Source organism: Solanum dulcamara, chromosome 2, assembly GCF_947179165.1.
Source record: "Solanum dulcamara chromosome 2, daSolDulc1.2, whole genome shotgun sequence".
Lineage (NCBI taxonomy): Eukaryota > Viridiplantae > Streptophyta > Magnoliopsida > Solanales > Solanaceae > Solanum > Solanum dulcamara.
The window spans coordinates 75289356-75433534 of NC_077238.1; the positions used below are offsets into that span (position 1 = coordinate 75289356).

At 34.1% G+C, this 144179-nt stretch overlaps 10 protein-coding genes, 1 long non-coding RNA gene and 1 other non-coding gene across 22 annotated transcripts; 8 read left to right on the plus strand and 4 right to left on the minus strand.

Moving 5' to 3' along the window:
• Window positions 1-10039: 10039 nt before the first annotated feature.
• LOC129880757 (probable tRNA N6-adenosine threonylcarbamoyltransferase, mitochondrial) lies at window positions 10040-18611 on the plus strand. 2 transcript variants are annotated; one of them, XM_055954939.1, is made up of 13 exons: window positions 10040-10311; window positions 10729-10773; window positions 12649-12723; window positions 14154-14250; window positions 14582-14672; window positions 15532-15581; window positions 16214-16404; window positions 16523-16608; window positions 17021-17096; window positions 17239-17322; window positions 17456-17570; window positions 17790-17878; window positions 18092-18611. In XM_055954939.1, the coding sequence occupies exons 1-13, from the start codon at window positions 10108-10110 to the stop codon at window positions 18236-18238; spliced, it is 1350 nt and encodes a 449-aa protein (XP_055810914.1). In that variant the 5' UTR covers window positions 10040-10107; the 3' UTR covers window positions 18239-18611. The 2 variants fall into 2 exon arrangements, with proteins under 2 accessions (XP_055810914.1, XP_055810915.1); XM_055954940.1 differs by lacking the exons at window positions 10040-10311; window positions 10729-10773 and adding an exon at window positions 11634-11916 and having other exon boundaries at window positions 12653-12723.
• Window positions 18612-19592: 981 nt separating this feature from the next.
• LOC129880760 (DNA repair protein RAD51 homolog 3) lies at window positions 19593-22857 on the plus strand. Its single transcript, XM_055954942.1, has 9 exons — window positions 19593-19762; window positions 20744-20842; window positions 21046-21168; window positions 21307-21340; window positions 21423-21493; window positions 21595-21821; window positions 21902-22033; window positions 22136-22202; window positions 22400-22857. The coding sequence occupies exons 1-9, from the start codon at window positions 19651-19653 to the stop codon at window positions 22573-22575; spliced, it is 1041 nt and encodes a 346-aa protein (XP_055810917.1). The 5' UTR covers window positions 19593-19650; the 3' UTR covers window positions 22576-22857.
• Window positions 22858-23490: 633 nt separating this feature from the next.
• On the minus strand, window positions 23491-23574 carry TRNAL-CAA (transfer RNA leucine (anticodon CAA)). The gene has a single exon. It is a non-coding gene; the product is annotated as a tRNA-Leu (tRNA).
• A 10598-nt stretch (window positions 23575-34172) lies between these two features.
• LOC129880754 (transketolase, chloroplastic) lies at window positions 34173-38445 on the plus strand. The gene is made up of 7 exons (XM_055954936.1): window positions 34173-34747; window positions 35317-35407; window positions 35543-35648; window positions 35759-36041; window positions 36295-36443; window positions 36528-36681; window positions 37025-38445. Exons 1-7 carry the CDS (start codon window positions 34247-34249, stop codon window positions 37982-37984), a joined length of 2244 nt encoding a protein of 747 aa, XP_055810911.1. The 5' UTR covers window positions 34173-34246; the 3' UTR covers window positions 37985-38445.
• Window positions 38446-39919: 1474 nt separating this feature from the next.
• On the plus strand, window positions 39920-42767 carry LOC129880764 (uncharacterized). 2 transcript variants are annotated; one of them, XR_008765488.1, is made up of 3 exons: window positions 39923-40450; window positions 41287-41431; window positions 42467-42767. It is a non-coding gene; the product is annotated as an uncharacterized LOC129880764 (long non-coding RNA). The 2 variants fall into 2 exon arrangements; XR_008765487.1 differs by having other exon boundaries at window positions 39920-41431.
• A 3452-nt stretch (window positions 42768-46219) lies between these two features.
• LOC129880755 (3-phosphoshikimate 1-carboxyvinyltransferase 2) lies at window positions 46220-55670 on the plus strand. Its single transcript, XM_055954937.1, has 8 exons — window positions 46220-46791; window positions 48215-48459; window positions 48904-49057; window positions 52887-53101; window positions 53183-53300; window positions 53570-53780; window positions 55022-55083; window positions 55172-55670. Exons 1-8 carry the CDS (start codon window positions 46459-46461, stop codon window positions 55388-55390), a joined length of 1557 nt encoding a protein of 518 aa, XP_055810912.1. The 5' UTR covers window positions 46220-46458; the 3' UTR covers window positions 55391-55670.
• Window positions 55671-66311: 10641 nt separating this feature from the next.
• Window positions 66312-68615, plus strand: LOC129880759 (UDP-glucuronate 4-epimerase 3-like). Its single transcript, XM_055954941.1, has one exon. It carries the CDS (start codon window positions 66941-66943, stop codon window positions 68246-68248), a length of 1308 nt encoding a protein of 435 aa, XP_055810916.1. The 5' UTR covers window positions 66312-66940; the 3' UTR covers window positions 68249-68615.
• A 5031-nt stretch (window positions 68616-73646) lies between these two features.
• On the minus strand, window positions 73647-77399 carry LOC129880762 (40S ribosomal protein S13-like). Its single transcript, XM_055954953.1, has 5 exons — window positions 77297-77399; window positions 77118-77190; window positions 75447-75585; window positions 75171-75357; window positions 73647-74007 (listed from the first exon to the last, which is right to left on the minus strand). Exons 1-5 carry the CDS (start codon window positions 77317-77319, stop codon window positions 73974-73976), a joined length of 456 nt encoding a protein of 151 aa, XP_055810928.1. The 5' UTR covers window positions 77320-77399; the 3' UTR covers window positions 73647-73973.
• LOC129880761 (vestitone reductase-like) lies at window positions 77300-85625 on the plus strand. Of its 9 annotated transcripts, none has more exons than XM_055954948.1 (6): window positions 77300-77387; window positions 78572-78646; window positions 79675-79941; window positions 83691-84218; window positions 85002-85200; window positions 85294-85625. In XM_055954948.1, the coding sequence occupies exons 3-6, from the start codon at window positions 79815-79817 to the stop codon at window positions 85433-85435; spliced, it is 996 nt and encodes a 331-aa protein (XP_055810923.1). In that variant the 5' UTR covers window positions 77300-77387; window positions 78572-78646; window positions 79675-79814; the 3' UTR covers window positions 85436-85625. The 9 variants fall into 9 exon arrangements, with proteins under 9 accessions (XP_055810923.1, XP_055810925.1, XP_055810921.1 ...); XM_055954950.1 differs by having other exon boundaries at window positions 79709-79941; XM_055954946.1 differs by lacking the exon at window positions 77300-77387 and adding an exon at window positions 78260-78350.
• Window positions 85626-87588: 1963 nt separating this feature from the next.
• Window positions 87589-92701, plus strand: LOC129880765 (protein cornichon homolog 4-like). Its single transcript, XM_055954954.1, has 5 exons — window positions 87589-87773; window positions 89161-89342; window positions 89778-89900; window positions 90011-90066; window positions 92391-92701. Exons 1-4 carry the CDS (start codon window positions 87702-87704, stop codon window positions 90036-90038), a joined length of 405 nt encoding a protein of 134 aa, XP_055810929.1. The 5' UTR covers window positions 87589-87701; the 3' UTR covers window positions 90039-90066; window positions 92391-92701.
• A 3946-nt stretch (window positions 92702-96647) lies between these two features.
• On the minus strand, window positions 96648-102894 carry LOC129880766 (E3 ubiquitin-protein ligase At1g63170-like). The gene is made up of 5 exons (XM_055954955.1): window positions 102091-102894; window positions 99374-99493; window positions 99159-99291; window positions 97314-97478; window positions 96648-97211 (listed from the first exon to the last, which is right to left on the minus strand). Exons 1-5 carry the CDS (start codon window positions 102684-102686, stop codon window positions 97035-97037), a joined length of 1191 nt encoding a protein of 396 aa, XP_055810930.1. The 5' UTR covers window positions 102687-102894; the 3' UTR covers window positions 96648-97034.
• Window positions 102895-104403: 1509 nt separating this feature from the next.
• On the minus strand, window positions 104404-108523 carry LOC129880767 (shaggy-related protein kinase epsilon-like). Its single transcript, XM_055954959.1, has 13 exons — window positions 108203-108523; window positions 107461-107715; window positions 107279-107371; window positions 107116-107175; window positions 106720-106992; window positions 106484-106558; window positions 106279-106335; window positions 106064-106204; window positions 105716-105766; window positions 105517-105612; window positions 105289-105372; window positions 104960-105062; window positions 104404-104876 (listed from the first exon to the last, which is right to left on the minus strand). Exons 1-13 carry the CDS (start codon window positions 108260-108262, stop codon window positions 104815-104817), a joined length of 1410 nt encoding a protein of 469 aa, XP_055810934.1. The 5' UTR covers window positions 108263-108523; the 3' UTR covers window positions 104404-104814.
• Window positions 108524-144179: the final 35656 nt, after the last annotated feature.

Below are 144179 nucleotides of genomic sequence, written 5' to 3' on the forward strand. Positions count from 1 at the left end.
TGTTAGTCTAATTTGTGTATTTTGCTCACTTGGAAGTTGGAACTTCTGTTTCCAGGCCTTCTGGTAAGTCCTATGAAATGGTATGTAAAACAATTCATATGGGGGTTTCTCTATTGTTTCACTTTAGTTTGTTGGGTGAGGGGGTGATATGAGGTGAGGTGGGGTGGTGGCTGGTGGGAGTACAGCATATTATGCAGTCGAATTGTATGTAGCTCTTTTAAAGTTAAAATCATAATAACTCTTTCATTTGCAAGTTCTACAAATTATACTTTTAGCTGAGAGACTAGTATTTAGTTCAATGAATCCTTTTCATTATTTAGTTACAAGATCTTGAGGTATTGATGTACTTTGCACCAGTGTTTGTTGTTCTTCAATGTGTCGATGAATTTGCCATTGTGGTCTCTAGTAGTAAGTACGTCATGTTTAAGTGTTCTTTGACAGCACTGTTTCTTCAAGTGGACCAGAGAGATGCTTATTATTGCTCCTCCTTATGCTCTTATTTCATACGATTAAGTGTTGGAGTTTTCGCCTCTCCTGTTATCTGAAGTTCTCCCCGTTCTTGATTTTGAATTCTGATCATACAATTTAAGTATTAGATTTTTTATTTTTTTTTGTGAATTTAACTTTCATATTAAGTTCATGTGCAATTCTGTTATGCAAACTTATTGAACTGTGATCGATATATTTAACTTTATCTAACTGCCTGTTGATGTAATAGTACTGTTTGTACTTTTTGGTGTCTTCCCAGGGAAGAGTTAGAACTGAAGCTATTAGAGCTTGCTGAGTTTTGGGTGTTGTTTCAGTATGCAATTTGCACTGGTCTTGAAGTTTAACTAGTTTTTTGCTGAATATCATCTTCTTTTATATTGAAACTTGAAGGTATTTCTACTCAAGTCAATTTTGCTGCAGTTACTGTTCGGAATGTTCTGGTTTGGACTTTTTTTCTTGACCCGAGGGTTTATTGAAAACAATCTCTCTGCTTCTGAGGTAGGGTAAGGTTTGCAAACACTAAACCCTCGCCACCTTCCGCAGACCCTACTTTGTGGAGCTATAGTGGATATGTTGTTATTGTACAGAGGAATAAGAAGAGGCATATGTATTCTTCATATTTTGTATTATATGAAATCGAGCAATTTTGCCTTTCGCTTGATTTTGATTTGTCTATACTATTGTTGTTGGCAAATCGTCTCATAATTTCCCTTGCCATTAACGGAGCTTCAGCATGAAATGAGTATGATTTTTCCAATGACAGGGTAATATTAGACTATGGAGGGCAAGGTTGCTCAATTTCGAATAGTACAGAGGCAAATTTAACCTTTAACCTTTTTTGATGTATATGTACAATTGGTATTGCCAGCAGAAACACTTAACTTACTATAGATTAATTTAGGTTTTCGTTACGTAGGACTTATTAAATCAGAAACTCTCTCTAGCATGATTTCTCCATTCTTAAAGCCCAAACCCGAGATAAAACAATCGTCTATCGATCATACCAACATCATGACAATCAATTTTCTTTCCAATTTCATAGAGATAATCAAATGAAAATAATTGTGCACGTTTAGTCTCTCCAGTGAATGATTTCAGTCTGTTTTGAAGAACTAAGACAAAAATGGAAAAATCAATTGGTTCCTATGTTTTACTTGTCTAAATTTAAAAGAAAAACATGATTTCATTGGAAATATTAATAGTAAAAGAAATTATTTAATTGCATTATTTGCTCTGTAAATGGCTGATTAAAAATAACATAAGCTGCAAAATTTGAACTAACAAATGTGAAATACCATTTATTATTCTTTAGTTTAAGTTAAATTTAAAATTAGAGTTTGATAAATATTTGATTATGACAAAAATGCTTACTTTGAACAAACTTAAAAGATAAAAAATTATTCAAATAATCCTTAAAAGAAATATTTTAAACCTATCATTAAAGATAAAGGGGGCATTTGTATCATTGTCTTCTTTTAATAATAATAAATTTGAACATTTTCTCAATTAAAATTTATTTACTTATTTTATGTCTCGTATAATTAAAATTAAATTAGGTGAGAATTTCTTTTTATTTCACATATTTTTATTTTTATTTTAGTTCTCATTTAGTGTTTGATATCCGTATTAATGTCCAAATAAATTTGAATTTCCAGAGAAAAGTTCAATATTAGATCCCGTGTCTCAACCAACTTTTTTCTTGTCTCCAAATCTGCTATATTGTTGAATAGAGCATCCACGCTGCACAAATTAGGTGGGCGGACCTACATGATATCAATAGGGTTCATATGAACCCACTATATATATACATATATGTATATATGTATGTATGTATGTATATATATGTATGTATATATGTATAAATATATGTATATATGTATGTATGTATATATACGTGGTTTGTCTTTGGAAAATATAAATATTGACCCCACTTGAGCAAAAGAAAGCCTTTGGTCTAGTGGTAAAATAGGTTCATTTTTGTAAGAGGGTCTTGAATTCGAAACTAGACAACAACATAGTACATTATTTTACTCTTTTTCAACCCTTTTTCTTGTGCTTAGTCTTATTATTTTGATTAAATCATATATTTTAATTTTTTAATTAATAAATAAAATATTAATTATATATTAATTAATTTTTAATTAATAAAATTTAGTTTATTGGCTTTTTTTTAATCTCCTTTCATATGTTAAATCCGCTTAGTAAAATTTTTAGCTCCGCCACTTATTAGGCATACAAGTATTCCTGTCCGCTTTAGTGGAGGGGCGCGCTATTTGTTTACATCCATTAGTTTGCAAAGGATTCAATGCCGATTTTGAGGGAGATCAAATGTTTGTTCATGTACCTTTATTCTTGGTCGCAATGGTGTGGGGCATCAGAGGCTGTTACCCCATGGCCAACTCGAAAGGGCTGAAGTTCGACGCAGAGCTTTTTGGTTGTTAAGTTATAGCAGCACTGAGCAACATCTAACAACTCCAATCCTTCTGGTTTGCACTAAAGTGGATTAAGTAGCCCTCGAGGAGTCCGTTTATTCTCTTCGTCTGATCTTTCAAAGATATACCAACCTACGGCATTTGACCATTAGATGCCGCAGATCGTCTTCTAACATTACCGACATTTTGGATTTTCATAAATTTTACATAGCTTGGAGGATTAAAAGCACGACTCTTGCTTTTCAATTGATTGTTTTTGCATTAATTGCTACTTTATCTATATCCTTTTTTTCGAATCTCGAATCGAGGGGAGTCGATTTCGAGTCCTTCTCTCAATTAAAAGGGAAGGTACCTATCACAACCTAACTTATCGGGTCGTGCGGGCACCTACTATAACACCTATATAGGAGAACCCTTACAGAAATATCATGCAGAAGTTAAACAAATACCAATATAACAGCCTGAAAAATCAAGAATACACTATAATTGAATTTTAAAAACTCTAAGGTTTATTACAAGGATACTTTAACACCCCCAAGGATATTAATCTAAATAAGTATAAGAGTTTCTACAAATACAAAGTATAAATAAAGTATGACACAGCTCCCACAATAAAAAAAGAACAATTATTTCTTGGGAAACCACATGAAGGATTTGGTTGATATAGTTATTTTGCTCGAAGATGTTGTTAACATCTGCGGCAGTAATCAGAGAATTATCCTTTCTAAGGGGTTTCTTGATGGGGGAGGCTTTAAGGATTTCTTTTTTGTAAGAAATCCCAAGTCCTTCGAGAGGGGGTGTAACACTTTCAACCACTTGTTCTCTGGTGTACCATTTATTAACAAGGACTAGAAGGGATGATTTGGTATCATCTATTTGTCCGAAATACTTAAACCATTTATTTTTAAAAGAGGTTCACTGTTCTAAAGAATAAGTGGCTCTGATATCATTTAACGAATCGTAAGTGCAGTAAGTAATAAATGTAGTAAATAACAAAACTTACTCGTAAATGAGTGTTGAATTATTTTTGGTTTTAACATTAAGAGTCAAGGTGTCTCTAATGTTTGGATCATGTATATCTACCAAAAAATTGGGGTAACAGTTAAAGTATACCGGACCATTGACAAGGTTACTTTCAAAAATTGCTAACAGAGAGTCATCAAAATTAAACAGTCTATCATCTCTAAGAAACAGATAAATAGGGATATTAAGACCTTTACAGAGAAGAGGTTTAACAGCTACTTGAACAAGACCAATATGAAGGAACTTAGACTCCTTCTTATATCTATCAATATCAACATCAATTAATAACTTGATAGTTTCAAGAGTATTATTAATAGCAATAGTTGATTCACAAGTTTTGATATTATATCTTTTAAACATAGAAAAATTACCTAACTGGTAAATCCTTTCAACAGGTTCTTTAGGAATAGACCAATTTTGTAAATCATTTTCTACCTTAGAGATAGACAAATTAATACTATTAACAGTATATTAATTGTTATTCATGAGAGAGAATATGTCTTTGACTATGCTATAGTTGATGATATGTTTATAGTAACTATGTGTTCTTAGTAAAGCTATCTAAAGATTTCTGTGTACAAGTTTCTAGATCTTTAAAAGTAATTATGGAATTGTATCGAGGATATTACACTAAGGGATCTTGAATTTTATACGAGCTTGTCAAATAAACTACCTTGCAATCTAAACGCCTGTCCTTTTGGCTAAACTACCGTCTGTCGACATCGAAACTATTTGACAAGATCTTGACACCTTACCTTAATTACCAGATACAAATTCCATTTTTACTGTTATAGAACAAGAAACTAATATGCAGAAAGTTGAAGATGACCTTATTAAGAAACTAACTATACACATATCAAGAACATAAGCATAATCTAGGCAGAGATGTTTAGCTACACATGGCTAGCAAAAATAACAACATGGCTCTGATATCATTTAACGAATCGTAAGTGCAGTAAGTAATAAATGTAGTAAATAACAGAACTTACTTGTAAATGAGTGCTGAATTATTTTTGAAGTGGAAGCTTACACATGATTACAATGAGTGAAAGACTAAAAGAAATTTTGAATTCATACAGAAATATCATGCAGAAGTTTAACAAATACCAAAATAACAGCCTGAAAAATCAAGAATACGCTATAATTGAATTTTAAAAACTCTAAGATTTATTACAAGGATACTTTAACACCCTCAAGGATACTAATATAAACAAGTACAAGAGTTTCTACAGATATAGAGTATAAATAAAGTAATGATGCAGCTCCCACCATACGAAAAAAGAGTAGAAGTTGTTGGAGAATCATATTCGTCTTCACCTAAGAAACATCACTGATGCTACAACCAGACTATGCCAAATGGCATAGCAAGAGTAGTATCAGTACAAATAACAAGTACTGGTAGGCATCATCGATCAATCTGATACTCACCGCATAATATAAAAAAATTAACAAAAAGAAAACATGCTCTTAAGGAAATACACTGTCAAACCTTTATGCATAACTCTTACCATTTCCAATAACCTTATTAAATTTGTTCAAGCCTAACTCTTATCCCTTTTGGTTGGTCCGCTGCCAACTTTTATAGGAATCAAGACCTAGCCCTTCTATCACATATAGGAGTTACCAAACTACGGGCCACTATTAACTCTGTCTAATAAGTTTATTATCTTTAACTTTTACACCAACACCTGATCCTAGAATAATTAACATGTCACTTGGAAGAGGTAAATATTTAAGAGACCTAAGCTCTTCTTTGATCAACACTGGCCCGTTGTGGCGGGACCTAACCCACTGTGGCGGCCTTGATACAACAAGATTTCTCCTGCAGAGCGGCCTAGCCGGAGACAGTAACTCTGACTTCTCCTCCAATCCCCCTTTTTCACATGTACCAACAGGACACCATCAATATCTGACTCTAAGTCACTAATCTTACTAAACCACACATCAACTGCTCTCTACTTGTTTACCACGGCCTCATACCTATAGATGCATCTAGCAACCATAACATAATCTGAACATGCATATATATAGGAATGCATTACCAATTTACCATTTTAAGAGCAATATACAGTTTCACAGTGTAAATCTCAAATACAATAGTGAACATGATAACACTTGGACCTTCAGTCCTTTCATATCAATTATTACACAAAATGGACATGCTCAATTATCATTCGGTCAGTTTCTCTATCATCACACATATAGTCAAGATCAATTCACATATGATAGTCACATAATGGTTCCCTCATGGAATCTAAACCCAAACTGTTAGTGTGTCGATGTGACACCTGATCCAATAGTTAGTACGTGTCGGAACGTGACACCCGATCTAATAAATATGTCAAAGCATGACACTCGATCCAATATATGTGTCGAAATATCATACCCGATCCAATGTTATAATCACAAACACAATCACAGTCCACAACAAATAGTTCACATACTTGCACAATCAAGTAATAGGTTCATTGCATGCAATTGTTCATAATTAGTCATTTCATTAGTTTCATTCTATCATCACACATATAGTCAATATCAATTCACAGATGATAGTCACATAATGGTTCTCTCATGGAACCTATACCCAAACTGCTAGTGTGTCAGGGTGACACCCGATCCAATATTAATACATGTTGGAACGTGACATCCGATTCAATATATGTGTCGAAACGTGACATCCAATCTAATGTCACAATCACAAATACAAATACAGTCCACAACGAATAGTTCACATACTTGCATAATCAAATAATAGGTTCATTGTATGCAATTGTTCATAGTTAGTCATTTCATTAGTTTCATTCCACCTTTCCCTTCATTAACAATATTTCATCAAACCTTCCTTATTCAAGGCATCATTTTAGGTAGAGAAATTTCAAGATTATGAATTTCATCGTCTTGGAATTGCAGACCCATCACAATAATATATCAATCATCCAACCACAATAGTTAAATGTATGATAAATATCACAACATTACTCAGTCATTATTAAGGGTCTCTCTATGATATAGACTAAACTATAACCTACAACCATAGGTAATCAAATAGGTTCATGGCATGGGATTTAGCAACACTAAGTCATTCATTCACCCTTTTATTTCATTATTCACATTACTCAAGTAATTCACAAGGAATAATCAGCATAAACCCATACAATTATCGATATAATCACATCCCTTTATATACACCAATAACTCATAACCCACAGATCTCAAGATCTCCTAACAACCCAGCAGTTGTCTACATTTAATCCCGCAAGGATCATTGGCCTTCTAAACAGTTTTCACCAAGATTAACATTCAAAGATTGGTCCTTTATCACTAGTCACATAATAATCATGACTCACAACATACATTCTCACTCTAAATAATAATTGACCATCATTTAATCATTCAGACTCCGTGCCCGAAGGCTTAAGCATGAAATTTCCCATCAACTACAATATAGAATGCGTGGGAATATATTTACAACTACTTAATTAGAAAAATCTAGCCTACCTGGTTTCCAAACAGTTGTAGAAGGATTGAAGAACGATCCTTGACTTCTGAAAGGAAAAACTATGGAGACGGGCCTGAAATCTGTGGGTTGTAGCCTTTCTTGCGCTAGGAATCTCTTCATCCCTTCTCTCCAAGCCTAAAACAGCTTCTTGGGGGTTTCTAGGATAACGTCATCTATTTTGGAACTTAGAAGAAGAATGAGATAATAAAAAGATGCCTTTTTTAGCTTCTGACCCATCGGATCCCGCTCTGGCGGCCTAAATCCAGCTATGGCGGTCCAACACGGACAGTGCTCAGTAAAATAGACACAATTTTTTACATCGAACTCTAAATGAGGCAAATTCGATGGCGTTGGGAAGAAGACTTATAGACCTTTAATTTCATATGTAATGGGTCACCTAATTCATTATAGGCTGATATATATAGTTATTTGAAGTTGACTCTAGTTTAAACTCAAGTCCAAAACTAGATCGGAAAAACACTTTCAACTTAAATTTGTGCTAGGGGCATTGTACGATCTTAATTCACAACTAATGCATTCATATACCAAGAAATTGATCCTAGTCATATGACGAATGAGATTTGTATACATTTACCGCAGATATTTTTAGTAATGATGGAATAGGTCACTACAATAGATATCAATTTACTCCTCGTTCGCCCCCGAACAACAACATAGAGGAGAGGGCATGAGTCGATCTAAGAGCTTTTCAAAACTAATGATAAGACACTATTAGAACTTAGGGATCATCACATCTTGGACTAATCCCTCTTTTTTTTTGTCAAACTCTATATCTAGAGTTTTATTAATCCAAATTTCATTTGAAAGTTTCTATGGGTTACTATGCCCCTCACATATCATGATACCACCTTAATCTTTTCAAACGCTACACTTCGAGATACTAAATATTTCTAAAACGCTCAATTCATAAAGTTTATTGGAATCTATTCTAACTGAAATCTTATCAACTCTCATACTAAGGGGAACTTACCTGGGCACTTATCCCCACTCAAAGAGAAATAACCACAAAGTATCTCACGAATCAAACACATGAATCAATCCACCACAAAAAAGTATGCAAGGATGCTCATTCACAATCAATAATCGAGCATCAGTCACATTTGTCAGGAATGACCTCGGCATCATACTCTCCATCTCATCACAGTGTCCAAGAATAAAATACAATTCGACATGTTCACACAATAATGAGGAAACGACAAGTTCAAGAAATTCACAATCACAACCATAGCAACACATTGTCTTTTTATTAACCCCGTTCATTTATTAAGATCAACTCATATGAATACATAACTCATCACCTCAATCCGACAACATTAGTCATGTCAAATTAATAACCTTTATACCCATTATCAACTAGGTTCTAAAAATACTAGACAATCATGACCAGTCACACACTTAAGAATTTTCCCCATTATCTTAACATTAACAAACATTCACACTACAAGGATTTGTTCATCACCCACCTTAAACAAATAACATCATGATAAATAGAAACATCGTTTAAAAAAAAATAACTAAAGCATTGAGTTCCTATAAACTCAATCCAACTGTTAAAACAATTATGAAAGATAGACACAATTTAACAACAACTAAAACATTGAGTCCCCATAAACTCAATTCAATAGTTAAAACAATCACGATCATAAGTACAAAAGGCTATTCATTGACGAATTTTCATGACGTAAGTTTGTGAAAGCAAATGGACAATCGGCTGCCGAAAGGAACTCATTTGTGGTTGATATCCACCGTAGGGTAAACTACCGCCTCTCTAAGCTATGACCCTCTTTAGATCATTCTGTAATATTCTAGTTGTTGTCGCAAGGAATGACGTAATAGCTCCTGCAAAAGTAATAACAATCAAAGCCGTAGGTGGGTATTCAAATAAAGGGGAGCACCTTACTATCATGAAAACGCCAGGTGTTATCATAGTAGCTGCATGAATCAAAACGGATACTGGAGTGGAACCCTCCATAGCATCAGGTGACCAAGTATGCGTTAGGATTAGGGAATTGCTGCGATTCTTCCTAAATAGCCTGGATTCTCCCATCGAGAGTCACTTTGAAAGTGTGTCCCGCTAGAAGTGGAATTAAAGCTTGTAAAAAAAGGGATCCAAAAAAGTGTGGCTAATTTGTTCTTTTACCATGTCAGCCACACTCTCATTTAGCCGATCTTGATAGTCCGAATACGAGAAGTGTCTTAATCTAGACACTCTTCAAGTTGATAGGATCCAAATGAAAAAAGGAAATACAATAATAAAATTTTCATCTTTCTTATTAAATAATGAAAAATCAATTAATCGGGAAAGATCTTGTTCATGGTGGTAAGCGAGGGAGAATTTAGTAAAGGGTAGGAATAATAAGTCCTATTTTATTTTTTACTCTCATTTCAATTCATTGGATGCTTGAGATATAGGTAACTCTATACTCAACAATAACAATAATAATATATCAAGTAAATTCCATAAAGATATGAAGAGATTATAATATATGCAAATCTTACCATTAGCTGGTGCACAAATGCACTGTTTAGTAAATACCTCTGAAAGTGTATCAAAGCTGACTCGAATTTATTTAAACATATAACATTACCTTTTTTTTAGTAAAGCCCTTAGCCCTCATCCATCCTCCCTTTGCTACTCTGGAAATGGTTTCCTTATTACCCAATTTGTCTTCACCAATTTCCCGTCTATGGAGACCCTCAATTGCAATTGCGACAAGGAAATTGCAATTGCATGATAAAGCAGTGAAACCCAAATGGTTTTCAGCTCGTTGTTCTACTTCAGCTTCTAATGAGAATTTAGTTGTTTTAGGCATTGAAACCAGCTGTGATGATACCGCTGCCGCTGTGGTAACTTCTTTTTAAAATGTTTTGGTAGTTTCTTTCGAATTCATTTTGTCGGACTGAGGCGGAGCCAAAATTTAAATACTAAATTCAAGTACAGGGACATTAGGTGTTAGTATTTTTTCTTTTTACATATTTAATGAATTTTTCCTAGGAGAACAAGTGAGCCTGCGCTAAGTGGTTGAACATCTCCACCTAAGTGGAAACACTATTGATCCTGCTGTTGGGTGGGAAAAGAAAAAAGAAAATAAAAGAATACAGGATTTAAACTAAAGCTATTTGGATTTGACCCAACTCATGTTCTAGCTCCGCCCCTGTTTGTGGGGCTGTTTTTCTCCTTCTTTTTTGGGGGGAGCGTGGGGTGGGGTGTTGAAGCTGCTGTAAAGTTTTGTTTTTTTTCCAGCTTTGTATCTCCTTTTGTAGGTAAATAGCAATGGTGAAATTCTCAGCCAAGTTATCTCTTCTCAGGTACTCTATATATATTTATATTGTTACAGAAAGTTTGGAGAATTGCCTTGTTCAGTTAAGTTAATGACTACTCCATGTTAATTTGTTGGACACTTAGTCTTGTCTATATTACATTGGTTTTGTTGGAGTTTTGTTTACTCAATTATTTTTGCAACATTATGTAAGTAGTTGGACATTGGGGTCTGTCTAGAATGACAAATGACATGTTCCATATTGTTTGCTCGTCTGCACGGTTTCTATTCACTTTCCTATTTATACATATAAAGATACAAGTAGTGTTTACCCCTAAATCAGTGACTTAGGATAACAATTGAATTGGTTTTAGTGGTTCAATGGCGCAGCACACACATTATAGTGACCAAATACTATGTTTTTGGTGCTAAATTACTTGCTAATGAGTATAATTAAAGTAACAAGGTGAAATAGTAAACAGTGAAACAACGAGTAAAAGAGAGAGAATGAATCTTGTTAAGCTGTCTTCCGGTGTAATCATCTGGCAATGTCACTGTCACTGGGAAAACAAGAGCTTGAGAGCTTGAGTTACGATTCACTGTGCAATAAGAGCTATTGTGATACATATCAGATGGGTTACAAGTGAAGGGAAGGAATATATTTATAACCTAGACCTAGGTTACATCTTGCACATGTTCCGTCCCTCATAAATGAACATTATTTGTACATTGAAACCGTTACGTTGTCTGTTGGAGAGAATCCCGAATACTCAGGGAACAGTTACTGGCAAGCTTTATTCTGTTCCAGAGACTGATGAATTCCACCTCCGAACTTATTGCTCCGGAGCTAGGCAAGCATACTTCATTGCCCCAGACCTTTGATGGATAAGAATCATCTTACTGAGCCGCAGCCGTGCCTGGCATGAACGCTGCTGAGCTAGACTTGACTGGACCTTGACTTTCACGTGTCACCTTCTGATACACTAGGATGCCAAAACTGTTATTTGACCCATACAAGTATTTGGTGCTTTTGTCGAAGTCTGGGAAAATCTTGCAAGTTATACTTAAGAGGCAAATCCAACAGCAAAGCAGTATCTCAAAGATTAACATATTTAAGCATCATTCTGTAAGGAAATGTGGAGCAGACTTTTCATCTCATGGAACAGGAGGGATGTGGGGAGGAACAAAAAAGGTAAATAAAAGATATCCCACTATGTCTTGGTTGATATTATAGCTGAAAAGCTAATAATTCGGCCAATGTGCCAAATGCCAGTATTTTCAAGGATCATGTCTTTATTGGAACTGCCGTGGCATCAAATAAGACTAAACAGATACATTGTAGTATCAACTAACTCTTCTAAGACAAAAAAAATTTGAGTTCGAAAGGGTGATAAATGTTTTAAGCAAGAATGATCTGCAGGTACCTGTGATTTATTGGTGATGCAGCCAGGCTAACCTTGGGCTTCACAGATCACTACTGTAATACAAGCTTAGTGTGATGATCTGCACACTCTTTTTGGCTATAGTATGATCTACAAATGAATACATAAAATATTAGCTCTGGAACTTTATGTAGGAAATCAGGCAGATAGTGTGATAGATGCTTATATCGCAAATAGCAGAAGGAGGATATTAATGGGGATGTTTTGTTTGTGAAAGGCACTTGGAGGTTGATGTATTCCTATGCATTGCAGAGTAGTCAACATAATATCTGAAGTGATACCAAGTAGCTTTCTTTTATATTCTTATACTGCATACTTTGATGTCTGTTCACGCCACAGCTCTTTCTTCATTCCAATTGCTCAGGGAATTTCTCAATGCTCTAAAGAATAGTAACTTCGAGAAGTTATCCAGATTATACTATTTTTGTGTGCCCACATTATGTGGTCTTTTTCCTAATCTTGAGGTTCCGTATTTCATCAAGGCAGAACTGCTTGCTCGATATGGAGGAGTTGCTCCTAAGATGGCAGAGGAAGCACATGCACTGGTGATTGATCAGGTATATGCTGTCAACCCTGAAGTACTTTGTTTCAAGAACTTGGAAACTGTTGATCACTGGTGGAAAGTGTTACGATAGTATCAAGTGCACATCTCTTTTAGGTGTTATACCATAATCCTGCATGTTAATTTTTTTTTTTAATAAGATGATTGAGAATACATCAATTTGCAAAGTAATCAACTTCTTGCTAAACATCAGCATTATCAGGTTTTAAAATGTCAATGAACTTTGACCAAGTAATTTGTTTGATTTCACATGCTAGATGTTTCACTAAACCAATTTGAACAATTCCTTTGGGAATCATGATTTTGTGTCCTCTTTAGTAATGTTCTATATTTCTGTTTGTGCAGATAAGGTTCCCTTTCGACCCTTCTGTACTACCTCACTTTTCACTAGACAACAGAAATTTGAATTGGCTTCTTTTGATTATTTTTGCAGTTTTCCTAGATATATCATGAAAGGGATTTTTAAAGTATTATTAAATTCCCTGGAATTAGTCCCTCTTAAGGATCTCCTCCAGGATCCAGACCATGCTTCATAGTAGTGACATGAACTTAACAGATAAGTGTTTATTAAACACCATACTATCAATTATTTTTTTAAGGAAATGTGTCTACTGCTAATTTTTACCTAATAATCAACTAAATATCCCAAGGAAAATCTGCTCTTAGATGCTGCCACCACTATCCAAGAGAAGTCCGCACAAGTTGGATAAACAGTCTCCACCCAATTGGCCTATCCCTTACTGAGAAACTATCATTTCTCAGAGCCTCAAACAAAGACAGCACACAATCAAAAAGCTCAACTTGTATAGGTACTGAAAAATATGATAAAATCTCGCGAAAAAGCTTACCTCGGGGTCTCTCCTGTACTTGAAAGTCTCTCTCTCTCTCTCTGAACTTTTTTCCTTTTTCCGCCATATTTGATTATGATACACTGGCAAGAAGAGAGAAGTTCTGGTCTGGGCTTATTTTTGCTTTAGATTTAAAGATGTCCTCTCGTGGCTTTACTTGTTCGATCATCTTTTGCTAAGTTTATCAACTTCTTGGCAAAATGATTAAAGAAGGATACCCTATTATCCCTACTCCAAAAAACACTCCCTAATGAACTGGAAAATCACTGGGGTGTCTACCAGCAAGGAAAAAAGTGATAATGTAAAATTCTCTTCTTTTTCTGATATTGTATGTCACGGATTAATTCAATGAATTGATGATCTATATCCTTTAGAGTATAGTTAATAGATACTCTTAATCATAATTCTAATTAATAGACTATGATTCCATAATAGAAAATTTTCAAGTATCTTTTTGGTTTTGTTTTTCTGAGGCTTCCGTTGTTGTCTCAAGGAGCAAGGTGGATGTCATTCCAAAGGACCCTGCCTCAAATTCCGTCCTTGTTACAATTTGACTTATAATACCAATTTCCTTCAGGTGGTACAAGAAGCGCTAGATAAAGCTAATCTGACTGGGAAGGATCTAACTGCAGTTGCTGTCACGATTGGTCCTGGTTTAAGCCTTTGTCTGCGAAGTAAGTTTTATTCTGTCTTTCCTTTAGTAGTCTTTCTTTCTTTTCTTCTTTTGGTTTGTTTGAATTTTTCCTTTGGGAGGGTTGATCATTGTTTTTGTTTCTTTTTTTTTTCTTTTTCTTTTTCCTCTCCTCCCTGCACCAATTAATGTGCCTATTTTTTTAGAATGAATATTGTTCTTAATTCGTTAATGATTGTCAAATTTTAACATCGACTACTTATGAATCTGAAAATTTAACACTGGGGATATTCACGTGGGACACAGATGCATTTTGTGACAACTAATGAACCTTGTGTAGGTCCTTGTATCTTATTTGTTCAATTTATGTGTAGTTGGTGTGCAGAAAGCAAGAAATGTTGCCAGCTCTCATAATTTACCTCTTGTCGGTGTCCATCACATGGAAGCTCACACTTTGGTTGCCAGGTAGCAATATGGAGTAAAGGTTAAGTAATTCATGCTAGTAGCAATCAGTAGATTAAGATCAGTGCATACAGCTAAAAATTTGCTGGGAATTTGTCCAATTCCGTGGTTAGTTAGACTCTGAATTTCATAGCTTTCAATTACTTTGTCCGAAATACTGCAAATAAAAATAAAGAAAAAACTTCAGCTGGAATAATCTTGTAAGATGAATTATCTCCTCTTTGATAACGCTTTTACGTTTTACTATTTATTTGGTTGCCAAATTTTGTCAGGGAATCATATGAATGCAGATAGCTTCTTTTATTTTTGTCTTCTTTGTTCTATTTCTAGGGGCATCATCAGTTTTAGTGAGATGATAACATATGGTTTGCTTTGTAGCAATAGAGGTCTTGTCACCTTAGATATATCATGGGATACATTGTTTTAGATCTCTTATCTGTTTCCTTGAAAAACAAAGATTGTCAATTACAAATCATTGGCTGCATGGTATGAGGTGGTAATCAAGATTTCTGTCTGTATTCTACTGCACTTTTCCCTTTTCTTTTCTTTTGCTCGAACTCTTTTATTTAGTAATTGCAGATGATTCATTGAACTTGGAATCTCAAATATGAATAAGCTGATAAGAGAAAATGTAGTCGCCCATGGAATGCTCCTCAACCCCACCATTGCTTTTTTATATAAACTTACAGAAAGTTGCCAAAGTGTCTAAAATTCCCGCCTATCTTATGCTTACAGACAAGTCAAAGTGTCTATGAAGACTGTATGCTTCAAGATGTCAAAGTGTCTATGAAGACTGTATGCTTCAAGATATTTGTAAACTCAGTGTACTATACCACCTGGAACTAATATTTTCTCTTTTTAGGCTATTGGAAAGAGAGCTGCAGTTTCCTTTTATGGCCCTACTTGTCTCAGGTTAGATAACCTTCTAAAATTTTATAGGTCTGTTTTATTTCTATTACTGAAGATATATTGGGTTATCTTTTGCTGTGTTTTAGAGATATATGGTCAAGCTATACAGTATTGCGCTAATTCTTATTGCACATCCATCTTATGGTGCTATCTATATCAGTTCACCTTGGAATATCACTTGAATAAAAGATCCAGGATTTGTTACTGAACGTCCCACTACCCAGAGAGTCTTATCTTTTGGCAGTTTAATTTGTGTCTAAGGTGTTTCATATGCTTGTCCGGATGCTCATCCTATTCATGGTTATGCTTATGAGTCCTTCGATAGTATCCTGTAAGAGAAAATCTCTCATATATACAATCCAACATCTTGTGGTTGATATAATTCAAGTATATTATTTATAATCTTCGTGTGTACTTTTTCTTTTAGTTTCTTTTCCTAAGGGACCTGACATCTAAAAAGCTAAGAAACCGAATTGTTTAACCTTTAAGACAATGTATGCTTATTATTGGATATGTTTCTCATTCAACAACATAAAATGTAGTTTTCATAATGAAAAACATTTTGATCAGTTGTATTTTCCTGTGAATTAGATATCATAACTTACTGAATTTTCTTTCATTCATATGCCCTTTAGGAGGCCATAATCTTTTAATCCTTGCACGTGATCTTGGAGATTACATACAGCTTGGGACAACAATTGATGATGCAATTGGTGAGGCATATGACAAAACAGCAAAATGGCTTGGTCTTGATATGAGGAGGAGTGGGGGCCCTGCTGTAGAGGAGCTAGCTCAAGAAGGAGATGCCAAGTCTGTCAAATTTAAAGTAAGTTACTTCAGAGACATTTGCACTTATATGCAATACCTCTCCGGGTTTTCTCTATAAAGGAGTTTTAGTAGTGATATTGTTTGGTCAACTGACTACAAGTTTGAATGAATTTTAGGTCCCTATGAAACAACACAAGGATTGCAACTTCTCATATGCTGGTCTGAAGACGCAAGTGAGGTTGGCAATTGAAGCAAAAAGAATGTATGTGATTAATCAGGGAAAAAAGTTATTGATCAGCTTTTTTCCACTTCATTTCATCTTAAAACTTTACCACCATTGCCGTTGCGTTTTTTTTTGGTTCTTTTCGAATTATAGAAATTATTGTGGTCGGGCCCTTCCCCGGACCCTGCGCATAGCAGGAGCTTAAGTGCACCGGGCTGCCCTTTTTTTTCGAATTATAGAAATTGATTTTCCATTCCCAGTGAGGTAACCTGTCTGGGTCAAAGCTCTTGTTTTTTCCTCTTTCTACAATTTTACCTCAGTATGGTGTTCTGTAAAGCATGAGTACAGTAGCTTTTAGCTTTGTCTTATGATCGTAAGGTTTAATGGTACATCAGTTGGTTGTCATTGTCCTCGTCCTTCTAGCTATTCACATTTTGTAGGTTCTATGCAGCAATGCTGAAATCTCTCTTGCTTCAGCTTCTGACGAAGAGAGACAGGCTCGGGCAGATATTGCTGCCTCCTTTCAGGTATATAGCTTTTGTAGAAGATTGATCTTGTCGTAATTTGCTTATAATTAAGAAGTATTGGTTAACAAATCAATGGATCTGTTTCCTATTCCTCTTCCATATTCTTAAATCTCATTTTCATTGTAATGAACGCTTCACACAGCGAGTTGCTGTATTACATTTGGAGGAAAAGTGTGAAAGGGCAATTGAGTGGGCTTTGAACATTGAGCCTTCTATAAATCATTTGGTCAGTGTTCTCTGTTTACTGCAATTTTATATGACTAACATCTTCCTCCTTGGCGTTACTCTAATGTATTAGTTTCACATGATCCTGTAAGATCAATGTCAATTATGCTAATTGTCCAATTTACCTTTCACAGGTAGTGTCTGGAGGTGTTGCATCTAACAAGTATGTCAGAGCTCGGCTTGATGAGGTTGTGAAAAGGAAAGGGCTGAAACTTGTATGCCCCCCTCCAAGCCTTTGTACTGACAATGGTTAGACAATTCTCCTTCTTATGTTGCCTCATTTTCATACAAGAACTTCGGTTTCTTCTTATTGAAGTTTTCAAGACTTTAGAGGAAAGGTCTTGTCTCTTACCAGGTCAAGTAAATTGACATGCACTGCCTCTAGGTTGATTCTCTTGTGGGAACGTTTTAGCTCAAAAGTGCACATGGCTTGACATTGCACTCTAATACGTTGACCTGTTCTAATAGGTGTAATGGTTGCGTGGACTGGCATTGAGCATTTCCGTCTGGGCAGATTTGATCCTCCGCCTCCTGCAAATGAACCAGAAGATGCTGTGGTTAGTCTTTTTCTTCCCTTTTCTCAAACTGGTCATAATGTCATATAGCTTTTGTTGATTGAGTATTACAAGCCATACCTTGAAAATTAAGCTTGTCAAAATAAACGCTTACATGTTAAAATGATCTGCTTTATGCAATTTCTGTTGTTCTACTTCCTGTTCCCTGAAGTCTCCTTCCCACGTACAATTTTGATCCATGGCTCCTTTGATCAGCTTGATTTGCGTCCAAGGTGGCCACTCGGTGAGGAGTATGCTGAAGGAAAAAGTGAAGCTCGTTCAATGAGAACAGCACGGATGCATCCATCACTTACCTCTCTCATTAAAGCATCTATCAAGCAAGAGTCACAGTCTGCAATTTAAACAACTCAAAGACTTTCTACAACGGGCATCCACAAACGTGTAGATATTCTATAAAGGTGGTTTGCATAGAATCATGATTTGAATACTTCAATCATATTCGAAAGTTGGTGAGGATAAATGCTTGAAAGAACCATAACTCAAGAGCAATGAGCCTATGGAGAAAAACTGTGTATTTTGATGTAGCATCATATTAGTGCTCCTGCATTTGGTAGTTTTCTAGCGTGTACTTTAAAAATTCTGCTACGCTAAGAGCATTTATGTTTAATTTTGCACAGTTTGACATTTTTTATACCCTTTTTCGTTTTTTCTAATTAAACATGTTCAAATGATATAATCTTTTATAGAATTCAGAAGGTGTTTTTTCTTTGCATTACTAGACATATATATTAAGTTATTCTTTGGAATTATTTCATGTGTAGCACATTAATTATTGATATCTTCTAAGTGGTCCTGTTGTTTAGATTTGGTTGAAAATGTAAGGGGATGAGAAAAAGGAAATATTTTTCCATGTAGTAGAAACGTCTCTGTAATATATCTAAAAAATAATAAAAATGGACTCTTGGATTTGAGGCAATGGTTCAAATTAGTCTTTTAAATATATTTCTAATTAATTCTTTTTTCATATTAGTATTTTGATAAACGGAATTTATTAAAATATTTAATTAAACAACTACATTTACTTATCTTTTGATAAATTTATAAGATTAAAAAAATGGAAAAATTACACCTAATAGACCAATTGTGAAACTATTTATCCAAATTGGATCCAATCCAAACTATTTACTCTTAATAGACTCATGACCCAAAATATTTAGCCTCTTATCCTACTTTTTTTCTTTTAATTTCGCGCATGATGTCATGCTAATGTTAGCACCACTACTCCTTTTTGATACCATCAGAGTATATTATAACAATTTCTTCTTGATACCATCAGAGTATATATATACTCTCATGGTATCAAACGTGTATTTATGTCAGTGCCCCTTCCCTTGTTCCTCAATGATATCATCAGAGTATATTATATTTTGATGATATCAAGCAATTTATCAAACAGTTTCTTCTTGATACCATTAGAGTATATTATACTCTGATGGTATCAAGAAGGAAAAGACAGTGCTTCAGTAAAACTCTTTGATATCATCAGAGTATGTTATATGCTCTAATGATATCAAATGCACAAAATAGTTAAACATGAGAGGTATGAAAGTAATGTCGTATTCAATAGTAAATAGTTTCTTTTTTTGTGTATAACAATAATTATCCCTAAAAAAAAATTACTAAAGTAAAATATATTTAAGAAATTAGTTTGAATTAACCATAAGTGACCATTTTTTTTTGTCATTTTCTCCTTATTATATACGCTGCAATTTTGAGCGGGAAAACCCTGAAAAGCAGAGAGTGGAGTTCGTGTGATGGAAGTTTCAAGTCTTCCGATATCGGCGTCGCTGAGAGCGAAGCTGATTTCCGGCGGCTACACTTCTCTTTCTTCTCTCTTTTCCATTTCTCATTCCGATATTGCCCGCGGTATCCTTCTTCTCTCTATCAATTTTTTTTTCGAATTTATTTCTATTAATGCTTTGAATGTGTCGTTGAATTGATTTGCTATCAGTTTTAAAAGTGGCTAGTTTATTTGTTTTCGCGTAGTGAAATTTGTGTCGAGAAAGAGAGGCGCTTTGAATTGGGCTCTTACAAATGGAATTCGGGAGAATCTAGTTTTCATTTGTTGAATTAATGTTTAATTTGATCACCAGTTAAGGTGCCAGACTTCAGATTTTGAGCTCCAAGTTGTATGATTGATGCTTGAAAGGTTTTATAACCTTCTGTTGGAAATGTGCTATTCTTTTCGCTATGAAATGTTAACTGAACTAAGGAGAGGCGGAACCAGTTTTTTTCGTTTATGGCTTCCGGACCTCAAAACTTTTTAGGCACAATACATAAATAGACACTTTAACTTGTTTGAGTATGCACATCTGGACACCTCAACTCGTCTCCATTGTGTCAGATGAACATCTCAACTTACAAAATGATCATCTAGACCCTACCAAAATTTATGTGCCACCTCAGCAGTGTCAGGTGTCCATGAAACACAGTGGGATGGGTTGGAGTGTTTAATTGTCAATTGAGACCAAATGATGGTGTGTAGATGTGCACTTTCAAAGTTGGAGTGCTTACTTATTAGCTGATGCCAAGTTTGAGTATAATAGCAGATACAAAGTTTGAGTCAAGGTTACTGGATTCTGCCGAACCCATAGCCACCATCGTAGTTCTGCCCCTGGATGTAAGGGGAACTCATTTTTGAGGTGAATTAGGAAAAAGAATAAACTTGGAGCTGCAAATGTTTAATTTCATGTCTTCCATTTTCTTTCGGTTCTAGTTTTTGATCAAGTGTGATGGTAGACTATAACAGATTATGTGTTGTTTAATGAGTGACACCAATGTTATTCCTAATTAGTGTTTTTATGCATATGTATAATATTTCATTTCTTTTTACTTTATCTGTTATAGATCTAAAGATTTCGGAAAATGAGGCGCTCGAGATTTTGAGAGTTGCATCACAAAGGAGGGGATCTGAAAGATCTAATGGAACTAGCTCTATTGTCAATGGTATGTTATTACTAGTATTCTCTCTCCTTTTGAATACTTGATGGTTTGTCTGTCAGAAGTCATGTAGATATTTCTTACACTAATTTACAATTATGAAGTCATTTGTTCAAATGATTTAGTTTAGGTCAGTAGCATGCTATGTCATTTTTCTGCTTTGAATATTTTGCAAAGAGGAAAGAATTTATTTATGCATTTGTTGGTAGGAGCACAGAGTGCCTGGGAAATGCTAAACGAGGAGGAATCGCTTGGACGTATCACAACATCCTGTTCAAAGTTGGATGACATCTTGGGTGGGGGTATAAGTTGTAAAGAGGTTACTGAAATTGGTTAGTGTTTTAACCTTTTCATATACTTGCTCATGACTAACAACATCATATGGTGTTCGCTCTTGCTTATTGACATTTCTAAAACGAACATGTTTGCAGTTTTCTTCAAGTTAATAAATTATCTTCTGCTTGTTTCAGGCGGGGTGCCAGGAATTGGAAAAACTCAACTTGGGTAGTCGTTGTGACATGTACTTCCCGTGTATTAGAAGTTGCTTCATTTTGGTTTCTAATGGTTAAGACACTGCAAAATGCAGGATACAACTTGCAGTGAACGCTCAAATTCCCATGGATTATGGTGGTCTTCAAGGCAAGGCAATATATATAGGTACATGCTGACAGAGTTGTTTTTTCTTCACGTCTTACATCAATTGTAGCTTTTCTCTTTTAAAAATCATCCAAGCACTTGGCGTTATATGCATTTTGTAGACACAGAAGGCAGCTTCATGGTGGAGCGTGCTTTACAGATTGCTGAAGCTTGTTTGGAAGATATGCAGGAATATCATGGATTTTTAAAGAGGGATTTACAAGCTTGTCAAGTTAACATGCAGCCAAAGGATTTCCTTGAGAACATATTCTATTTTCGCGTTTGTAGTTACACAGAGCAAATTGCTGTTGTAAATTACTTGGAAAAGTTCATTTCAGAGCATAAAGATGTGGGTAGAGTAACTCTTTCTTTTTGAATATTCATCTCCATTACTAAAACATGTAATATCTTAAATTTCATTCTTAATAGGTTAAGGTTGTTATTATTGATAGCATTACATTCCATTTCCGTCAAGATTTTGATGACATGGCCCTTAGAACCCGACTACTGGGTGGAATGGCCTTAAAGTTGATGAAGCTTGCAAAGAAATATACTTTGGCAGTAAGGATAACTTCGTTTCCTTAGTGATTTTCTTTCTGTACATGATTTGATAGTTTTACTTGTGATTATATGAATCCATTAACGTTTGATTTATTTGTGTAGGTTATCCTCTTGAATCAAGTAACCACCAAGTATACAGACGGCCAATATCAATTGACTCTTGCATTAGGTAATTACAAAGCCTCCTTTTGTAATGATATAACTTGGTACAACATATACCTTCTATGTTGCTGATTTTAACCCCGGACTCACCGCATTCCTGAAGAAAATTGTTCTCTTTTTGATAAGATTGGGGGAAACGAAGATGGTGAGATTATTCTATTGAGCATTGTACCTATTAGCTTCTTAATAACTCTTGTTAAACAGGAGATAGCTGGTCACACGCTTGCACTAACCGGGTGATTTTATACTGGAATGGTAATGAAAGGTATGCATACATTGACAAGTCGCCTTCTGTTCGATCAGCAGCTGCTCCATATTCCGTAACAGGCAGAGGGATTCGGAGCTCTGTTTCAAACTGTAAACGAGTCAAGATGATGTAAGTTCTTGGTTAAAACTTTAAAGATAAATGAACGGCACTCCTTTATATCTTTCTCCAGGGTGAGAAACTGAGTTTTGCATGACATGATCTTGTAAATACTAAATACTATGCTTAGCCGTGTATCTCTGTTGTGAGTAAAGATGTAAAAAGCACACTAAAATATTCGTCATTGGCTTCTCAATAAGCCTTCATATCACTACCAATATGTTGCTAAGAATTTTCAGATTACCTTATGGATATTGAAGGATTCTTTCGTTTATTATGTTAGGTATCAAAGAAAATTTATATTGGCTTCAAGTTGGGCGTTTCTTTGAATGATTAAGCGAAAAAATTTACATTTGGGAGGCATGGCCTCAGGTGCTACACACAAGAATGGATTATTGTGCAGTTTGATAAACTCTTTTCTATTTGTGGACAATCTATCAAATTGAATAATGTATTTTTTAAATATATCCGTAAATTTTCACATAGATCATGAAACTATAACAAAGGTCTCATGGGATAAAAATAACATTATGATTTTGGGATAAATTATTCCGTAATTTTATTCCAACCAAACATGAGATAAACACATTCTAAAATTAATTATGTGATTAGTTATTCCTTATCCTTCCGACCAAATGAGTTCTCTACTGATATTGTAATGAGAGCAATTCATATAGAAAAATTAACCAACAGACATGCTAAAATGATTAACAACCAACTTAGAAGACATAATAACTTTTTAACTCCCTCTCCCTCTTTTATCAATTAAAAACTTTTCTCTACAGTACACATCAATCTAATAAATGCAAGATATATCTTTTACGTTTACACAACTCAATCATAGTTAAGTGATATATGCATTTTTACTTTGATCTTTAATGACTAAGGTTAACTTTCTTAGTTTGGTGTAAAAAAACAAATTATAAAAAAATGTCAGAAGTGGGATTTGAACCCACGCCCTCTTTCGAAGACCAGAACTTGAGTCTGGCGCCTTAGACCACTCGGCCATCCTGACTTAACATGCTTTTAAATTCATTTTCTAATTATATATATACATAAAAATAAGATAAAGGAATCGCCAGAGTAATCGCATCAAAAAGTTTGTTTAATCCATCTAAGGAATTGTATTTATTACTTGTTATGGTTTCTTTATTTTTGTATTTTTTTCCAAACTGTATTAAAATTGTTTTTTCCTGAGTCAAGGATTCGTTGAAAATAATCTCTTTATTTCTCAATTTTGAGGTAACATCTGTATACATACTATCATTTTTAAATATTATTTGTGGAATTACCTCAAATATGATATTATTATGGTTGTTCTCACACTTTTTGCTTGTAAAAAATCTTTAACTGTTGTAAAATGAGACTAAATTAACAATTTAATAATGAAAGAGAGAGTAAATATGAGAACAGAAGAAGAAGCAAAGCAGAGAAATTGCAGTGTATCAATACTAAATTAACAATTTAATAATGAAAGAGAGAGTAAATAGGAGAACAGAAGAAGAAGCAAAGCAGAGAAATTGCAGTGTATCAATATTTTTGTTCTTCACGACCATCTATTGCCAATTCATGGCAATGTATATATAGAAGATTAGTGTTAGTAAATGATTAGTGGGCTGCCCACTTTTAGTGGGCCCCACTTTAATATAATATGTGGTAGACATTCCACTTATATGTGGACACTCCACTTAACACTCCCCCTTGGATGTCCACGTGTAATGTGTTTACAAAAAACACTTTACAAGAAATAATATACTAAGTTATTCTGATGTTGTGTCTACATATCTGATAATACGCCTTGATTGCTGCCTCATTAAAAACCTTACCAGGAAAACTCAATGGGACAAAACCTTGGTGAAGGAAAAAAGAGTGCAGCGCGTATTTACTCCCCCTGATGAAAGCTTCATTTGATATTTTGGAGACGGCGCATTCCAACCTTATGCCTTAGCTTCTCAAAAGTTGATGTTGGTAATGCCTTTGTGAATAAATCTGCAAGATTATCACTTGAACGAACTTGTTGTACATCAATTTTACCATTCTTCTGAAGATCATGTGTGAAGAATAATTTTGGCGAAATGTGTTTCGTTCTGTCTCCTTTTATGAAGCCACCTTTCAATTGAGCTATACACGCGGCATTGTCTTCGAATATAATTGTGGGTATTTTAACATTATTTTCTAGACCACATCTTTCTTTGATGAACTGTATCATCGATCTCAACCACACACATTCTCTACTTGCTTCATGAATTGCTATTATTTCAGCATGATTTGAAGAAGTAGCAACAATGGACTGTTTTGTAGATCGCCATGATATAGCAGTTCCTCCGTGTGTAAATAGATAGCCTGTTTGAGATCGGGCTTTATGTGGGTCCGATAAATAACCTGCATCTGCATAACCAATAAGGTCTGCGCAACCTTTGTTAGTATAAAACAAACCCATATCAATCGTACCCTTCAGGTATCGCAAAATGTGTTTGATACCGTTCCAATGCCTTCGCGTTGGGGAAGAACTATACCTTGCTAGCAAATTAACAGAAAATGTTATATCAGGCCTAGTTGCGTTAGCAAGGTACATAAGTGCGCCAATAGCACTGAGATATGGTACTTCAGGACCAAGAATTTCTTCATCCTCTTCTGGAGGTCGAAACTGATCCTTTTTCACTTCAAGTGATCGAACAACCATTGGAGTACTTAATGGATGTGCTTTGTCCATGTAAAATCTTTTTAAGATTTTCTCAGTGTAGGCAGATTGATGGACAAAAACTCCGTCTGCTAAATGTTCAATTTGTAGACCTAGACAAAGTTTTGTCTTTCCAAGGTCTTTCATTTCAAATTCTTTCTTTAGATATTCAATTGCCTTTTGGACCTCTTCAGGGGTTCCAATGAGATTTATGTCATCAACATAAACACCGAGTATAACAAACTCTGATTCCGTTTTCTTAATAAAAACACATGGACAAATAACATCATTAATATAACCTTCATTTATTAAGTACTCATTTAGGCGATTATACCACATACGCCCTGATTGTTTCAGATCATATAATGATCTTTCGAGTTTTATTGAGTATACTTCCCAAGACTTTTTACATGCTTCAGGCAATTTTAATCCTTCTGGGATTTTCATGTAAATTTCATTATCAAGTGAACCATAAAGGTAAGCTGTAACCACATCCATTAGGTGTATTTCAAGATTTTTATGTACAGCTAAACTGATGAGATATCGAAATGTTATTACATCCATAACTGGTGAATATGTTTCTTCATAGTTGACTCCCGGTCTTTGAGAAAATCCTTGTGCAACAAGGCGTGCCTTGTATCTTACAATTTCATTTTTCTCATTTCGTTTTCGCACAAAAACCCATTTATAGCCAAATGGTTTTACACCTTTAGGGGTTTGGACTACAGGTCCAAAAACCTCACGTTTAGCAAGTGAGTCTAATTCTGATTGAATTGCCTTTTGCCATTCTGGCCAATCACATCTACGTCGACAATCTTCGACGGATTTAGGTTCAAGACTTTCACTATCTTGCATGAGGTTGATTGCAACATTATACGCAAAAACATTATCCACAGTAATTTTTGATCGATCTAAATTTATCTCATCACCGGTAGAACTTATTGAAAGTTCTTCATTCACTTGAGTATCGGGTTCACTGATTTCTTCAGGAATATCAAGATTACTCAAACCTTGACCTTCTTCAGGAAGTTCCTGTGTAGTATCATCTTTATTATTTCTTACGCTTCTTTTTCTAGGATTTTTATCCTTTGAACCCAACGGTCTACCACGCTTCTGGCGTGTTTGAGATTCAGAAGCTATGATACTTGTAGATGGTCCTTTTGGGACATCAATTCGGATAGGTACATTCAGTGCAGGGATATGTGACTTAGTTATCCGTTTCAAATCAGTAAATGCATCTGGCATTTGATTTGCTATTTTCTGTAAGTGGATGATCTTCTGGACCTCCTGCTCACATGTGTGGGTGCGTGGATCAAAATGTGATAGTGATGAAACTTTCCACGCAATTTCTTTTTCTTTTTCGGGTTCCTTTTTCTCTCCCCCTAATGGCGGGAAAATTATTTCATCAAACCGACAATCTGCAAATCGAGCAGTGAATAAATCTCCAGTCAACGGTTCAAGGTATCGAATTATGGAGGGTGAGTCAAACCCAACATATATGCCCAACCTTCGTTGAGGGCCCATTTTTGTACGTTGTGGTGGTGCTACAGGCACGTATACTGCACAACCAAAAATTCTTAAATGGGCTATATTTGGTTCATGACCAAATACTAATTGTGACGGAGAATATTTATTATAATGTGTCGGTCTGAGACGTACAAGTGCTGCTGCATGTAAGATAGCATGACCCCAAACAGTAATAGGCAATTTTGTTTTCATTAGTAGAGGTCTTGCTATTAATTGTAGGCGCTTTATAAATGACTCTGCAAGGCCATTTTGAGTATGAACATGAGCAACATGATGTTCAATTTTTATCCCAATTGATAAACAATAATCATTAAATGCTTGGGATGTAAATTCTCCAGCATTATCAAGGTGAATGGCCTTAATTGGATAATCTGGGAATTGCGCCCTTAATCTTATTATTTGTGCTAACAACTTTGCAAACGCTAGGTTGCGAGATGATAATAAGCACACATGAGACCATCTAGATGATGCATCTATTAGGACCATAAAATATCTAAACAATCCACTAGGTGGATGAATAGGTCCACATATATCTCCATGTATACGCTCTAAAAAGCCAGAAGATTCGATGCCAACCTTCAGGGTCGATGGTCTGGTAATTAATTTGCCTTGATAACAAGCAGCACATGAAAATTCATCATTTGTAAGAATCTTCTGGTTCTTTAACGGATGTCCAGTTGAATTTTCAAGAATTCATCTCATCATTATTGATCCAGGATGACCTATTCGATCATGTCATAGTACAAATATATTTGGATCAGTAAACTTCTGGTTTACGATCATATTTGCTTCAATTGCACTAATTTTTGCATAATATAGGCCAGATGACAGAGTTGGTAATTTTTCCAAAATATATTTCTGGCCTGAGACACTCTTGGTTATACCAAGATATTCAATATTCATTTCATTTAATGTCTCAACATGATATCCATTTCTGCGGATATCTTTAAAACTTAATAAGTTTCTTGGAGATTTAGAAGAAAATAATGCATCTTCTATAACAATTTTTGTCCCTTTAGGCAGAATTATAGTAGCTCTTCCGGAGCCTTCAATCATTTTGGAATTGCCAGATATCGTAGTAACATTAGCTTTTCTTCTAAGCAAGTTGAAAAAATATTTCTCGTCTTTAAAAATAGCATGAGTTGTTCCACTATCAATTACACAAATATCTTCTTGATTGATCATTGATCCAAACAAGATTTGAGACATTTCCATATTTTCTTCACAAAGAAAGAAAGTAAATATTATAATTAATACATAATTTATTATACAAAATTTTATTTTATTACATGGATCTAGAAAAATACAAACATAATATTTAATACATACAACAACAAAGAGAATTGTTTAAATATTATCGGGCTTATCAACATTCATATTTACTTCTGGAAAATTAAAGAAATCAGCTACATCCAGATGCATGGGCTCAATATTGTCCTCAGAGATAAAATTTGTCTCTGGATTATTTTCCGCCCTCTTTAACGATGCCTGATATAGCTGAACCAAGCGTTTTGATGACCGGCAAATCCGCGACCAGTGCCCCACACCTCCACATCTATGACATATTGTTTCTGAATTATTTTTCGGTAAAGCTTCTGGCTTTTTACCCTGCCTTTTATATTTCTGGTTATTTCTCGGTGCCAGCCGAGCATCATAATTAAAATTTCTTCTTTGACTACGACCACGACTGGGGCCATGACCTCTTTCTCGTTGGTTAGAATTTGCCTGATTCACTTCAGGGAGTGGCAAAGAACCAACTGGCCGACTATCATGATTTTTCATTAATAGTTCATTATGTCTTTCAGCAATAAGAAGGTGAGAAAGTAATTCAGAATATTTTTTAAAGCCTTTTTCGCGATATTGCTGCTGCAGGAGCATATTCGCGGGTGGAAATGTGGAGTATGTTTGTTCAAGTTTATCTTGTTCCGTGATTTCATCTCCGCATAAAGTTAACTGAGCTATAATTCTAAATAAAGCAGAATTATATTCAGTTATATTTTTAAAGTCCATCAGTCTCAGATTTAACCAGTCATAACGTGCTTGTGGAAGTATGACCAACTTCAGGTGGTCATACCTTTCTTTTAAATTTTTCCATAATTTCAAGGGATCTTTTAATGTAAGATATTGTAATTTAAGACCCTCGTCAAGATGGTGGCGGAGGAAAATCATAGCTTTTGCACGGTCTTGACTAGATGCCGTGTTATCATCTTTGATGGTGTCTGCCAGACCCATCGATTCAAGATGAATTTCGGCATCTAGTGCCCATGAGGAGTAATCTTTTCCAGAGATATCCAAAGCAACAAATTCAATTTTTGAAATATTTGCCATTATATGAAAAGAAAATTAAATAAAATTCTTACCACTTTTTGTTACCTTCAAAAACAAATAGCCGGAGCCTCGTGCTGATAACGTGTTATAAAATATTCTATATCTGAACAAATTTTAACGAAGAGAATAAGGAAACGGAAGGGAAACAGAGAAAGGGAAAACAAGGAAGAAATATAACGTGTTGTAAAATGAGACTAAATTAACAATTTAATAATGAAAGAGAGAGTAAATAGGAGAACAGAAGAAGAAGCAAAGCAGAGAAATTGCAGTGTATCAATATTTTTGTTCTTCACGACCATCTATTGCCAATTCATGGCAATGTATATATAGAAGATTAGTGTTAGTAAATAATTAGTGGGCTGCCCACTTTTAGTGGGCCCCACTTTAATATAATATGTGGTGGAATTACCTCCCCTACCACTTTAATTTTGAGGTAACATCTGTATACATACTATCATTTTTAAATATTATTTGTGGAATTACCTCAAATATGATATTATTATGGTTGTTCTCACACTTTTTGCTTGTAAAAAATCTTTAACCGTAATTTGAATAAGCTTTTTGTAAATATTCTTTACTATCATATTTGGAAAGCACTAGTGGTCTAGTAATATTATCCTGCCACCATGTAGATTTTAATTTGATTCTTGGGTGATGCATGCTTTTAATATTTAACACACTATCCACCCCTTTATAGAATTTTTAACCAAATGCCTCATTTGCCTTTTGTTTCTATCTTTTTACTTTCTTTTGTTCTCTTATAATGGCCCTTTTTTCAAGTTTGTTTTTGTTCATTTTTTGACTTGGCATTTCTCTAAAGGAATTATTTATTTGATTTGTTTTAATTTATGTGATATTTTTTATTTTTTAAAAATTAATATGATTAATCTTCATAGTTAAATTTGATTTGATCAATTTAATATTTTAAAATTAAAATTTAATATCTACAAACTATAAGAAAAGTATTATAAGTTATTTTTTCTCATGTCAATATGATGAATAAATACATTACAAAATATTGGTCAAAATTTACATAGCTTAAATTGCAAAAAATGAAAATGTGTCACATGAAATACAATAAAGGGTATGCTCGGTATGAACGAAGATGTTTTTTATGAAAAATATTTTCTGATTTTTTTTTGTGTGTTTGGTACGTAAATAAGAAAATATTATTCTAAAATCATTGATATGTATATAAACAAATACCTTGAGAGATAAGGGGGTTGGTGTTGGGGATTGGGGCTATGGAGTGTGGGGGTAGGAGGTGGTAGGTGGAGAAAGCAATCAATATCAAATATCATTGGTAGATATTTTCCTCATTTCTTAAGCAACTCGTTTTTTTATCAATCAAACATGAGAAAATTAAAACATATTTACTGGAAAATGTTTTTATTCGTACCAAACACACCCAAAGAGAGAGTATAAATGCTTAATACTCCTTTCTTGTGTATTAGTTGTTATATTTCTCTTTTACATGTCTTTTAAAAATTTATAAATAAAGAGTATTTATTTTTTTACTAATTTATCCTTAACTCGTTTCAATGTAATCAATATTATTTACTTTTAAATTAATTATTTTAAAAAAATAATATAAAAGTGGAAACCAAATAGGACACACAAGGCAACAAAAAGGGGAAAAAACAGAAGTGGTTATAATAACTAGGTTTGAGCTATAGTGGGAGTACTAATTAAGTTGTATTGGGCGCTGCTATTTTAAGTGGCAAATGGTCTTTTCGCCTAGCAATTGCCGCCTGATAAAAATGACCAATCTATGACGACAGCCCCAAAGTTCCGACAACGGAGTCGTATTGGAGCATTGATTAAATTTAAATTACACATTGTAAGACATATTTTAGGGTGACACTTTCAATAGAATTTTCTCTATATCAAAACTCGAACAAAAAATCTTTAATTAATGGTGAAACAGTCTCACCGCTATACCACACAACTTTACCCCAATGATCTTTAGAAAGAAAAAAAGAAAAAAAAATCAAAAACGCTGAGCATTAATTTTAGTGGGAGTTTGGACATAAAAATATAAAATTTGAAAAAAAAAAGTATTTAAGTTCAAGTTGACAATCATATTTAGAAATTATAGTTGTGTTTAAATATGATTATAACTTGAAATCATTTTTGAATTTTTGTGAGTGATTTTGAGTGAAAATTATGAAACTGTTTTTTGGAGCATTTTGAATTTCAAAAAATTATGACATTTTTATGTTTAAACAATTTTTCGAAATAAAATTTCAAAAAGTAAAAATTATTCATGATCAAATTAAAACTAGTAGATTCTTTGAACATAAATATCAATAACCGGATATGTTGTTGTTGAACATTCCTTTTTTTTTCACACTTTATATGTGAAATTTTATCTGGCATATTATTATTGTTACAAATGTCAATAACAATCACTAACTTCAATTCTAAATAAGTTTTGATATTGCTATGGTGAATATTCCTTCTTTGTTCGAATTAGGATTGATAATATGACCAAGTATATATAGACTGAGATAAAATTTTATGATCATAGATTAATATTATGCTTGATAGCTGGTTAAAAATAAATTGTTCATATATATAATTAATATGGTATTTAATTTATAATTTAAAAATTCACATAATTGATACATATATAATCCCCCCCCTCTAGATACGTCCTTATGGTGTGTATTTCGAAGAGTGGTCAGTTGAATATATTTTGTATATAAATTGAATATTATTTTTCATACATATATATTATAACTTTAAATATTTTTAAACAAGATTCATGAAATTTTTAATTTCTGCAGAAAAAGATTTGTTTTCTCTTTAAACTAAATTTGACAACTCTAGAGCAATATACATGTTTTTTTTTACTTAAGCCTGATGTAGAATTCCACATCAAAACTAGTAGGTACCATATTTTTTCGGTAATTCTTTTTTCACAAAAAAATATATTTAAAAATTTTCAGTTGCATTTTGAAAGAAACGCTATATGGTTAGGTGAGATGATTTTTTTGACCCCAAACATAACTTCTACCAACATTTTTTTGGGTACTTTTTATGTTGTTGAAGGGCGTCAAACGTCAAAGTTAACAAACCTAATTTGGTTGTTGGATTCTTGAATTCCACCCCATTACCTAATTCATTAATATTATTTAGTATTTACATAATATTTTATTCTTTATTCTTTATTTATTATTATTCTTGCTTTCGTAATCTTGTTATTTTACTAACATTAGGTGCTTAGCTAAAGGTGGAAGTCTAAAGCTTAATAAGACAAATTTATTGGCGAAGCCGCTTCTTCAAATATCTTATAAATCTAAATAAAGTAGGAACTTCAAAGCTTGACTAAGAAGGGAGAAAGTTGACTTTGAGAAAGAAAAGGGCCGCCCTTGTTAGAGAACTTTGAGAAAGACGATGTAGTCGATGTCTTGATCTCCTTGTGAATCTTTCAAGATGTTATGGAATTTTCAAGATGAAGTAATGGTGCGAAACTTGCTTAAGAACTGACCTTGGATTAAATATTTTGATTTTTTTTTTCCAGAAGCTGTTAGGTCTTGGAAATGTCGCATTTCTCACGGTAATGTTTCCACTTCCACAAACATCTAACAAAATATCTTTACATTCTATTTTTTCAAACTCAATATGTGAAATTTCACTAAATAATATATTATTATTTTGTTATTGTACCTAATATTTCTCCAAGTTTCTCTACTTGAGTCATTTTTTTTCTAATTCTTTTTGTTTCTATTTTGATAGCCATAATTCAATTAGAGATTATACTAGTATTCTACATCTTTAGCTGAACAATGGTTTAGAAGTAATTACTAAAGATCATTGTCCACAAATTAAGCTTAATAGTGATGGATTTTGTATCAATAGAAATTGTGGTGGAGGAGAAATGATCAGGACCAGCACAAGTCATCTCATCATGGTATATTCCATCCCAATGGATAGAGGTACTAGTAATATTACAAAGGCAGGTGCATTGATATTTGGCCTTAAGTGGTGCATTGAAAATGGCTTCAACATGATCATTTGTGAAACTGATTTTCTGGTAGTATATAACTCAGTAAATGACATCTGGATAGTTCTTTAGAGGATTGAAGATACAATTAAAGGAATTAGAAGATTAGTTACTAACTATGATATCATTATCCGATATTGCTTTAGAGAAGTTAATAAAGTTACTGATAAATTGATTACTATAGTCTATAAGTCATAATCAGAAAAACAATTATATGTACATTACTTTTGCTGAACTTTCTAGAAAAGTTCGAAGCTTGTAAAATATTGATATATGACAGTTACCTTCATTGAGAGTCAAGAAGAAGAGACCAAGTATACTCACTCATGAGCCTTAGTAGATCTTCAGTTTTATTGTCACTTTTAGTTATTATTTTGCTCAGTTGCTGATAAGGTTTTTTAGCCAAGTTATACATATTGTTGCAAAGAGTCAGATATAAACAAGATATTGTTGCAAAGGGTCAGATATAAACAAGATATTCCTTTCAAATGTCTCTTTCATTGTTGGACATAGAAACTTTTCATAAAATTGCTTTCATCTCATCACCCTCACTTAAATGGCTTTAATCAAGCTTCTCAAGTTTCAAAGGAAAAAAATCATCAACTTTGTTAAAATAAAGTGTTTTTTTTTTGTTTTTTTGCTAAACAATTTTGAACGATTAACATTATGTCTAAGTGACTTGAAACAACAAATAACCTAAATAAAACAACTGAAGAATTGCCCCTTCCCCTACATTAAACAATCACAAGCAAGTTGACCATACAACATTGATAAAAAAGTAATTAAATGAGTTATTTTTATATTGTTGTCAAAAAATTATTTTATGTAGGACACATATTATTATATTATATAGGATGTGTGCATATTATATCATATAAAATACATATATTTACTTGTCAATTTTAATAAATTTAAATATTTATTTTTATATATATAATATTCAAAAATATAGATGACAATTAAATTAAAATTAAAGGACACGATTAAGTACACCTTGACACCTATCTATTAGAGCCACAAGGAGCCAATCCCTAAATAAAATCCTCAAAAGTCATATTAAAGCCACTCTTCATTTTTTTTACCCCTAATATATATATCAACTAATCTTCACATATTTCTCTCCCTCTTTCTCTCTGTAAAGCCATGGCTTCTTCTTCTTCTTCTCTCACTCTCTCTCAAGCTATCCTTTCTCGTTCAATTCCTCGCCATGGTTCTTCTTCTTCCACTAACTCCCAGCTTTCCCCTTCTTCCCTCTCTCTTCCATCCTTTTCCGGCCTTAAATCCACTACTGCTATCTCCTTCCGCCGCCGTATTCCTTCCCCCACCGCCGCCGCCGGAAGAAACACGGCGATTCGTGCCTCAGCTTCTGTAGAGACTTTAGAGAAAACTGATAATGCCCTTGTTGAGAAATCTGTAAATACAATCAGATTTTTGGCTATTGATGCTGTTGAAAAGGCGAATTCGGGTCATCCGGGTTTACCTATGGGATGTGCTCCTATGGGTCATATATTGTACGATGAGATCATGAGGTATAACCCTAAGAACCCTTATTGGTTTAATCGTGATCGCTTTGTTCTCTCCGCCGGCCATGGATGTATGCTTCAGTATGCTTTGCTTCACCTCGCTGGCTTTGATGCTGTCAGGGTAAAACCCCTTTACTCTTTTAACTCTTTTTTCCCCCCTTAAATTTGTGTATGCATGAGTGGATCTATATATTTTTTGCTTTATGTTTTTATTGTTGGGAATTGGATCTATAGAATGCTTTCCTATAAGTAAAAGCTTCTCACCTTTTTGAGTTTTGCAGAGGAAATTACGTTTCACCAAAAGGGGGAATGGGTTGTGCACTTATGGGTGCAGGTCATTTTCCCTTTACAACTATTTTAGCTCTTCATATCACTTTCTACAACCAATACTTAAACACTAATCAAACATTCTCTTGAAATTAAGTGTGTAAACCATGGATTATCCAGGAAAGCATTTTCATGGAAAACAGTTTCCTTGACATCTTTCTGGAAAACAGTAAATTCTGCAACAGGATTTTTGGTACACTTTGGAAAGTTATGATGATTTTATCTATCTTTTAGATTAATGAGCTTATGTTTTTTGTAGTGTGTTTTTGTAGTTAGAATTTACTTAGATTACATTTGGAGTTAATTTTCACCGTTATGCTTTTTAAGCGCTGCTGATTATGTTTTCTATTATATTTTGACTAGGAAGAGGACTTGAAGAGCTTCCGCCAGTGGGGAAGCAAAACCCCTGGACACCCTGAGAACTTTGAGACGCCTGGTGTTGAAGTCACTACTGGTTAGTGCACTTTTTTATATGTTCGTGTACATTAATTAGATTTCTATCTGGTGGTGGATTATGTATATATGTGTGTAGGTGGCTTTTCGTTGAGAGCTGTGTAACTGATTATGATCTTTATTTTCTTGCGGTTAGGGCCTCTGGGACAAGGGGTTGCCAATGCGGTTGGCTTGGCTCTCTCAGAGAAGCACTTGGCTGCTCGTTTCAATAAGCCTGATGCTGAGATTGTAGACCACTACACGTGAGAGTCTCTTCACTCTCCTCTTTTCTTTTTTCCTTTTGAATGCCATAAACAATTGTAGGACTTAATGCAGCCTGTTTGTTTGACTAATGGCATCGGTGGTCATGCAGATATTGTATTCTTGGTGATGGTTGCCAGATGGAGGGTATTTCACAAGAAGCTGCTTCTCTTGCTGGACACTGGGGGCTCGGAAAGCTGATTGCTTTCTATGATGACAACCACATATCAATCGATGGTGACACAGAAATCGCTTTCACCGAGGATGTTGGTGCTCGTTACGAGGGTCTTGGTTGGCATGTAATCTGGGTGAAGAACGGTAACACTGGTTATGATGAGATTCGTGCTGCCATTAAGGAAGCAAAAGCAGTCACAGACAAACCCACTCTGATCAAGGTACTTTACCTACAGTATCTTTATGTTGGGTAGTATCATGGTTGAGTTATTGTATAGACTTTGCTGCATCTTTTTGCCCTTGTTTCTTATTGATAACTTTACATTTCATTTTTGCAACCCATTTCCTTTATTTATTGTTTTTCTCAGATAGGATGCATGATTAATTCATTATTTGTAATGTTACTATAGGGTTTCTTTATAGATTCAGTTCATATCATTTATCATTAGGTTTACTGAACCTTCCTCCTTTCAGGTGACTACAACCATCGGTTTTGGCTCACCCAATAAGGCAAACAGTTACAGTGTACATGGAAGCGCACTTGGAGCTAAGGAAGTAGAGGCCACTAGGCAGAACTTGGGGTGGCCTTATGAGCCTTTCCATGTACCTGAAGATGTCAAGAGGTACTATTTCATTCCCGTTTTCGGATTTATTTGAACGTTATTGGTAACTTACTAGCTATTGGTGCTGCTCGCTACTTCTTGCAGCCACTGGAGCCGTCATGTTCCAGAGGGTGCTGCTCTTGAAGCTGGATGGAATACCAAGTTTGCTGAATATGAAAAGAAGTACCCAGAGGAAGCTGCAGACCTCAAATCCATCATGACTGGTGAACTACCTGCTGACTGGGAGAAAGCCCTTCCTGTAAGTAGTCATTTTCATAGCTCTCTGTCCAATTGAAAAGCTGAATTCAACTGCTTTTGGTTTGCACTATCTTTATATTGAGTTTTTTAGATTTGGGTGTTTTTTTTTTTGTATTTTTGCCTCCTAATATATACTAGAGTTTGTTTCATTTGTACTCCTGTTCTTTTATCTTCCGTGATCTGAGGGACCAACATTTTACAAGTCATATCAACTATTTTGCATCATAGTTCCTCGGTTATGCCTTTCTATTTAATCATTCTTCCTAGAATGACACTGGTCTAGTTCTGGAACATGTAAATAAATCTATACTGATTCAGTTATTTGCTTGCTTTCTCAATTTCAGACCTACACACCTGAAAGTCCAGCGGATGCCACCAGAAACCTGTCCCAACAAAACTTGAATGCTCTTGCCAAGGTTCTTCCTGGTTTCCTTGGTGGTAGTGCTGATCTTGCCTCATCAAACATGACCCTCATGAAAATGTTTGGCGACTTCCAAAAGAGCACCCCAGAGGAGCGTAATATAAGGTTTGGTGTTCGTGAACATGGTATGGGAGCTATCTGTAATGGAATTGCTCTCCACAGCCCGGGCTTAATTCCCTATTGTGCTACTTTCTTTGTTTTTACTGACTACATGAGAGCAGCCATTAGAATTTCAGCTTTGTCTGAATCACGCGTTATCTATGTTATGACCCACGATTCAATTGGGCTTGGAGAAGATGGACCTACACATCAGCCCATTGAGCACTTGGCAAGTTTCCGTGCAATGCCCAATGTTCTGATGCTCCGTCCGGCGGATGGTAACGAAACAGCCGGTGCTTACAGGGTGGCCATCCTCAAGAGTAAGACACCATCAATCCTGGCTCTTTCTCGGCAAAAGTTGCCCCAGCTTGCTGGAACTTCTATTGAAGGAACAGCAAAGGGTGGCTACACTATATCAGACAACTCTTCAGGCAACAAGCCTGATGTCATTTTGATTGGTACTGGCTCAGAGCTGGAAATTGCTGTCAAGGCTGCTGATGAACTCAGAAAGGAAGGAAAGGCGGTGAGAGTTGTCTCCTTCGTTTCTTGGGAGCTTTTCGATGAGCAATCAGCTGAGTACAAGGAAAGTGTCCTTCCAGCAGCTGTTACCGCTAGAGTTAGCATTGAAGCTGGAAGCACATTTGGGTGGGAGAAGATCGTCGGATCCAAGGGGAAGGCCATTGGAATTGACAGATTCGGTGCCAGTGCCCCTGCTGGAAAAATATACAAGGAGTATGGAATTACAGCAGAGGCTGTTATAGCTGCAGCTAAACAAGTTTCTTAGACTCTTATTACTTACCCTTGGTTGCTGGTGTCTACCAAAGTTGTTTTCGTTTTGGTTCTGAGGTTGGAGATAATGGTGGAAACCGATACCAAGTGGACTCGGCAGTTAATTGTTGCCTGATATTTTCAATAAAGACAATTTCTTCATCATTTTCTTCAGTTTGAGCAGCAGGGCGACCAGAATGAACCCAAGATGAGGATAGAAATAGGCTTTTATGGATGCTCCTGGCCCATGTACACTTAAAACGTATCTTTGAGTTTTGTAATTTTTGTTTGGTCGAGTGATAATGAGGTCCAATTTTCAATTGGAATTTCATGTCTTCTGATAAACAAAGGGGCTTTCTTTGTCTTTACTAAAGTTATAATCTTGTGGACTGTGGCTATCTGTTCCAAAGCAATTGGACTAAATAATCTTTTGGCAACATTTATGACAAAGTATGCATGGTTGATGCCTTGATGGTACTGATGAAAGTACATATGTTCCACCACTAAACTAGATTGTTTCAACACTTTTTTCTGCTGAATTTTAAATGGTTGAGGAGAGGTTATCCTCTAGTGATATTTTAACTTTGCCATATAAAAATCTCTGATATGCTTATGAGGAATTGGATAACTGTATTTCTCTTTTATTAGCATTTGGATCTAAGCCATGGAAGAAAAATATGGGAACCTAATTTTGTGAAGTCAACATGAGTCTTTCTACAAGAAGCTCATGTTCAATCGTAAGATGTTTGGTGTATTATAATTTGTTTATGAACTTATGCTCATTTGGCAAGCTTGTATAATAATTGGGTAAATTTTGATAATTTTCATAATTTGTGGGATTTTCATGTTTATGAGAAAAAATAGAAGTTTAGAAATTCAAATTATATATCAAAATAAAACTTCAATTTTATACCAATCTGATTTCATATTGCATGTTCAAACCGACTCTAGTGTATTAGTATTAGTCGAGTCAGTGAAATAAATGGAATGTGGGCCCTACCAAAGGGTTGGAGGATGAGTGATTTGTCTCCATCCAAAGTTATGTGGTGGTTGAAACTTTTGGTTGTTCTTGATTGTTGAAATTATGGCTTTAAACCTTTCTATCCACAGTGAATTATGTGAAAGTTATGGGCTCTTTCTTGTCTATTTTTCTCCAACTAGGTTGTTGAATATGGTCCCACTGGATTGGAATAATGTTTTGGAGCTTTAGCATATTCACTTTTCTAATTTAATTAAAATAATGTTTGGATGACTGAAGCTGGTACATTAAATTATCTTAGTGATTTTCTCTATTTACTTTAATCATTCACATCTCACCTACCCACTAAACATCTTTACTAGTTTTCTTCATTTTTATCTTATCAGAAAATGAAATTTAAGAATTGTAATTTGAAAGTCTTAATTTATCATAATATTTATGTGATTATAATTTTTCTTAATCATAATTTTCTGTTAAGTTAGTTACTATAGGAAGAAGGATTAGGACTTCATTTGCTTGCACTTAATAAAAATTTGAAATTTGAATGGTTTAATCCTTAGGCCATTAGTTAAACACTTATTTGATTTGAATAGGTCTTAATCATTAAGATCTTGAACAAAATCTTGATATCATCAAACTGTATTTTTGTGTAGATAATTTTTACCATCACTCTATCCATAATTACTAGCCACCAACACTAGTACTAACCACCTCATCCATTACAACCACTACCGCCATTGTCAATTATCATCATCGTCGCAATCACCAACCACCACGACCCACCACCTCTGCCATCACAATCACCATATTGGCAACAACCATTACTCCCAACCATTACAGTTAATTGCTCCAACACCTATTACCTTTATCATTATAATTATATTCACTACCACCTCCACTTCCACCTGCACCTCCATTACCATCAATGCGATCAATCCCTATTATCGATGTTATGACCCGTATTTTTCACATTAGGACAATTTGGGGATAATGGTAATAAGTCAAGGGCAAGGCTATGGTTGACCTTGTTGGATACAAAATTCTTATGACTAAATTGAAATGTGGAAATATTGGAAATTTATTAAGGGTAAAAATTGAAATTCTCATGTGGAAATACCATAAAAGATTAAGGACAAAATTGGAATTACTCATGTGGAAATACTATAAAAGGTTAAGGGCAAAGGTGGAATTTCAACTTGGAAATATTAGGAAAGGTGAGGGGCAAAATGGAAATTTCACATGGGAGCCTTAGTCATAAAATCCTAGAATTCTCTACACAATTTGAGAAAGAAGAAGAGCAAAGGAAAGAAGAGAAATCAAGAGAGAAAATCGGACAAGAAGACCAAAAAATTACCCCTTCAAATTTCATCCCAAAAATTATAATTTTCTAGTATTCCTACTAAGTCAAGGGTGCTCTACAACATGGTGTAGTTTTTTTGGAAGATAGGAGGCTTGTTTGGTTGATTTGAAGCTTTGGTAAAGTGAAGAAGTTGGAAGGAAAAGGTAAGAATTAATCCAATTTCTTTGTGTTATGAAGTTTGTTTATGTTGTAGTAAGTAGAGATGTGTAGAATCCATGGAAATATGGAAGTTATATGGTTGGATTTGGACATATGAATAAGTTATGTGTATGTAAGATTGTTGGCAAGAAGACTTGAATTTTTGTGTAGTATTTTTGGTGTAGTATTTGAATAGTAGTATGATAAATATTTGATGTTGAAAATGGAAGTTGGATGAAATTAATTGAAGTTGGAAATATGGGTTAGGTGATGAAATGGAAAAAAAATAAGTTTGTATAATTTGTTAGTTGTTGTTATGATTTTTGGGATATAAATAAAGTTTATATGGTGTAAGTTGGTATTAAAATGGTTTGTAGGAATTATGTAATTTTAGTATGATATTATAAGAATATGGAGGTAAGTTATTAAAAGTATGGATTCTTGTTGTTGATTATGAAGTTGAAAGAAGGAAATGAATTTGATTATGAAGTTGAAAGAAGGAAATGAATTTGATTATGAAGTTGAAAGAAGAAAATGAATTGTAATAGTTTTGTTGCATTTATGGAATTTTTGGGTGAAATATGGAATTGATGAATATTGAATAGTTTACTTGGAATATTTTTCACCTATGTTGGAATGAGTTGAAATTAATTATGAACATGAAATATTCATATTTATTTGGAAATGCAAAGTTTGGTTGAAAGTTGTTATACTAATTGGAAAATTACATCAATTTATGTTATGGTGTGTTTAAGTTGATTATTGATGGAATTGGTGTTGATGTTGGCTTGGTTGTTGATATTGTGGCCGAGTTGTAATCTCGGGGTTGTCATATATATAGGGGAGATGCTGCCGAAATTTTTGTAGACAAGTATTGGAAAAATTGAGTTCTTAAAGTCTTATGAATAGTAATTGGTAAATGTGACCAATTGTAGATTTTGGAGGAAACGGGAATTGAATTTGGACAACCGTAAAACGTCAAAAAGGTATGTAAAGTTTTACATTTTCTTCTCTTGGCATGTCCTAGATGTAATAGGAGTGAATACGAACCTCGGGGATCAATCTACTCTTCGAAATCGACGCTCGAAAATTTCCCTTTTCTATTCAATAGAATTGAATTAGGTAATTATGAATAATTTTAAAAAAATTGTCTAAACTTCTAGATTTTGCACAAATGAATTTTGAATACCTTGAAACTCTTCTAAATAATATTATGAAGTCTAACGCACGTGATTTGTATGTGCCACCTCATTTGACCGAGGTGGGCCCCACTATTCCGAATTTTTCGTTGTTATTCCGTTTGGATTATGTTAGGGAAAATTTGAAAGAAACTTTTTGCTATGCTTCCTAATATTATATAAATAATTACTCCGTTAAATTTCCATAATATATTTGGAAGTATTTGTACTATTATTATTATTCAAGTTTCCTTTTATGATTTGTTATCGAAATTATGCCATCGAGTCTGTATAAATATTTTGTAATTTAAATTGCATTTAGTTTCTCACTACTCTATTCGTGCATACTGTAACCATTCTTTCACTGAGCCTGGGCCAGGATATGTTTTCGTGCGTATTTCTCTGCATTATTCGCCGTGTCCCGACGTGAGGGGGCAGGTATGACATGTACATGGGGTGGTAAATGTTATGCCACGGAGTTATGCTGTGCCATGTACATATATGTTTGTGATATGATATGATTTGATATGGCCATCTGATATGATATGATTTGTTACGGAGATATTCCCTACTCTGATGTTATGATGTGTTGTGGCGCCAATGACAGGAGGGCGACCACGTTTTGTTCACCGAGTCCCATAAAATGGGGCCGGATACGGCATATGTATTTGCATATATGATTTGGGATTATGAAAAGTATTTTGAAATTCTGAACATTTATTTTATTTTCTGCACATACTATTCAGATTATGATTTTATTTATTACAATTCATACTTTACATATTCGGTATATTTTTCGTATTGACCCCCTTTCTTCGGGGGGGCTGCGTTACATGCCCGCAGGTACCGAAGTTCGATTTGCTGATCCACCTGTTTAGGATATTTGCTGCTTCGTTGGCAGTGCTCCCTTGTTCGGAGCTTGTATTTTGGTACTGACTTTATCTCTGTATATTTGGATATGTTGGTCAGGGGTACGACGGGGCCTTGTCCCGTCATATGACTATGCTATCATCTGTAGAGGTCTGTAGACAGAGTTATGTTGTGGGTTTTGTATATATGGTTTGGATTTTTGTGTGTTTTGTGACAACCTTTCAACTCTCGTGCGTATATCTACTTTTATGATATATTTAGCAATTTCTACTAATCACTACATTTGTTTATTCGAAAAGAAAAAAAAAAATAGACTAATTTGGGATAAGGGTACGTTTGGGTGCTCAATTCGGGCACCAGTCACGGCCTACGGGGTTGGGTCGTGACAATCGATTACCTCCACTATCACGACTAGCATTGGTGTCAACTACCACCAACACATCGGCAACCGCCACACACTATTCACATCATCAACTAACATCAACCAACTTCACCATCACAACCACCATCACACTAGTCACAACAAACTCCAATTACCTCCATCATCACAACAATCACTATCACCATCATCACAACTATCACCATCACTACAAACTATCTCCACTATCACTAGCAAACATAAATATTTCATTATTTTTATCTAATAATAATAAATATTTATTATATTAATATTCATATATTTTCTAATATTAAATTTTTTTTATTTGAATTATGTATTTATTATATTTACAAACAAATAAATCATACATATTCAAATATTAAAAAATAAATAATTTTAATCATTTAATATTCTAATATAAAAATAACATCTTAATCATTCAAATATACATTCACCTTCCGTCATCATAACATTAAATAAGATCTAGTATGTGATCTGGTCGTGTCCAACAACTTTCAACTTTAGATTGCCATAAAATCACAACCAATTTAATATCATTTGTGATTATTAATTTATAAAATGGAAAATATTTTGTGGGTTAGTAAAAAATTCAATACATGCCATGAGCTGCAGCAGGCAGGGTGACTTCAATCTTTAATAGTAGTAGAAACTTATATATTTTAAAGAGTAAATTATTAGGTGAATTTAGGCTGTTAATTGTGATCTGTCATACAAATTTAAAAGAAAAAATTACCTATTTATACATATTATAATACCATATTTACTAATATTTCCTACCATATGAAAAAATATCAAAAATCCCTCTTTTTTTAATTCTCTCCCCATTTCACAAATACATCATATTTTACTTCACTCAACTATCCTAAAATTCACGCCTAATTTCAAGCTCCGCTTCGTCAGTTTTTGAATTTTGAATTTCTGTACATATATTTTACTCAATTTCAAGATTCTAACTAAGGTATATTCAAGTTTTTCCTTATCTGGAATTTCACTTCATTCTAACCTCCTTTGATTTCCTCTGCTTTCTTCTTTAAATTTTTATGTGTTTTTACTCATATTCTTCACTGATACATATGGAATCCATTCTATCTTTTAGTGTTGGTCTCACACAGTTGAATAAAAATCAAAAAATTTATGTTTCATCGGGTTCTAATTCATCTTGGGAAGGTTACGACAAGGTTAGATCCAAACATCGTAACGATCCAGCAGTGATGGATAAGCTACGTGAGAAATTGAAGTCAAAATCTCCAGTTCAACATGCACCCAAAGAAGCAGACAAGAAGATTGAAGGGGTTACAACATGCCCTAATCTCCCAAAGGTATGAGGTCATATAAGATGTATTTTTTTTAAATGTCATTTTTTCTGAAGATTTACTGCTTCTGATACATCTAGTTTATGTATCAGATTCTTATGTATCAAGCTTTAATGCTTTTGATACATCGTGTTTTTTGTATCGAATTTTCATGTATCAAGCTTTACTTCTTCTGATACATCTTATTTATGTATCAGATTCTCATGTATCAAGCTTTAATACTTCTGATACATCGTGTTTATGTATCAAGTTCAAGTTGTATTTAATTATTTTCCATGTCAATGCTTTTGATCCATCGTGTTTATATTTTTGCAGGGATTGTGGTATTTTCCTGGCTATTTTTGCTGAATATCTTAGTGATGGAATTTTTATTCCAACTACTGGACTGCATGTCGAATTCTTTCGTTCAAGATATGCCGCACTATTGTGGATTTATGGTTGTCGGAAGGCCAAGGATGGTTATGTTAGCGAAAACGACGATCCAAAAAAACCTAAGAGAGATTTCATCTCTTCTAGTCAAGGAGAACCGATGGACGTCGAGTAATTTTTTTTTTTAATTTTGTAGTAGTAGAATGTACAATTATGTTTTTGCACCAATTAGTAAACATTTTTTTTTGCTATTCAACAATTTAGCAGACTTTTAAGTTTTTCTCATATATCAAACTCGAATATAAGATGAAAGTTTATGTATCATATTCTCATGGATCAAACTTGGCTGCTTCTGATACATCTTGTTTATGTATCATATTCTCATTTATCAAGCCTTACTACTTCTGATACATCTTGTTTTTGTATCATATTCTCATGTATCAAACTTGTTTGCTTCTGATACATCTTGTTTATGTATCAGATTCTCATATATCAAGCTTTAGTGCTTCTGATACATCTTGTTTTTCTATCAGATTCTCATGTATCAAGCTTTAATGATTCTGATACATCTTGTTTATGTATCAGATTCTCATGTATCAAGATATAATAATTCTGATACATCCTGTTTATATATCAGATTCTCATGTATCAAGCTTTACCGCTTCTGATACATCTTGCTTTTCTATCAGATTCTCATGTATCAAGCTTTAATGATTCTGATACATCTTGTTTATGTATTAAATTCTCATGTATCAAGCTATACTGCTTTTGATACATCTTGTTTTTGTATCATATTCTCATGTATCAAGCTTTAATGATTCTGATACATCTTGTTTTTGTAACAGATTTTCATGTATCAAGCTTTAATATTTTTGATACATCTTGTTTATGTATCAGATTCTCAAGTATCAAGCTTTAGTGTTTCACCTCGGATTGCCAAACTCCAGAATGTCTCAGTAGTATCACGATATTCATCTCGATTCGCTTGATGAAAATTGAATTTTGGATTGAATTTTTTGTTCACAGTTATGCTCTATTTTTTGAGTTTTTCTTCTTCTTCATAACTGTTATGTTTTTTAAGAATTATTTTCCTTAATTAGCACAGTAATTTATTGAAACAACCAATCCTAACTTAAATTACGTTATTATCCATATATAACTCAACAACATTAATTATTCTACATCCAAAATCTGATGTATCAGCAAAATAAGTAATGTATCAGAAATATGGAAAAAAGAAAAATTGGATAATTTAAGAAAAATAAAAAAATATATTGTAATTGAACTTTTTCACTATGAGATTTAGGTAAAGTCTACAATTTAAAAATCTAAATTATCCAAATTAACTAATCCAAAATCAAACTTAAAAAACCAATCCAGCCCAACCCACGATCATTAGAATTTGATTTGAATTATAATTTCTTTGATCAAATAACAACTTACTAGTAAAATCCTATTAGTAAGGTATGAGCAGCCTAGAGTATATGCCAAGCTCAGCACTACCTCATAAGGATAGAAAGATTGTTTTCGAAAATTTTTCCATATAATTTCTTCAATTCAAAAATTAAAATTTTCATATCCAATGAGAAGACCTGAAAAGTCCACCCCTAGTACAAACAAGACAAATATAGAATAGAACCAAGGATTGTTGATCTTCAACCACTTTTCCCCCTTTAGAACAGACTACAGAGCAAAAGAAAATTACAGATAAAGGTTGTTGGGAGGGACCTCATACAAAACTCCATTACCTTTCAGTCTACTTGCCACCTTCTACCTTACCAAATTTCTGTAATTAAAAAAATAGAAAAAAAAGGAGCTATCTTTTGTAAAGACTCAAACTTTAACTCTCAACACCAAAGACAGAGAGATAGGGACCCTGAAAAATGTCACAGATTAGCAACATGACACAAGGGATACAAACCCTTTATCCCAATTCCAAGATTCATCAACCCCAAGTTCACACATTTTCGCCTTTTCTTTCTTTTGGATCTAAAAAACTGAAAAATTCAGCAAAATCTTTGTGGGTTTTGAATAAAGATTCAGTTTTGACAACAAGGTCTTCTTCTTCTTCTTTTAGGATTTCAGCATCAGTGTCTACAACCCAGAAACCCTCTGAGATTGTCCTGCAACCCATCAAAGAAATATCAGGCACTGTCAAATTGCCAGGCTCTAAATCCCTATCCAATCGTATTCTCCTTCTTGCTGCCCTATCTGAAGTAAGTAGCCAATATTTAGTGCATTTAGTGATTGTTTGGTTTTGAAGGTGCGCCTTGATGTTTACATCACGTGACTTGGAGGTAATGGGTTTGAGTTGTGGGTAAGACCGTTTATAATAGACCGTTGTGGTTCAGCCTTTCCTAGAACCCATGCACAGTGAGAGCTTAGTGCATTGGCTGCCCCTTTAAGTGATTGTTTGGATCACATGTTAGTTATGGTGGGATTATTTATGCATTGATTAATAGTGACGGCATTGTTTTGTGGTGATGAATGATCAAGAGATTGTAATACATGGATTAATTACTCTAAAAGGGAATTTCTGTCTTTACATAGTTGAATCTTTGCACTGCTAATACAAGTGTTTTTCTTCCACATTTTATCCGGCATTACTCTAAAGGGGAATTTTTGTCTTTACATAGTTGAATCTTTGCATTGCTAATATAAGTATTTTTGTTCCACATTTTATCCGTTGTAATGTAATACATAAATTCATTGCATAATTTAATACTACCAACCAAATGTTGCATAAGTTAAGCTACCTACCAAACACTATATTATCTTATGTGGAATTTTCTAATGGGATTAATAATTCCTATAACATGTTAGATGTAGCTGGTGTATTTGGTGGCTCCCTATTCAGTGCTATGCGTGACTCCTTTATAACAAAACGACCTCATTGTGTTGTATAATGCATGTATGTTTCTTATGGTTGCAGTATTTTTCCTTGGGTTCTAAGAATCTGTTATCAGGCATTTATGATTTGTCTTTCTCCAGCATCCCTTTGTGGTTCTTTTCAAAATAATGAAATATCCTTGTCACCAGATTGAAATAGTATTAGGGTGGGTTTGGGCATTCAGTGGTTTATTAGATAGCACAACACAAGAATGGCTGTGTATGCAAACAATCTATACAGCCAATATGTGGTCAAAATAGTATGCTTTGCCTGCTTATTATGAAAAGGGGGGAAAATAAAAGAAAAAGGAATATTTTTTCATACTCATGATTGAAGTTTGTCATTATCTATTATTTAACACTTGGCTTCATGTGATTTCTTCATTGAAGTTTTCTCTTCTCTTCATTGAAGTTTTCTCTTCTTTCTCCCGTAGGAGAGTTAGTGTGAGGAGGGAAGTGTGTTCTTAGAAACACCTAGTTGAATTATAAGGTGCTCTTACCAACTAGGATTATATCTTCCGAAGCTGAAGGCGGCTGGAACGACTTATATAACATAATAGCTCTGAACCATGATCAACTTTGCGAACACCTTTAAGCTGCGAAAGTTCATATATCTCATTCTTTTTATAGTTTTGCAAAAGATGATCGTCACATTGAAATGTATATCAAGAATCTTTTACTTTATTATCTTCGCTATATATCTCAACAATCTTTTGTGGCCATTAAATGTGACTTGCATTTGAATTTCAGGGAACAACTGTTGTTGACAATTTGCTAAGTAGTGATGATATTCATTACATGCTTGGTGCCTTGAAAACACTTGGACTACAAGTTGAAGATGACAGTGGAAATCAACAAGCTGTTGTTGAAGGTTGTGGTGGGCTGTTCCCTGTTGGTAAAGAGTCCAAGGAAGAAATTCAACTTTTCCTGGGAAATGCAGGAACTGCAATGCGGCCACTAACAGCAGCAGTTGCTGTAGCTGGTGGAAATTCAAGGTCTAATAGCATCCCTTCTTAGTTCCATTTTACTCGTTTAGCTGGAAATTAAAGCTATTGGAATGTGATGGGCCTAGATAGAGGGGAATGATTAGAGATTATTCATTAAGCGGACCTGATTAACTTGGTATTGAAGCATAATTGATTGATCACAGTTAAAGCTATTCTAATATTCTTCATGAATTGCCTTTGTGGTATTTCTGACTATTTTCTCTACATAGATAACTAAATCTGATTTCCTGCGAGGTATTTGTCAGCAATGTGAGGTTTTTAGAGCATGAATGATTAGATGTCTACTAGATCTTCAAAACTTTGTATGGTACATACAATGGTACAGACATTGTCTTATCATCTTTCTCAATGCTTCTTTATTGGCTGTATTTTTGTTGCTTAAATATAATGGCACCATGTTAACAATTTTAATTGGTCATTCTCTTGTTACAGGTATGTACTTGATGGAGTTCCTCGGATGAGAGAGAGACCAATTGGTGATTTGGTTGATGGTCTTAAGCAGCTTGGTGGAGAGGTTGATTGTTTCCTTGGTACGAAATGTCCTCCTGTTCGAATTGTCAGCAAAGGAGGTCTTCCAGGAGGAAAGGTGAAGATTACTAATTCTATTCTTCCATATTTATAATTTTGATAACTAATGTCTTAAAACTGTAGTATGAACAAGTAACTAGGTTGCAGATGCAGAGAAGACTTCGCTTATAAAGTTAAAGTAATCTAAGGCTGGAACAAATTGGCATAGTCTAATCTATTTCGAGAATACATTTGAGTACATATCCTGTCTTAGTAAGCCAAAATATGCTTCTCATAATTTTGAATACTGTAAATTTCCGGTGCATTAGACATACCTTTTTTTCTATATGGTTTGAAAGCACTATTCTGTTCCTATAGGTTAATATTCCAAATTCAAAATGTTTGTAGACAACGAGATCATTTCCAACTTAGGATCCAATTGAAAATAATCTTGGAGGTGAGTCTACATATGAGAATGGAGAGAAGGGGCCAAAGCTTGTTTTCCTTGTTTTATGTTTTGGTGTAACTACTGGAGACTTAAAGTCTTGCAGCAAATGTATCGTCTCGTCGTCTGAGGAAAACTACAGTTTACCTGGTTTTTATCATGGTTGCATCCTTACAAACGCGGCATCTTAATGCAGGAAGAATCAGTAGTTAAACCAAGGAATACCAGTAGAGGTCTGCTATTAAAGCAAAGAAATCTTATGTTCTATGATTGAACTCAAAAGTCAAACTCTAAATTCCTTAACAGTAGTAAGTTGAATGATTACTGTATGAAGCTCAGAGAAATGTGTTCTTGTGAATCAAGAGCTGTTTTGAGGACAAAATGTAATTCTCTCACATTTCTCAATAGATGTTGTCCTAATCTTTATTTATAATTGTCGGAATATTTTGTCCACTTTCTTTGTAGAGGAACTTATTTCCGTCACTCTTCTTAATTATTTCCTATAGAGACACATTTTTATATTGAAAAGGGTTCAATACTTTGAAAGTCACCTCTATCTCCACTATATACAACTTTAATATAAAAGTAGTGAAACTTCAATCTTTACAATAAATGTCATGGTGTAATAAAAGAAAAACACCTAAATTGGACAGTGTCAAACACATTCTAAATCAACGAGGATTCTAATAATAAAACTTGCCTAAAACAAGTAAGAAGCTAAGCAATAACCCTAATCCTCAAGGACAACACCTAAATTGGACAGTGTCAAACACATTCTAAATCAACGAGGATTCTAATAATAAAACTTGCCTAAAACAAGTAAGAAGCTAAGCAATAACCCTAATCCTCAAGGACTACTATGGGTAGGACCAGCATATTACTTAATGAACAGTATATTGCAATTACAGTGTTCTGGAGCAGTCTCTTTTGCCTGCTTTTCCCTTCATCACATCTTTAGGTTTCAGTTCTCTTAAGAAGTCCTAAAACAATGGGAAAATCTTACCAATTGTTGAGTTACTTGTTCTGCCAAAGTTTTTGGGTTCTCCTATTCAGCTTTTCCTTAGGGACTTGCTGCAGCTACAAAAGAGAAGCAATATTAATTTTGCTTCGAACATGCCGATGAATCCTGATTCTTATGTTGCCCTTGGTTCACTAGTTAGCTTCTTTTAAGACGACAACTTTTGAACACTTATATGTTGAGTTAGGGGAAAAAGGTGGGGATAAAAGATTGTATAGGCTTGCCAAAGCGAGAGAGAGAAAAGCCCGCGACCTGGATCTAGTAAAGTGCATCAAGGACGAGGAAGGTGAAATGTTAGTGGATAAGACCTCTATCAAGCAAAGGTGGCAAGCTTACTTCCACAGACTCTTAAATGAAAAAGAAGACAGAGACATTGTACTAGGTGATTTGGCGTACTCTCATAGTCTTCGAGACTTTGGGTACTGCAGGTGTTTTAGGGTTGAGGAGGTTAGACGTGCTATTAGCAGGATGAGGAGGGGGAGAGCGACTGGGCCTGATGAGATTTCGGTGGACTTTTGGAAGAGCACTGAAAGGCAAGTTTGGAGTGGTTGACTAAGTTGTTTAATGTTATTTTGAAGACTGCTAAGATGCTCGATGAATGAAGGTGGAGTATTATGGTTCCATTGTACAAGAACAAGGGTGACATTCAAAATTGTAATAATTACAGGGGTATCAAATTGCTAAGCCATAGTATGAAGATTCGGGAGAGAGTGGTGGAGATGAGGGTGAGGAAAGGAGTGACAATCTCAAAGAACTAGTTCGGATTCATGCCGGGGCGATTGACTACTGAAGCAATCCATCTTATGCGGAGACTAGTGAAAAATTTTAGAGAAAGAAAAAGGGATCTCCATATGATGTTCATTGACCTTGAAAAGGCTTATGACAAAGTTCCGAGGGATGTTCTCTGAAGGTGTCTGGAGGCTAAAGGTGTCCTGATGGTGTATATTCGGGCGATAAAGGACATGTATGCTGGAACCAAGACTCGGATTAAAAAAGTGGGAGGTGACTTAGAGCATTTTTCTGTTGAGATGGAACTACATCAGGGATCTGTGCTGAGTCCTTTTCTTTTTGCCTTGGTGATGGATGAGCTGACACGGTCTATTCAGGAGGAGATTCCATGTTGTATGCTATTTGCGGATGACATAGTTTTGATTAATGAGACTCGGGGCAGAGTTAATGATAGGTCGGAGGTTTGGAGACAAACACTGGAGTCCAAAGGGTTCAGATTGAGCAGGACCAAAACAGAATATTTGGAGTGCAAATTTGGTGTTGCGATAGATGAAGAGGGCATGGAAGTGAGGCTTGCCACTCAACCTATCCCCAAGATAGAAAGCTTTAAATATCTTGGATCCATCATCCAGAGTAGTGGGGACATCGACGATGATGTCACGCACCGCATTAGGACAGCGTGGATGAAATAGAGGTTTGCCTCTGGTGTGATAAGAAAGTACCACCTAAACTTAAAGGCAAGTTCTACAAAATGATGGTTAGATCAACGTTGTTTATGGAGTAGAGTGCTGGCCAGTAAAGAACTCTCATATTCAGAAGATGCATATTGCGGAGATGAGAATGCTAAGATGGATATGTGGATACACTAGGAGTGATAAGATTAGGAAAGAGGTTATTCGGGAGAAGGTGGAAGTGACATCTGTGGCAGACAAGATAAGAGAAGTGAGACAGATGGTTTGGGCATGTGCAGAGGAGGGGTGTCGGCGCCCCAGTTAGGAGGTGCGAGCGGTTGAATTTGGGGGTTATGCGGAGGGGTAGGGGTAGACCGAAAAAGTATTGGAGAGAGGTGATTAGACAAGATATGACGTTACTCCATATCACCGAGGACATGACCTTAGATAGAAAGGAGTGGAGGTCGCGGATTAGAGTAGAAGGCTAGTAGGGATAGAATGGTGTCTTGCCGTATGTCGGTTTAGGATGGTCGTAGGTCTAGGCGTGCCTTTATAGTTGTGTTGTTATTGCCTTTGATTATCACATTACTTTGCTATCGTTATTGTTCTTGTCTTGTAAAATTTGCATCGCTTTTCGTTTTCTCTCTTATTTGGGACTGTGACTTTTGAGCTGAGGGTCTTTGTGGAAACAACCTCTCTATCTCCATGAGGTAGTGGTAAGGTCTGCGTACATCCTATCCTCCCCAGAACCACCACTTGTGGGATTTCACTGGGTATGTTGTTGTTGTTTTCTTTTGTGAATGTACTGATGAATCCTCTATTGGAAACCACCTCTCTACCCCACAAAAGTAGGGGTAAGGTTTGCGTACACCCTACTTGTGGGGTCTTATTGGGTATGTTGTTGTATCCGATGAATCCTGATTCTTATGTTATCTGTGGTTCACTACTCACTAGTCAGTTTCTTTCGTTTTTGTTTCCGTAGCATAGAATACCATTATCATGCAGAAATTCTTGCTTTAGCTTTTCTTTCTTGACTATTTTTTAGGTGAAGCTGTCTGGATCCATTAGCAGCCAATACTTGACTGCTCTGCTTATGGCTGCTCCACTGGCTTTAGGAGATGTGGAGATTGAAATCATTGACAAACTAATATCTGTACCTTATGTCGAAATGACATTGAAGTTGATGGAGCGATTTGGTATCTCTGTGGAGCACAATAGTAGCTGGGACAGGTTCTTTGTCCGAGGAGGTCAGAAATACAAGTAAGTCTGTTTTTGGTCATTCTAATGGCTTGTAAAGTTTATCACCAAAAACAGCAGACGTAAAGATTGATGAAATATTAGGTCTCCTGGAAAAGCTTATGTGGAAGGTGATGCTTCAAGTGCTAGTTACTTCTTGGCTGGTGCAGCTGTCACAGGTGGAAACATCACTGTTGAAGGTTGTGGGACAAACAGTTTACAGGTATTTCTCAGGCCATTTTGAGCCAGGGGAGGGGGGTTTGCATGCTGAACTTCTCTGTTATCTTTCCGTGTTGTCTTTGTGGTAGCATCCTAATGTATATTCACATCTTGTCCATCATGAAGTTAAGTTTGTGTTTGTTAGGCCTTAATGAGTATTATGTGGATGATACATCCTTCACCGTAGCACCCAAGTCTAGGACTGCATTGAGATGACTTTCAATGTTATAGTTAAAATATCTTATTTGTGTCTTTATGTCTGCCTTCATGAAGGGGGATGTCAAATTTGCTAAGGTTCTTGAGAAAATGGGAGCAGAGGTTATGTGGACAGAGAATAGTGTCACAGTCAAAGGACCCCCGAGGAATTCTTCTGGAAGGAAGCATTTGCGCGCCATTGATGTGAACATGAATAAAATGCCTGATGTTGCCATGACACTTGCTGTAGTTGCACTTTTTGCTGATGGTCCCACTGCTATAAGAGACGGTATGGCTAGCTTTGCTTTCTGACAATCAGATTGAATTTAATCATATTTAACTAGCTGAGTGGGACCAGATGCATTATGCTGCTATATTCAAAGTCTTACGATAATTTCCCTGCATAATTACATACAAAATATAGGCTGGAAATATCCACTGAGTTTTGGACCATGCGCCTCTGGGCCTCGGGAGTTTCTCGGTTGTAGAAAAGAATACGCTGGAAATAAAAAATAAGTAACTAGTTTATAGCAAAGAGGTTTTAGAATATGTATATCTTATGAGGCTGGGTTAGGTATTGCAAGGAGAAAGAAGTGAATTCATCTATCTTTGATATGTCTTTTCGTAAATAGTCTATCTAATTAGGATGGGCTCACCCTCTTTCTGGGTTTAATATGGAAACCTCTGACATAAGTTAAATATAAATTAGTTGATGACCTGTTACGTATGCATGAGGTTTTATTTCACGTGTATCATGGTATAGCTTTGGCCACTAGAAATTGTGCGCTTTTTTGTGAGTAATTAAATTTAAGAAACCTCCACAAAATTCAGAAATTTCTGATGTCGTCTCTCCAAGTGTGTAGTTTGCGAGTGAATCTTTGTACCAAAACCTTGGGGTTATGGGTACAATTCTCCTTAGAAATAGAGTACACTTGTTTATATTCTTCTTTCAATGTGGATAAATCAGTATTTTACTTTAATTACATTTTCTGTTAATCTTTGCTCGTTCTTGGTTGTACTCAAATTGCTTTGCTTAAAAAAGAAAGAGACTTTGAAATGAGTATCAGATACAGGCATGTTTCCATGACTGGTGCCTTCACTTGACATTTTTTCTAAAATTAGTTACCCATCTGGCATAGGCATATGAAGGTGAACAAAGATTATATGTATTTGGTTAGAAATGACCATAGAAACTGAAAATTGATTAACGTGTTCAGCAAGCTTTAAAATAGGCTCGACATTTATATGTGCTGAGTCTGATGATCTTCATAGTGCAAATAGGTATGTACATTATTCTTTTGTTAACATGTACATGATCCTAAAACAAGTTCAAATGTTCACATCTATGAAAAGGTTATGCGATAAAGATCTGTATTGTCGTATTGCTGGCTAAGTTCATAAAACAATGGCTTTAATATTAACCTTAAGCAACGTTTTTATTTGAACAGACCCTAATGATCACAGGGCGTTTCCTTTCTCTTTTTCCTGTTCCTCCATCTTTCTTTATTGTGCTCTCTTCTCTCTTATCAGTTGCTAGTTGGAGAGTCAAGGAAACTGAGCGCATGATCGCCATATGCACAGAACTTAGGAAGGTAAACTTTTAGAAATGATCCTCGTAGTTCCTTCCATTTTCGTTCTTTAATTCCCGCTTACTCTTACCTTTTTGCATGAAAATTGCAGTTGGGAGCAACTGTTGAAGAAGGACCTGACTATTGCATAATCACCCCACCGGAGAAATTAAATGTGACTGAAATTGATACATACGACGACCACAGGATGGCCATGGCCTTTTCTCTAGCTGCTTGTGCAGATGTTCCGGTCACCATCAATGACCCTGGCTGCACGCGGAAAACCTTCCCAAACTACTTTGATGTCCTTCAGCAGTACTCCAAGCATTGAAACTGCTTCTATATGTTGTAGAGTGTAAGTAAAAACATGTGAAAGAATTTGGTTCTTGTACCAGACAGGCTATAGCTGGTATCTGAACTACAATGACTTTTCACTTGTTTAATTATTTGCCATGGGAAGATGTTCAGTGTATTTGTTGAAGTTGAGCTGCTTTTTGTCTTTAAAGGAATGTATACTGTAACAGAGTTAAGAATTTTCCTTGTATGAGCCAATGTAAGGAGTACTAGTTCTATTATCTTAATTCAATGATTGAATTTTGTGAATGATCTAAGTGAAGTTACTTGTTTGTTTTGTTATTCTGACAGTAATTATGGCCTCAATTGATGTGTCTAAATGAAATTGACAATCTTTGGTGGGTGCGGAGGATACAAAGTATAGAAGGTTAGTAGGTAGCAGTGTGTTGTCGTGTTGTCCGTTCGTATTAATAGTCATAGTATTGCTCTGTAGTATTTTGTTAATCGATTTTGTTACTAAATATTGTTTTTTATATCTCGATTATTATATAGTTTTGTTGTAGTTTCCATTTTGTTTTTATTTACAAACTTGAAATCTCTTCATTAGATACTAAGCTATTAGGGCTCTTTCTTGTTTTGAAGAGGGTGCGTACCTTCGGTTGCACTAGTGAATTAAACAACGTTTTCTTTAGTGTCATCAACAAAGTGCACGTTTTCTTGGCTAATAATTACTAGTGGGAAATTTGGTTGGTAGTTTATTTACAAATATGTTTAATTTTTTTTTGTTTTTTATCAATATTTCTTCATTTTTACGTATATTTTTTTTAAAAAAAGTTAATTTTTTCTATTCATTTTTCAAGAGATCATTTATGAAAATTAAAGAATAGAAGAAAAAAAAAATGTAAAGAACCCTGACTTAAGTAACTAATGCTTAAAATGGCCCGTGATTATTACAGATAAATCCAAAATGAAGAGTAGTACTGTACTTGAGAAAATAATATTAAGCGAATTATAAGAATAATACTAAATATGATATTTTATAATATTAAGATTAATTATATGAGATTAGTTACGTTGAGACTATTTCTTATGCGATATTTCGTTTAATGTATTAAGGAAAGTCTTGTCTTTAACTATGATTATTTATGGATTAATACATTGTATTACTAATATGATGGTTTGCTAGTATTAATTATTCATAATATTCAATATTATGAGGTGTATAAATAATACATATATTAATTATACATGTGCTGAAAATTCTATCAAACAAAGAATTAAATAATACCATATCTAATCATATATTAAATTTTCTAACACATCCTACTAAAAGACCCCGTCATGTAAAGAATCTAAGTTATTTCTCTTGTAAGTGGACATCATATCTCATGCTTTCCTGCTCTTTTTGTTCACTTTTATTTGTCCACTTTGTACTCTTTTAAAAAATAAGAAATAAAGTGTGTATGTTTTCTCATAATACTTATATTAATTATTATATAATTTCAATGGACTTTGAAAGTAAACAATTAAATGTTAAGGATTTTTTCCCCCCTCTTGATATGTTGAATCTATAGTTTAGCTTACATTGTGGAAGTTCCAAATTTAGGGTGGAATTTCGATTTTTTAAAATTTTTGGATTTTTTTTTTTTAGAAAAATAAGTTTCTTAAATATGAAGACAACTACTTTTTTAGTGAAAGTAGAGAAAATAAGTTAGTGTTTCATATTTTAATAGTGTTATCCCATACAACTCATCTTCACTCCACTCTACTAACCTTCATCTCTCATAAAATTTATTTAGATTATACATAAATAATTTTTACTTACATATCAAATACAGAAAAATAAATAAAAATAAAATATTTTTTCTCGATCCTTTAAGGTCATATATATATATATATATTATTGAATTTGATCCTATAAGTTTTTGAGGCCAACATTTAGCACACAAATTAACTTATACTTCTTCCGATTTATTTTACTTGTTATGTTTTATTTTGTAAATTCCTTAAGTTATCCTTATTTATTACTTCTTCAATTTAATATTTCTCTCTTTTGCATTTTATTAATATCTCTCCATATTTATGATTAAGGAAAAAGGTGAAAACAAACAATTAATTATAACTTGATTTTTGTAAAAAATAAATAAAATAGCAACTACTCTCATCGTTCACTTTTACTTATTTAGTATTTCAAAAATAAATTTACACTTTTACTTGCCACTTTTAAATATCAAGAAAAAATAATATTTTTTTTTCATCTTTTACACTCAACATAAATTACTTATTCCCTAAATTATTTCTCAACTTAAGACTATACATCAATTAATATGGATATTGTGATTGAATATTTATATTAATCGTTATTTTTTAAAAGACATACAAAATCTATAACAAAAAAATATATATTTTAAATCATTTACTTTTGATAAGAACTAAGGCTGTACATGGCAAACCGATAAACCGCACCGAATCGACAAACCGAACCAAATCGGGAAAAAAACCCGACTAGTGGTTTGGTTTGACTTGATTTGGTGTTTGAAAAAAAAACCCGACCATTATAGGGTTGGTTTGGTTTTAACTAAAAAAAGTCAACCTGAACCCAAACCGACCCGATTATAGATATACTACTTTAAAATTATGTTATACATAAAAATATTTATTAAAATGTAATTTATAAATATTTTTTTAAAAAATTTCATAATTTTTCTTTTCTTTCTTGCATGTAGCTTTGGACTTGAGAAGTCCATCTAAATAATATACAAAAAGCTCATCTTATAAAGTTATATTATAAAGTTAAAACTTCAAACAGTGTTCTGCCTCCATCTTATATGCTGATATGTTGTACTAGAACTATTTTTAAGAAGCACTGCTCTGTGCTTTTTATTAGATACTATGAAAAATCCGAGAAACCCAAAAAAATTTGAAAAACCCGAGAAAAATTGATATTGAAAAACCCGACTTTTATTGGTTTGGTTTGGTTTATAGATTTAATAACCCGACACAAATAGTTTGATTTGATTTGTAAAAAATCTGAACCAACCCGGTCCATATACACCCCTAATAAAAACGACAATTAAAATGGATCGAAACATTGTAACGCAAGCAGAATGAAAGCATGATATTTTGCCTTGCTTACAAGTTTGTTTCTCCTTTTACCTAAAAACTAAAATGTGACTCTGTCCTCCTTTTACGGGCTTTAGTATTAACTCACACCTCACTTCAATTTTCTTGCCCTAATCAAGAACAAAGGCATGGTTGAGATATATTTCCTCTCTTCAATAATAATTATTGATTATTGACTTAGTATATGGATTAAAAAACAATAAATGATAGGGATAATTTAATAAAATCATCTTTTATTATTTCAAGTCATCTAAATATTAAAAAATGATTAGTATTTAATAGCAAGGATAAAATAGACACATCATGATAAATTATTCATTAGTTTTATAAACTGGATAAGTATTATTGAACATCCCAAAATAGTATAGTGGATAATTAAAGATGGACGGAGGGAGTATGTGAATAAGTGAACTGTTTATTTTTATTTGTCCACTTTATTAAAAAATAAATATTTATTTTTATTTATTTAGTATGAAAATTTAAGAGATAATTTATTATTTTATATCTATTTTATTCTTAGTTTTATGTACTAGATATTTTTAATTTATTTCTCAGTGAGCGAGATGACTTGTAATAATTAAGGATAATAAAATAAAATTATTACTTTTTTTTTAAATGTGTCAAATTAAATATAAATAAGTAAAAATGGACGGAGGGAATATTCCATCTCCTTTTTCATGATTTTCCAATTTAAAGTTGTATAGGGAACTTCTACTCATGGTTATCAATTAAAAAAGGTAGATGATCCCTATGAAGAAGAAGAAAACTAATAATAAATTTTTTTCCTTTTAACTTTAATAGCATTGATGCTAGGGGTGGCTGCCTTAACTCTTCCTAAAAGTAGACCACGTTCATAAGGTCATACAAATGTATAACACAAAACATTATAGAAGTTCATCTATTAATTCTCTATGATGCTATAAATAAATGAGTAGAGTTACCAAAATAGCTCAATCATACAAAAAAGAATAGAAGTACATCATCCTGCTTCTACAATTCTAAAGTGGGCTTATCATCAAAAGTGTAGAAGAAACATGTTTGATGTTATTCTATATGCTATAACAATAAATTGATCCACAGCCAAACAAGTAAGATAAGATAACAATGATATAATAAAGAAATAGAAATGAAGGAGAATAGACTTTAGAAGAAATGAAGGGATAATCTAACAATTAAAATGCATTAATTAATCATTAATTAGTTCAATCCAAGGTGTTTATCTTTAAAAAAAAATACAGTTAAATTTGTAATATAATTTAAAGGACACGTGAATTGAATTAATTGATAAGACAATGTAATGAAATAATAAGTGAGAATTCTAATTATGAATCAAAATGCAATTAAGTATAAGAATATAAATAAATATAGTCTGATTAGTCTAGATTTGGAGGTGTCGTTGATGAAGACAATTCTGAAGTAGCTCCGTGCTTGAAGAACAATGCAAGATCTTAATAGAAAATAAGTAAAATATATGAATGCTTTTCTAGTAGAGTATGAATCGATTGTTAAACTCAGAACTTGATGCCCTTCAACATGAAGGACAAGCTCCTTTTATAGGGGTGAATCGTCAAGATTTAATGACCGATAATTATTTCCTCTTAATTTACATTGAATGAGAAATAAATGACATTTAGTCATACAGAAATAGCAATTGGCGTTGTCTCCAGAATGAATCTGTAACGACTGATCTCGTCTGTTTGATTTTTCTCCGAGTGTTATATCTCTGTCCGATTTTATATTAAGATGAAACATAGGCCAAAAGAGGTTCATTGAAAAGATACAAAAGAATCCTCTCATAATTAATTCACACAAATAGTATTTTTCTATCTTCAAAATTAGATAACCCTAATATAAATAGTCAAATGTCCCTCCAAGCTATTACCGAATTTTTAACTACACACTTATTCTTCACAGGAGTCCTATCACCCCCCCTGAACCTTTTAAAAGTGAAATATATACCCCCCTACGAACTCACATCAAGATTTGTATTAGGCAATGGTCTTCACACGCCTGCCACGTAATATTACCCTTTTTTATATAAAAAATATTAACTTTTTTTATATTCTACTTTTTTTCCTTTATATTTTCCTTTTTTCTGTTTCTCTTTCTTTCCCATTCCTCCTTTTCTTTTTGTTGATGGCTTTCGCTGATTGACGATGAGGATGCCATGACTACCACATCTTCGATCTTTATCGGAGTTCTAAACACTAGGAAATCTTGATGTTATCCGTTAAAGCTAGAGGCAAACGAAAAACTCCGCTACCGAAAGTTGCTTTTTTCTTCCGCTACTATAATATTTCTAAGAGATTGATTTTTCAAAGAATCACTAATAAACGACACCGACTCGGCGGGATGAAGGTACCGAACTAGCGGAGAGATTGGTATTGATTTAAATTTAACAATGTTGATATGAGAAACTCGATTAATGCTTGCAAAAATTACAATAAATGGGTCTTTTCCATTAATGGGTCTGTTACCAAATGATTTCGTTAATGAGTTCTTCTCTATTATTTGTGTTTTTACTCAATGAATTCTTCCATTAATGACTCTAAAATTCGATTCATCTAATTTTCAATTTGATTTTGAGCTACCAACAAATTTTCAAAGAGGTGAAAAGTGAGCTATGGTGAGAAGTATGTGATTTGCATATGAGAATTGACTTGGTGAAAAGTTGATGAGGACAGAGACCTGGTGATGGAGGTGAACCACCGCCGATGTCTCTCGATCTATTAAACATAAAAGGAAAAAGATAAAGAAGGTAAAAAAAATAAAACGAAACATAATTTCTTGTTTTTAAAAAAAATATTAGAAAATTAATATGAAATAAAAGAAATATTTATAAAGTTAAAATTTTAATTATCTTTTTATCTCTCACTTTATCAAAGAGAGTGAACTACACCTTCTTTGCCACCTCAGCATACCTCAGTATTTAGGGGGCAAATAATTCTATTTTAAAATAGTCTAAGGGGTAATAGGACCCCCGTGAAGTTGAAATATGTAGTTAAATTTCAAATATAGATTGAGAGGTTTAAGACTATTTTCTCCTTAAAAAGATTATATACTAATAATGCAAACAAAGGAGAGAACAACTACATTAGTTTTATCTTTCCATGAAATTAAGTCACCCTTAAAGGTTAGCTCTTGGATGGATTTTGGTAAAGACAATACCATAGAGACTAACAAAGTCAACTAAATTTTAGTCTATCATTAAGAGTCACTATAAGCATCCCAAAAAATATCCATAAAAAATCATCATCCAAATATAAAATAAAATAAAATTATAAATTCTTTAACTAGATTATATATCAATCTTTAAATGATCTATCATCACATTTTAGGAAAAAAGTATTGGCATAATCCAACAAGCACGTGTGTTCAAAATGTGGAGTAGAATAATTAAAGAAATTAATACTAATGCTAACATAAATTACTTCACTTTTATCTGTACGATCATTGTTATTTTTCACATTGTATACCATAATGGATTATCATATACCTCGTAGCCTTCAAAAAAATTCTACATCATCAACCTTACAATGAATACTATGGACTTAAACAAGTACCAAGACAATATAATGTTGCATTGTCTAAAATTTTGATAAGCTTTCAGTTCAAGCAAAGTGAATAGGATCAATATGCAAAAATCGAACCGATCAATAAATTGAATCGAAAAAATATTATTGAGTTTTGGGTTGATGAGTTTGTAAGGGTTTTACAAAAAAAATAAATTATCGAGTTATTGGTTCGATATTAGTTTTTATTATTGGGTTATTGGGTAAACCGATAACTCATTAAGATGATAATAATTTACTACTTTACCCCTAAATAAATATTAAATATTAATATCAATACCTTATTGGTTACTAGTTTTGCCCTTTATCCTTCAATTCACATTATTGTCCTATTTTTTTTTTATTTGTTGCACTTGTAGAGTTCTTTTAGTTACTATTGTTTCTATTTTATGAGCATCTCGTAAAATTATAATATTGTCTTGTCACGCCAAACTGTTGGAGAATTTATATAATTATTTTATGAGTATTTTCTTATTGGTTAAACAGAAAATCAAACTGTTAAGGACTGCAAACAACAAATTTTCGAGCCGAGAAAATAAATAAATAATCAAGACTGGAAAATTGGAGTAACAAAGTGTAATGTTTGATTTCAAAATGTAGTGCGTGTTACAATCTCTATGTAATCCTTTGATTCTTCAAATAATATGGAATATATTGAACTTGAATTTGATTTAGATTCAAGGGTTTGAATAGCTTGATCTTGAATCTTCGCCTTTAAACTTAGATTTGAATTATTCGTCACAAACACTTGTATGGTTATGACGAATAATAAATATGAACAAGTACTTGATCTTGAACGTTTTGATATTTGCCTTCGTTCTTGATTTTGAACATGAACTTGAATTTGATTACTTGAACTTTGTAGCTTTATAGAGAATTTGCGGCCTTTGATCTACGAGCTCTCTTCTTGCTTCTTATTTTTCCAAACTCCTCCTTCTGAGAATAATGAAGACCCCTATTTATAGTTGTAGGGAGTGATATGCTGGTGTGATTTGATTGGTCGGTTTGAACTGACCAATCAGATTTCTTTGGTGAAGAGCTTTAATTTGATTGATCAGAACATGTCACATATACACGTGACATTATTCTAGTGGCTCATTTAATTTGACTTAGATTGCCACATAACTTTGACACGTGGCATGATTTTAGTGGCTTATTTAATTTGACTTGGATTGCCACATAATTTTGGCAAATGACATGATTCTAATGGCTCATTTAATTATACTTGGATTGCCATATAACTTTGACACGTGATGTAATTTTAGTGGCTCATTTAATTATACTTGGATTACCACATAACTTTGACACGTGGTATGTTTTTAGTGGCTCATTTAATTTGACTTGAATTGCCACATTTTCTTGAATTTAATATAGTCCAAATTAATTTACGAATTTAAATTCAATAAAATTTTAATGCTTACAAGGACCAAAACCGATAAATCGGAAATTGATAAAAAAAAATATCTTATTAATTTATTGTTGATTTAACATATTTTAAAATCGAAAACCAATAAATCAAATTAAAAAATACATAAAACTGAATCGAACCGACCAATGCACTCGATCACTATTTACCAAGAAAATAAGAACATGAGTATCTTTTATACTGTTTTATGTAGACGATATTCTCATCACATGTAACAATCTTGAAATGATTAAAAAAACAAAATGAAAATTACAACAAGCATTCAAAATATAAAGATCAAGGTGTGAACTAAATACTTCCTTGGAATTGAGTTTTCCATGTCCAAGCAAAGAATATTGATGCGCCAAACAAAGCATGTTTGGAGCTTATTATCCTGAAAGAATAAAACACATTGAAATAAATTATCATTTTATAAAGAAAAAAATACTTCAAGAAATATTAATCGCAACCAAGTATATTCCCTCAATAGATCGACCTAAAGATCTTCTAACTAACACTTGCACATTGGTAGCAAAAAATTGGAACGTTACAACAATAAGGGTAAGTCTAGCCCATTTTTATCACGACAATAATACACTTTAACACAAATTATTAGCGAGGATAAATTTGAACTATTTAGTACAACTCAAGAGGTAAAGATATATGTCCCTTTTCCCTTAAAAGCTTATAGCTATAATTTGAGATATAAAGTAAGAACTAAATCATTTCTTATATAATCTCATAAATGAAAAGAGGAATAAAACCATAGTGTAACGTATTTGAAGCACAAATGTTGGAACATTTTACCACCAAGGCACTTGTAAAGAAGAAGTGAAGATCATGATTTGTATTTGTTTATTTATTTGAATTTTACGAGATATAATCTTGTATAGAAATGGAATTATGAGAAAAAGAAAGCATTTTCGAGCTAAATTTGCAAGAAGTTCGTACTATATATAATGTTCTAGTATTTGAGATTTGCCATAGATATTAAATTAGTATGAGGATTTATCTATGATTTCCCTTTTTCATAATAATTAATTTCCTTTTTAATTCAATAAAGATACGTGCTAAAAAAAATGGAAGTGGGATTTTCCATAAATACTATTAAGTTTTGTTTTCATACTACTCTATGTGAGAAAGCATGACATGTTATTTTAGATAAAATGCTATCATTTCTCTAATTATAGTTATCATATTCACATTCTTACTTCATTTTCATAACTAATTACAATAATAAATAGGGAAAATTACGCGAATAAGCAAATATCTATTAGTTAATTAGCTAACATAGTTATAGTTTAACTAATTTACAATTCGCCACTAACATTTAACATTAATTATGGTTCGAGTTTGTATAATTCAAAATTTATATAATATAATTTGTAGAACATTTGTATAATGTAATTTTGTATAATATAATTTGTATAACTGTTTAAAGTTCAGATATTTATATTTGTATAAATTCGTTATTTCGAATATATATAAAAATAGCTCAATCATACAAATGTACCCGCGAATTGTACAAACAAGACAACTTAAACTATGCCACAACCCATAAATATGCAAACTATAGCTAAGGAGCCTAATTAAGTTTATTATAGTGGTTATTTGTGAAATTTCTCCTAATAAATATCATATCATAAGCAAATTCATAATTTAAATTTGATGAATTTAAATTTAAGATTTTAACTATTAAATTCACTGTACTATAATTGTTACTTCTTCTGTTCATAATTGACTTAACATATTTTTTTAAAATAAAATGCTAATCTTATTATGCCATTCTTAATTTTTGTACAAGTTATTCAAATATTAAAAATGAATAGTACTTATTACTCCCTCCATCTCAATTGATGTGACATTTTTTGAATTTCGAAATTTAAACAAGTCTATCTTTGATCGTAAATTTTTTTATATATCTTTTAAATATTTTGAATTGTCAATTATTGTCACTTATAATACTTCTTACACAGTTTACAAATATATAAATTTCGATTCAAATAATTTGAAGATTCCATGCACAAATTTTTGATAAACTTAAATTGATTGACTTTCAAAAATTAAAAAAAAAATGTCACATAAATTAAAACAAAATGAATAATAAAAATAAAATAATAAATTATCTTTTAATTTTTTTAAATTGAACAAATAAAATAAATATTTACTTTTACTACAATACATAAGTAAAAGTTCATAGAGGGAATATGAAAGAATTGAAATTAGTGAAGAATGTGGATATTCAAACTTTACAAATCCCTATACATCTCTCACTAACCAATGAGGTGTAAATTAAGATCCCCTCATAATTAGCCCAAAATCTCGTCCACTCCATCTCCAACAAATAGTCCTCATTTCAATCAACCTTCAAGAACACGAGGTTATTTGGTATAAGTAATAAATATAAATAATTTTAGGATAAAAAGATAATTTAGAGATAATATTTTAGTGTCTTATTTGATTGTTAAGTTTGAAATAATTTATCCTATTATTTATATCATAGTGTGAATAATTTATTTCAAAATAATTAATCTCAAAATAATTAATTTCGAAATAACTAACTAAATAACCCTTAAAACCTTTATACCTTTTCCCAAATCAATAAACTCCCCTCATATTTAAAGTAAAAACAATTTATCCATTTCCCCAAAATTCAAGAAACTCTATCCATATTTAAAGTAAACCAATTTTTATGTAAATAAAGACCTCAAAATTAATCCTTTTTTTTTCAAAATAAGAAACTCCCCACATATTTAAAGTAAATAATTTAGGTAAATAAAGACCTCAAAATTAATCCTTTTTTTTCCCTTCAAAATCAAGAAACTCCCTACATGTTTAAATGCCTCACATTTAAGTTTTTTTTTTAATCCTCCACCAAACAAATGCAATTATCTCCCTCCTCCCATCTCCCCCAACTCTTTCTCCTCCAAGAACCTCAGTAATGGTAAAAAAATAATTAATCTTTCATTTACAAACATCTCCAATCAAAGTTTAGAATAATCCATTTAATTAATTTTACAATTTTGTTGACTTTGTTCTTGAATCTTGATCCCCATTAGTCCACTCCAAATCTTTCATTATTCCATTTTTAAATTCTTCAAACCTCATTCTTCTCCCTCCCCAATTAGTCCACCCCCTCCTAATCTCCCTCTCTAATCACCCATTTCTTAATAAAAAATCCAATTTTTTCTTCTTTTCAAGAAACCCCACAAAGTAATCTTGAACAATAACCAGTCCCTTCAAGAAATCAAGAAGATTCTTATTCTTTTAAATAAAGTGCTAAAATTCCCATACCCCCTTTTCTTTTTTTCCTATCCCCATTTACATTATCAAGAATCAATCTTTCATTGGGGGCCAAAAAAAAAAGGAAAATTTCTCAAACCCTAATCGTGAGTGTGTTTTTTTAATCAAGAAAAAACAGAGGAAAAAGATTTGTTGATTTTCTTGATCTGGGTATTTTTCAAATTTTCAAGATTTGGTTAGAATAATGTCCCAAATGAAGCACATTGATAATACTCCATCAACCCCAGGAAAATTCAAGATTGAAAAATCCCCTTATAATAGGCTTAGGCTACAATTTTCTTTAGCCAAGCTCATTTTTTGGTCACTTGTTTTTGCGGGGTTCATCTTTGTATTCTTTTTCAGATCACCATCTTCATCCTCTCATGTTTCTTCAGATCTCTTCAGGAGATCTCTTAGAACAAGCTCTTATGGTGGTCCAGGTTGGGAGAAAAAGATTAAGGCCTCAGCAAAAGTCAGTTCACGTAATGGTATTTGTGTTTTGGTAACTGGGGCAGCTGGTTTTGTAGGAACACATGTATCAGCTGCCTTAAAACGCCGCGGAGATGGCGTATTGGGGTTGGATAATTTCAATGATTATTATGATCCCTCGCTCAAAAGAGCGAGGCAAGAGCTATTAGAGCGCTCTGGGGTGTACATTGTTGAGGCTGACATCAATGATGCCACCCTCTTGAAGAAACTTTTTGAAATTGTTGCATTTACTCATGTTATGCATTTGGCTGCACAAGCCGGTGTGCGATACGCTATGGAAAATCCAAGCTCATATGTTCATAGTAACATTGCTGGACTTGTTAATATGCTTGAGGTTTGCAAAAGTGTAAATCCTCAACCTTCTATTGTGTGGGCGTCGTCTAGTTCTGTATATGGATTGAATACTAAGGTACCTTTTTCAGAAAGGGATAGGACAGACCAGCCTGCTAGTTTATATGCTGCTACTAAGAAGGCTGGTGAGGAGATTGCTCATACCTATAATCATATATATGGGCTTTCGATAACTGGATTGAGGTTTTTCACGGTTTATGGACCGTGGGGGCGACCAGATATGGCTTACTTCTTTTTCTCAAAGGACATTTTGAAAGGAAAGTCAATTCCAATCTTTGAGGCTGCTAATCATGGCACAGTCGCCAGGGATTTTACCTACATTGATGACATAGTGAAGGGTTGTTTGGCGGCATTGGACACGGCTAAGAAGAGCACCGGAAGTGGTGGGAAGAAGAAAGGTCCTGCTCAATTGAGGGTGTTCAATTTGGGCAACACTTCCCCTGTCCCGGTATCTGATCTTGTCAGCATTTTGGAGAAGTTATTAAAGGTAAAGGCTAAGAGATTGATTATGAAGTTGCCAAGGAATGGAGATGTGCAGTTTACTCATGCAAATATAAGCTCGGCGCAGCAGGAGCTTGGATATAAGCCTACCACGGATCTACAGACAGGATTGAAGAAATTTGTTCGATGGTACCTAAGCTACTATGGTAATGGAAAGAAAAGCGCACAGTGATGCATTTCGATTCAATTGAGTGGTAGGACAATTAATCTTTTCACTTTGATTCTTATGATTATTTTAACGTATCTCCAGCTTGTTGCCCCCTTGTTTTTTTCCCTCCATATCTTAATGATACCATATAAGGGGCACATCCAATCCCACGACGAAGATTTTGTAGTGGATGGACGGTGTTTGCTGGACAAGTTTATATGTATCAGATGCAAACTGAAGCCATCTTTTTTTTCTTTTTTCCACTTTTGAAGTGTAATTGTTGTAGTTTTATAATTTTAGAATTCATGACAGATAGAGCTGCTGCTGATTGATGGACAGTGATCATGTATCATCTTTATCAGATTCTAATAAACGTAGCAAGATAGTTCCACATTTGGTTCACTCTGTATATCTTTTTAAATTGAATATGTCCTTGTTTATCAAGATGATATTGTGCTCTAGGTTGAGTTTTGGTTAATCCTGTTATGTGTATTTATGTTGCTACAACTTTCTGATATTTCTTCTGTGTGATCATTCCTTGTACTTTGAGGTAGAGGTAAGGTCTACATACCCACCATTCCTCGTACATAGTTGCTGAAGTTAGATCCTTCTAATTCAGAATATAATATATGCATCTCATGTTGTACTATTAAAAGTTGATTATTTAGGGTCATTGTAATAATACTCGTTAAGAAAATTAGGGTCATCTTAATAGATTGGCGCAATTCTTTCTGCTCTCTAGATTTTCTGGAACTTTTGTTTCGTGGAGAAGGAAAAAAAAGAGGGGGTGCGGGTATAAAGAATCATTTGAAGCTGCAATGTGGTATATGGAAAAACATGTGGGACTATAGAGCATACTAATCTCAAGATGCACAAAGCATGACAAAGTAAGCAAATAGTTACTTCTAGTACCACGAGAGAGAAGTGATTACTAATATCTTCGGGTGGATAAGACATTAGAAAATGTTAAAAACCTCGGTCCTGCAACCTTAGCTTCTCTGTTTCCCTTTTTCTTTTAGTTATTGTAACACCCTACTGTTCAACCGGCAAGGTAGTTAGATAGAGTAATCATGGAGACAGTTTTCTTTTCATCCTCTCCGCCTTTCAAGTTTAATGTCAGAAAGCTAGCATTTGTATTAGTACTTCTTTTACTTGTTACAATCCTCAACGTGAGATGTAAAATTTTAGACACATGTGATAACCCATAAAATATCTTTTGATAAAATCTAGTCTTTCTGGAGTATAGCCTTCACCATCTTGTTCACGTTACTTTCATACAAAAGCATGTTGCTGGATTGTACAAACTTTGGAACCTTTCTCTTCTTGGAAGGTTAAAATGTTTGAACCTGTGTTTTTCTCCTCTTCCCTTCTGAACACAGTGATGTCCGGAAAAGGGAGAAAGTAGCAGCAGGGTGTGGATTAAATGAAAATTGTGACTTCTGGATCATGGTTTTCTCTCATTGTAGTTCCTGCTTTTGTCCGTGGGTGTTCAAATATGATTTGTTGGAGACGTTAAACTCAAACTGTATCTAGATATTATACTTTTTGCCTCTGAAAAGAGTGCATTAAGATTAGGTAAATGTGAAAGGTTGCATGCTTGCTGGGGATGATACTGGAAACTGTTGGAGAAAATATTCAAATAAACGCAATCTTCTTGGTGGAAAACTGGATTTAGTGCATTTCTAAATAACTTTTCGTGCTTGATTCTAGAAACTCTTGCATATTCTTTAAGATATCTGATGCTGTTGAGCACAAAAATAATGAAGAAATTCGTCTTACTAGTTTGTCTATCGCTGTCTGTGTTGGTTTTCCTCAGATTTCATTGTCTTTTGAGTGATCTTTGTGACATTTGGAAATTGCTCATAGCATTTTGGATTTTGTGTCATGGGAACTTTTGAGTTTGAATAAGTTATTAGTACATGGATGGTTATTATGTTTGGACAAAGTGCTGCCAATTTGCTAGCTGACAGAAGACATGACAAAATTCTTGCACTTTTGAGTTTGAGTGAATTATTAATACATGGATGGTTGCTATCAGGCATGGCCAAAGATTTTGGGCAAAGTGCTGCCAATTACTAGCTGATAGTAGATATGACAAGTCTTGCACTTTTAAGAGTGAATTATTAACACATGGATAGTTGCTAATTGCTATTAAGCATTAGCTAAAGATTTTGGGCAGAATGCTGCCAAATTGCTAGCTGATTGCAGTTGTGACAAAATGCTTGCAGTGTTGTCAACTTTTGTGTTATCTCTCTGCCATATGATCCACCTGAAAGTTGGAGTTAATTAGCTACAATTCCTCATTTTAGGGCTCATCTGGACATGCGATATGGAATCAATGATTTGAAATCAGATTGATTTGAAGTTGAAGTTTTGTTTGGATATGCAATTTGAATTTCTTAAGCTGTATTTTTCTTATAAATGTGAAAATCTCACAAATTGTGAGAACCATCAAAATTTTCTCAATTCTTATATTATATTATGAGATAATGTTAAAAATACACCTGAACTATCTTTTTTTTTTAGTTTCATACCTAAACTATTGAGAGTGTGAGTTTCATACCTAAACTATCACTTATTAATTTAAAAAACACACATCTTTTTTATTCAACTCGCATCATGGTGTGTACTATACTCTCTCTTTCATTTAAAAAAATTGTCACATCACATTCCACATAGATAAAATATTTCATCTTACCAAAAATTAAATAAATGATTAGAAATAGTTTAAATTAAAGATTAAAGTATTATTATCTTCCGCCCAAAAAAAATTATAAAATAAAATATAAAATATTTTTCTTATCTCACTCCACCACTTTCTCTCACCATACCCCCACCCCAATTTTTTAGTTTTATTTTTATTTCTTTTATAAAAATTTTAAAAAAAATTCTTACTTCATCTCTCCCTCCCCCTCCCCACCTAATTGTCCGCTTTCAAAAAAAAATCTCATTTTGTGTTAGATATATACATATGATTTTAGAAAAGATTTTTTTACTTGCCGCAAGACTTTTCTTAAAATAAAATTTTTATTTCTGTTATATTCGATACGCAAGTAGGAAAAAATATTTTCCTAAAAATATATTTACATATCTAACACAAAACGAGAAAAATAATAATAATATATATATATATATAAATTAATAGCGGAGGGTTAGATGGGGTGGATATAATTTTATTTTTTTAAAAATCAAGTCCCACCATCTTCCGCATATCTTGCTCATCCGACATGGCATGAATCGCCGAACCTACACTCAGGAATAGTAATGCTTTGAAAAAAGCTTGATTCATTAAGTGAAAGACGCTAACCGAATAATTAGAGATACCGCAAGCAAAGATCATATAGCCTAATTGACTGCAAATTGAATATGCTATGACCCTCTTTAGATTATTCTATAATATTCCAGTGGTTGAGGCAGACGAGGAGTACACAGTCGAACAACCGCTGGAGTTTCCAGCAGTGATAGCTAAACTAATCAGATAAGCCGCCCCAAACCTCGAGCTGACCCTATCAAACAAACTATATGTTTCTCTTTTCGTGCGATAGGGGATAAAATACGTTTCCATCGACATCTTTCTTTTTGATTCAACTGTCTTTTTTATGTCACTTCTAGTAAAGGTCGGGTATGTGCCGCTTATTACCAGTAATTCCATGCCACCCACCATCTTGCCAGATGCTTCGCGAACCATATTCAACTTTAAGGCATTTCGTTGCACTTTAATCACCCTCGTGAAGAGGCGCACTCCGATACCACCGGTTCGGGTACCAAGGAAACAGAACAAGAAAACGTATGCGCATTCGAACTATTAGCTTCACTAACGCACACCGGCTTGAGAACTAGTAAGAATTGTGTCTATCATCCAATTCGTGACGTGGATGATCTGCCGAATCCATTGCTGACTTCACCACGATCGATTAGGTGAAACGGTTCTGCGAAGTGTGTTTTTTCATACAGGCGTCTTTCGCTGAGACTGGAGAGAAATCTCTAATCTAGTTAAGGACTCTATTGTATGAGTAACTGCGTACCTTCTCTAGCCATTCATGGAAAGGCCTTACACGCATAGCTTAGAGTGACTTACCGTACCTTACATCAAAGAGGAATTGAACCTCTTCTAGTTTTTTGAAAACTCTAATCCATTTGATGTCCGATAGCTGCACGACCACAGACGTAGGAAGCAGTTCTTCTATGGAAAATTGAAAACGTCGAAGTAGGTTGTGTGCCTTGTCACACCAATACATAGTGTGGTTGGCAGCAAAAAGAGCTTATCCAACGAGAAATAAAAATAATAGCATTTTTTAGAAAGGAGTGGTGGAGGGGGTGAAGTATGATTTTTTTAAAAATATTTTAAAGAAGAAAATTAAAAAAATTTAAAAAATAAAATGACGGGGATTGGGGGGGAGGTGGTGGAGTGCGTGAGCAAAATATTTTAAAATTTATTTTTTAAAAAATAATTTTTTTAAAAAAGTAATTTCTTTTATAAAAAATAATTTCATTTTTTGGGATAGAAATACATTAATCTTTAACTTTTAACTAGTATTAATAGTTTATTTAATTTTTATCAAGGTAAAATATTTTATCCTTGTGGGATGCCATGTGGCAAGGTTTTTTTTCAAAAAATAGAGAGAGTAGGGAGAGTATATTACACACAACACTGAAGTGTGTTTCTTAAACTAATAAGTGATAGTTTAAGTATGAAACTCACACATCCAATAGTTTAGGTGTGAAACTCAAAAAAATGGAATAGTTTAGGTGTGTTTTGACACTTATTTCTTATATTATCAAATGAACAAACCATAGTTTATAAACAAGATATCAGATTCTAAGATGTTACATTGATTAATTATATATTTTCATGTTTATTTTATAAATAAATATTTGTGATTACAAACTTTCAAATACTACCTAATTTTATAAAGATCCACTAGTAAACAATAATACTAACGAGTTATTCTTTAATATAATCCTTTCGCATGGTATGAACAATCTCTTCACACCAAGAATGAATCTTTTTTTGCAAAAATTGAAATGATGGATTATTATTTTTTACAAAATAGGGTCAAATTTTACATTAAAAAAAATTGGAATCCCAAATTGTGCTTTTTGAAGAATTTGAGATTCAAAATCATAATCTCAAATCACATTTTCAAGAATTAATTTAAAATCATGATTTCATATCGCAAACCCCAATTAAGCTTAGCCAGCCCTTCATGGAGTTGCTTAGTATCTACATTGCTTTACTAACTTACTATCCACATTTTTTGGCTATATTATTGTCATTAGTAGCTGTTGTACATATGCAGTAATCTTTTCTTACAATGGAAGTATTGCTTTCTTCGAGTTTTTAATATCATAGTTTAACAGGAAGCAATAAAAAGTAAAATACAAATAAGAGATATGAAATTCAATCTCATACCGTAAGAAATTCAAGAATATTTGATGCACTAGCAAAGAGCAAAACTGGTTTAACTATTTCCATGATAGAGCACCAATATAGAACAGACTATATCTCTAGACCCGATATAGATATGGAGTTAATAATTTTAAAGATCAACTATTAAAAATAAGAAGCCAAGAATTGAATATATCACAACATCTAAAGAAAGAAAAAGGATTCAAATACCAACTCAAAAAAGAACTAAATCATCAACAATATCTTGACAACATTTTTTCTCTCATTTAAACATCTTGGCAGTTCCGACTTAATATTGAGCTTTGGAGGCAAAATTCGACTGCAAAAGTAGAGTCTTCTCTATGCCACAAGAGTACTGGCGGTGGTAGATTCACTGCAACGAACAAAAGAAGAAGACATTAGTAACGCATATCCTCAAAAAAGGAAAGGGAAAAGAGGGGGAGAGCAAGCCGTTAGTTGATCTTGTATTATCCAAGGCACCAATGAATCATTGAAACAATACATAAAAACTGGCATTGAAACTAAACTTCATATAAACCAATTGGAGCAACTAGAGGGATGAGAGTAAACTGGCTAAATGTTTGCTTTGAGGGACAGGAGACAAAGGTAATTTCGTATTGCTATACAGATTGTCCCTTTTCTTTTGCAAGGGCAGAAAGACTCGTCTTTTATAACTGCAGATTGAAATCGTCCCAAGCTTTGTGCAAATAACACCATCAAAATGCAGCAGAGAATTCATTGCAAACGTAAAGACTGCTCAGTAATGAAAAGTGTAGAGGAAGATCTGAAGGATCGATTATAACAAGGCTCATCTTACTAAACATGAAAACTCTATGATTCTTTCTTTCAGTTTATTAAACCTACATTATGAACCACATAAACCTTAAAAAGTCAGAAACAGCACATTGATGTGGGTGGCAGGAAAGAAACATCAAAAATAAGGGAAACCAAGAAATCCCCAAGAGCTAGTGGCATACAGTTTGAAACTCGGTAGATACTGGGCCTGCCCCTCTATCATTTTCATACCCTTCTCACTATATTTGAATGTAGCATGGAGTACAGAAGAGGAAAACTCTACAGGCTTATTTCATCAGACACAAAACTCAAAATGTAACAGATACATCATCTGGCAGGGACCAAACTCACAGGAATTATATCATGATGGTTTAAGCATGTAAAGCTAAACTGCAATGGATACAGCAGCTTGTTAGTGAACTAAGAATTCACCAGGGGAGCAAGAGTATTCAATTTTTTCATGGAACAACAATCTCCAGCTAGAAAGTAATCCAAAACTAAATTCAGAGACAACCAAGCATATTGCACTGATGGAGCCATAGAAAATCTCTAATCAGAATCATCTTACCACTACATTCTAAAAGACAATTGTGTCACATGCTTAGGTCAAAAGTTATTTCCTACTAGAATTTCCACATTGACATGCATTGAACACATTATGATGCAAAAACAAGATTAGACTGGTTTAGTATGGTGATTCAGAAGCACAAAACTAAAGCATATATATGAGACTGGACTTACTACTTCCAGACTGGGGGGAGCTTCTTGGTTTTCTTATAGTAACGAGCAAGTCGGTGAATCCTGCTCTCAACAAGAATCAACCTAAACTTGGAATCCTTGTCTTTCCTGTTTCTCTCAAGATGCTTTCGGATTGCAACAGCCTTCTTGATAAGGTGATAGAGATCCTCGGGAATCTCAGGAGCAAGTCCTAGCATAAAGAAAACAGTAAGTCAACCACTTCCGTTAGATAAGTGTTATGAAGTATCAACCTAATCACTCAACATGCCAAATGAGTACCATGAGCCTTCAAAATTCTGAGAATCTTGCTACCAGTTACACTCTTCACCTGAGCAATCCCATGAGAATCACGAAGTATAACACCGATTTGAGAAGGTGTCAAACCCTTTTTGGCAAACTTGCATATGTTATCCTCAACCTGAAACACAAGAAAGTGAAGTTAATATTCTTTTTTATTGTAAAAGTAAAGTGCATTTATTATTCTTTTAGAAAAACAAAAGAAACTGAAACTCAGTGTCAAGAAATGATCAATCAGTTGTGCAACTAATAGGTATCATATTATTTATGGATATTTTTTTTTTGAGAAAGATAATGTTAAATATTATTTATGGATATTAGCTTGATACGTTTCAGTTGGACGAACTCCAACAAGTTCTATCATAATTCACAATGATTGAATCAAAATGTTCAAACTGGATCGGCAAAATTTTTCACCTAATTCATCAATATACACACTTTTCTGTTCTTACATACACAGGCAGTGAAGAAGCAGCACCAGCCTATACATCCATTATTTATTGGGAATATAGTTCAAAGAGGCAAAGAGCAACCCCCCCCCCCCCCCCCTCACTTGCTTTTGCACAATTAGGCACTTGGACTACAGTATCTACATATTTTGCAACAAACCTCATATACCTTCCTTTTCCTTGATATTGAAATAGTTAATTAAGTGATTAGATAAGATAGCAGATGGAAAATTTTGAGTTACTTCGAAAACGAGAATGGCAAACAAAGTTGAAATGCATAAGTATACAAGGTAACTTGAGGTAAAATTCCACCTAGACCGTCGAGAAGACGTCTTTGAATAACAAGCTTTTAGCAAGTCAGAACTCAGATGAGTGAGAAAACTGGAAAAAGCTTTGGCATTTCAAATGGCAATTCAAAAGTGCGGACCCTAAGGACTGGACATGAAACACAAGTTTTATTGCAAACAATACGTAATATATACATATTTCACAAACTTACAGAATGAAAGAAAAACTGGGTAGACAATGCACTTGACTTGCACGGACATAGTAGAAAAATATTTTTTTCTATTTCAAAAGCTAAAGAGGACCAATAAATATTAGAAAAGTTAAAACAAAGAGGATCCGAAAACAGCCTCTCTACCTTCACGAAGTAGGAGTAAGGTGCACTCTGCCCTCTACAGACCTCACTTATGGGATTTGATGATGTGATGAGACATCATGTTCAACACTTGAAGAAATTGCCCATCTTAAAATGTAGGCAGGGGTGATTTTATAGGCTAAATATGGGGTACGTGAACCTGAGGTCACTTTGTAAAACTAGGTATTTTATGTATACATTTTCTAAAATTGGTATAATATTATCAGCTAGCACTCATGCTACAAGAAAGGGTAAATAGTGCACTTGGTTGAATATTGAGTTATTTACCTAGAGGACTACGGATCAATTCCTACCTAATAATTTTTTTTAATGGTGCACGGACATTCTAGAAAGCCTAGATTCGACTCTAAATGTAGATAACTATTTCACAAATACTACTTATCCATAGATTTAAACAATTCATCATAAGGATTTGTAAACCAAAACAGTGTATTTCCCCTTTCATCCCAAATAATACAATTATTATCCAAATACAAGTGTTAATCGCACAGAAATTGAGCAAAATAAGTTTATCAAAGAATTAATAAGCTAGAGACGGCTTACATCGGGAGCAGATGTTTTCAACCAACTTGGTGGTGTCCTCTTATACGGAAGTGCTGAAGCTGAAATTCCTTTACTGTGGAGCCACACAAAAGAGTAAACAACATACAAAATCAGTATAATGTGTCGTGAAATAATGGGATAAATTGAATACAATAAGGGAGAAAAAAGATTGAACGGACCCTCGACTGTGCATACGACCCATGGTGGCTGACGGCGGTGCTCCGATGTGCGGCGGCTACAGCAACGAAACCCTAAAATTGTTATTTGCGGGTAATTAGGCCTTTATAGATTACTCAATTTTTTTCTCTTAATTACGGTTCTATCCCTTCATTAGATCACTCATATAATCTTTTTGAAAAATTATTTATTTGACCATAGTAGATTTGGGTCTAATAGTTCCTTATATTATTCAATCTAACAGATAAAAAGTTAAATTGTCATTTAACATTCTTAATAACTTAAGAAAACTTAAATCGTGATTTAATATTTTTCTCGTAAAACTTTTAGTTTACTCAAACTAGAGTTAAATCACAATATTAAAATAATTTACTTTATTGACCACTAAATTATATTCTTGAATGTGTGCGTATGTTTAGCTTAGGTAAATCCATAAAACTCGATTCACTTTTAAAATTAAAAGTGACTTATGATTTCCAAAATTTTCAAAATTAAGGACAAATAACTCAAATATTTTTAAACAGACAGGGTTGATTCTTTTGAGATTAATGTCAATGATACTATCATATCCCCCCTCAAGTTTTGTTATTTACATAATATTTTATTTATAAATTATAATTTGCCTATTTAATAAGATCATAAAAAAATTGAAGAAGTTTTAATAATATTTAAAAACTATGAAATTTTCATATTAATAACGAAAAATATACCTTAAGAAATTAAATTCCATGTCTCCAAAAAAAATCAATTTCAAATTAACCTTTATAAAATCACTGAAATCATGTCCAAACAAGTGCTTAACAAAAGACAAACTTTCAACTCTACTTGTTGATACGAGGAATAAAGGATAATTAATTTAAAAATTAATTTTATGATAAATTTATTTATATTTGATTGAAATAAAATCGCAGAATAATTCATTTTAAAATTAATTATTTCATAATTATAATATTATTTTTATACCACAGTGGAACAACAATCCATCCATCTTTTTATAACTGTTTCCAATAATTGATAAAATTGATTGCAGTCCACAGGGTAACCCCAGATTTCCAGGTTCTCCAAAATCCCCCCCTTTTCCCCTCCTCTGGTTTTTGCTCTACATAATCAAATATAAGTTCCTTTTTTTTTTATAAGTATATATTTTGCTGCAATTTTATTGTCACATTGGGGAAACTTCTATCCAGGTTTTGGTCAGTTATCTTGTTTAGTTGCAACTCAATAATAGGCATTCAGTTTTTTCTCTTTGGTTGTTTATTTTGATAAATGTGGTGCAGTGTCGGGGCCAACTTGCATGCACCTTTTAACTCGGATATCGGTTACCCAAGGCAGAGCTAGATAATTAACTTCAGGTTTGGGCAAGCCTCGTAGCTTTTGTTTGGACACTGTCATATATTTGTATTAGGAAATTCACTATATATTACTCTCTTTGTTTTAATTTGTTTGTCTGGTTTTGATTTGATACGGACTTTAAGAAAATATAGAATTTTTTTGAATCTTGTGATTTTAAACTAAAGAGACGCAGAATGTACCAAAATATTAATCTTGTGATGTTAAACATGTCAGGTAGAAAGTGAAAATTAAAGAGTTGTCCAAAAAAAGGAAGAAACATTATTTTTGAAATGTACTAAAAAAGAAGTAAGACAAACAAATTGAAATAAATGGAGTATAGATGTGTAAATATTTAGCTGCAAACCCTGTAAATAAGACGGGTTATGTGTTCTATGGCAAATTCAAAACCCATAAACTTAAAAGATGGGTAACTATGCCTATCAAATATTAGCTAAGATGATAAGAAATATCTAGTGTTTTTTGGTCTCTAGGATTTGGACCGTGGTCTATAACTGTTTCACAACCACTAGGCCACGCCCTTGGCTGAAAGAACATTCAGCTTTGAGGTTGAAAACTTTACATTTGGTCAATCACAAACAGAAACTGTTATAACCTAGTTTGATTTTGAAGAGAAGAGGATTAGTCAGTAGAAAGCATATTAGATGTCTCAATTCTAAAAACGAATGAAGTTAGAAATATTTGACTGAGCAAACAAGAAAACTGTATAGCTGACCCCTGATACGGCAAAATAGCCCTGTAACTTTGGGAAAAGGGGTGCCTCCTCACAAAGGGGGTCGCAATGACCAGGACCGAACGACAATTTACCAAAAACACAATACTGCATGCAGTCATACAACTAAGCCATGTGAACGAAAAGATATAGCTGTATTTCCCTTTCAATAGTTTGTCTCAACTAGTTCAGGATTGAACATTGTTGTTGTTTACTAACTCTTGATGTTTTCCACTAAATGACCGATTGAGAATTACTGCTTTTCTTTTTCTGATAACTTTGAAAAGTGTTGCATAGTTAAAAAAATTTGCAAAGTAGGGACCTAAATACAGGAACTTCTACTTAGAGTCAGAGTCAGGCCACGACTTATGATGAAAGGGGAATGAAGGACGGTTCATTTGTTGAATAGACAGCTGATAGAGACGAGATTAAGAGGACGGAATAACTGCGAAACAGAGATGGAAATGGATGACAGCAAAGGTATGGTTTGTGTAACTGGTGGAACAGGATATCTAGCATCATGGCTGATCATGAAGCTTCTTCAACATGGCTACTCAGTAAATACTACGATAAGGTCATCTCAAGGTTAATATTTCCCACTTATTCTATTCATTGTCTTTTTAAGGTAAAAAGAAGGAGAATTAACCTAAATAGCCACCCACGCAACTGATTAGACCACAAAAATAGCTCGCAGATATATGATATATATGTATAACTCATGTATAATATGTGTATGATCGTGTATAATCTATGTATACATATGTGTATGATTGTGTATAATGAGTGTATGCCGGCTAGAAAAGTAAACAGTAAATCTGTCCGGCTTTTCTTGTAAAGATCCCTAAAAAGAATGTGCATCGGAAAGAATTCTAGTGAATAGTAAAATCTCAACGGTAAGTGACTCCCCCACCCCACCCCCGACCCCCCTGACCCCCCCACCTCCATCCCACCTACACCCAGGCCAACACCTCCCCAAGCAGCCACCGGTGAAGACTATTTCCGGCCAGATCTCTCCCCCTTCTGTTCTCTCTCTTCATCTCTTCTTTCCTTCTTCTTTGTGTTTTTTTTCTTTTCTTTTTTTCCTCTTTGACTGCGATCGAAAATCCTCCACCAGTAGATTTTCGGGCAGTTTTTGCACATGTATTTCGGTATTTCCGACGAGTGAACAGTGTTTTCGGCGCATGAACAGTGTTTCCGGCGTGAACCAGGTTCTTTTCAACTGGAGTTGGTACCTCCGGTTTCCAAATATTCTTTGTTCATACACTTGTCGTTATATTTTGCTGACTTTAGACCATTGAATACTTTAGTAGTTCATACGCGTTTTCGTGGCTTTGGATAGTGATGGTAGATTAGGGTCATGTTCTCATTTAGGGTCGGGGACGAGGGTAAGGAGGGGTAAATGGGTTAAAGGAGAGTCTAGACTAAGAGTAGGTTCTTGGAACATTGGGACGTTAACGGGAAAGTCAATAGAGCTAGTTAAGATTCTTAAGAAAAGGAAGATTAATATAGCTTGTGTCCAAGAGACCAAATGGGTAGGTACTAAAGCTAAGGAGGTAGACGGGTATAAGCTTTGATTCTCTGGTAGATCAAAGTATAGGAATGGTGTAGGCATTTTAGTAGACAGTGATCTAAGGGATCAGGTGGTGGAGGTTAGGAGAATCACTGATAGGATGATGTCGATTAAGGTGGTCGTTGAAGGGACCACTTTGAACATTATTAGTGCTTATGCGCCGCAAGCGGGCTTAGCAGAGGAGGAGAAGAGGCGCTTTTGGGAGGATTTGGACGAGTTAGTGGGAAGCATACCGCCTACTGAGAAATAAGCTCTTGGTAATGGAGTTAGGGATCAAGATGACGAGGAAGAAGAGGGTCGGGAATGATCGACCTAGGATCAGATGGGGGAGTTTGACCACGGCTAGTGCCCTGGAGATGGGAGAGAAATTGAAGGACATGGGGGCCTGGAATAGTAGTGGGGATGCGAACAGTATGTGGATAGGACGACTAGTTGTATTAGGGTTGTAGCAAGGGAAGTGTTGGGAGTATCGACAGGTAGTCGTAGTCGACATCAAGGGGACTGGTGGTGGAATGTAGAAGTGCAAGGGAAGGTGGAAGCAAAGAAAATGGCATACGCGAAATTGATAGAAAGCACGGATGAGGTGGAGAAGTGGACGAATAAGGAACTTTATAAGATAGCGAAGAAGGAGGCGAAGTCGGCTGTTTCGATGGCAAAAACGATAGCTTTTGAACGCCTTTATGCTGAACTAGAAGAAAAAGGTGGGAATAGGAAATTGTTCAAGCTAGCCAGGGCGCGGGAGAGAAGGGAACGCGATGTGTATCAAGTAAAGTGCATTAAGGACGAGCATGGAAAAGTATTGGTAGAAGAAACTCTCATTAAACAGAGGTGGCAGTCATACTTCCATAAACTCTTGAATGACGTAGGGGACAGAGACTTTGTGTTGGGAGATTTGGAATATACAGAGAGGCGTCGCAATTTTGGATATTGCAGGAGTATTAAGGTCGAAGAGGTTAAGGGTGTTGTTTGTAGGATGCGCTGGGGAAGAGCAACCGGACCTGACGAGATTCCTGGGGAATTTTGGAAGAGCGCCAGCTTGGTAGGTTTGGAGTGGCTGACTAGGTTATTTAATGTCATCTTTAAAATGGCAACGATGCCCGAAGAATGGAGGTCGAGCGTTATGATCCCTCTATACAAAAACAAAGGGGATATCCAGAGTTGCAACAACTATAGAGGTATCAAGTTACTAAGCCACACTATGAAAGTGTGGGAAAGAGTGGTGGAGATGAGGGTGAGGAGAGGCGTGTCTATCTTAGAGAACCAGTTCGGATTTATGCCGGGACGCTCAACTACAGAAGCCATCCATCTTATGAGGAGACTGGTGGAGCAATATAGGGAGAGGAAGAGGGACTTGCATATGGTATTCATCGACTTAGAAAAGGCCTACGATAAAGTTCCAAGAGAGATACTATGGAAATGTTTGGAGGCTAAAGATGTACCTGTGGCATACAGTAGGGTGATCAAGGACATGTATGAGGGAGCTAAAACCAGGGTAAGGACAGTAGGAGGGGACTCAGAGCATTTCCCAGTTGGGATGGGTTTGCATCAAGGATCGGCTCTAAGTCCATTTTTATTTGCCTTGGTAATGGATGCATTGACACGACAAATTCAAGGTGAGGTGCCATGGTGTATGCTTTTCGCGGATGACATAGTCCTGATTGATGAGACTCGTAGTGGAGTTAATGCTAAGCTGGAGGATTGGAGACATACCTTGGAGTCTAAAGGGTTTAAGCTGAGTATGACCAAGACAGAGTACTTAGAGTGCAAGTTTAGTGAGACACCTCAAGAGGTTGGCGTGGAAGTTAAGCTTGGTGCCCAAGCCATTCAAAAGAGAAGTAGTTTTAAGTATCTTGGGTCTATCATGCAAGGCAGCGGGGAGATTGACGATGATGTCACACATCGTATTGGGGCAGCGTGGATGAAATGGAGGCTCGCTTCCGGAGTGCTATGCGACAAGAAGGTGCCACCACAACTTAAGGGCAAGTTCTACAAAGTGGTGGTTAGACCGGCTATGTTGTATGGGGCAGAGTGTTGGCCAGTTAAGATCTCTCATATTCAAAAGATGAAAGTTGCCGAGATGAGAATGTTGAGATGGATGTGTGGTCACACCAGGAGCGACAGGATTAGAAATGAGGCTATTCGGGACAAGGTAGGAGTGGCCTCGGTGGAAGACAAGATGCGGGAAATACGACTGAGATGGTTTGGGCATGTGAAGAGGAGAGACACAGATGACCCAGTGAGGAGGTGTGAGAGGTTGGCCATGGATGGTTACAGAAGAGGTAGGGGTAGGCCGAAGAAGTATTGGGGAGAGGTGATTAGACAGGACATGGCTCAGTTACAGCTTACCGAGGACATGACCTTAGATAGGAGGCTGTGGAGGACCCACATTAGGGTAGAAGGCTAGTACATAGTCTCGTTATTCTTCCCTATTCATAGGCGCACTAGCACATTACAATTTCTTGTACTCTCATTTCTGCTATTTCTGTTACTATTTATTGCTTTCAGTACTTTTGATTACTCTATTTTATCTGTGATGCCTTCGTTATTTATTTTCCTATAGCGCTTTGAATTTCTTAACCTTATCTGACCCCCTTTTATGCCTTTTTTGAGCCGAGGGTCTCTCGGAAACAGCCGTCCTACCTTGGTAGGAGTAAGGTCTGCGTACACTCTACCCTCCCAAGACCCCACGTTGTGGGATTTCACTGGGTTGTTGTTGTTGTTGTTGTTGTATAATCTCTGAAGAAAACTTTGAATGAATTTTTAGATCACAAAACAGATGTTAGCTACCTCACTAACTTGCCATGTGCATCCCAAAGGCTACGAATTTTTAATGCTGATATGGACAAACCGGAAAGCTTTAGTGCAGCTATTGAAGGATGCGTTGGAGTATTTCACGTTGCTCATCCAATGAATTTCGGGGATAAAGAAATTGAACATGAAAAGATAAGAAAAGCAGTTGATGGAACAATAGGCGTTTTACGGGAATGCCTCAATTCAAAAACAGTAAAACGAGTTGTTTACACTTCAAGCAGAACAGCGGTTGTGTTTAATGATAAAGGATTAGATACAGTGGACGAGAGCTTGTGGTCTGACATCCATGTCATGAAAACCTTAAAGCCTATATCCGCAGCTTCTTACGTGATTAGCAAGACTTTAGCAGAAAAGGCTGCTCTTGAGTTTGCTGAGAAGCACGGATTAGATTTGGTAACCGTTATTCCTAGTTGGATACATGGTCCCTTCTTGAGTCCTCTATTCCCAGAGCCGTTACGATCAGCCATGGCAATGATTTATGGTATGCCCCTTTTACTCTTCAATCCCTGTAACTTTGTCGTGTCAAATCATCAAGCTCTTGTTTTATCCAATATGAAACATAAAGGGCAGCCCGGTGCACTTAAGCTCCCGCTATGCGCAGGGTCCGGGGAAGGGCCCGACCACAAGGATCTATTGTACGCAGCCTTACCTTGCATTTCTGCCAGAGGCATAGAAAAAAAAAGATTCTAAGTAGCTTTTTTATGAAGGACATTATTTCAAAGCTCTTGATAAAGGAAGTTAATGTTATACATATGTTTGTTGCTGTATGTACATTTTGCGATACATCTGCTGGAAGATCGTTTTATTTTCTTCTCTGCATAAGTGTGTATTATTTGTGTACACATGTTTCTTCCTCTACAGGCATCATCACATGCTTCTTCATAGATGATTTGGTTGATTTTCTTCATGATCCCTTAAATTTAAAGATTTGGTTCATACGATCATATTATGACATATTCTGAAAGTCTTTTATCAGTTTTGTCGATATCCACCTCTAGTTTTGACTGTTCATCTTTTTTCGTTCTTGGCAAGACATTTCCAGCTTCTAATTTCTTCATCTAACTCATTTTTTTCTGTTTTTATCTCTTTCATTTGAGATAAATAGACAAGGAAGCATCAAAATCTCTTTTCCTTTGTTTTACATACATTTGTTTTGATTGTGTTAAGATAGGTATATTCCAAATGTTGTGGTGAATCAATTTAACCACAGAAAACTTTCTCTAAATTAAGCATTTCTTTTTGTTTCGTCTACTGGATTACGCAGGTAATCAGGAAAACTGTATGAAGTATCCCTCGCTTACCCCATTCGTGCATATAGATGACGTTGCCAATGCGCACATATTCCTTCTAGAGAATAGTAAAGCAAAGGGAATGTACATTTGCTCTGCTGTTGAAGTTACACCAGATGAGCTGTTTAACTTCCTCTCAGCTAGGTATCCTGAATATCGAATACCTAACGTCGAGTGAGTTCTTGTTAGCTCCTTTTGCTATTTTTTCTTCTGACATTAAAAGGAAAAAAGAAGATTATTCAACTTATAATGTATACATGTTTGTAGTTCCTTGAGGGAGATTGGAGGGATTAAGCATCCTAGCCTTTCATCAAAGAAACTTTTGGACATTGGATTCAAATACAAGTATGGACTTGAGGAAATGTTTGATGATGCAATTGATTGCTGCAAACAGAAGGGTCTACTCTAGTTTGTACTGTCACCCTTGTCTAATTGACACCCCTTTGGACCCTTTGGAGAAAACTTATATTTCCTCCGCTTCAATTTATTTGTCCGGAAGACTTTTGAATTTTGTGGTCTTATTAAACTGAAGATATGTAGAATGTACCAAAAAATATTTAATATGGTCTGAAACATGTCACGTGGAAAGTTAAAATTTAAGGGTTGCCAAAAAAGGAAAGATGCATTCTTTTTTTACATGGACTAAAAAGGAAAGTAAGACAAATAAATCAAAACATAGAGAGTATAATGTAGATAGGTAACTTTTTTCTAAGTAGATATACTATATGTTGAACCTTTTTGATTTTTTTCGTGTATTTACTTCTTTATATTTTAATCCGCTTAGTGAAAATCATGACTCCGACTGAACCTTTGGTTCACTAAGTTTTTCTTTGTCTATCTACCACCACAACAACAATTAGCAAGACAAATAAAACAAATGAAATAATAGATAGTACAATAAATGAAGAATAGAGTATTACACAAATAATAACTACTCCCTCCGCACATCTTTCTTATTCAGTATTGACTTGAAACACCCATTAAGAAGGAACAAGTAGAATGTCAATTTTACGACGTTATCATTTGAATATAATAAATTAAATATTTTGGGAAATGCAATGGGAAAATGATTATAGTTAGTAATAAGGATAAATTAAGAACTAAGTGATAAATTATCTTTAGATTTTTCAAACTGGACAAGAATTATTTTTAATATAGTGGACAAGTAGAAGTGGAGTACCCTCACTCACAGAGGATTCGATAAGAGTCTATTGATTGTAGCGCTCAGTCTTCTTTCATTTTTCCAGCTTTTCAAATCGACTAAGCGCCAAGCCTACTTGTGAAGAGAAGAGGCATCGGGCTATTGCAGAGTGAAGAAAGGTGGGAATGTGTCTTGTCTTGGCCTAGGCCCTTCTCTCTTCTGGGTTGATGAACCAACTTTAGGCCTTGATTCATCCTCCGCAAGGAAGGTGAATGGAGGGAGTACTAAATAACTAAATAAGGAGAATACAAGAAGAGGAGACTAGCCATCGCCTCTCCCACATAAAAGTATGACAACACTTAGCTACCTACTATCCTAATTCTCGATCTCCATACCTTTTTATCTAGGATCATATCTTTAGTAAGTTGAAGATATGTCATATCTTGTCTAATCACATCTCTCCGTTCTTCTTCAACTTACTTCTACCCAGAGACAGATCTATGTAGTTGGAAGGGGGTGCCACATCACCCTGTGATCTCGGTTGAAAATTTGTATATACGTGTATATTGTATATTTGTATATATATATATATATTTATAAATAAAGTTTAAATATTATACATGGCAACCTTAGAAATAATGAGCCTTGTGGTGCCCGTGGTTAAAGTTCGGGTTTACCACTACAGGGATGCAGGTTCTAGCCCTATTGTGGAGTGTATTTTCTTAAAACTTTTTTTTAGAATGCAAGACATCATTAGCGAATGTATTCTAAAAAGAATTGTGAATAAGTGGATTAGAACCCTAGTCCTTTTGTAAGTAAAATCTTATCTGAACCAATAAAATGAGTCTAAATTTTGTATGTAAATTTGCTAATAAATATTAAGTATTATCTTACTCTATGCTGGGAATTTGGTCATAGGTTACTGTTTAAAGTAGCGTGGCACCCAGAGATTCAAAATCTTGGATTCGCTTCTTCTTTTACCTCTCCTAAAATTTGCTACAGTCAACCTCACACAGTCCCTTACGGGTACATCAACACATTTCCTCTTCACATGTCAAAATTATCTCAAATTCACTTTCCTAATCTTATCCATTACAAGGCCATTCCCACCTTATCAACTACAAATTGCTACTATCGGAAAGTGTTTTTTTTTTAAAAATTCTATTTTTCAAATAAGCAAATTTTGAATGTTTGATAAAAATAAATAAATAAAACAATTCACCCATTTTATTTTATTTTTTGAAAAATATTTTTCATGAAAAACATGGTACAAAGCACACCCTAAATCAAGAGAACTTTTGTCCCACTTCAAAACTTGATAGGTATTTTTGTCATTGAGGCCAAACTTGAGGGGATATTTTTAGAATTCATCAGAATATTGGGTTAGAAGAAATGGTCAATGTTAAAAAAAGAGTAAAGTTCGCAACTCTACTTTGTCGTGCTTGTGTATAGGAAGCACAAAGGCAGAAATCTATCGGCAGAAAAAAAAGGGGGCAAAAAAAACGAACAAGAGAAGGAAGAAGAAGAAATTGCCATGGGCGATCTACTCTCGTGGCTATTCTCCTTCTTCCTTCTCGTAGCTGTTCTTGGTACTATCCTATACCAGGTAACTATCAATTTTTATATTCCTTAATTTCAGAATTTAAGCTTTGTGGGTTCAATTTTTTGTTGATCTAGTTATGTGTTCATATTAACTATTTATTGCAAATTTAGTGGAATTTTATGCACAATTCCATTGAAAGTACTTGGTTCAGATGTGTCAATTGGGCAAAATATGTCCATAGTCACTAGGATGAATAACTAGTATCCGAAAACTAGCAGTACGGACTGTATAATGATAGATTTCAATGTTGTTGAAGGGAGTGAGTGAACTTGATAATATTGGACTAATCTGCTAAAAGCGTAAATTGGTTTGATATTTCAGGAAGAACATTAGGTCCTGAACTGTTTACATCTATATTTTTAGTTCACATTAGCAATAGAACTCTGTCGATGTGAGTTTCGCATGGCATAGCTGGTCCCAAGCCCCAGTTTAAAGAGGAGGTTTGTAGTAGACTGTCCATCAGCGTAACAATGATTGAGATGATTTTTCTGAATAGAGTGAAATGGACCCAGCCAATTCATGTAGCAACTCCAACTGATTTGGAATTGAGAGTGATTTGCGATGGAGAAATACTTTGGCTTTATTATATTTCAAATATCATGGATCTTTACTTGCATAGCTTCCAAAATATCCATTTCTGTTAATTCACTGGGACAAACCAATTAAATGATTTGAATAGAGAGCAGTGTTATCAAAGGCGCGCTTAAGCCTTGAAGCGAGACTCAAAACGTGTTTAGCACTTCGCCTCGCTTTATGTGCGCTTTAGTGTGGTCATCAAGGTTCTTAGGCAAACTTTTCCTTGCCAATGAGCTCTTTTGAAGAAGTGACACTAAACAATTGATATTTCACTTTATCATACAATTTTTTCAATTTCTTTGGTCATATATTTGTCATTCATGTTTATAATTATTGGTCTTGGACTAAACATATATATTTTATCTTTTTCTCCCTTAACGGTTTTTTTCATTAAAGCCCACACTTTGTTTGCGCTCTGCGCTTAAAGCCCTGATGGACCTTAGAGGTTTTTTGTGCTTTTTGCCTTTGATAGCACTGATAGAGAGTAACATGAGGTGAGTTCATTTGTTTCAATAGACAAATATCACTTCGATTTACTTGTTTTACATTTAAGTCTTTTGTATCTACCATTTCATGGCTGATGACCTGGTATTATTTGTTCTCTCTTCTATTCCTTTTTTCTTTTACCAATTGCACTGAGATGAACAAGCATGTCGAATGTTGAATGTACTAGTCAAAGTTACTATGCAGCATGCACCATGTTGTAAACTTAGATTGCATTGTCTGCATAGTGGTTTTGTATAAGCTCTTCTTCTCTCTTTTCTTCGTAATATCTGGACTCGGAGAATATTACAATTGCAATTATTTATTGCAGCTCATGTGCTTGGCAGATCTTGAATATGATTATGTCAACCCTTATGATTCAGCATCTCGGATTAACAGAGTAGTGGTGCCAGAATTTGCTCTTCAAGGAGCATTGTGCTTCCTACATCTTGTGACAGGGCATTGGGTGATGTTTCTGATATGTCTACCATACTTATATTATAACATCAAAGTGTAAGCATCTATTTTATCTATAAGTGAAACATGTAGAAAATCGTTGCATGTGTTGGTTTTTTAAAAGACGGTGCAACAAAAATGGTTTGAAGAATGATTAAAAATGTCTCTCAATATTAAACATAAGAACTTTAAATGGCCAACTTTAAACAAAAAATCTGCATATTTTTTAAATTCAAAAACCAAAAATATCTCAACTAATCTCATCTAACCAAATTTGTATTTAAAGACTCCTCCTACGACTAAACTGCTTATTTTTCTGGTAAAGCAACACTAACAAAGCACATGAGACAGATTTGAATTTAAAGATAAGACTCCTCCTACAACTAAACTACTTATTTTTCTGGTAAAGCAGCAGTTGGTAATCCCTTTTACTGTTACTTAGCACTGGCCTCTCAACATATAATCTGACAACAGATGTTAACCCTTGATCAGCTATACTGATCGCTGCCACTTGGTAGATGTAACGGAAATTTTCAATCACCTTCCGTGGGATAAGAAGGTTCGGTTGTATAAGCTTGGATACCTTGTGATACTTCTTGCCTTCTCGATATTCTGGTATGGTATCAGCAACAAGCTGCTAGTCCTCATCTCTGAAACAACTTGTAAACCTAATTATATCATTAGTTTATGTTTTAGCTCATGCCTAATCTTGTTCGTAATTTTAGGATGGTTTGGAGCATTGTGGATGAGTGAGTATGAGGAATTGCCCCTTCCACGAAGGGTTTGTACTCTCTCTCTCTCTCTCTCTGTTAGTGTGTGTCCCCCGTATGACTTCAGAATTATATAGAAAAACTAGGATGGTCCCGCCTGGCTAGGCTGAATCGGACAACTTTGTCTTTTTATTTTCTTAGATGTTTTTAATAAAAAATACTTCATCTGCTTCAAATGAAGAATTATGGTCCTACATAGAGTTTCAAATGCATGGGTTTGTAGGTACGACAATACTATGACTGAAGGTGTAACAAGGACAAGGCAGCATTTAAATTAAATGAAAGGAAGTTGTTTTAAAAGACCTACACTCGGAATCAATGCAGAGTTACTTAAGAACTGTACATTATTGAGAACATAATTAGTAAAGGCGATAACAACTAGTTGAGAATATGGCTTAGTTGTTGTTGTTCACTTACATTAGGTCTATTCTAGTTAGAGACTTGTATTTCAGTGGAGGAATAAGAGCCCGTTTGGATGAGCTTAAAAAAAGTAACTTTTATGTATGAAGTGCTTTTAGAACTTTGAAGTGCTGAAAGTTATTTTTATAAATAAGCAGTTGAGTGTTTGGATAAAAGTGCTTAAATGAGGAAAATGATGTGAATTTTAGGATTAAAAGAATAAAAAGGGTAATTTGGGAATTTAGTTAAAATATAAGGAATATAAAAGTAATTTTCATGGTCAAATAAAATGACTTTAAGCACTTAGAAAAAAAAGTTAGGAATCCTAACTTTTCATTTTTGACTGATAAGAACTTTATGGCTTAAAGTTAGCATTAGGCAAACACGTCCAAAAGCTAAAAAGATGCTTTAAGTTGGTTTTGACCAACTTAAAGCCCATCCAAACGGGCTCTAAGTCTAAAATTTTGAAAAAGAGAAATGATTTACTATTACATGACAGGAAGCAATGTCTTCATTTATACTTCTTTACCAATTTGCATACTATTATTACCATAAGACATCAATGGCTTCATTTGTATGTCTTTTGGAATTTTGCTTCTGGAATATTGTCTTTTGGCTTTTCGCAAGTGTGTGGGATTCAGTATGGGTAAGGGGAACTGTTTTTGTTTTTTTGGTAATTAGAAATTTTATTAGAGGGAACTCTTAGTACCTCAGTTTGGCTACCTACATCTGCCTTGCAGATAGAAATTCAGGTTCTGCAGTTTCTTAGCTAATCTTGGCTTCCAGCTTCCTCACCAGCGTACATCCTGAATTATCATTTTGACCATAACTGCATCAGATCTTCTCTTGTTCTGGAGTACCTTTTGGTTCCTCTCTTGCAGTCTTGTCAAATGTAGTATAGGCTTCCAGTTTGTGCCATTCTCTATACTTCAGTTTGAGAACTGTTACCGTAAGCATGTGTTCTTACTTCTTACCCAGTCCAGCTTCTCTGTCCACCCCATAGCAGTTCTTATACCTTGCCGGCTGAGTATCTTCTTCCAGATGATAGATGAAGTTGAGCATTTAAAGAACAAATGTGTATATCTTCATCTTCAGTTTCACCTAATGGACATGTTGAGCTACTACCCATACGGCCATACCCCAATTAATCAGCCTGTCTCTTGTGTATAACCTTTCTTGTATTGCCAAATATAGGATATAAGGCCACCTTGGGCTACCTTGATTTTCGCGAACCATTTTCCTCCATTCTCAGCTTGTTAAAAATCTTCCTTATAGAGTATTTCCCAAAGTTCTGTAGGTATTCATTAGATAGCCCAGTACCTTCCATGATGATTTCTTGGCATTATCCATGATGCTCGCTTAATAGTCTCCTCCCAGATTGCTTTCCTTTACCATAGTAGATGTGTACCAATTGTATCCATAGTTTATCTTTCTTCTTGCATAGATTTCAATAATGCTTCAAGATGGAAGCTTTGTTCCAAACTAGTATATCAGTAATATTTAATCCTCCAGCTGATTTGGGCAAACATAGTTTATCCAAGGTCACCAAAGCCTTCTTTGAACATTTTGTAGCACCAATCCATAGGAATCTTCTACAGACTGTCTCGATCAGATGAATAATCTTCTCAGGCAGAACGAAAAGTTGGGATCAAAGTTTGTATGTTCATTAAGACACTCTTAATCAACTGCAACCTCCAGCGTGCATAAGTTAAGGATATAATTCAACTTTTCCAGGGTTTTGAGCTTCATTTTCCAACCCATTTTAGGTGTTATGATTCAAGCATTTTGAACTTGTCAGTGGACTTGTATTACTACCTTTCGGTTGCTATATTATTAGGAGCTAAAGTTAAAAAGCCATAAGCATTTGTTACATTTCATCATCTCCTAAATCTTTTCTTAGAGGCTTCGTTTTTTTGTTTTTCCACTCTTTTCTCAGGTTTGATCGAATGAAGAAATTGGGATTTTTCGGGCACTGGCACGGTGGAGCTGGCCTTTAATGGTGCCATAAACGGATTGTGGTGATGGCTTTACGGAATTAATCTTATCTGAAGGGAGAGTTGGAAGTCGTCAACTGGCTGGAAAGCATACACTTTCTGATGCTTGAGTTACATCTCTTTTTTTCTTTTTGGTAGATTTAACTTTATGATGCCCTTTAAGCATCTAATTTATTGGGCAATAGGCATATGGTTGAACTTGTGTAAATCAGGATATACCCATTGGGATCTTATGTCATAATGTCTTAGCAAATGATTTACTGAATGTACTACTTTCCAGTGTAAGAGCCCGTTTGGATTGGCTTAAAAAAAGTAATTTTTATGTATGAAGTGCTTTTAGAACTTTGAAGTGGTGAAAGTTATTTTTATAAATAAGCAGTTGAGTGTTTGGATAAAAGTGCTTATGATGTGAATTTTAGGGTTAAAAGAATAAAAAAAGGTAGTTTGGGAATTTAGTTATAATATAAGGGATATAAAAGTAATTTTCATGGTCAAAGAAAATGACTTTAAGCACTTTGGAAAAAAAAGTTAGGAATTCTAACTTTTTATTTTTGACTGATTTTAAGAACTTTATGGCTTAAAGTCAGCATTAGACAAACACGTTCAAAAGTTAAAAAGGGGTTTTAAGTTGGTTTTGACCAACTTAAAGCCAATCCAAACGGGCTCTAAATCAATATTTAGAAAAGGATGACTTTAGAGCCTGTTTGGATAGGCTTATTTTAAGTACTTTTCAAGTTAAAATAGCTTTTAAGCTTTTTTATGGTGTTTCTGTAAAATGAAGAAAGTGTTTTTGAACACTTATTTTAAGGCAAAACAGCTTAAAAAGGCTAAAAGTAAAAAGCTGAGATTTTCAACTTAAAAAAAGCTTATCCAAACAGGCTTTAAAAACAGTTTATAAGTTGTTTTATATAAGTTAAGTCAAACAGACTTAATTATTTTTTAGGCTTATTTTAAGCACAACTTGACATTAAGTTGATCAGTCAAACACTCAAAAAAACCGAAAATAACTTATAAGCAATTTATAAACTAATCCAAACGGACTCTTATTTCTTGGGTACTATGGGCTGTCACTTTTCTTCATTGTGCTAGGATAGGTCCGAGCTCTTGAAATTTGAATAAATTCGATAGTGAATTGTGAAATTTTGAATCTGTGACGACTCGATTTTGCTAGTCGTAACTGTCATCTAACAAGTTGTTATTCATCCTTAGGTGAACCTTCTCATTATTGAAACCATCATGATTATAATTAAAGAAACTTTCACAAAGTAAAATATAACACATTATCAAGGAATATTTATGTGTATATGAGTACAAAGACATGATGAGCAACTCAATCAATGCAAAATAACGATTAACGATGTCAAATGCACTAATCATATTTTTAGGTCAAGTATAACTCAAAGTCAATGAAAAGGTCAACAAAAGTAAAACTCTAGAGTCAAACCCGAAATAAACTCTAAAATTCGATCACCATAAAATTACGAGTTCAAATATGTTCTTAAAAAATGATTTGAAGACTAACTACTTGGTCAATTTTACAAATTACCTCTTTAGAAAGTTAGATCAATTTTTCCCAGTTTCCTCGTCGAGCGTAATTATAAATGAATGATGTATATTTATGATACTTACTAATCTTGTTGAAAGTGTTTTTTTTTGCGCTAAGTTGTCATTTATTTTGCTTCATTTGATTGATTTGTTTATAAAAATAAAAAAAGATGAATAACCTAGATCGAAGCTCAAAATTGATCAAATATTTATCATATTTGAATGTTGTAAATTTTTAATATGATGTGACACTCAACATTCAAATTCTGGATCGTTTCTGCATATACGATAAAATTATCGTAATAAATATCTTAAAAAATATATTATGATTGATACAATCAGTGGCGGACCCATCTTGTGGTCAAGGGGTTCATCTGAACCCCTTCAGCGGATAAATATACTATTTATACATAGTTAAAATAATTTTTTATGTATATATATAGTAGATATCGAACGTCCTTCGACTAGTTCTTGTGTCTACTTCTTCAGATTTAGCCCATTTGAATCCAAAGTAATTTTGGGCGGGTCATAACCCAACCCAATTTCTGTTTCAGCCTATTTTAATATTTCTAATTTCAACTCAACCCGCCTATTTGACACCCCTACACATTAATAAATAAAATTATGTAGAAGAACAATGTAGAGATATAGAAATAGATACTTACTAGTAGGGCCGTTTCGACCATAAGGTCATTAAAGCAACCGCTTGGGGGCCCAAATTTTTTAGGGCCCCCAATTTTTTCTAAAGAATATATATATATATATATATAGTATTTGTTTACTTTATTTAATGTGGAGGTTGTTGTAATAATTGAGAAATTGAATAGTATTTAATATATTTTGTTACGTGGCTATCTATTTTGTTAACTTATTTATATATTGATAATTATCATGAATCCAAATTACAATTCTTACATTTACCTTTTTTATTCCCCAATCAGTTTTTATTATCTCATTATTGAATATTCTAACGTCTACCAAACGGTCAAACCTTTTGCATTATGCAAAATCTATTGTTGTGTTTATAAAAAGATCAAATTTATTTTTTGATGTATTCTTTAAATTTTAAGCACTACAACAATTCATACTAGTATCATTATATAAAAAAATTAAATTTTGAGGCAGATTCTATTATTCTAACTTTATATTATATTTCTTCATTTAATATTTTCATTGTTAACATTCTTATTTCATAAGGTTACGTACATCCTACCTTCTCGAGACTTCATTTGTAGGATTACGTTAAGTATGTTATAGTTATTCAATTTACATATGAAAGCTAAAAGAAAAAAAGTCTCTCTATGAAATTTGGTTTTAAGCCTCCGAACTTGTTGAGACAGCCCTGCGTACTAGTGGTTGCTATGATAAGAATAGTGACAATGACACTAAGCCTAAGCAATGCCATACTAGAAATAATATTTCACTATTAATAAAAGTTTTTGTTTGAGCATTTCATTGCTTTCCAAAGACCATAATATAGACTTCTCAATAAGTAAACAACCTCTCAAGCATGTACAATAATTGCTTATTTTTATTTAATCTTCTAAGTATTTTTTTTAAACTTGTTTTTAGTTCAAATTTTTTTTAAAGAAATAATGGCTTGACTTAAATTGAGATCCATTTTTTTCTCACAATGTATGTTAGAATTAAAGATGACTCTAATCCAAAGCATTTTATATACTATGCCTTTGACTATAAAAATTTTCTACTAAACTAGCATTGTCCATTAGATTAAGGAAATTAAATGCTTTTTAATTTCTTGTGTGATTAAGGAAATTAAAGGCTTTATATATATAATATAACATGCTATAACTCAGCTAGGTAAGTCAAAGCATTTATACAAGTTTTAAATCATATGTCAAGAAGTAGAACTGTAAATTCTTAAAAGATAATTATGTTTCTCAATAATTAATCTAAACGTGCTAATTAGTACCGTTTTGGGATATATTGGTGATTTTAAAAATAAGCTTAATGTTTTCCAATTACTTATTCTGCTACTTGAATAACAAGTTTAGAAGTTTAATATTCTCTTGATTCAATTTAGTTGTCTTGCTTATTAAAAATAACTAAATTAAAATAATTATTATTTTACCAAATTAAGATATAATTAATTACTTTTTTCTTATTTTATTCTTAATATTAATTATGAAGGGGAGCCTTGGAGTAACTGGTAAAGTTGCTGCCATGTGACCAGGAGGTCACGGGTTCAAGCCTTGGAAACAGCCTCTGGCAGAAATGCAAGGCAAGGCTGCGTACAATAGACCCTTGTGGTCAGGCCCTTCCCCGGACCCCGCGCATAGCGGGAGCTTTAGTGCACCGGGCTGCCCTTTTTATTCTTAATATTAATTATGTTTGGAAATAATAAAATATTAATTACGTAACATAAAAAAAAGATGTGCCATCTTTTTGTATGTATTTGAGTGCGTAGTAAGATGGTCATCGTCGACCATAATATTGTCATCCTTTTGTAAACACCAATACTCTGTAAGTGAAAACTACCATTTTTCTTTTTTCTTTTTTAATATTCCTATCGGTAATTACACTTCGCATGTGATTCAATTAAAAACAAGGGCAATCTAGTGCACTAATAGGCTATGCGATTCAATTAATGAACTAAAAAAGTTTTTGGATGACAATGTCAGTACATGAGATCATTGGGGCCAAATGCAAGGTAAATATACATAATCGTCAAGTAATATAAGTGATGAAAGTATAATACATATTAAAAATGAACATGACCCATTTTTCTGTATATGTAAGAAAACCATAATACGGGCGGGTTAACGAAATCTGGGTTATTTTCAAGCAACATACCCTTGTAAGACATAGTGTGAAGAAACCAAACACAAGGTAAAAGAAAAATACTGATACCTCTACTGATATTATATTGAACACAGAAGTTAACAGCCATATATATACTGAAAAGATATGGGAGCAGAAGTTCTGGGCTGTCTGAAGATTTTCCAGGTTGAAGAGACGATGGAATCCCAGAACCATACCAAGATCTTTAATTTGAAGGATGTATAAGAGGTGGCGATTGCTTATGCTTCTTCACTGCCACTTTGATTGCCATATTTGAGTATATTGAACTTGCAAAGAGGACAGGTCGCATTTATATACAACCACTTGTCTATGCAGGCTGCGTGAAAATGGTGACGACAAGGAAGCTCACGCAGTTCAATTCCATCTTCATAGGAACAAAGGCAAATGCAACATTCCTGCAAATGTAAAGAAAGACTATAACTTCTAAGACTCGGAAAGTTTGAGATACTTTATGAAAAATTCTTGGCTGAGAAAAGACATGTTTCAATAAAACATACAGCATCTTCTGGTGGCAGAACATGTTCAGTGGGTGTATCGGTGTCGCATTCAACCATTACTCCTCCAAATGATTCTTGAATCTCACCATTCTCTTTCTCAAAGTTGCCTAGTCTCTTAAACTTGTATTTAGGCAGTCTTTCAACATCTTCCTTAGTTGCACCTTCCTGTTTCAAGGGAAAAGGAAATTATGAGATATTGGGAACTACCAGGTGAGAGAGAAGATCCACGCAAGAAAAAGCAGTGGGGTTCCATCCCATTTAAAGTGATCTCGCTTGACTAGATTTTCAAGTGGATGAGATCGGTCGAGTGGTCTCAGTTGGAGATGAAATTGCACGTGTTTGTGGATTAAACGAGATTCAAGTTGGGGAATCAATGTGAGGACATCAATTCAAATCCTTTGGGCAAGAGCTGAAATTTCAGTTGCATTTTATTGTACAAGGGTGCAGAGATAGGGACTACAACTTTCTGATTACTTCGACTCTTATTAGAATAATGCACATCTATACATAGTGCGGATGGTATTGTACTATATAAAAGATCTCAACGGTGCACAAGAAAAATCCCCAACAATGCTGATTACAAACCTACCCCATCTTATGTTTCTAAAACAAACTCGGAAGTATGAAATAACCCAAACAAATAGATAATCTGACACAATTTACACCAATTCTTTGAACCATATTGACAAAAACCAATATGTTGTGCACATTGAAAGCCTTCTTTTCTTGATTTATGTCTAACAAGGAGCTCTAACTCCAACAACATAATAAAAAGAACAGCTGCTCCAAAAGATAAACACTATGTTGCTGAATTTGTATGATATGTAACACAAATATATATAGGGACAAAGTCATTCCCCCCCCTCCCCCACTCCTTCCTAAAAAAATGTTATTTTTTTCAGAAGAGGTAGGGGTAGGCCGAAGAAATATTGGGGAGAGGTGATTAGACAAGACATGGCGCAGTTACAGCTTACCAAGGACATGACCTTAGATAGGAGTGTGTGGAGGACCCGCATTAGGATAGAAGGCTAGTACATAGTCGCGTTATCCTACCCTATTAGTAGGCGCATTAGTGCACTATAATTTCCTTTGTGGAGGACTCAGATTAGGATAAAAGGCTAGGTGATTCATCCTTTGCACCATAGTAGTTGTAGTTCTGCCCATTGTTTATTGCCTTTTGATTGCTGCATTGTATTGTTGTTTATAGTTGTGGCGCCGTTGTACTTTGACTGTCTTATCTATCTTATCTTATCTTATTTATTTATAGTAGTTAATGCCTCTTTCTTCCCGTACCACTCTACCACGACTTTCTCTTTTTGCTATTCGTGTTTTCATCTTGTTCTCTATATGCTTGCCCCTATCTGACCTTTTATCTTGTCCTCTCTTAAAGCCAAGGGTCTTTCGGAAACAGCCGCCCTACCTTTCAAGGTGGGGGTTAGGTCTGCGTATACTCTACCCTCCCCAGACCTCACATTGTGGGATTATACTGGGTCTGTTGTTGTTGTTGTTGTTGTTATTCTAAAGTAAAAGATACTAGAACTCTCAGAATCTTTGAACAATGCCATGGGCCGAGAAAATGCATGGCAGATTTTGCAATAAAGAACATCTATGTTTACCATGAGTGAAGAAAGAGGTCTAACTTTAAGCTAACAAAGTACGGAGGTATAAGACTAAACATGCATGATATACTGTTGATACAGAAGCACGAAAATCTTTCCAGAATCTAGGTCCCTCCCTAGTGAGATAGCTTTGGAGCTGATAGTTGTGAATTACATGCCAAAAGGAATGTCATTTGATGTAAATCATGACAATTGATAGAAGTGACAAAAGAATTTACAGATATACCTGATCTCCCACTGCATATAAGATTGCAATGATACATGGGAGACAGCAGCAAACAGCAATTCCAATGATACAAGCCAGAGTAACACATATAACAACAAAAAACACATCAAACGCCAGATATGTGATACAAAGCCTGCAAAAGACACCATGTAAATTAACATAAAGTATAAGTAAAAGAAAATGAGGCAGAGCTAGAGCCTAGTTTTGAGATAAACCAGTAAAGTTGAGGTGCATCATGGGTCATAGTCTGGCCACCAGCAGATACCCAATAGAACCCAATTATCCACCAAATGAAAGAAAACATGGTGTTTGCAGACTCCAGATGCTTGGCAACACTGAAACAATAAATCAAGAATCAGTGATACATTAGTAGGCACAAATATGCAGTTTTATTCTTCTCGAAACATTAAAAAAAAAATAGAACTAGGTTTCAACCATTTAGTCATGCATTGAGAACAACCTTCGTTTTTCACAGCTGACATCAGTTTGAATATCCCCACTTGTGGGATGCACTAGGTATGTTGTTTCGGTATCAGTTTGAATAACTTTGAGATTCATGTTCGACTATCCTGTTCAGCAGTCTACTGGATGTTATTTCACAAATAGACCAGTAAGCCTATTCCTTCAAATGGAAACTAGAGCATCAGTGACATGGATGCACATTTCAGCACCCGAGAAGTTTTGAATTAAGTTTACTTTTGAGTTACACTATAGTAATAAGGATTGTTGTGTAGCACCAAGTGAGTTTATGCATGTTAGAGACATAATTAGATAAATAAAAGTGTGCATTTTATAACAGGTTAAGCTTTTAGATGAGCACACACTTTAACATGGTATCAGAGCATAGCAGCCAGAGATCCTCGATTCGAGTCTCACCGCCACTCATTATCAAGAAGATTTTCCACATGCTTCCCATGAAAAACAACCAGGCCTACATGTGAAGGGTGTGTTGAATACATAATTAAATAAATAAAAATGTGCTCTCTTTAACATCTTAAGACGGTCATCAAAAAAAAATGACATGATCACACACTTTAACAATGCAAAATTAAGAATAGAAACTAGCACTAAATTCATCTGAGCACACCAAAAATACATAGCCTTAGCTAATTTAATACCACTGTATAGTTAATTAGCCAAATTAACTCGTGATTTATGCATAAATCTACAATCGGAGATATTGATCAGAACCTACACTTTTCTGTTTAGGTAACATATGTCTCCCATTAGCAAAGTCTCTAGAAGTAAAGCCTCCCCTGCCCTCACAATTCCAATAGGAGAGATTCCCATCAGATTGTTTCTCAAAATGAAGCCTCTAGTGCCTCTCCAACCAAATAGGCCAACATTGACGCAGCAGATTTATGCAATGATTACCTATGATAAAGCCATTCATACAATAAATAACCAAGCTATCTAAGAAAGAACATCTGCAGCCATCAGAAAACCACAATCCAGATGTCATCTTTCTGCACTACTCTGGCTATCCCAATTACTAGTAAAATGATTACCTCAGCCTCGATCTTGAAAAAAGACGGTACAGAGTAAACCAATTGATACATTTATCAGAATACACAGTTTTTCAGCTGGCTATTATGTTAGCTGTAGCGTGCGTTCCCTTCTTCTCTGGCCTTGGAAAGATTTTTCAATATTTTCTTATTATGACGTGGTCAGAGTCCTGAAACATCCTTCCTTTGTATAAGGAATCCTCTTGGTTGGTCGAAGCTAGAAGACGGCTGGACAAACTTCTATTTTGCATAAGGGAAGTAAGATTCACACATAGATTACTGCTATCCGAAAATCTCTTTCTATGTTATCTAGCAGGGGCGGGCTTTCCTATAGTAGTTCTGCTGCGGCCTCTAAATGGTCGTCACAAAAGATTCCAAGCCCTTCCAAAACCAGATTGTACACATCCAACCGATTCCTTAATTATAGGCCGAGGCTGAGCCAGAATTTTAGGTTTATGGGTTCTGAATTTTAAGACAAGACAATGACCTAATGTATAACAATCCCAAACTAACCAATAAGAACCGACACTTAATGTATTATAAAAAACGACAAACTAAATATGGCAATCTACTTAAATACTATATAAATATAAGTACTATCACTATAATTGCACTCGACAGTTGTCATGTTTTGAAAACAATAAATAACCGCTGGCACAGCAATAAGACAATTTGCTTTTTTGGTTAATTATCAAAAAAAAATTGATGACAAGCAAAATCTGCAACTAGGCAAGTCCGGTGCGACAAGCTCGACCCAGAAGGCAAACCTCTTGTTTTCACTGGCAAGGGATTTCAAACTTGAGACCTCCAACATGGAGGTCCCAAATCCAAACCACTGGGCAACCCCGAAGGTTGGTTTATTATCAATTTTATGTTGTTTTTTCCCTCAAAAAACTGCATATAGAAAGAAAAATAAAGACCTACGAGAAACTAGAAGAGAGTATTGAATATTCTCTTTCAGGAAGAGGAGCATATATGGCAAGAAAACAACTACAAATGACGCACAACTATCATGTTTATAACCCATATATCCTAGGGGAAACGAGAGCTTTGCAGTCCGTGGACTCACCACTATCCACTTGTTTTTGTATGTCGTTTCAAACATTAAAAACTAGTATATATTTGTTTCTTGAGTTTTTAGTACAAATACAGGGTCGACGCAAAAGATACTGGGTCTAGCCCTGGTTATAAGTATTTTCTACGGGTTGCCACTCTTTCAACCATTCTACATAAACTAGCTTCAGAGTTCAATTAATAACACTAAACCAACTTACCCAAAGCTAGAAAGAACATCAAGCAATTTCTTATTCATCAAGCATCCACAAAAGCGAGAATTACCAACAACGATAATTTAAAATCTTAACTTACTTTATAATGAAACAACAGTTATTTGAATAGTTTAAATAAATAGGGATATCATATGATACCTAGTGTCATCCTCATTTTGACTCCTCTCCGGTGAATAATCACCAGACTCCCCTCCGTCACTCTCCGAATTCAAATTCCCAACTCCGCTATTCCAACTAGCATTACCGCTTCTCTGCCCAGAATTACTCAAATTTCCAGAGGAATCCCTTAACCGTCGTCGTCTATACTCAACGAAAACACAAACCATATGAAGCACACTCTGTAAAGCATATCCAACAATCCAAAGCCTTAAAGGCATAGAAGGAGACTCATTTCGGCTCAGTACAAGCACAGAAATCGATACAATTACAAAAGCTAAGTTCCATAAAAGATCTAATATCACTATAGGTTTTGAGTAAGCCCAGTCACTTTGCCGTTCCTCGATTTGCTCAGCCGCGGCTTCTCTGACTCGCATCGACGGCTCGCGCATCAATCGGCGGCTGCTTGCACGACGTAGAAATCCAGCAGCTCCTCGGAGACTTGGACGGCGACGGAACGAACGTCGGTTCCGGGAATTCTGGCTAGTAAGGAACGGCGTCGTATCAATTCCGCCACCGTCATTGGGGCTAACGTCGGCGTTAGGTATGTTATCATTGGCGGCTGTTGCCGTGGACATCGCCGGAAAATTTGTGTGGTAAATACGGACAGGAATTTGAAGTTTGTTTTCTGGTAGGGTTGATTTTCAGACAAAATGGTGATTTCAAATTCGGATTAGGAAAGTGAAATGACGCATTTCTTGGGCACACGCGCCAGAGAGTATAGAAAGGGATGTATTCGATTTTGCAGCTGCGCTAAGTGAAACCCGCCAAATAACACGCTTCTGTTACTTTCCTTAATAATTTTATTTCTTATTATTGTCCTAGGATTGCGTGGAGGTGAGACTTGATATTTTAAAACTTTCAATTATATTATGTGAAGAAGAAGAATGGCTAATCAAAAACTCTCTCGGTCATAATATGAAAGTTGAGGAGATGAGGGATGTTGAAATAGATGTGTGGCATATTAAGAGAGATAATATTAGGAATAAAGATATTTGGGACAAGGTTAGAGTGGACTGGATTAGGGGCGGATCCACGTGTAGTTGAAGGGTTCATCCGAACTCCCTTCATTAAAAAATTACACTGTATATATAAGATAATTTTTTTAATTTATGTGTATATATTTAACATTGAACCCCTTGAGCATAAGCCAAAGGACTAGCTCAGTGGCAAATGGGGTACAATATTTCCCCTTAGCATGTCTCAGCTCGTGGGTTCGAATCTGAATAAGCATATTTTTTTTTTCTGATTAGCGTGTTTAATTTTTTTTGAACCCCCTTCATAAAATTTCTGGGTCCGCCACTGGACTGGATAGAGCAAAAAATGTGAGAAATGAAGCTGAGATGGTTCGGATATGTCCCAAGGAGATGCACATATGCCCCAATGCAGAAATATGAAAAGGTTGACTATGGATGGTTTCAAGAGATGTAAAGGTAAGTCAAAAAAATATTGAAGAGGTTGATAGAATATTACGCAGTTTTAACTTACCGAATGCATGACCTTAGATAGGAAGTTATAGAGGACACGAATCAAGGTAGTTAGATAGTTAACTACCGTATTCCACTTATACTTCTATACAATTAGATGTATTTTTAGTCTTAGTATTACCCAAATTTATCCAATTTTTACCAAATTTTCAGTTTTAATTTCTGTATGTTCTTTTACAATTTTTCAGTACATAATAAAATTATTACTCACTTTGTTTTAATTTGTTTGACCTAATTTTCTTTTTAGTCCGTTCAAAGAAAATAACCCTTTCCTTTTTTAGCAACTCTTTAATTTCAATTTTTTCTTATGACATGTTTAAGATCATACGATTAAACAATATTTTAACACGTTTGACATATCTTTAACTTAAGACCACAAAATTTAAAATTTTTCATTTTCTTAAATCTTGTGCCAAACCAAAATAGGTCAAGCAAATTGAAACGAAGAAAGTATTTTTCTTTATTATAACAAAATATAACATATCAAATTTAAAAAATGATATTTTTGAGAATATTTAAAAAAATTCTCATAAATCAATTTACACTACACTTCAACTCAATTTCTCATAGACCGAAACAAACTGAGCTAATTCCTATCAATATTCGGCTCAATCTTGGACAGATTGGTCAGGCTAGTTTCGTCACCCCATATTTTTTCGTACACATTCGTCCATTTTTAGGGATAACCCTTTCTTGTCCAAACACAAAATGGAAAATAAAATGTCCATATGCAATATAGAGAATCTAGACAGACAGAGATTCGTACTGAGACTATTTAGTTGGTTCTAAAGAGACATTAGAGAATACGTAAAAGTAATGAAATTCACATTCCTATAAGGCAAGTGGAAGAAATCAAAATGATATACACAAAAATAAACCTATTTCAACTAGTAATCCTGTTTGGAAGAACCTACTGATCTTCTGAATGCCCACAAACTAGATGTTGGATTGTAACAAAAAAAAATTAAAAGATGTGAACTCATCTAGAACTACCTAGGGCATTCAACACTAACACACCAACTTAATAAATAAAAGAATTTCATAGTGTGAACCTAACTCTGATCATTAGCAAATGAATCTTTCTGCATGCACGTTACCATCCTTGCCTTGGAATTATAAGATATTACGAAGGCTGGCCTAGAACATAGCCGCATTTGATGCAGTAGAACACTACTGATCACAGGGAAAATAGACCCTCTCAAAAACTCATTTGCAAAATTCACTTCCTCGTATGCTCAGAAATAAGGCGTTGTCTCAGTTCAGTAGGTGCACCAGAAAGTTCTGCATTAGGCTTACTACAGTCAGACAGGGCGAAATAATTATAACAATAAAGTTAGGAAAAAAAAAAGGAAATTCAGCTCAACCTTGAGGTGTAAAGTTGAATAGAGGTGGCAAAGGTCGTCCATTTGGTAAGCAAGCATTTGGTTCCCTCAGAGCATCAAAGAAAGGGTGTGCACATGCCTCCAACTGAAAATGAATATAAAGCTTACGACTCATTCAAGATGCCTCATCATATCAAATCCAAAAAGGAGTCCACATGCATGTTTCTAACATAATACTTGTGAAATATGGTCACCCTCTCAGCAGGCTTCATAAACTTATTGATTGTCCACAAGTAGTTAATGCGTGTTTTCTCATTGACTACTTTCAAGCTTTATTCTAACAGCAGAAAAAGGCCAAGTCATTCACTTACAGCAGTACAGCGTAGAGTTGGTGAATATTGCAGCAGCCTTGACGCTAGATCTACTGCTTCAGGAGGAATTCTTCTCTGAAATATCTGCAAAATATTCAGATTTAATCAGCACCTTAGCCTATGAGTGAGTGCACTTGGAAGAGATAGAGGGTCAAAGAACTTTATCAAGGAGAACAAACAAAAGAAACTAAGAAAAAAATATACACTAGTTAATAATTTGTAACAAACCTTGTGCCACGGGTGAGCTTTGATTTGAGGAAACTTGAACTCTGTATAGTTTGGATTCATGCACCTAATTTCCTCTCTAGTTGGTGTCCCCAAAATCTAGAATGGATTAAGTACATCAAGACCATAAACAACAGAATGAAACTTAACAGATACTGCTTTAACAATGGGTGATGAAAGCTAGTGTCCCATAATAGCATACCTTGATGATCTCCACCAGCTGATCAACACTACTTTCTCCAGGGAAAAGAGGCTAAACATAGTGCAGAATTCAATGCATCAGTCTAAGTTTATACCAGTGTAACTCAAAATATGATGCTCACAAGAAAAGAAAAAAATTAAAACTTTTATAGGCAAGTCTATCGTGATCCAAAAAAATTAATCAACTTGCAATTAGGGAACATTTAGGTTCAAGCACTTAAATATCTACCTCAGTAAAAGAGAGGTATCATAGAAACCAAATCTATGTGCAGGTGTAAGAAAAAATTACCAACTTTCTACAGCTAATATCAAAAAGAGTGAGAAAATAGGCAGGATGAATTCAACTCACCTGTCCCAAAAGTAGCTCAGCGAAAACGCAACCAGCTGACCACATATCAATTGCAGTTGTGTACTCTGTAGCCCCAAAGATCAATTCAGGCGATCTATAATACCGAGAACAAATGTAGGCTATATTGGGCTCCCCAGGCACCTATGGCAAGGACAAAAGTCTTTAGTAGATGCAAACACCTAGGAAAACTTAGTTCTCAAAAGAACAGCACATACCAGCTTCTTTGCACTTCCAAAATCACAGATCTTTAACTGTTGAGTGTGTGGATTAACCTGTAGCAATAGTTAAAACAATAATGCTGCAAATAGTTAGAGCTGAAGGAAGAAGAATGAAGGAAGAGGAAAAGCAATTGTCTCAGATAATCAAGGAAATGGAAGAGCTGCAAACACCTAGAAGCAAAGGAACATAATGAAAGCTTACCAAAAGATTCTGAGGTTTAATATCACGGTGACATACCCCAATTACATTGTGCATGTAATTCAGAGCCCGACATAGCTGCACAATGATAATTATGAGAAAGAAATTAAGTTATAACTTCTGAAGAATCAAGATAATTCATAATAGAGCTAACAAGATTACATATTTCAGAAGTCCAAAATTTTTCTTACTTACACAAAGTTCCTACATATAAAAGTAAGAAATAGCCAAATGCTTACCTGGTACATGTACAATTTAACATATATGATGGGCATGTGATGGTTCACTTGGCTGTAGTGCCTTGAAACTCGGTACACAGTTTCAGACACATACTCCAGAACAAGGTTAAGGTAAACCTCATTCTTCTCAGTAGTAGAATAGAAACAGTGCCTCAGGTGAACAGTATTAGGATGATCAAGCATGCGCATGATTTGTAGTTCCCTGTTCTTGTATCTCCTATCTTGTAAGACCTTCTTTATTGCGACAGATTCACCTGTCTCTAAGCACTTGGCCTAAGAATTACCAAAAAAATAAAAGAAAAAAAAGAGCAATCGTCAATCAGAGCCACCCATACAACTTCAATGCTTCCAAATAAACACCTAATCCTTCCTACTGAACATCAAACACAATTTTACCTGAAATACAACTCCAAATGAACCCGTACCCACTACACGTTCAGCCATGTAAGACAGTGTCTGGGACAATTATATGAAAGTTATTAATTGATTAAAGCCCAAATACACAATGAATCACAAGCCATCACATCTAAGTTTGTTCAATTATGAAGATGAAACTTACCTGTTTCTTCTGTCCATTTCGATCACTCAAAGTAGTCACAATTATCTGCCCTGTTTCTGTTCCGTTACCACTAATAACAGTAGGCTCCATATCCTAAAATTAAGTAGCATTTTAGTATATCATAAAGAAGGATTCTCCATAAACAAAAAGCAACAAGATGTGCTGTATAAATAAGAAGTTACCTTTAAGTCATCCTCATGGCCATAAGAGTTTTTGTCTCTAATTTTCATTTCACTCATTTCTTTTGGAAGCTCCTTATTTCCAGATTTTTCTTGCCTAGTATTGACAGTCAATGTACTAGCATCACTTCCCTCGGATGTAGAAGTCACATCATCCTTCGGCGCTATAGTACCTGGCTCTTCCAATTGAATTTCAATATCAACCCTGTGATCTACTTCTTGCTCAATCTTTAGTCTCTTTAGGCTAATATCCCCTCCCTATTAAATTAGTGAAAATATGAGAATGCACTTAAATCCAGACCCTGCTTATGGGATTATACCGAGTACGTTGTTGTTGATAAATTGACAATGCACTTAAATCACATAAAGAGAAACAATAAAAATGTCTTCAAGGATCAAAGCTCTCAAAAACAATCTCAGCATTAATTTAAACATTGTCTTAAGAGGACTACCCAAAAAATACATATCATATTACAGAGTTAATACATGAGATTGTTCTATCACCATCTTTAGCAATGGTAAGTTTACCAAACTTTGTATCATTAACAAGCTAATAGTGTACAAATAAGCATAAAAAGATAACTATTCAAGGCAATGTTTCTAGTCAAAAAGCCCTAAAATAATAATAATAAAAAATTAAAAATCCTGCTACACAAATCAACAAAAACGAAGCAAACAAATCATATTTAGAAAAAAAAAATCCATAAATTTTCATATGAGATGAAAAACAGAGGGAGAAAATTACAGGATCGGAAACGGAAGATCGTCCAGAAGCAATGCTCTTGAGGCGACGCATCACATTCATCTCTTTTCTTCTTCTTCTTCTTCTTTTTTTCGATTTATTCAAACCCTAACCAGAAATTCTCTTCTGAAATTCCAAAATTTGTTTCTCCTTTCTCTCTTTTCTTTATCAGAAACAAAAGGTTTCTGAAAAAAAGAGAGAAGGCGAAGAACAACAAACAAGAAATTGATATACAGAAGAAGAAGAAGATACAACAAATATATATCTCCTCTCTTTCTTCTCCTTTCTGCGTTCAACAAAAAGGAGACAAAGGGGGAGAAATATTGAAAACGAAATTGCTCTGACCAAAACAGAGAAAAAAAAAAGAAGATAAATATTATACTCCTTGATAGCAATTTATTTGTCCCATTTTAATTTTGATTCAAATTTTTAAATTTTAATTTTTGAATGAGGACAAATTCTATTTTTTGAAATGAATATTAATCGTACACTTCCTTTCTCTTAATTAATACTTTTCGTGTTTTTTTAATTCTCATGATAAAGTTTTACATAATTTTAAAAAAAATATTAATTGAGAGTATTATTTGATTAATATACTTCTTATTAATTATTTAATTTTTATTTATTTACGTATTTCTTAATTTTAGAATAATTAATATTAAAGGCAAAGTTGAAAAAATATAATTAATTCTCTCTTGATTGTTTAAATTGATAGTTTTTTGGGACAAGTATTTAGGGCCCGTTTGGCCATGTGATATGAAATTATGAGATGATGTTGAAATTTTGTTTGGACATGTGATTTGAACTTTTTATGTTATATGAAATCTCATAAGTTGTAAAACTATCAAAATTGTCCCAATTATTTATACAATCTTACCAAATAAGCAAAAATTTATAAAATCACATTATACATTATTACAAAACTATTCTAAAAAAATACAATATTTATTGATTAAACCTTAATTAATTCAATAAAAAATAAAATTAAACATAAGTTGTAGTGTTCAAATTGTTAGTATCTAAGGAAATTATTTTTACAATTAATGTCACAGACCACAGTGATTAGTCTTCTCCACTCAATATAATGATGAATTTTTTTTGTTAGTAAACATTGATTTGAATGAAGTAGTAATAAATTTGATCAAAAATAATGAATTTGGTGAATATAAGTGATAAATTAAGAATTGATTTGATGTAAAAATAAATTTTATATTGGAGAGAATAATCATTGTATGAGATATAAACGGTTTTAGAAGTAATTATATGAATTATAAATTTTATTTACATATGAAATAAATTGCTAGTAAATATATATAAGTAAAATAAATTTGAGTTATTTTTACAAAATATAAACTTCTGGGTCAATTTTTATATTTGAAAAATCTCATATCATAATTTGAAATTCCCAAATAATGATTTTTGGTGAATTTGAGATATCATCTCATGATTTCATGTCATGAGATGAAATCGCAAGCCGAAACACCTACTTAGTATACATGACAACTAATATGAGATGAAGGGAGTATAGATTTTTTTTCCCGATCAATCTTAAAAAGAAATGATGCATATAAATTGGAATGTAGGGACCATAGATAGTAGGTGGTTCAAAATCAGACTAAAATTATTGATCTATCGATAATGAGTTATTGATTTAATAGTATAGTAATGATTTTGATTTTTTAAAATTATTTATTGATTTTTAACGGTTTGAAGTTTTTTCTTAACATGATAATGGATAATCTAATAATAAATTAATAAAATATATTTATACCATATATATATATAAAGTTTTTATTTAGGGTTTGATTTCATACTTTTACTTTTGCCTGTCTCTAACTCTCAAAAATTCTTCAATGTGCTAGTGTTTACTTTTGATCAAAATATAATCTATCAACTTATATGCATGATTCATTTAGTTTGTCACCTTCTTTCTATGTGATTTCCAATTTTTAAAAATTGTGTCAAATCTTAATCGTTAAATCAATAATCGAATCGATAATGATCAACAACTAATAAACGAATATCTTAATGATTCTATAACGGTTTAACATATTTACAAATTGATAATCAATAAGTTGAACTGATAAATTTTAAAATTAAACCCAACTGACTGATACGTAGCCCTAATAAATAGTCTTTCTATCTCACTTATGAGTAGAAGTAAGATCTGCATATAATTTATTCTTTTCAAATTTTATTTTGAAAAATACATTAAATATGTTTTTATCATAAAATGTACTATTTTTTATTTCAATTTATTTATCAAATTAAAATTGAGATGGAGATGATATAAATCACAATAACTAATCATATTAAAAACATTTAAAAATTCTAATTAAAAAAATTATTTATTGAGTCACGTAAATTAAAGCAAGAGGAAGTCTTGTTTTTTTTCTTTATATATATATATTCCAAATCGGCGGTCAAAGTCATAGGTCATTTTTACATTGTTTTTTTGTACTTTGAGTCAAACTTTGATTTTACACCGTTGATTGAAAAAGTCATGGCAGAAGGTTACGGTGTTTGATTATTTTTGGATTTGAGTAAGTAAATGGCGAAATTAACCTTCGAGTAGAGTAGGAATTACAAAGGGGCGTGGGATTTCAGACAATAATTATGATAGCGGAATATCCGGGAGGGGCTTTTTGGTCTAACCATTTGATTGGACTGACTCGTTAGATTTTTGAAAAAGTAAAACAAGGGATTGTAGAAAATTTAAGAAATTGCTCATTAAGTCCCACGAGATTTATTTTAATACTCATTTATAATAACTTTTTTTTTAAAATGTAGTTTTCGTATAAATTTTATATTAAAAAACTTAAAAGCTTCTATATCCAAATTTACGGTCAAAGTTTAAAATTTTAAAATTTGAAATTTTAATTGTGTCATATAATTGGGATAGAAGCAATAGTCTACAACAAAAACAATAAGTCAATAACATATCTAATATAATCCATAAGTGGATTTTGAAAGAGTGTATGCAAATTTTATCCTTACCTCGTTGAGTTAGAAAAATTATTTTTGATAAACTTTCAATTTAAATAAAATTTGGTAAAAAGTTCGAAAAGCGGATACAAATACGGAACAATAACAACAATAAATTACGAGAAATGGAGAGTGTTATATAATAAACAAGAGAAAAAATAGTAACGAAAATGAAATAATAATCGGAGTACGAAAAACATCAGTAAAAGTTGAAATCGAAAATCAAAAAACTACAAAAATAGTTCTACACTACTGGCAAGAAGAGAGGTCCAAGTATGAGCATGAGAAAACGCTCAACTATTAACTTTCTATCCTAATTTGTGACTTCTAAACTCTTTTATGTAAGGTCATATTTTCTGTTTATCCTAAAAAAAAAAGAAGGTATTATTAAATTTATATGTGAAAAATCAACATGGCATGATAGGACAAAATAACAAATAATGTTAAAAGTAAAGACCAATAATTAATTATTTAAAATATAGAAATTGATATAGCCTGTGCTGGCTGGAGCCTGATGACTCGTATGAATAAATAACAACTGACAGAGATAAATTGCAAAGATAGAAAAATCTTCAACACTGTCTTTTCTTCCTTTTATTTAGGGCTTATCATTTCTCAAAAAATTTCTCCGTATTGCTATAACCGGTAAAGTTATTGTCATGTGATCAGGAGGTCACGGGTTCAAACCTGAAAATAGCCTTTGACAAAAATACAAGGTAAGATTACGTACAATAGATCATTATAGTCGGACCTTTTCCCGGACCCTGTTCATAGCAAAAGCTTTAGTGTATCAGACTACTCTTTTTTATTGCTATAAATATCATGTATCCTAGACCTTGTTTCTTATCAACTTGTCTTTAATAGAGTCTTCTTTCACTATGTACTCGGAGAGAATAAAGGAGTTTTGCTTTTTCACTTTCATCTTCCTTTATTTTTATGGCTGAGCCCTTGGCTCATCTTTTATTTTTTTTCCTCCACTTTTACCTCGTTCTTGTTTCTACCTCTTTTGTTGTCTTTGTTGACTATCAAAGATTGTCGATGAGGTAAAAGTCGGGGGCGAGACCGAGAATCAGATTGGTTATAATGGCTAACAACCTCGTCCTCCCCAACAGTTTTGGGTTGGAGTTTTCTCTAGCTTAGTAGATGAAGTTATCACTTAGTCCACAGCTTTTTGTCGGTTATTATGCTATATTTTTTTTTTGAAAGGCAAGCACAAATAAAAATACACCACATGGGTAATAGCAAAAGAAAAAACTCAAATATAAACTTTTCATTCTATTTAAACCAAAAGGAGATAAACAAATTCAAGCACAAACACTGTTTTGGGCAACAAGTATATCAGCCAAACCAAACAAGACAAAGAAAGAATAAATCAACAACACGAGACATCAAGATTTATGTGGAAAATCTCTTCGTTGTGAAAAGTAAAAAACCACAGGGCCAATCTCCACATTAATAAACAAGAATTAAAGATGTGTTCTCCAAAATGACCACCAAAAAAGTGTCAAACAATGGGCAACAACAACTCCAAGATAACACCAAGAGCTAGAGAAGTAAAACGAGTAAAATTACCAAAATGCACCTACTGTTCACGAGTTAAAACCAGGAGATATAGAACTTCAAATCCATCTTTGTTAGTTCTTAATCAAAGATTAAGTTGAAAGGAACAAGCTTTCTAAAAATTAGCTCAATCGAACAAAGAACGGAGTGAAAATTGCGATTTGAAAGTAGTTGCTAGGGTTTGTGCGAAAATGTGCAGTTTCACACTTTTCTCTCTATTGTGGCTGCTAATCTCTCTTCTGAATAATTGAAAAATAAGATCTAAAAGAAGTCTTACATGTGCACCATAGTATTGGGCTTATGGTCTAGTGGACTGATCTAAATTGAGCTTATATTTATCCACATATGAAGGGAAAAAGACCCAAAAACCCAACAACGATTGGATTAGAGTCTTTTTCCCTCATATGTGGATAAATATAAGCCCAATTAGACCATCCCACTTTTTCCAATAATTCAAAATCTATGATATATATGTAAGATTTCTTTTAGGTCTTATTTTTATTATTCACAAGAGATATTAACAACATCAATAGAGAGAAGCGTGAGAGTGCAAATTTTCGCACGAGCCTTAATAACCATTTTCAAATTGTGATTTCCGCTTCGTTCCTTGTCCGATTGAGTTTATTTTTGGATAGATTATTTCTTTCAACTTAATATTCGATTGAAAACTAACAGAGGTGGATTTAGAGTCTTGTTGCTCCAGATTTTATCTTGTGAATAGTAGCTATGTTTTGATATTTTTACTCCTTTTACTTCTCTAGCTCTTTGTTATATCTTGTAGTTGTTGTTGCTCATTGTTTGACACTTCTTTGACGACCATTTTGGAGAGCACATTTGTAACTCTTGTTGATTATAGTAGAGCTTTGGCCTTGTGGTTTTTACTTTTCACACCGAAGAGGTTTCCACATAAATCTTGGTTCCTCGTTTTGTTGATTTATTCTTGCTTTGTCTTGTTTGGTTTAGTTGATATACTTGCTGCCAAAAATGGTGTTTGCTCTTGAATTTTTTTTGTTTCCTCTTGGTTCAAATTGAAGGGAAAGTTTAGATTTGATTTTTCTTTCGTTATTGTCTGTCGTGCACCTTTGTTTGTGCTTGCCTTTCCCAACAATCTTTAGATCGAAAATTATTAACCAAACTTCCTTTAATCCTCAAACATATTTATATCTTATATCAAACACACATGGGTTTCTGGATCAATTTACATTAGAAGAAAAAGGACAATCAGTTTTGAAATAAAATAATCAAACCAAGATTTAAGGAGGCATGCTTCATGGTAAATTTAAAGTATACATGTGTTATATTAGAATGGAACCTCGAACGATTCTAATGAACAATTAATTACTCAACAACAACCATTTTTATATAAAAGCCTAAGCAAAATTTTAATTTGAAAAAACGTATTCGATTTACTAAACTCTCTCCTATCTATGTAAGAAAACAAATGGCTGCCATGCTTTCTTGGCTATTTCTTATCTCCATAACTTTATATGCAGGTATTGTTGCTGCTAATGATACTTTATTCCCAAATCAATTCCTCGACGACGACGAGACTTTAGTTTCATCCAATCAAAAATTTGAAATAAGATTTTTTTGGTTTCATTGAATGTTTTGATGCAAGAGGTACATGTGATTATAGTACAAGAAAATAGGGCCCATTGTAGTTTGGGTTGGTAATAGATTGAATCCAGTTGGATGTGGTGCAACACTTGTACTCGACAAAGAATGATTCATTTTTCTCCTTGATTTTATAGGAACAACCATATGAATTTATAATCAAAAGCAGAATACTTCAAGATCAATTTTGTAACTCTGGAATAGTCAAATTTGGATTATTAACCCATTCGATTGTTCTTATTAAATCGTGAGGAAAAAATATCCTTCTTTGTCGAATATAAGTGGTGTACCACATTCAAGTGGATTCAGTCTATTATCAACCCATACTATACAGAGCCCTATATTCTTGTACCACAATCACATGTACCTCTTGAATCTAAAGATTCTTATAGAACAAAAAAATTCTATTTCAAATCTTTGGTTGAACAAAACTAAGGTCTCGCAATTCAAGGAATTGATTTGGAAATAAAATATCATTAGAAACAACAACATTTACATATAAGGTATGGAGATGAGAAATAACCTAGAAAGCATGACAACTGTTTCTTTCTTTCTTAGACAAGAGAGAGTTTAGAAAATCAAATGTTTTTATTTAAGCTGAGGTTTTCACTTAACAGTTTACATGAAGAAATAGTGAGAGTGCGGTGTTAGGTAGGCCTCTTTAAGAAAAAGGTGGTTAGGAGCCCGATGATGTAAATTTAGGAGAAAATGACAGAAACTTTTGAAAATAAAACACACTAATAAGTTGATTTATCTAAACAACCTCACTTCGCTACACATGCCTTCCCAAATTTTGTCCCTATTGTTAATTAAGTGTAGAGTAAAAAACAAGTAACATGCAATACATTTTATTTAGTACAATAAAGTAATTTCTAAAATAAAATTCAAGGTTAAGAAACTTACTATTTGACGATCTCTCTTTCCATAGCTTTGCTACCATTGACATGCGAGACTTTAAGTTTTTTTCTGATTTCTTGCCATTAATTGTGATTGCAATTGTTAAACATCAATTTAATTATGTACACAAAAAATGGAGAAAAAAAATAACGAAATTGGAAAAAGAAAACTACAAAATTATGGACAAACTTTACACCAAAGCTGGACCAAAAAACTCAACAAATATGAAACAAAAACTAGACACGAAACAATAACAAAAATGGACAAAAATAACAATAAAACTGCATCACACAGGAAAAAAAACTACAACAAAACAGGATTAAAAAATGGACCAAAAACTTCAGCAAAACAGGCAGCATAGCCTTTGTTTGCCTTACTATGTAATTTTTCCTTAAAATAATTTGAATGTCAAGTCTGGAACATGATTTATATTCTTATTTTACAAAGTTGAGGCATGGTAGATTACTTGATAGCGATATTGTTTACTAGATTCACACAAGAGGGACATGGAAAAAGTACGTTCAATGTAAAGAAGTAGATTTCTCAAGGCAAGAAAGGAAGAAGATCTCGATTGTGATAAATTCTATAGTCGTGATTTCTAAAACATTACCCAAAAAGCTAACACACAACTTATACCAATGGTGTTACCTACTCAACAAAATAAAAAATCATAGAATCTAGATAGATGCCCCTGACATTATATTTAGAGAATAGTTACACTATATTTACCTTGCTGGATCTTGTAAACGCAATGTCCTTTACAATATTTTCAGAAAAGCGCAACAGAGTTTAAGAGCTTGATCCAAATCATAACAGATCAAAATCTAAATTTGAACATTAAAACATAAGTGGGGGAATGAGAAAGGAAGAAGTGACGAAAATAAATTTTCTTTACAAAATCAATTCTTTCCCTAAATTGTTTCAAAATTTTGCACAAACAAAAATCCTCAAAGAAACCCATTGAAGATTGAACAAATAATTGAATTAAAAACCCTGAATAAGAAAGATTTGTTATTTGAAACAAGCGATTCTACCATTTTCTGCTACTATTCAGGCTAGGGATATCAAAGTAGTCGATTTTCTTTTGAGTGAAGCAACAATTTTGGGCAATACAATGATTTTGATTGAAGCCAAAAAAGAGAGACAATAATTTCTTATTCATATAAGATTTTGGTTTAAAAGGGAGAAAATAATTAAAAACAAAAAAAAGGAGGCGGTAAAATTGTAATACTCATCAAAAGAGATCTTCAAAGCTGGTTAGGGTTCTACCCACTCACAAGTCCCATCAAAAGATCCCTACCAGATTACTCACCTACAAGACAAGAATCATCAGCTCCCAAAAGTTGAAATGAAAGACAAAGAAAGCGAACCTCACTTACTTCGGGAAGCTGAATCATTTTCTTCCAGCTTCACGATGAGGACATAGATTAATCACCCAGAGTAGGAGCAAACAAATACCTGAGTTCGGAAGAGACAAGAGGTTCATCCCTGCGGCGCTAAGGAGGAAGTTGTAAGAGAGAAAGAGTCGAAGAGATGGATTAGGAAACCCTATTTTGTAGGGTTGATGTTTTTATTTCCTGATTTCGGTCACTCATGTAATTTATTTTTTGTTTAGCTTATTGGACCAATCACTTTTGGGCCAGCCTTTATTAAATTTTTACAGATTTTGATAAATAAATGGAGTATGAGACCACAAAATTAGCTTTAAAAAATAAAAGAAATATCCACCTATTTTAATTTGCCACGTTATTTTAACCTCAATTTCTTATATGTAGAAAACCTTCCTTTTTAAATTAGTTTTGACGATTTTAAAATCGTGGCCAAATACTTGAGGCTAAAAGCCACTTGTTTTGATAGTTATGTGAGAAATCCATTTATAGAAAGTATTTATTGTACTCGCACTAATATATTTATGTGGCACTGTATTTATGAAAATGCAGTGGAATTTTACTGGGTATGTTGTTGTTGTATTTATGAAAACAAACTTTTAAAACTTAGTAATTTTAAATATAGCCTGATATTTTTAAAGCCAAAAGCATATTATTATAGATAAAGTGAGAAGTTTAAAAATAAATTATTTTCAAATATAAAAATGTGTCACTTTCGTTTTAGAGTACTATGAAGAATGGAACAAATGAAATACACTACAAGTTTACATAGAGAAAAAGGAAGAGCAAACCTATTTGTCCATGTATATTCTTTGAGCATACAACATAATTTGGTCTATTTTATTTTATTAAAAAATGTAGAGTAATATATATATATATAGACCACGTTGTGGTCAATTTCTTATAAAGATGAATCCTTCATACTTTAAAAATAATCTTATAATTATTACAATTTTAGACATTGAATTTATTAATTTTAGTTGATACAAAATTAAATTAATTTTTGAAATTGATTATTAAGCAAAATGTTATTGGGCTTACATAAAAGAAACATTAGTCCTGCTTTTTGTTTAATCATTCGGTGTCTAAAATTCTAGCCTACTAATTCAGATTTCCCATACAAAGCTCACTATGGGAGTGTCTGAACTTATATTATAAAATAATATAGTATGAGAGTATATGATCAATATTTTGAATGTACCAAGTATCCAAAATATACATGATAAAACTGTTAAACTGAACATGCTGAAACTGAAATACTGAACTGAAATAATATAAACTGATGCAATGACCAAGTAGTAGACACATTCATTCATAATCACTGAACTGAAAAGGATGATTACAAGGTCATGCGATATCTGAGATTAGAATGTGGAAGCTACTAATAACCGACATATAACCATGTGAGCTAACATGGAGTTCGATGTACAATTCCCATCGAGAATGGCCTAATATACCTTGTTAGGGTATAAAGGCTGATTTAAGCTAATGTGGTACCACTAAGCCAATGTCCATAAAGAACTAAGGAGTCAATCCTGGTCTAACGAGTGGCCCTTATAATTGTAACACCTCGCAACTCTAATCTTAGGGTTCGAACCATTTGTCATAAGATTACCAACTTGGGTTGGTGATATACTACTTTTTCATATATTTTAAGGTCCATTCCTAAGTGTGAGAAGCGTATTGCATGTGGTTTAGGCTCATAATAAACCTCTAACACCAAGTGAAGTGCAAAGCTTTATTACTAACTAAGTTTTCGCATGAGTTTATATAAGGGTCAACTTCAAACGACTATATCTCTCAAACTATAAGGATTTAGGTGACCTACAACCTATTAAATTAAAGTTATTTGAGTCTTATTTTCAACGCCACCAAGTTTGCATCAATTCGAGTTCAGAGTAAAAAATTATGACCATTTTACTAGAGACGCTATAAGTTGTCAGCGTCTGAAGGGAAAAGTGACTGCCCGCCAGACCTGTGACGGCTAGTTAGACTTGGCCGTCACACTTAGGTAGAATTCCCATTTTTTGGGTCAGTTATGAAAGTGTAACACCCCCCAGAATATTTCCCTAAGATTTAGACCCTCTTATGTACGTATAGGATCGAACTCGAGTATTATGGAGTATATACACATGAGTTAGGATTAATTCCTAAATATTTGAAGTGTGTTAGATGGTTTAGGGATCATAAGGGATATCTAACACCAAGTCGACTCCAATCTATTAAGTTTTCGGATGAGTTAGTATAAGGGTCAACTTTAAATGACCATATCTCCTAGGATATAAAGAACTAGGTGGCCCACGACCTACCAAATTAAAGGTCTTTGAGTCTTCTTTCCAACTCCACTAAGATTGAAATTTGTGGAGTTCAGAGTCAAAAGTTATGGCCATTTTACTACAGACTAGTACTGCAGGAATTTCAGGCCTAGGCGAAAATTTAGGCTTGGCGCTCCAGTGGCGCCCGGCGCCACTATAGCGCCAGACAATGGCCTCAGTAGTTTGGTCCTTAGATCGACGCGCCACTATTAGATGTGCAGGGTTTTAAGCCTATTTTGGCTTGGCGCTGTAGTGGCGCGACACGCCACTATAGCGCCAGCAATAATTTTGTTCAGTTTTCCAGATTTTTGAAGAGGGGCAACTTAAACTTTTTCCTAATTATATATACACCATCCTTGGACGTTTTTGGACCATTTTTCAGTCTTCTCTCTCTCTAAAAAGCCCAAATATTTTCCCTCTCTTCTTCTTCTTCTTCTCCAAATCCTTCTCCAACAAAGATTTGCCTTTAAGAGCTTCAAGACTTCAAGCCTTCCATTGAAGACCTAACATCAAGGTTTCTTCAAAGTCTTCAAGCAAGGTATGTAAGGCTAACCTAAAATATGGATTGAGTTATTCCATATGCCCATAGATGTGTTGGATAGGAGTTGTGAAAGAATTGAACCTTCTAAGAAGGTTTTCTTGAAAGTTTTCCTAAACTATAGAATGTTTCTAGATACTATTGGTTGATTGATGCTTTTAATGACTTGAGTTATTAAATAGTTATCTTTCATATTATTGACTACAAATGGATATTTGTATATAGATTTATAGGTATTGACGATATTTATTGAGTTGAGTTTTGTTGAGAGTATGGATTCATGTTTCATTCACATGAACCCAATATGAGATTTCCTTGTCATAATTGTCTTGAGGTTGAGATGCATGGTTTTGTGTATATGTGTATTGATTGGAATGAAAAGAATGAATTGGATAGTTAATAATGTCCTTTTGCTTCTATAAATTGAACATAGGACTAAAATGAAGATTGTGGAGTAGACGTTTGATATTGATGTGATGATGATATTTGACAATGAGGTGATGATAATAATTGATAATGATGTGGATGATGATGTTGATAATGATGCGAATGGTGATGTTTTGATGATGGTGTGAATGATGATGTGAATGGTGATTATTTAATATATGTAGAATGATTGATGAAGAGATTATGTTGATGAGGAGGTTGTGTGATGAAATGGATCGGAGTCTAATGTGATTATGTGATATGTGATTTACCTAATTTGATGTGGTTGGAGTCTTATGAATATTTTGAAAATAAATGATTTTGGAAACATTTTTGCATAAACTATTTATACACTATTTTGAATTTAAAGAGTAATTGTTTTCATCTATGATTTAAAAAGAGTTTAAGCATGAGTTGAGTTTGAGGAGTCTTTTAATTATTTTGAACACGAGTATTTTGAGTATAAGTGAGTTGAGTATTGTTACTTTAAAAATATCAATTTTTGAGATTGAGTTGAGATTGCATAAATTTTAAAGAGAAGAGTTTGATGATTTGAGATGAGTCGATTTGAAAGAAAGTCCAATGAGGCCAGATTTGAGTTGAGTTTTGAAAAGAGTCCAATGAGACTAAATGAGTATTTTGAGTATCTTACTCACTTGATAGATATGAGCATATTGAGTCTTGGGAGGAGTATCGAGCACCGAATTGGGTAAGAGTATAGTCCATACTCGAACCAATAAACTACGTCACCACACGTAGGAGGGGATGGAACCGTTAAAGTCGGATGCTTCCCATTTTATTGTCCTGACATTAAAGGACTTGGTTGGATTGGATCCATGATTGGTTGATTCGTTTATACCCTGGCAAGGTATGAACGGACGCGGCAACAATGTCGGTTTTTTGTACTATCACTCGCTCATATGGTGATGATTGTCGGTTAGAGAAACTCCCAATTGAATGGATTGTGCTTGATATGATTGGCTTGATTGTGATTGTAGATATTTGAGTTGAATTGTAAAACATTGCATAGTTTAATTTGCATATTTATTGAGTTGAGTCCTTTGAGTTGATTGTTGAGTTGATTGTATATGATCGGATTGAGTTAGATGAATTGTGATTGGATTGTACATGATTTGGTTGGATATGTGATTGGACTGGATTAGACAATATGTGATTGACTTCGAGCTAACAGTATATGATCGAATTAGATTGAATGATTTGATTGAACTATATTGTGTATGATTGGATTGGACTGTATGGTATATGATTGGTCTTTGTCAAAAAAAATGTATTCTTACTTTAGACTTATGACACTTTGATTGAGTCTCTCTTATCTTTCTGGGTTGAGATATTTGGACCGATGTTATTCTTCCTTGAGGTATGTTTCATTCTGCCATGTTATATACTTGTACATTCCACGTCCTGACGTCTATTTGGACCTGCATCCTTTCCTGATGCAGAGAGAGGTTTAAGAGATCATCAATAGGAGCACCATAGAGGATCTATTCACACTCAGCGTATTGGTGAGTCCTCCCCTACATTCGGAGGACACCGTTTGTGTATTCTTGCATCAAGTTAGCCCTTTTTATTTTGGTTTGAGGTAGCCATGAACATGTCATTGGCACCAATTAGATAGTAGTGATAGAGGCTTCATAGACTAGATAGTGATGGGTCGATTGAGTATTTCTATCCTTGAGTTATTCTTGTCAAACTATTTTTAATGAAAAATATTTTAGTTGGTCTGTTGGCCCATGACCTTTATTCTTTGAGTTGGATGGGTGATTTGAGTTGCCCGCTAAATTATTCTTTATTTTTAAACTTTCCGCTGAATGAATGAATGAACGGATGTGTGATCAAGCTATGTGGTTCAATTGGGAGTCAGAAATGGTCCTAAGTGCCGGTCACGTCTAGGGTACCCTCTCGGGGCGTGACAGACGGTCTAGGTGATGGCCCATCACCCAAGTGATGAGCCGTCAGATGATGGCAGAGCAACAAATTCGGCCTATTTTGAGTTTTTAAGAGGGTATTTTAATCCTAAAACCTTTGGGGAGTTATCTAAATGGCCTTAAACGTGTAGAAAATTGGTTTTCATCATTAAATGCTCTCATTCTCCAAAACTTCTACGCACAAGAACTTCAAGAAACACCAAGGCAAGGGTTCATCTTCCAAGGATTTTCTTCAAGATTCATCACTAGGGTATGTAAGACTATCTCCACGTGTGGGAATACCTTGTTCTTCCCATGAACTATTATCCTCCATGAATGAATTAGGGTTAGGACAAAAATCCATATTCTTGAATTACTCTTGAATCTCCATAAAACCCTAAGAACCCTCAATGAAAGTATTTCAATTCCTTGATAATTCTTTTACCCATGAGTTTTTTTAAGATTTTCTACATAAAATTATGAATGATTATTGTAAGAAGAAATTATTATCTTGAAAACTACTTTAATGATCTTCTTTATGACTTCTTGATAACTTTTTAACGATTTTTTAATGTTTTCTTAAAAATTCTTTTGTAATGAACACTAGAACTATGAATTATGAAAGTTTTCAAATGTGAGACCTTATGATGCTATCTTATGATTCCCTAACTTTATTATTATTATTGTTATTATATGATATATGTCTCTCATGAATGCCAATCTATGATACATGAAATGTAACCTTATGATATGATGATATGAACAAAGTTTATGAACTATGGTCCTTGAATGTTATGAATATAAGCCTTCGGGCTAACTCATGATCACATGAGCCTAAGGGAGACAAATAGTTAACCGAGAAGGCATAAGTCTAAATGAAAAATGCCAAAAACTATATTTGTCGATGTAGGATAATGATCGTACCATTGGTTCGTGCGATGTCACATCCCTAAAGGGTACCCTAGACGTGTCCGACACTCGAAGACCATTGTTGGTCCCCAAGCAAACCACTTGATCCAATCACACATCCATTCATTCAATCAGTCAACGAAAGGATTAAAATAAAGAAATAATTAGGTGGACAATCCCAATCAGTAATCTAACTCAAGAGAGAAAGGCCATGGGCCAACAAATCAATATCCAATTTATGTCATTAAATTATTTGACAAGAATAATTCAAGGAATTAAAATACTCAATTGACCCATCACTATCTAATGTATGAAGGCTCTATCACTATTATCTAATTGGTGCCAATGACAGGTTCATGGCTACCTCAAATCAGAATGAAAAAAAAACTCAACTCAATGCAAGAATAACATAAGTGGTGTCCTCCGAATGTAGGGGAGGACTCACCAATAAGCTGAGTGTGAATAGATCCTCAATGGTGCGCCTATGGATGATCTCTTAAACCTGTTTCTGCATCATGAAATGAAGCAGGTCCAAATGGACGTTAGTACATGGAATGTACGAGTATGTAATATGGCAGAATGAAACAATACCGGTTCAAATATCTCAAGTCATAAAGATAAGAGATACTCAATGAAGGTGTGATAAGTCTAAAGTAAGAATACAGTTTAGAAAGAGACCAATCATATACCATCCAATCAAATCTAATCATGTACAATATAGTTCAATCAAATTATTTGCAATTCGATCTGATCCAATCCAATCATATACAATCCGATCCAATTCAATCATATATCATCCGATCCAATCTAATCATATACAATCGGTTCAATCCAATCATATACAATTCGATTCAATCCAACCATATACCATACGATCCAATCCAATCATATACAATCAACTCAACAATTAAATTAAAGGACTCAACTCAATAGATATGCAAATTAGAATTTAACAACGTTTTACCATTCGACTCAATCATCTACAATCACAATCAAACCAATCATATCATGCACAATCCACTCAATTTGGGAGTTTTTCTAACCGACAAACATCACCTATGAGCCAGTGATGTACAACAAGCCAACATTGTTGCCACGACCGTCCATACTTTGCCAGGGTATGAACGAATCAACTAATCATAGATCCATCAATCAATCAAGTCCTATCTTTTTGGACAATAAAATGGAAAACATCCGACTTTAATGGTCCAATCCCCTCCTACGTGTGGCGACATAGTTTATTGGTTCGAGTATGGACTATACTCTTACCCAATTCGGTGCTCGATACTCCTCCCAAGACTCAATATTCTCATATCTATCAAGTGAGTAAAATATTCAAAATACTCATTTAGTGTCTTTGGACTTTAGTTTCAAATCAACTAATTTTGAAACTTAGCCGATAAATATTCTTTGGACTCAGCTTGGTGTTAGAGATCCCTTATGACCCTAAACCACATCTTATACTCTTTAATTACTTAGAAATTGATCCTAACTCATATATAAAATTACAAGTCATCGAGTTCGATCCTACACGCACAAGAAGAATGGTTTGAATCTTGGCCAAAAATAAAATCCAGGGTGTTACATGCGACTCCTTCTTTATGCCCCTTGTAAGGTCTAGTTTTGGATCCACATGAAATGTATGTGTATGTCTCATACCCAGAAAGGTATGAGATGGCTTAGCTGATTGGGTCGAGATCAGACTCCATGCGCTCACATGGTGGTTTATGTCGATTACACTATTAGACTCTCATAATGAACTAAAACTTCCTCCCGACTATGTGGAGAAGACTGCCATCTTTACGATCATGCAACATTATTCAAGCTTCCCTCTTGGCAAAGTTTTATTCATAAAGTTGGAATCATTATCATTCATATGAATCTTCTCAAGTTCAAGCAAAATCCAACACATCTCAAATTCAATAGCATCTCACATCAATATGTTTAGACCGATCATGAAATGTAGAATTCTTTCCAATGTGAATAGCAGTTTGACTGTTACAATAGAGCATATACTTCTCCTGAGCACAATCGAACTCCCCAAAAAAGCTTTTCATCCAGAGCAACTCTTTATAAGTTTCAATAACAACAATAAGATCAGCTTCTATAGTAGATAGAGCAACACATTTTTGCAACCTAGATTGCCAAGACACGACTTCCCCTGCGAAAGTTGTCAAGTAGCCTGAAGTAGACTTACGAGTATCAACATCACCAGCCATATCTAAGTCAGTGTAACCATAGATAATAGGCTTTCCTGTTCCATAACACAAACTCAGTTTAGAAGTGCCACAAAGATATCTCATAATCCACTTTACAACATTCCAATGCTCTCTTCCTGGATTAGAAAGAAAATTGCTAAAAATAACAACACGAGAAATATCTCTTCTTTTACACACCACTGCATACATCAAACTACCAATGGCGGAAACATAAAGAACGTTTTTCATATCTTCCTTTGCACTATCACTGGAAGGACAATGTTACGTGCTCAATTTGAAATGCATATCTAAAGATGTACTGATAACCTTAGATTTGTCTATGTTAAATCTACGAAGTACTTTCTGAATGTACTTCTTTTGTGATAACCACAACTTCTTGGCCTTTTTGTTACAGATAATCTGCATGCCATGAATCTGCCTTCTTAGCCCCAAGTCTTTCATAACAAAAGACTTATTCAATTCTTACTTCAACTTTTGAATTCTGCAGGCATTCTGACCAACAACAAGCATGTCATCAACATAAATAAAAATAATAATAAAGTCACTATTATAGAATTTTCACACAAAAACACAATGGTTTGAAAAAGTCTTTCTGAAGCCATGCTGACTCATAAAAGAACCAAACTTTCCGTACAACTGCTTGGGAGCTTATTTTAGACCATACAAGCTCTTCTTCAATTTGCAAACATAATTCTCTTTTTTCTTGACTTGAAAACCTTCTAGTTTCTCCATATAAATTTCTTCATCTAAGTCATTATGAAGAAAAACAGTTTTAACATCCATTTGCTCAACCTCTAAATCTAAACTTGCAGCCAAGCCTATAACTACACGAATGGATGACATCTTCACATTTGGAGAGAATATCTCATCAAAATCAACTCCCTTTTTCTGATTAAATCCTTTCACAACTAATCTAGCCTTATACCATGGAACTGGGTTGCCATCTTCATGTTTCACCTTGAAAACTCACCTATTTTCAAAAGCTTTTCTGTCTTTAGATAGCTTAACCAAATCAAATGTATGATTATCATGTAGAGGGTTGATTTCAACTTCCATAACATCAAACCACCTTTCTTTTCTTAACTTTTCATGGCCTCATCAAGACTCTATGATTCTCCCCCCTCAGTCAAGAGTACATACTCATTGGGAGAATAACGAGATGAACGTATTTTCTATCTCATAGATCTTCTGAGAGAGCTCTCTGGAGCATCAATAACAGTTGGTTGCGGACCAACCACATCATCTTGCGTTAAAGTATCAATATCATACTGGTCATTCTGAATATAATCACTATCTTCATTATCCACTTGATTTTCATTATTTTGAAGATTTTGTTCAGGTGCAATAGTAAAAGGAACTAGATCAACATCAACTAAGCTCTCACTACTCCGAGAATCAACTTTCTTAGCTTTTTCAAGATCTTCAATTATACTTGGTATTCAAAGAACACAATAACGACTTCTAACAAGTTTCTTCTCAACTGGATCAAAGAAACGATAGCCAAATTCATCTTGATCATAACCAACAAAGATACACTGCCTAAATTTAACATCCAACTTTGACCTCTCATTCTTAGGAACATGCACAAAGGCCAAATACTTTAAGATGATCATAAAAATATTCTTACCAGACCAAACTCTGTTAAGGACATCACTATTCATAGCAACAGTGGGAGATAAATTGATAATATATGCAACAATATTAAGTGCTTCTGCCCAAAAGGAATTTGGTAGCTTAGCATTTGAAAGCAAACATTTGACCCTCTCAACTAGAATTTTATTCATCCTCCCTGCTAAACAATTTAGATGAGGAGTTTTTTGATGTTGAATACCCTGCTCTCTACAATATTTATCAAAACGACCAATATACTCACCACCATTATCTGAGCGGATACATTTATGTTTCTTCCCAGTCTGTCTCTCAACCAAGGCCTGAAAATTCTTGAACACATCAAGTACTTGATCCTTGACTTCAAAGAAAATACCCAAAGTTTTCAAGAATGATCATTAATAAAAGTCACAAAGTAAGGTACACCACTATGAGACCTTACTTTAAAAGGACCACACAGATCTTAATGTACCAACTCCAATAAATTAAGCTTTCTTGAAGGTTTATGACTCTAAAGAGAAACTCTTTTCTATTTACCAGCTAAGCAATGAATATATTTCTTCAGCTTTGCTTGTTTCACTCCATAAAGCAAATCTTTCTTAGCCAAATTATCAATCCCCTTCTCGCTCATATGACTCACTCTTCTATGCCATAACTCTGATGAAGTATCATTCTCCACCAAGTTTACTAAGCCTCTAATAATGAAGCACCTGAAATATATAAGTTAGACAACTAGTCACCTCGAACCATAATTATTGAACCTTTAGTAAACTTCTACTGGATAGCACCAGAGTTCTTGTATTTCTTCATCAAACTTTACACCCATTCAGAACAGCTGGTCAAGGACATCCTGAAAATCATTTATTTGATCAGAAATATGATTTCCCTCTTTATATGTGATATTCATTAATTGTTTCAGTAGGAGCAACTTGTTATTCCAAGTCTTCAAAGCATAAAGTGTCTCAAGCTTATCCCATAAACTTCTAGCATGTGTCTTATTCACAATGTGATTTCTAACAATTCATTATCTGATATAGCAACAAAACTTTAGGTTCTCAAATTCTCAATCCTCATCATTCAGAGACTCAGGTTCATTAGAAGCAAACATAGGTAAATGCATTTTCTTGACAAATAGAAGATATTTCATCTTGCTCTTTCAAATATGATAATTACTACCATTTAAATACACAATCTTGCTCATATTTGACTCCATCATTCAAATAGACAATCAACAACAACTAACACACTGATACCACTTTGTTGGAAAAGACAAGCACAAACAAAGGTGCGCGATAGAGCAATAGCAAAAGAAAAAACTCAAATCTAAACTTTTCATTCTATTTGAACCAAGAGGAGATAAAAAAATTCAAGCACAAACACTGTTTTGGGCAACAAGTATATCAGCCAAACCAAACAAGACAAAGAAAGAATAAATTAACAACATGAGACACCAAGATTTATGTGGAAAACCGCTTCGTTGTGAAAAGTAAAAACCACAGGGCCAATCTCCACATTAATAAACAAGAATTACAGATGTGTTCTCCAAAATGGCCACCAAAAAGTGCCAAACAATGGGCAACAACAACTCCAAGATAACACCAAGAGCTAGAGAAGTAAAACGAGTAAAATTACCATAATGCACCTACTGTTCACGAGTTAAAATCAGGAGATATAGAACTTCAAATCCATCTTTGTTAGTTCTCAATCAAATATTAAGTTGAAAGGAATAACGTTTCTAAAAATTATCTCAATCGAACGAAGAACGGAGTGGAAATTGCGATTTGATAGTAGTTGCTAGTGCAGTCTCACACTTTTCTCTCTATTATGGCCGCTAATCTCTCTTCTGAATAATTGAAAAATAAGACCTAAAAGAAGTCTTACATGTGCAACATAGTATTGGGCTTATGGGCTAGTGGACTGATCTAAATTGGGCTTATATTTTTCCACATATGAAGGGAAAAAGACCCAAAAACCCAACAACGATTGGATTCGAGTCTTTTTCCCTCCTATGTGGATAAATATAAGCCCAATTAGACCATCCCACTTTTTCCAATAATTCAAATACTATGATGCATATTTAAGATTTCTTTTAGGTCTTATTTTTATTATTCACAAGAGATATTAACAACAACAATAGAGAGAAGCGTGAGAGTGCAAATTTTCGCACGAGCCTTAACAACCATTTTCAAATTGTGATTTTCGCTTCGTTCCTTGTCCGATTGAGTTGATTTTTGGATAGCTTGTTTCTTTCAACTTAATATTTGATTGAAAACTAACAGAGGTGGATTTAGAGTCTTGTTGCTCTTGATTTTATCTTGTGAATAGTAGCTATGTTTTTATATTTTTACTCCTTTTACTTCTCTAGCTCTTTGTTATATCTTGTCGTTGTTGTTGCTCATTGTTTGGCACTTCTTTGGCGGCCATTTTGGAGAGAACATTTGTAACTCTTCTTGATTATAGAAGAGCTTTGGCCTTGTGGTTTTTACTTTTCACACAAAAGAGGTTTCCACATAAATCTTGGTTCCTCGTTTTGTTGATTTATTCTTGCTTTGTCTTGTTTGGTTTAGTTGATATCCTTGCTGCCAAAAATGGTGTTTGCTATTGAGTTTTTTTGTTTCCTCTTGGTTCAAGTTGAAGGGAAAGTTTAGATTTGGTTTTTCTTTCGTTATTGCCCTGTCGTGCACCTTTGTTTGTGCTTGCCTTTTCCAACAATCTTTAGATCGAAAACTGTTAACCAAACTTCCTTTAATCCTCAAACATATTTATATCTTATATCAAACACACATGGGTTTCTGGATCAATTTACATTAGAAGAAAAAGGACAATCAGTTTTGAAATAAAATAATCAAACCAAGATTTAAGGAGGCATGCTTCATGGTAAATTTAAAGTATACATGTGTTATATTAGAATGGAACCTCGAACGATTCTAATGAACAATTAATTACTCAACAACAACCATTTTTATATAAAAGCCTAAGCAAAATTTTAACTTGAAAAAATGTATTTGATTTACTAAACTCTCTCCTATCTAGGTAAGAAAAGAAATGGCTGCCATGCTTTCTTGGCTATTTCTTATCTCCGTAACTTTATATGCAGGTATTGTTGCTGCTAATGATACTTTATTCCCAAATCAATTCCTCGACGACGACGAGACTTTAGTTTCATCCAATCAAAAATTTGAAATAAGATTTTTTTGGTTCTATTGAATGTTTTGATGCAAGAGGCACATGTGATTATAGTACAAGAATATAGGGCCCATTGTAGTTTGGGTTGGTAATAGATTGAATCCAGTTGGATGTGGTGCAACACTTGTACTCGGCAAAGAATGATTCATTTTTCTCCTTGATTTTATAGGAACAACCGTATGAATTTATAATCAAAAGCAGAATATTTCAAGATCAATTTTGTAACTCTGGAATAGTCAAATTTGGATTATTAAGAGGAAAAAATATCCTTCTTAGTCGAATATAAGTGGTGTACCACATTCAAGTGGATTCAGTCTATTATCAACCCATACTATACAGAGCCCTATATTCTTGTACCACAATCACATGTACCTTTTGAATCTAAAGATTCTTATAGAACAAAAAAATTCCATTTCTAATCTTTGGTTGAACAAAACTAAGGTCTCGCAATTCAAGGAATTGATTTGGAAATAAAATATCATTAGCAACAACATCATTTACGTATAAGGTATGGAGATGAGAAATATACTAGAAAGCATAACTGTTTCTTTCTTTCTTAGATAGGAGAGAGTTTAGAAAATCAAATGTTTTTATTTAAGCTGAGGTTTTCACTTAACAGTTTACATGGAGAAATAGTGAGAGTGCGGTGTTAGGTAGGCCTCTTTAAAAAAAAGGTGGTTAGGAGCCCGATGATGTAAATTTAGGAGAAAATGACAGAAACTTTTGAAAATAAAACACACTAATAAGTTGATATATCTAAACAACCTCACATCGGTACACATGCCTTCCCAAATTTTGTCCCTATTGTTAATTAAGTGTAGAGTAAAAAACAAGTAACATGCAATACATTTTATTTAGTACAATAAAGTAATTTCTAAAATAAAATTCAAGGTTAAGAAACTTACTATTTGACGATCTCTCTTTCCATACCTTTGCTACCATTGACATGCGAGACTTTAAGTTTTTTTCTGATTTCTTGCCATTAATTGTGATTGCAATTTTTAAACATCAATTTAATTATGTACACAAAATGGACAAACTTTACACCAAAGCTGGACCAAAAAACTCACCAAATATGAAACAAAAACTAGACACGAAACAATAACAAAAATGGACAAAAATAACAATAAAACTGCATCACACAGGAAAAAAAACTACAACAAAACAGGATTAAAAAATGGACCAAAAACTTCAGCAAAACAGGCAGCATAGCCTTTGTTTGCCTTACTATGTAATTTTTCCTTAAAATAATTTGAATGTCAAGTCTGGAACATGATTTATATTCTTATTTTACAAAGTTGAGGCATGGTAGATTACTTGATAGCGATATTGTTTACTAGATTCACACAAGAGGGACATGGAAAAAGTACGTTCAATGTAAAGAAGTAGATTTCTCAAGGCAAGAAAGGAAGAAGATCTCGATTGTGATAAATTCTATAGTCGTGATTTCTAAAACATTACCCAAAAAGCTAACACACAACTTATACCAATGGTGTTACCTACTCAACAAAATAAAAAATCATAGAATCTATATAGACATCCCTCACAGTATTTTTAGAGAATAGTTACACTATTTACCATGCTGGATCTTGTAAACGCAATGTCCTTTACAATATTAAAAAATGTAGAGTAATATATATATAGACCACGTTGTGGTCAATTTCTTATAAAGATGAATCCTTCATACTTTAAAAATAATCTTATAATTATTACAATTTTAGACATTGAATTTATTAATTTTAGTTGATACAAAATTAAATTAATTTTTGAAATTGATTATTAAGCAAAATGTTATTGGGCTTACATAAAAGAAACATTAGTCCTGCTTTTTGTTTAATCATTCGGTGTCTAAAATTCTAGCCTACTAATTCAGATTTCCCATACAAAGCTCACTATGGGAGTGTCTGAACTTATATTATAAAATAATATAGTATGAGAGTATATGATCAATATTTTGAATGTACCAAGTATACAAAATATACATGATAAAACTGTTAAACTGAACATGCTGAAACTGAAATACTGAACTGAAATAATATAAACTGATGCAATGACCAAGTAGTAGACATATTCATTCATAATCACTGAACTGAAAAGGATGATTACAACGTCATGCGATATCTGAGATTAGAATGTGGAAACTACTAACAACCGACATATAACCATGTGAGCTAACATGGAGTTCGATGTACAATTCCCATCGAGAATGGCCTAATATACCTTGTCAGGGTATAAAGGCTGATCTAAGCTAATGTGGTACCACTAAGCTAATGTCCATAAAGAACTAAGGAGTCAATCCTGGTCTAACGAGTGGCCCTTATAATTGTAACACCTCGCAACTCTAATCTTAGGATTCGAACCATTTGTCATAAGATTACCAACTTGGGTTGGTGATATACTACTTTTTCATATATTTTAAGGTCCATTCCTAAGTGTGAGAAGCGTATTGCATGTGGTTTAGGCTCATAATAAACCTTTAACACCAAGTCAAGTGCAAAGCTTTATTTCTAACTAAGTTTTCGCATGAGTTTATATAAGGGTCAACTTCAAACGACTATATCTCTCAAACTATCAGGATTTAGGTGGCCTACAACCTATTAAATTAAAGTTATTTGAGTCTTATTTTCAACGCCACCAAGTTTGCATCAATTCGAGTTCAGAGTAAAAAATTATGACCATTTTACTAGAGACGCTATAAGTTGTCAGCGTCTGAAGGGAAAAGTGACTGCCCGCCAGACCTGTGACGGCTAGTCAGACTTGTCCATCATACATAGGTAGAATTCCTTTTTTTTGGGTCAGTTATGACAGTGTAACACCCCCCAGAATATTTCCCTAAGATTTAGACCCTCTTATGTACGTATAGGATCGAACTCGAGTATTATGGAGTATATACACATGAGTTAGGATTAATTCCTAAATATTTGAAGTGTGTTAGATGGTTTAGGGATCATAAGGGATATCTAACACCAAGTCGACTCCAATCTGTTAAGTTTTCGGATGAGTTAGTATAAGGGTCAACTTTAAATGACCATATCTCCTAGGATATAAAGAACTAGGTGGCCCACGACCTACCAAATTAAAGGTCTTTGAGTCTTCTTTCCAACTCCACTAAGATTGAAATTTGTGGAGTTCAGAGTCAAAAGTTATGGCCATTTTACTACAGACTAGTACTGCAGGAATTTCAGGCCTAGGCGAAAATTTAGGCTTGGCGCTCCAGTGGCGCCCGGCGCCACTATAGCGCCAGACAATGGCCTCAGTAGTTTGGTCCTTAGATCGACGCGCCACTATTAGATGTGCAGGGTTTTAAGCCTATTTTGGCTTGGCGCTGTAGTGGCGCGACACGCCACTATAGCGCCAGCAATAATTTTGTTCAGTTTTCCAGATTTTTGAAGAGGGGCAACTTAAACTTTTTCCTAATTATATATACACCATCCTTGGACGTTTTTGGACCATTTTTCAGTCTTCTCTCTCTCTAAAAAGCCCAAATATTTTCCCTCTCTTCTTCTTCTTCTTCTCCAAATCCTTCTCCAACAAAGATTTGCCTTTAAGAGCTTCAAGACTTCAAGCCTTCCATTGAAGACCTAACATCAAGGTTTCTTCAAAGTCTTCAAGCAAGGTATGTAAGGCTAACCTAAAATATGGATTGAGTTATTCCATATGCCCATAGATGTGTTGGATAGGAGTTGTGAAAGAATTGAACCTTCTAAGAAGGTTTTCTTGAAAGTTTTCCTAAACTATAGAATGTTTCTAGATACTATTGGTTGATTGATGCTTTTAATGACTTGAGTTATTAAATAGTTATCTTTCATATTATTGACTACAAATGGATATTTGTATATAGATTTATAGGTATTGACGATATTTATTGAGTTGAGTTTTGTTGAGAGTATGGATTCATGTTTCATTCACATGAACCCAATATGAGATTTCCTTGTCATAATTGTCTTGAGGTTGAGATGCATGGTTTTGTGTATATGTGTATTGATTGGAATGAAAAGAATGAATTGGATAGTTAATAATGTCCTTTTGCTTCTATAAATTGAACATAGGACTAAAATGAAGATTGTGGAGTAGACGTTTGATATTGATGTGATGATGATATTTGACAATGAGGTGATGATAATAATTGATAATGATGTGGATGATGATGTTGATAATGATGCGAATGGTGATGTTTTGATGATGGTGTGAATGATGATGTGAATGGTGATTATTTAATATATGTAGAATGATTGATGAAGAGATTATGTTGATGAGAAGGTTGTGTGATGAAATGGATCGGAGTCTAATGTGATTATGTGATATGTGATTTACCTAATTTGATGTGGTTGGAGTCTTATGAATATTTTGAAAATAAATGATTTTGGAAACATTTTTGCATAAACTATTTATACACTATTTTGAATTTAAAGAGTAATTGTTTTCATCTATGATTTAAAAAGAGTTTAAGCATGAGTTGAGTTTGAGGAGTCTTTTAATTATTTTGAACACGAGTATTTTGAGTATAAGTGAGTTGAGTATTGTTACTTTAAAAATATCAATTTTTGAGATTGAGTTGAGATTGCATAAATTTTAAAGAGAAGAGTTTGATGATTTGAGATGAGTCGATTTGAAAGAAAGTCCAATGAGGCCAGATTTGAGTTGTGTTTTGAAAAGAGTCCAATGAGACTAAATGAGTATTTTGAGTATCTTACTCACTTGATAGATATGAGCATATTGAGTCTTGGGAGGAGTATCGAGCACCGAATTGGGTAAGAGTATAGTCCATACTCGAACCAATAAACTACGTCGCCACACGTAGGAGGGGATGGAACCATTAAAGTCGGATGCTTCCCATTTTATTGTCCTGTTATTATAGGACTTGGTTGGATTGGATCCATGATTGGTTGATCGTCCATACCCTGGCAAGGTATGAACGAACGCGGCAACAATGTCGGTTTGTTGTACTATCACTCACTCATATGGTGATGATTGTTGGTTAGAGAAACTCCCAATTGAATGGATTGTGCTTGATATGATTGGCTTGATTGTGATTGTAGATGTTTGAGTTGAATTGTAAAACATTGCATAGTTTAATTTGCATATTTATTGAGTTGAGTCCTTTGAGTTGATTGTTGAGTTGATTGTATATGATCGATTGAGTTAGATGAATTGTGATTGGATTGTACATGATTTGGTTGGATATATGATTGGACTGGATTAGACGATATGTGATTTACTTCGAGCTAACAGTATATGATCAAATTAGATTGAATGATTTGATTGAACTGTATTATGTATGATTGGATTGGACTTTATGGTATATGATTGGTCTTTGTCAAAAAAAATGTATTCTTACTTTAGACTTATGACGCTTTGATTGAGTCTCTCTTATCTTTCTGGGTTGAGATATTCGGACCGATGTTATTCTTTCTTGAGGTATGTTTCATTCTGCCATGTTATATACTTTTACATTTCACATCCTGACGTCCATTTGGACCTGCATCATTTCCTGATGCAGAGACAGGTTTAAGAGATCATCAATAGGAGCACCATTGAGGATCTATTCACACTCAGCGTATTGGTGAGTCCTCCCCTACATTCGGAGGACACCGTTTGTGTATTCTTGCATCGAGTTAGCCCTTTTCATTTTGATTTGAGGTAGCCATGAACATGTCATTGGCACCAATTAGATAGTAGTGATAGAGGCTTCATAGACTAGATAGTGATGGGTCGATTGAGTATTTCTATCCTTGAGTTATTCTTGTCAAACTATTTTTAATGAAAAATATTTTAGTTGATCTGTTGGCCCATGGCCTTTATTCTTTGAGTTGGATGGGTGATTTGAGTTGCCCGCTAAATTATTCTTTATTTTTAAACTTTCCGCTGAATGAATGAATGAACGGATGTGTGATCAAGCTATGTGGTTCGCTTGGGAGTCAGAAATGGTTCCTAAGTGCCGGTCACATCTAGGGTACCCTCTCGGGGCATGACAGACGGTCTGGGCGATGGCCCATCACCCAAGTGATGAGCCGTCAGATGACGGCAGAGCGACAAATTCGGCCTATTTTGAGTTTTTAAGAGGGTATTTTAATCCTAAAACCTTTGGGGAGTTATCTAAATGGCCTTAAGCATGTAGAAAATTGGTTTTCATCATTAAATGCTCTCATTCTCCAAAACTTCTACGCACAAGAACTTCAAGAAACACCAAGGCAAGGGTTCATCTTCCAAGGATTTTCTTCAAGATTCATCACTAGGGTATGTAAGACTATCTCCACGTGGGAGAATACCTTGTTCTTCCCACGAACTATTATCCTCCATGAATGAATTAGGGTTAGGACAAAAATCCATATTCTTGAATTACTCTTGAATCTCCATAAAACCCTAAGAACCCTCAATGAAAGTATTTCAATTCCTTGATAATTCTTTTACCCATGAGTTTTTTTAAGATTTTCTACATGCAATTATGAATGATTATTGTAAGAAAAAATTATTATCTTGAAAACTACTTTAATGATCTTCTTTATGACTTCTTGATAACTTTTTAACGATTTTTTAATGTTTTCTTAAAAATTCTTTTGTAATGAACACTAGAACTATGAATTATGAAAGTTCTCAAAGGTGAGACCTTATGATGCTATCTTATGATTCCCTAACTTTATTATTATTATTTTTATTATATGATATATGTCTCTCATGAATGCCAAGCTATGATACATGAAATGTAACCTTATGATATGATGATATGAACAAATTTTATGAACTATGGTCCTTGAATGTTATGAATATAAGCCTTCGGGCTAAGTCGTGATCACATGAGCCTAAGGGAGATAAATAGTTAACCGAGAAGGCATACGTCTAAATGAAAAATGCCAAAAACTACATTTGCCGATGTAGGATAATGATCGTACCATTGGTTCGTGCGATGTCACATCCCGAAAGGGTACCCTAGACGTGTCCGACACTCGAAGACCATTGCTGGTCCCCAAGCAAACCACTTGATCCAATCACACATCCATTCATTCAATCAATCAATGAAAGGATTAAAATAAAGAAATAATTAGGTGGACAATCCCAATCAGCAATCTAACTCAAGAAAGAAAGGCCATGGGCCAACAAATCAATGTCTAATTTATGTCATTAAATAATTTGACAAGAATAATTCAAGGAATTAAAATACTCAATTTACCCATCACTATCTAATGTATGAAGCCTCTATCACTATTATCTAATTGGTGCCAATGACAGGTTCATGGCTACCTCAAATCAGAATGAAAAAAAAACTCAACTCAACGCAAGAATAACATAAGTGGTGTCCTCCGAATGTAGGGGAGGACTCACTAATAAGCTGAGTGTGAATAGATCCTCAATGGTGCGCCTATGGATGATCTCTTAAACCTGTCTCTGCATTATGAAACAAAGCAGGTCCAAATGGACGTTAGTACATGGAATGTACGAGTATGTAATATGGCAAAATGAAACAATACCTGTTCAAATATCTCAAGTCATTAAGATAAGAGATACTCAATCAAGGTGTCATAAGTCTAAAGTAAGAATACAGTTTAGACAGAGACCAATCATATACCATCCAATCAAATCTAATCATGTACAATACAGTTAAATCAAATTATTTGCAATTTGATCTGATCCAATCCAATCATATACAATCCGATCCAATTCAATCATATATCATCCGATCCAATCCAATCATATACAATCGGTTCAATCCAATCATATACAATTCGATTCAATCCAACCATATACCATACTATCCAATCCAATCCAACCATATACCATACGATCCAATCCAATCATATATCATCTAATCCAATCTAATCACATATCATCTAATCCAATCCAATCATATATCATCTAATCCAATCCAATCATATACAATCAACTCAACAATTAAATTAAAGGACTCAACTCAATAGATATGCAAATTAGAATTTAACAACGTTTTACCATTCGACTCAATCATCTACAATCATAATCAAACCAATCATATCATGCACAATCCACTCAATTTGGGAGTTTTTCTAACCGACAAACATCACCTATGAGCCAGTGATGTACAACAAGCCAAGATTGTTGCCACGACCGTCCATACTTTGCCAGGGTATGAACGAATCAACTAATCATAGATCCATCCATCAATCAAGTCCTATATTTTTGGACAATAAAATAGAAAACATCCGAATTTAATGGTCCAATCCCCTCCTACGTGTGGCGACGTAGTTTATTGATTCGAGTATGGACTATACTCTTACCCAATTCGGTGCTCGATACTCCTCCCAAGACTCAATATGCTCATATCTATCAAGTGAGTAAAATATTCAAAATACTCATTTAGTGTCTTTGGACTTTAGTTTCAAATCAACTAATTTTGAAACTTAGCCGATAAATATTCTTTGGACTCAGCTTGGTGTTAGAGATCGCTTATGACCCTAAACCACATCTTATACTCTTTAATTACTTAGAAATTGATCCTAACTCATATATAAAATTACAAGTCATCGAGTTCGATCCTACACGCACAAGAAGAATGGTTTGAATCTTGGCCAAAATTAAAATCCAGGGTGTTACATGCGACTCCTTCTTTATGCCCCTTGTAAGGTCTAGTTTTGGATCCACATGAAATGTATATGTATGTCTCATACCCAGAAAGGTATGAGATGGCTTAGTTGATTGGGTCGAGATCAGACTCCATGCGCTCACATGGTTCTTTATGTCGATTACACTATTAGACTCTCATAATGAACTAAAACTTCCTCCCGACTATGTGGAGAAGACTGCCATCTTTACGATCATGCAACATTATTCAAACTTCCCTCTTGACAAAGTTTTATTCATAATGTTGGAATCATTATCATTCATATGAATCTTCTCAAGTTCAAGCAAAATCCAACACATCTCAAATTCAATAGCATCTCACATCAATATGTTTAGACCGATCATGAAATGTAGAATTCTTTCCAATGTGAATAGCACTTTGACTGTTACAATAGAGCATATACTTCTCCTGAGCACAATCAAACTCCCCAAAAAAGCTTTTCATCCAGAGCAACTCTTTATAAGCTTCAATAACAACAATAAGATCAGCTTCTATAGTAGATAGAGCAACACATTTTTGCAACCTAGATTGCCAAGACACGGCTTCCCCTGCAAAAGTTGTCAAGTAGCCTGAAGTAGACTTACGAGTATCAACATCACCAGCCATATCTAAGTCAATGTAACCATAGATAATTGGCTTTCCTGTTCCATAACACAAACTCAGATTAGAAGTGCCACAAAGATATCTCATAATCCACTTTACAACATTCCAATGCTCTCTTCCTGGATTAGAAAGAAAATTGCTAAAAATAACAACACGAGAAATATCTCTTCTTTTACACACCACTGCATACATCAAACTACCAATGGCGGAAATATAAAGAACGTTTTTCATATCTTCCTTTGCACTATCACTGGAAGGACAATGTTTCGTGCTCAATTTGAAGTGCATATCTAAAGATGTACTGATAACCTTAGCTTTGTCTATGTTAAATCTACGAAGTACTTTCTGAATGTACTTCTTTTGTGATAACCACAACTTCTTGGCCTTTTTGTTACAGATAATCTGCATGACAAGAATCTTCCTTCCTAACCCCAAGTCTTTCATAACCAAGGACTTATTCAATTCTTACTTCAACTTTCGAATCCTGCAGGCATTCTGACCAACAACAAGCATGTCATCAACATAATGAAAAATAATAATAAAGTCACTATTAGAGAATTTTCACACAAAAACACAATGGTTTGAAGAAGTCTTTCTGAAGCCATGCTGACTCATAAAAGAACCAAACATCCCGTACAACTGCTTGGGAGCTTATTTTAGATCATACAAGCTCTTCTTCAATTTGCAAACATAATTCTCTTTTTCTTGACTTGAAAACCTTCTAGTTGCTCCATATAAATTTCTTCATCTAAGTCATTATGAAGAAAAACAGTTTTAACATCCATTTGCGCAACCTCTAAATCTAAACTTGCAGCCAAGCCTATAACTACATGAATGGATGACATCTTCACATTTGGAGAGAATGTCTCATCAAAATCTGCTCCCTTTTTCTGATTAAATCCTTTCACAACTAATCTAGCCTTATACCATGGAACTGGGTTGCCATCTTCATGTTTCACCTTGAAAACTCACCTATTTTTAAAAGCTTTTCTGTCTTTAGATAGCTTAACCAAATCAAATGTATGATTATCATGTAGAGAGTTGATTTCAATTTCCATAACATCAAACTACCTTTCTTTTCTTAACTTTTCATGGCCTCGTCAAGACTCTATGATTCTCCCCCCACAGTCAAGAGTACATACTCATTGGGAGAATAACGAGATGAAGTTATTTTCTATCTCATAGATCTTCTAAGAGAGCTCTCTAGAGAATCAATAATAATTGGTTGCTGACCAACCACATCATCTTGCGTTAGAGTATCAATATCATACTGGTCATTCTGAATATAATCACTATCTTCATTATCAGCTTGATTTTCATCATTTTGAAGATTTTCTTCAGGTGCAATAGTCAAAGGAACTAGATCAACATCAACTAAGCTCTCACTACTCCAAGAATCAACTTTCTCAGCTTTTTCAAGATCTTCAATTATACTTAGTATTCAAAGAACATAACATAACGGCTTCTAACAAGTTTCTTCTCAACTGGATCAAAGAAACGATAGCCAAATTCATCTTGATCATAACCAACAAAGATACACTGCCTAAATTTAACATCCAACTTTGACCTCTCATTCTTAGGAACATGCACAAAGGCCAAATACTTTAAGATGATCATAAAAATATTCTTACCAGACCAAACTCTGTCAGGGACTTCACTATTCAAAGCAACAGTGGGAGATAAATTGATAACATATGCAATAATATTAAGTGCTTCTCCCCAAAAGGAATTTGGTATCTTAGCATTTGAAAGCAAACATTTGACCCTCCCAACTAGAATTTTGTTCATCCTCCCTGCTAAACAATTTAGCTGAGGAGTTTTTTGATGTTGAATACCCTGCTCTCTACAATATTTATCAAAAGGACCAATATACTCACCACCATTATCTGAGCGAATATATTTATGTTTCTTCCCAGTCTGTCTCTCAACCAAGGCCTGAAAATTCTTGAACACATCAAGTACTTAATCCTTTGAATTCAAAGAAAATACTCAAAGTTTTCAAGAGTGATCATTAATAAAAGTCACAAAGTAAAGTACACCACTATGAGACCTTACTTTAAAAGGAACACACAGATCTTAATGTACCAACTACAATAAATGAAGATTTCTTAAAGGTTTACGACTCTAAAGAGAAATCTTTTCTATTTACCGGCTAAGCAATGAATATATTTCTTTAGCTTTGCTTGTTTCACTCCATAAAGCAAATCTTTCTTATCCAAATTATCAATCCCCTTCATGCTTATATGACTCACTCTTCCATGCCATAACTCTGTTAAAGTATCATTCTCCACCAAGTTTACTAAGCCTCTAGTAATGGAGCCCTGAAATATATAAGTTAGACAACTAGTCACCTCGAGCCATAATCATTGAACCTTTAGTAAACTTCTACTGGCGAGCACCAGATTTCTTGTATTTCTTCATCAAACTTTATATGTGATATTCATTAATTGTTTCAGTAAGAGTAACTTGTTATTCCAAGTCTTCAAAGCATAAAGTGTCTTAAGCTTATCCCAAAAACTTCTAGCTTATGTCTTATTCACAATGTGATTTCTAACAATTCATTGTATGATAGAGAAACAAATCTTTAGGTTCTCAAATTCTCAATCCTCATCATTCAGAGACTCAGGTCATTAGAAGCAAACATAGGTAAATGCATTTTCTTGACAAATAGAAGATATTTCATCTTGCTCTTTCAAATATGATAATTACTACCATTTAAATACACAATCTTGCTCATATTTGACTCCATCATTTAAATAGACGATCAACAACAACTAACGCACTGATACCACTTTGTTGGAAAAGACAAGCATAAACAAAGATGCGCGACAGAGCAATAGCAAAACAAAAAACTCAAATCTAAACTTTTCATTCTATTTGAACCAAGAGGAGATAAACAAATTCAAGAACAAACACTGTTTTGGGCAACAAGTATATCAACCAAACCAAAAAAGACAAAGAAAGAATAAATCAACAACACGAGACACCAAGATTTATGTGGAAAACCTCTTCGTTGTGAAAAGTAAAAACCACAGGACCAATCTCCACATTAATAAACAAGAATTACAGATGTGTTCTCCAAAATGACCACCAAAAAAGTGCCAAACAATGGGCAACAACAACTCCAAGATAACACCAAGAGCTAGAGAAGTAAAATGAGTAAAATTACCAAAATGCACATACTGTTCACGAGTTAAAATTAGGAGATATAGAACTTCAAATCCATCTTTGTTAGTTCTTAATCAAAGATTAAGTTAAAAGGAACAAGCTTTCTAAAAATTAGCACAATCGAACAAAGAACAGAGTGGAAATTGCGATTTGAAAGTAGTTGCTAGTGTTTGTGCGAAAATGTGCAGTCTCACACTTTTCTCTCTATTATGGCTGCTAATCGCTCTTCTGAATAATTGAAAAATAAGACCTAAAAGAAGTCTTACATGTGCACCATAGTATTGGGCTTATGGTCTAGTGGACTGATCTAAATTGGGCTTATATTTATCCACATATGAAGGGAAAAAGACCCAAAAACCAAACAACGATTGTATTCGAGTCTTTTTCCCTCATATGTGGATAAATATAAACCCAATTAGACCATCCCACTTTTTCCAATAATTCAAATACTATGATGCATATGTAATATTTCTTTTAGGTCTTATTTTTATTATTCACAAGAGATATTAACAACAACAATAGAGAGAAGCGTGAGAGCACAAATTTTTGCACGAGCCTTAACAACCATTTTCAAATTGTGATTTCCGCTTTGTTCCTTGTCCGGTTGAGCTTATTTTTGGATAGCTTGTTTCTTTCAACTTAATATTCGATTGAAAACTAAAAGAGGTGGATTTAGAGTCTTGTTGCTCCAGATTTTATCTTGTGAATAGTATTTGATATTTTTACTCCTTTTACTTCTCTAGCTCTTTGTTATATCTTGTCGTTGTTGTTGCTCATTGTTTGGCACTTCTTTGGCGGCCATTTTGGAGAGCACATTTGTAACTCTTGTTGATTATAGCAGATCTTTGTCCTTGTGGTTTTTACTTTTCACACCGAAGAGGTTTCCACATAAATCTTGGTTCCTCGTTTTGTTGATTTATTCTTGCTTTGTCTTGTTTGGTTTAGTTGATATACTTGCTGCCAAAAATGGTGTTTGCTATTGAGTTTTTTTGTTTTGTATTGGTTCAAGTTGAAGGGAAAGTTTAGTTTTGGTTTTTCTTTCGTTATTGCCTGTCGTGCACCTTTGTTTGTGCTTGCCTTTCGCAACAATCTTTAGATCGAAAACTGTTAACCAAACTTCCTTTAATCCTCAAACATATTTATATCTTATATCAAACATACATGGGTTTCTGGATCAATTTACATTAGAAGAAAAAGGACAATCAGTTTTGAAATAAAATAATCAAACCAAGATTTAAGGAGGCATGCTTCATGGTAAATTTAAAGTATACATGTGTTATATTAGAATGGAACCTCGAACGATTCTAATGAACAATTAATTACTCAACAACAACCATTTTTATATAAAAGCCTAAGCAAAATTTTAACTTGAAAAATTGTATTCGATTTACTAAACTCTCTCCTATCTAGGTAAGAAAAGAAATGGCTGCCATGCTTTCTTGGCTATTTCTTATCTCCGTAACTTTATATGCAGGTATTGTTGCTGCTAATGATACTTTATTCCCAAATCAATTCTTCGACGACGACGAGACTTTAGTTTCGTCCAATCAAAAATTTGAAATAAGATTTTGTTTGGTTCTATTGAATGTTTTGATGCAAGAGGCACATGTGATTATAGTACAAGAATATAGGGCCCATTGTAGTTTGGGTTGGTAATAGATTAAATCCAGTTGGATGTGGTGCAACACTTGTACTCGGCAAAGAATGATTCATTTTTCTCCTTGATTTTATAGGAACAACCGTATGAATTTATAATCAAAAGCAGAATACTTCAAGATCAATTTTGTAACTCCGGAATAGTCAGATTTGGATTATTAACCCATTCGATTGTTCTTATAAAATCGTGAGGAAAAAAATATCCTTCTTTTTCGAATATAAGTGGTGTTCAACATTCAAGTGGATTCAATCTATTATCAACCCATACTATACAGAGCCCTATATTCTTGTACCACAATCACATGTACCTCTTGAATCTAAAGATTCTTATAGAACAAAAAAAATCTATTTCAAATCTTTGGTTGAACAAAACTAAGGTCTCGCAATTCA

Bases quoted from the DNA above. Each gene is read 5' to 3' on its own strand.
- LOC129880757 (XM_055954939.1), top strand. From the start codon at position 10,108: ATGGTTTCCTTATTACCCAATTTGTCTTCACCAATTTCCCGTCTATGG. The intron at 10,312-10,728 runs GTAACTTCTTTT...CTCCTTTTGTAG, and splicing joins ATGATACCGCTGCCGCTGTG to GTAAATAGCAATGGTGAAAT. The intron at 14,251-14,581 runs GTAAGTTTTATT...ATTTATGTGTAG, and splicing joins TTTAAGCCTTTGTCTGCGAA to TTGGTGTGCAGAAAGCAAGA.
- LOC129880760 (XM_055954942.1), top strand. From the start codon at position 19,651: ATGGAAGTTTCAAGTCTTCCGATATCGGCGTCGCTGAGAGCGAAGCTG. The intron at 19,763-20,743 runs GTATCCTTCTTC...TATCTGTTATAG, and splicing joins TCATTCCGATATTGCCCGCG to ATCTAAAGATTTCGGAAAAT. The intron at 21,494-21,594 runs GTACATGCTGAC...TGCATTTTGTAG, and splicing joins AGGCAAGGCAATATATATAG to ACACAGAAGGCAGCTTCATG.
- LOC129880754 (XM_055954936.1), top strand. From the start codon at position 34,247: ATGGCTTCTTCTTCTTCTTCTCTCACTCTCTCTCAAGCTATCCTTTCT. The intron at 35,408-35,542 runs GTTAGTGCACTT...TCTTGCGGTTAG, and splicing joins TGGTGTTGAAGTCACTACTG to GGCCTCTGGGACAAGGGGTT. The intron at 36,682-37,024 runs GTAAGTAGTCAT...TCTCAATTTCAG, and splicing joins ACTGGGAGAAAGCCCTTCCT to ACCTACACACCTGAAAGTCC.
- LOC129880755 (XM_055954937.1), top strand. From the start codon at position 46,459: ATGTCACAGATTAGCAACATGACACAAGGGATACAAACCCTTTATCCC. The intron at 53,301-53,569 runs GTATTTCTCAGG...GCCTTCATGAAG, and splicing joins GTGGGACAAACAGTTTACAG to GGGGATGTCAAATTTGCTAA. The intron at 55,084-55,171 runs GTAAACTTTTAG...TGAAAATTGCAG, and splicing joins TATGCACAGAACTTAGGAAG to TTGGGAGCAACTGTTGAAGA.
- LOC129880759 (XM_055954941.1), top strand. From the start codon at position 66,941: ATGTCCCAAATGAAGCACATTGATAATACTCCATCAACCCCAGGAAAA.
- LOC129880762 (XM_055954953.1), bottom strand. From the start codon at position 77,319: ATGGGTCGTATGCACAGTCGAGG. The intron at 77,191-77,296 runs GTCCGTTCAATC...GTGGCTCCACAG, and splicing joins GGTCGTATGCACAGTCGAGG to TAAAGGAATTTCAGCTTCAG. The intron at 75,586-77,117 runs GTAAGCCGTCTC...CTTGTGTTTCAG, and splicing joins TGAAAACATCTGCTCCCGAT to GTTGAGGATAACATATGCAA.
- LOC129880761 (XM_055954948.1), top strand. From the start codon at position 79,815: ATGGAAATGGATGACAGCAAAGGTATGGTTTGTGTAACTGGTGGAACA. The intron at 79,942-83,690 runs GTTAATATTTCC...ATGAATTTTTAG, and splicing joins TACGATAAGGTCATCTCAAG to ATCACAAAACAGATGTTAGC. The intron at 85,201-85,293 runs GTGAGTTCTTGT...ACATGTTTGTAG, and splicing joins TATCGAATACCTAACGTCGA to TTCCTTGAGGGAGATTGGAG.
- LOC129880765 (XM_055954954.1), top strand. From the start codon at position 87,702: ATGGGCGATCTACTCTCGTGGCTATTCTCCTTCTTCCTTCTCGTAGCT. The intron at 89,343-89,777 runs GTAAGCATCTAT...ACCCTTGATCAG, and splicing joins TTATATTATAACATCAAAGT to CTATACTGATCGCTGCCACT. The intron at 89,901-90,010 runs GTATGGTATCAG...TCGTAATTTTAG, and splicing joins CTTGCCTTCTCGATATTCTG to GATGGTTTGGAGCATTGTGG.
- LOC129880766 (XM_055954955.1), bottom strand. From the start codon at position 102,686: ATGTCCACGGCAACAGCCGCCAATGATAACATACCTAACGCCGACGTT. The intron at 99,292-99,373 runs GTTTATCTCAAA...TGTCTTTTGCAG, and splicing joins GATGCACCTCAACTTTACTG to GCTTTGTATCACATATCTGG. The intron at 97,479-99,158 runs GTATATCTGTAA...CCCTTGAAACAG, and splicing joins TATATGCAGTGGGAGATCAG to GAAGGTGCAACTAAGGAAGA.
- LOC129880767 (XM_055954959.1), bottom strand. From the start codon at position 108,262: ATGAATGTGATGCGTCGCCTCAAGAGCATTGCTTCTGGACGATCTTCC. The intron at 106,205-106,278 runs GTATGTGCTGTT...TCCTTGCCATAG, and splicing joins TTGGAAGTGCAAAGAAGCTG to GTGCCTGGGGAGCCCAATAT. The intron at 105,613-105,715 runs GTATGCTATTAT...AATCCATTCTAG, and splicing joins AGCTGGTGGAGATCATCAAG to ATTTTGGGGACACCAACTAG.